This window comes from Nesoenas mayeri, assembly GCF_963082525.1.
Source record: "Nesoenas mayeri genome assembly, chromosome: 1".
NCBI classification, from domain to species: domain Eukaryota; kingdom Metazoa; phylum Chordata; class Aves; order Columbiformes; family Columbidae; genus Nesoenas; species Nesoenas mayeri.
The window spans coordinates 45,970,991-46,115,169 of record NC_137541.1 but is presented as its reverse complement, the minus strand read 5'-3'; the positions used below and the strand labels follow the sequence as shown (position 1 = coordinate 46,115,169).

The 144,179-nt window shown below is 40.7% G+C and overlaps 2 protein-coding genes across 2 annotated transcripts; one reads left to right on the top strand and one right to left on the bottom strand.

Annotated features, from left to right (window-relative positions):
• Positions 1 to 35,606: 35,606 nt before the first annotated feature.
• PLXNC1 (plexin C1) lies at positions 35,607 to 103,510 on the top strand (the record flags this gene model as incomplete). The annotated part of the gene is made up of 31 exons (XM_080349086.1): positions 35,607 to 36,557; positions 46,343 to 46,465; positions 47,863 to 47,997; positions 49,946 to 50,046; positions 55,444 to 55,558; positions 56,542 to 56,686; positions 60,598 to 60,667; positions 62,036 to 62,111; positions 62,231 to 62,284; positions 66,813 to 66,952; positions 68,057 to 68,236; positions 69,546 to 69,633; positions 70,514 to 70,720; positions 70,833 to 71,024; positions 74,697 to 74,796; positions 75,447 to 75,548; positions 75,926 to 76,029; positions 79,614 to 79,655; positions 80,144 to 80,268; positions 80,814 to 81,012; positions 82,823 to 82,969; positions 90,319 to 90,496; positions 91,690 to 91,793; positions 95,585 to 95,639; positions 96,737 to 96,768; positions 96,854 to 96,961; positions 98,893 to 99,056; positions 99,470 to 99,617; positions 101,474 to 101,614; positions 101,704 to 101,778; positions 103,406 to 103,510. 31 exons carry the CDS (start codon positions 35,607 to 35,609, stop codon positions 103,508 to 103,510), a joined length of 4,506 nt encoding a protein of 1,501 aa, XP_080205212.1.
• Positions 103,511 to 108,539: 5,029 nt separating this feature from the next.
• Positions 108,540 to 128,577, bottom strand: CEP83 (centrosomal protein 83; the record flags this gene model as incomplete). The annotated part of the gene is made up of 15 exons (XM_080363605.1): positions 108,540 to 108,725; positions 109,407 to 109,587; positions 110,309 to 110,412; positions 111,257 to 111,386; positions 114,166 to 114,323; positions 115,438 to 115,513; positions 116,179 to 116,328; positions 116,463 to 116,607; positions 117,821 to 117,931; positions 121,258 to 121,393; positions 122,677 to 122,928; positions 126,124 to 126,255; positions 126,527 to 126,619; positions 127,919 to 128,069; positions 128,429 to 128,577. The coding sequence occupies 15 exons, from the start codon at positions 128,575 to 128,577 to the stop codon at positions 108,540 to 108,542; spliced, it is 2,154 nt and encodes a 717-aa protein (XP_080219731.1).
• Positions 128,578 to 144,179: the final 15,602 nt, after the last annotated feature.

Genomic DNA, 144,179 nt, shown 5'->3' with positions numbered 1-144,179 from the left:
TCTTTGAGGACACATACACCTACAAAAAAGACTAAAATCCAAACTCAAAAAAAAAAAAAGTCTAAGAGCCTTTATGATTTAATATTGGAGTAAAGGAGCTGCCGAGAATTGAACAAACCAGGCTGACTCCAAATGAGGAAAATAGACAAGCAGGTACATTGTGATAGTTAAATGCAAATTATTTGGAGAAGCAACAAGGAAATAGCATGAAAACTTTTTAAAGCCTTTTCAAATGTATCAGAAGCAAGAAGCCCATTAGAGTTGGACAGGGAAGCAAGGTACAGAACAGATACTCAGAGGAGGAAGGTGATAGCAAAAAAGACACAAGAAAATAGAGAAGAAAGAGAAAGAAAAAGAAAAAGAAAAAGAGAAAGAAAAAGAAAAAGAAATAGAAAAAGAAAAAGAAAAGAAAGAAACCAAAAAGGATTCTTTGTGTCAGGATTCAGCACAGAGAGGCTTAAGGAAGTTTGCACAACAAAGTCTTTATTTACAGGGGTGAGGCTGAGGGGTTGTGTCAAACTGTCAGTAGAGAGGTTTTTGAGCAAATCAATAAAGTGAGTAGCAACACATTGCCAGGAGCAGGTAACAATCACTCGAGGGATCTAAGGGAATTCAAAAATAAAATTGCTGAACTTTTCACAAGAGTGTGTAACCTATCGCTTACATTGGCCCAGTTTCCAGAGTAATGGAAGGTGGCAAATGTGGCCTCAATTTTTAAAATAATCTCCGGAGGGGAGCCAGGAAACCAGAGAATTGTAAATTTGACTTCCTGCTGAGGCAGACTGATGGAAGTTATAATAATGAGCAGAATTAGTAGACGTGAATATATACAACTTACTGGAGATAGTGAACAGCATTCATAAATAAAGAAACCATGCCTCACAAATCCTGTACAGTTCTTTGAAAGGATCATTGCGCTTGTAGACAAGGGCAACTTGAGCGAAAAATTACCTTTGGATTCCTAAACCTTTCTATAATATCCCTTCCCAAACAGTCTTACAGAAACCTAATGTCAGGGGGAGATTGCTGTGCATTAATAACAGCTCAAAGGAGACGGAACGGCAGGCAGGAATAAATGGTCACTGTTCTTCCTGGAGCAGTTACTCGAGGAATCCCAGGGGGATCTGGCTGGGAATGGCCACAAATCACCTAGAAAAGCTGAAGAACAGCGAGAGGAGAAAGTTTGCTGATATTTTGGAAGCAGTCAGGACAACAGAAACCAAAGCAGGCTGGAGAATTTCAGAAGTTTGCATCATGCTGAGTAGGTGATAAAATGGAAGATAAAATTCATCCTAGATAAATATGAAGTAATACTCTGTGGGAACACAGTCCTAAGTGCACTTAGGCAATGATCAGATCCAAATTTAGCTGGTTTTGTTTTGGAGATGAGGGAGAACTTAGGACAGGCCTCCAAAGACATCTGCTTGGAAACCTTTCATTGTTGAAAAGGCGAACAATGTTAGGGATGGATTAAGAGAAAGATGGATTAAGAGAAAACAGCATAATGCTAGTAATGTTGTCGTAGCTTAGAGACAGGGGCAGCTTCTCTCTCAGCCTCTGTCTCCTAAACAATACAGAAGAATTGGTAAACTTAAGAAAATGAGGTAACAAAAATGAGCAGAGGCTTCTATGCAAAATGGAGTTTAATATATTAAGGCTGCTAACACTGGAAAAGACAGGGCACACCCAAGTTATGTAAAAATCCTGCATGATATGGAGAAGAGGAGGAAACAATTCCGTTTTTCTCAATACAAGAATTTGGATCATCCAGCAGAAAGCCTAAACAGCACATCTACAACAAACAATATTAATACTTTTCCACGTAGCACACATAAAATTATGGAAGAGTCATTGGAAGCCCTGGAGGCTTCACATCTAAACAGATTCAAAATAAAATCAGGTGGCTACAGGGAGTGAGATCTGTGGCTGTTAAACAGAGACTCTGCTCAGCAAATCACAAATCTTTGATTTCTGGAAACTGGGAAAGTACAACAACGTAAGGATTATACTCAGCCTGTTTCTCATGGAGTCTCCCTGCATCTGCTGCAGCCAGATGGGATAGATGGACCCTTGTTCTGACCCAGCATGTCATCTTTAAATTCTCTGTGTGCTTTTTTTCACTTTAGCAATTAGTTATTTGGCAGTGCTGAGGCAAGAGGGAGACAACCTCATGGTTGTTCTGGTGCTCAGGTGCACAGAAAAAATTCAGAGGAAAAGAGCAAGCCTCTCTCATATTTCCAAACAGCTCAAAATAGCTAATAATTCTCCAAGAATCATGTCTGTTGTGTTAAAAGGTTGTAATCCTTCAACCCAGAGAGATGTACAGGTAGCAGGTTTGAGTAGAAAACAAGGGTGAGCTGTAGTTGGAAGGAGGAAAATTAATAATGCAAGCCCGATTTGTTACCAATGAAACTCTAGTGGCATTAAAGGATAAGTGGTAGGGTCATTCTCTGGGCACTTTGGGATTCCCTTGCACCATATTTTATGTATGGATTAGCACTTTCAAGCATTGAAGCTTCACAGATTCAGAAATCCCTAAAAAAGGGATGGGCGAAAGGTGTGACGAGCTTGTTATAGCACACATTAAAAATTTTAGTCCGTAAAATGGTCACAGTCACTGTTAATAACACAAAATCCCACTAAAATAGCTCGTTCCGAGAATGCAAGTTGCAGCATTGTTTCCCACAACAGATGCTGACTGCTTTGCTGGCTGACAGCTCTCCAACTCCTGGGAACTGCTGCTCTCTGGTGCCCATCTTCCAAATGAAAACCGGAACGAGTTCTCTTTCATCCTCACCCCGCTTTTGATCTTGCTGCTGAACCACCTCATCAGGAGAAGAATCAAGATGCAGTAGCTCATGTTCAGATGCATATCCCTCATAATTAAGTGCTAGCAAATCATATGTACTTGAATTGTAAAATGGACCTACATAACACATAAATGAGAGTCGATTTGCAAATTGGACTTTGTACGGCACGGTGTCCTCTGCACATGTTATGTGAACGGCAAAGAAAATCCTAATTTTGTTAGAGGGAGTAGCTTAAAACATTTTCAACAGAAGACATCTGGACTCCTCATTTCAAAACTGTTTTCATTTTGAAATTGATGGAGGCATCTTGAAAACGGGGTTAAATAACCCAAAAAATGAAACAAAGCACTCCTTTTTGGAGCTGGATGGTTGAATCATTGTTTCTCAAAGAGACTGTTTGCTTTAAAAGGTGTATAAATCTTGTGGTGGGTCCCTACAGTCACAAGGGCCTTTGATGCATTTTGCAAGTGATGGCTTAATTTCTGTTTTGATTTTATACTACAGAAACTACATGGCTGAAATAATGAATGATTTGGTAATATATCTTTCACTATTTATTGCTTATTTTCATCACAGTTCTGCCATTTTTATTCCCTCTGCAAGCCAGTCCATCTTCCTTGATGTTAGAGACTAGTGAACTAAATAAATATAAAGCAGAAACTGTCTGCAGCAAAATTTCTATCAGAAGTTCTCTCTTTTCCATTTTAAATAATTATGTCCTATAAACTGCACAAAGGAAATAACAAAGTCAGCCAGTAAATCAGAGGCAGTAAGTAGAAAAAGGGACTGTTGATGGTGTCTTTAACTGATGAAAATGGATATATGCATGAAGTAGCAATACTTTACAAAGTCATAGTTCTTTCTGACTTTATTGAAATGCCTGCTGCTCATTATAGAGATTTAAGAGGTTGATGCTATGAAATATAACAGCTATATTTAATGAAAGTTGCAGCACTCCTGCTTTCTGGGCTACTGCAATTATGTTTTACACAAACTGTAGAAGCATTAGGTTGACCTTAGCTGAACGTCAAAACATCCCATGTTGTTACTCACAGTGATTTCAACATCCCTTGTTTGTAATAACTGTACAGAGTTTTTGGTAATACCTCTACTTCCTACTTGTACTGTTTATGTTATAAATGCTTGTTGTTTAAATAATATATGCACTAATTTCAGGTACAGAAAAATTAAGATTGAGGGCTTAGAGTCGAGTAAAGCACCTAACCAGGTACTTTTCCTTTTACTGTAACAACAGCTCCACTGGCCGTAAAGCACTTTGCTTACATGCTTAATATAAGCCCATGTTAAGAGCTTTGCTGGATTTGAAAGTGAAAGAGCTTAAAAGCACTATTTAGAGACCCATGCAAAATAACTGTGAAATACTGACTTTCTGTGAATAGCATTCCTCCTCTTCAACTGTATTTTAGTTTTAGAAAAAAAACTACTAATAAAAAGCTTTCCTATAGGATAGAATACCTAGGTCACTGTTGTTTATCCTACTATTGAACATGTGGTCTGGGTTATCCCGATCTACCACATCCCACTCTGAATTCGGTGGTTTTGCTGGGATAACTCATGGATATGCAAGGTAGAAGCATGCTGGTAGCTCATGTAATGAGTCCCTCAGGAATAGCTGTGCAAGGCTCCAACGGTTTTTAACCAAAGTATTCATTCCCTTGAAATTATACTCTTCCTCTTGTTATTAATTCACTTTAAAATTATTAAAATTATAGATGAAATTAAATATCCAATGAGGACTGCATAAGTTGAATGAGCAAACAAGGGGAAAGATCTGTCTTCTTTGGGATTTAAAGACTTTTTTTCAGAAAAATGTTGCCCATTTGCAGAAAGCCTCTTCTTTAGAAGAATTTTGAAACCAAGTTTTTACAAATATGACTTCCAAAGGACAATTTTGATGCCATTTCTCATCAGATTGCATTTGAGTCAAAAGCTACTATCAAACAATAAGTTTGACCATATTTTGTAAAACTGTGATCTGAAATAGTCTATTTTTCTTTTTATTGAAAAAAGTTTTTGTTTCTTAGTCACCAAAAGCTTGTTCACATGAACAGAATAGAACTGTATTTATCACGAGACAGTAAACCAGGAATCAGGACTGCACATTGAGGGCTGATGAACAGTACCTGATGTAAAAGAAATTGAGAGAAGTGTAGTCACTAATCAAGCCACTTTCTTCAAAATGATGACACCTTTTCATCCTGTGGTTATAAAATAATCAGAAATATAAGCTACTTAAGGAAAACTTCAACAGTAAAAACCATTCACTCAGAGTCTGTTCTAAACTGAATAAGCCTCGTGGCTGTGTACCACAAAAAGAATAAAAAGATATCAAACTAAAAATCCACAGGTGGAAAAGAATGATAATTGCACTCTTGAAATGTTTATGAAATACCAGAAATTATTTTTCCTGTTAAAAATCAGCAAATTAACAGTGACCAGATCAAACCTACTTACGATTCAACATGAGACGTAGGGAGTGAAGAGGAAGAGTGCAGCAAGAGGTGCCTGTGCTGGCAAAATCTATGCATACTTTTAAAAAATTAAAAAATACACTTTTCATGTGAATATTTACTGTTTCTAAAATGCTAGCCCAGAAGTATCCTGCTTTATTTTGGTTTTCTTTTGAATATACAGTCACTTTATATAAATGGTACTTCTCCATACCACCCTTACGTAGTCATTTTTATCGTCTCTTGGCATCATGTGTTCCAGGATATCTAACTCCCCAAAGGTTATTATTATCCTATAATTTGTGACTTACAAATGTGGGCTACATTTTAGCTGCCAACTGCACAGGAGTAATCTGTGGTTATAGGTTCCAGCTGAATATTTCCAAGGCATTTATGTGTTGTGGTTGCAATAGAATGATTTTTCAGATCACTCGACAAAATTGGGAAACTATGAGGTAATTTCCAATAAACGATTACCACATAATTCACTGAGTGATTTGGGGAAAAGGGGGTGGAGAAAGCTGTTTTTTCTTGCTTATTGTGTATTCCTTACATGAGCTCAAGGTAAACATTGGTGGAATAGGTAAAGGAGTAAGACCTGCAATAGCCCTGAAATACAAGGAAGAAACATGGAGAGAGTGCCAATGAAGAAGGAAAAATTAGATTTAGATTAGAAATTGAAGTTTGAAAAGATGCTGAGGGAAACAGAGATGCAATCTCATCATTAAGGTTCACTGGTGTTGTCAAGGTGTTTGTTCAGCCCTACTGATGCAGAAGCTACTGTACTAGGTATGTAACTTCCAATGGTTGTTTGGGGTTCATGGACACAAGAAAGTCCTTCTATGTGTATCTCTATGTTCAGATTTGCAGTTTGGGGGTTTAAAATGAGGAGAGGGACATTCATGCCTTAACTTGTTTTGGCTCCATATCTGGAGCCATATTTGTCTCCAAGATGTGGAGACGTGCTGTGACATGATGCGTGAGGTCGGGCTTCATTTTGCATTCCTCTTTTCCTGCTTGCAGTCTTTCTTCACACGCTGTGGGATTGGAGAAGCAATGAAAACAGCCTACGTGGAGATGAAAGAGATATCTATTCCCACGGCATCTAAGAGGAACTGACCTGAGTAGATACATGGGAAATGTAAGAAGCAGAAAGAGGAAAGAGATGAGTGGAGGTTAAGGGCTGAGATAGCCAAAGACGTGCTTTAGGAGGTGAGGAGTGTTGCCTAATGTTGCCTTCAGGTCTTTTCCTGGGCACTTGTACAAGTAACACCTTTACACATTTTTTTGTTGCAGCTGTGGACAGCTGTGTTGGTACCGTGGCAGCACAGTGGCTGCTGTCCTTGTGCTGCTGACAGAGGGGAAGCAACACCAGTGCCCATTAAGCAGATGACTGCAAGAGACAACAGGCAATAAGTTATCCAGCCATGGAGGCACCCTCAAAGGATCAGTTTTCAGGTCTTCTCCATTTGAGACTAGTGGCACAGGTACTGGAAAAAAATGGAGTTATACTAAGGCTGAATGGTCTGAAACTTGTGGCATAAAAGATTCCCACCAAACATCCCTGTCAATTGGATCGAGGTTTTTTTGACTGCTGTCTATCATTCCCTGCTACTCCAAAAACGAGACAGGCTCTGCCCAGAGAAAAACGGACTGCTATTTGCATCAAGCCAGCAGGAATGTAACCACCAACATATTGAAAAGGTTTCGTATGTAAAATGCTCGGCTTTGAGGAGCAAAGCCTAAAATCCTTATATAGTCTAAGATGGTTCTGGATTTGGCCAAAGTTCAGAAGCTTGCTTTCTGTCTGTACAAATAAGCCCCTGGAAGTCCAGTCAAGACATTCCTAAAACAGAGCTTCTTACAGTTTAAAATTAATAGTCAGTAGTAAGTCATTATGATTTTACGTAATAAACCAGCTATAAGGGTTTGCAGCCAGTTCTTAAACTTCCAGGAACTGTGCTGCGGGATATAGTGTTTCTATAGAGATCTTTTGTTGTGCCACAAAGTAGGTCTACAAATGTACAGCAGGGTGTCCCCTCTTCTACAGTCTTTATATCTCTCTGCCATGTATTACAGTGGTGCCTCACGCAAAAAGCGCACATCTTCCCATAATTTGTTTTTCTAAAGATGTCTTTGTGCCTTCCAAAAAGATGGAGAGTAGAGATAGAAAAATAAGTTGAAATTTTCCATTTTCGGAGGAGTTACAATTGCTGCTTTTGTTTCTCTATACTGACATTTACATTCTACACTTTTGCTCCTGCACATATAGCTTCACTGTATTTTATATTCATATTCTACTTTGAATTATAAAAAAATCTTAGATTTAGGAATGAGAGATTATTAGAAAATATTGATGTAATACCATTCACTCAGATTTAAAACAAATAGCAAACCACTGTAACATATTGAAATGGAAATAGGCTTTTAAATATTTTTTTACATTAAGAATCTTTTGCTGGAAGCTTAGGGAACTGGGACAGTCTCACAGGCCAAATTAATTTATTTAAAAAGCAAAGAAAATTGGAAGGAAAATCATGTATGGAGCAGGATTATTGATATACAACAAATTTATAATGAGCTGTTACTTAAAACTGCTAAAACAAATAAGAGAAGCCATGAGAATGCTCCTTCAAATGAGTAAACTTCTTTATTCAAATTATTTTAATGGATTTCTGTAGACTTTATGCGTACTCTTCTGTGTTAAATTAAAAGAAACTGTAAAAAATAATTCTGCTGGAGAGAATTGTTTAAAGAAACAGTGTAATTTCCATTGAAACTGCAAAACACTTCGAAATCAAAGTCATGCATTGGAAATCTGGCTCAAAGGGTTAAATGAATTGTGAATAAGACCACATTTTTACTCTGACTTCTTTGCCCAGACAGTGTTAACCAAAACAGTGAGGTCTTTTAATGAGTGACTTAAAACACCCTTATCACTTTCTACAGATCAAGAATTTTTCTGCAAATTATAAGAAAAAGAAAAAAAAATAGATTCCACAACTTCAGAACAATGCCAGAGCAAATTAAAGATTTAGAATCCATCCAAAGAGTATTAGCTTTTAATTTTTTTTTTCCAACAATACTGAGGAATATTGTTTCTGTAAAAAAAAAAAAAAAAAGTTTCCAAATTGCTGAATAAAAGGAGCTGATCTCGCAACATGTTTGTTGAGAAACCATTAACGTGCTTCCCTGTTTAAGAGCAGCTGGCACATCATAGAAGACTTTTATGAACATTCTCATTTTAATTAATCCCTTGGGGTTCTCCATTGACCTCAGGACAGTTACACAAGGATGAGATTTGTCTTCTTGTTAGGAACAATTCTGTTTATAAATATGTCTTTAATTTTGGTAGGAGCTGGGTGGATTCTTCACTCTTTCTCAGTAGAGCACTACAAGTACAAATCTTAGTTGTTTGTTCTTTATTTGGCTGCTGCTTAATTAAACTTCTCAGTTCTAACCAAGCTTGTTATGGAGCTCACCTGTTGATGAGCTGGTGTTGTAAATCCAGCTTTCATCACAGCCTTGCAGGCTCTTGTTTGCTTGCATCTGTAGCATGCTTTCTATGGTTTTATAGATAAAAGAGGCCAAACTTGCATCTTTCAAGACTTTGGTTAACCCAAGGGAGAAGAGCATGGTCATACGTGACTGTGTTTTTTCAGCTGTGATTTCTGAGTTCATGTGTGCAGGAGACTCCACATGAAGATAACTGGGAACAAACCAGCACAGATTAAGATCACAGTAAACCCTCCCATTAAAACCATCCATCTTTGTCTTGGCTGTAAGTCTTCCCGTGTGTCAACCTAATCTTTGATCACAATTGCAGCAAGTAGCTGTGATGCCACAAAGAGAATTCTCAGTCACTTGAGGAACGAGTAGCAAGAGCTGTTGAACTTGTATAGGTACGTAAATCCCGGTTTCTATGTCAAGAAACTTGTTAATGTATCAATAAGGAAAGGTGTGGAGAAGAAGGCATGTGGGAGAAGAGCCGCACACATGCCAGCATTACGCCTTCTCCTCCAGGGGAGAATGAGTCGGAAATTTTTGCCTTCCACACACATCCTTGCTTTGAAGTGGTTCATTTTGGCTTGATTTGACTGCGTGGGAGACTGCGAACCCACGTTTGTGCTGACACTGTCAGCCCTCCGGTGGGTAATGCATCTGCTATAGGCAGCCACCACAGCACTGCCCCAAAACGTGTTCAAAACATCAATCACGGGGATTACACAATGTATTTCATAGCTATTTACATGCAGGAATTTCACCAGCTGGGTTAATCTTGTAGAAGCAAGTACAATTAGATGATATTTTATATGTATTATAAAGGCAGAGCCACAGGGCTCTGCACCAAGCTCCGCTCTCATAAACAGCAGCGTAAATCCAGAGCAAGTCCCCCAACCTCAGTGGAGATTACATCAAAGCTGAGCAAAGATTCACATTCTAGGTTGCTCCTCACTGCCTATACACAGCCTACTGCATTGCCTAAACTGAACTCAGGCTGCCTTGTTCCTGGCAGCTTAAGGGAACAGTTACCAAATTATATACATATATATATGTGTGTTTGCATATATATATATAGTGTGAATGGTTAGCAACGCTGAAAATAGTAACCTCACACCAAGAACTTATTGGTATGGATTTTACATTTCAACAAGTGTGTATGTTCTTGTGTGTACACCTACGTGATGTTCACACAGGATTTTAGAGGTGCGTGTGTGAGCCCTGAAGAAAAAGAAGATAAGGGAACTTTAGCAAAACAACAGAGAGAGAGATGGTGAGGTGATTTCGAGGTTAGTCTTACAAACTTACAGCAGTGACAAGCAACGCTCAGGATGACTATACTGGTGAAAATAAAAATCGAGTTTTACATAGTGTGATTTGGACCTTTGACATGACTTTTAAGTCAGTGTTCCCATTTCCTAGTGCAGTCCTTTAATGAGGATATCCTGTGGCTTGAGCAGGCCGGTCACACAGCAAGAGCTTACAGAGAACCTATTTCTAGTTGAATTTCCTGCAGCTATTTGCCTGTTCACGTGACTATCGAGCCTGGAGATCTGTCTGTCTTTCACATTGTCCTCTTCACTGACATTTAGAGAGTCACAGCAATATCAAACGCAAATGTAGAATTCTTAAATATGTTAAATTCCTACAGGTTTCATGATCTTTTGTGACTAGATGGAGGAGAAAGACCTGAAATAGTGCTCTCACTGTGAGCTATGGACACTATTATGAGACATTAAAGGAAGCCACCCAGGAGAAGGGAAGTTTAAATGTTCCAGTTATAGGAAATGCTTCAGTCAGAGCTTGCACTGTATGAGGCATGGAATGCCATTAGTCACTGAGGCACAAGTAACCAGATCTCATCAGATCTTCTGCTCAGGAAACTGCTTCTTAAAACAATGAGAAATATGATGTTGCCACCACAAAACCTGATAAGGCATAGAAGGATAAAATCTGAAAGTTTTTAAGTCATTACTCTAGTTTTCTAATAGAACTCTAGTAATTTTCTAATTGGCAGTGACCCTTTAATAGCTGCTTTAAAAATCTGTTATAAAATGGTGTCGTTAATTTGTTTCTGTGTCTTGAGTTCCCTTTCCTTATGGCCTTTAAATGCAAATTTTTGGTACATTGTGGCATCTTGCACGGGAAGCTCTAGTGAGCTCAGAAAGATTTGTTACAGTTGGGTTTTAATCTGGAGCTTTCCAGGACCCTTGAAGATGAAACCTTTACTTAAATGTGACTTCTGTAGCCCACACCCACCTTAGGAAACACATCCCTGGATGGGCTGAACCCTGGGAATTTTGCCATTCCCTGTGGATGCTCCCTGTGCCTGTTGCACCCTCCACCACAGCTCAACATCCACTTAAGATGAAACAACCAGGCCAGTTCTCAAGATTTTGAAGAAACCCTTGCAAATAGATAACCCAGACTCTGAGCTTGCAGCTGTTTGTACAGTGGCCGGGAAATACGAACAAAAACTTGGTGCCTCCTTGCAGCCTCTAACTGTAAAGTTTTAAGCTAACATCTTAGGCACCGAAGACAAACAAATCATGTGCATTTAATTTAGTATTCAAATAAATAAAATTGAAGTTCCTGTAGCTCATCTTCAGATGAAAAGAACAAAAACAAAAACAAAACCAAACAACCAAAACAAAACACCAAAAACTTTAGTTTTTCAAATGCCAACAAGTCTCACAGAGAATTTGTATCCAAGTGCCACAGATGGCAAGCACCACACTCCAAAGTATACAAAAGCATGAATTCATCTGTTGGATCCTCAATGAGGGTGGACTGTGCTCATACTTGGAAAAGAAACGTTCAATTAATTTCCAGGAAGTCAAACTTTCTAAACTATAAAACTACAGATACAAGCTTAATGCTTGCAGTCAATACTGATACGCTTTCTTGGCTGCTGAAAGAGACCCTTTCACTTCACTAAGCTGCACCTCCAGAGCCCTCCCCTTTCCCACGGGACATGCCGTGCTCCCATCCCTAATCGCTGCAATTGCAGAAACGTGCATTTCTGTAAGGTCTTTCATGGCACATTGCGCTGCTCTACAGACGTGCTTTCTGCCCGTGCTGAAACCCTGTGGAGAAAGGGGGAGAGGAGGTTCCCTTTGAAAACAAAAACACTAAAAGAAAAAATAAAACAAGCAAGCAAATGAAATGTCTATTGACACCTCGTGGAGCCAGCACTGCATGTGTTTGCTCTCCTCAGCAGCCAGCTGGCAGCACTGCAGCCAAGCCAGGTAAATCAGCCATGCAGTGAGCTGAACCGATGGCTTTCCTGCCACACCACCTTTCCCAGCGATGGCAAGGAGCCAAAGCCCCTGCCTTCTCTGTTGCACCCTGCCCTTTGCACCCATGGCAGATGCTTCCCAGAAGACATCGTATAGGAGCTTCCCTGCCATCCTCAGCTGGCAATGGGCTCCGGGGCCTGCCGGGTCCCACAGAGCAGAGTAACTTTGCTTGCCCCCCACCTCTCCCCACCAACTGCTGAGCATCTGGAACCTGCCGTGGCCCCAGAATGGGCAGAGCTGGGGCTGCCCAGCCATGCTGAGTGCTGCCCTTTGCATGGGGAGCAGCAGCAGCTCTCACGCCTGAGGATGGCTTGGCCACCGACCACCGGCTGCGGTGTTGCTCATTATCCCAGCACACGCATGGCTGGAGTTACGATGATTTCTACCAGCTTGAGGATAAAACTCTAAATGTACAATTTCCTGCCCTTAAGGCCTTGGCTTTCAAGGATATTTCAAATGTGGGCCTCTCATTTAAATGAATAAGAGGAATACGTGCCTAAATCTCTCTCAGGTATGGGTTTCAGACTCTTCTCATCCCTTTCCAAACAATTCCTCTTAAGCTGGGAAATTTAACAAAAACAGGCTTGTTCAGTTGCACGTCTGTAAGCCAACTAAAACTGAAACTGAAGGACAGCAGTAAGAGAAGAATTGGGGTCTGGAAGGCAAAGGCCTAATTAGCTGTGGTGTGTTAGAAGATCTGATAACAAATACAAAGCAGAACAGTTTTTAGATTATCTGCATCCACAGGGAAGACTCCTGTTGTTTCTTAACCAAGTGGGAGGGTAATAAACCTCTTGCTGTGCTGGTTCATTAGAACTGGAATGCATCATAACTTTGGTAAAAAAAAAGCAGCTCTGACACTTTTAACTGATGAGGGTTTTTTTAATGAGACTAGCTGGCCTGACTTGCAAATGTTCGATAGTTGTGTGCAGGGTTGAGGCAAGGTTGCTTCATAATTGTAATGATATTGCAGAGTAAATGCAGGCAGAGTTATTTGAAACCAGTTGAATGTGGTTTAAGTTACTGTGGAGTCATACTTACAGACTATGTCTAATGAATATGGAAATTGGCTGATTCAGAGATAAAAAGGTGTTAAAAAATGGGTCCTTGGAGATCCTTCTCAGGCTTGTGTTTTGACACTTCTTTTTCACCTTGTGCCTGCTGCGTCAGGCTTCTCCGAATGTGGAGCTTGTTTGAATTCCGAGTTCTTAGTACTGGTTTTAATTTTAGTAATAGAGTTCATTTGGATTTTGTCTGTTTTCTGCTGTGTTAAAACACAACTATGTGAAACCAGCAGTTTTTAGTGGATTAATGTAATGAAAACTATCAACATTTACAACACCTAACGTTTACAACCAACAGACCAGAAACTTCAGTAAACATTCAGGATCCTGCTCATCATTGTCTTGACAGTGAGTCTTCTGAGGTAAAACAGGCCAAGAGAAAACCCCAAAGAAGCTGGTGTCCACAGACTGTGGGCTTTAAATGACAGTTACAAATTTACTTGTTATTTAAGGCCCCTTGGAGTTTTTCCTTGTTTTGTCCAATTCAGGAGTTCAGTTTCTCAATTTGTACAGTCAAGTCTTCCCAAATAAATAAAAAGCAGAGGGAGGAATTGTTCCATCTATACCCTGGCATCGCACTGGAGCTCAGGATCACTGGGTGCAGTAACTTGTTTTGATGAACCAGGAAGAATTTCTAGGAAGACTGACATTTCCCACCTCTGTGTTCTGCAGTGGATACCACCAGCCCTGGAGCCACCCCATCAACATTTGCACCATCTCCTGTGCTGCCAGCAGGAAAAGCTTATGATGACCTTTATTTTTGCTCAAATTCCATGGTCAGAGCTTACAGGAGATGCAATGTGAATTCTGTGTTCAGTTTTGGGCCCCTCACTACAAGAAAGATATTGAGGTGCTGGAGAATGGAAAAAATTAGGAAAAATTCATTCACAGAAAGTGTTGTCAGACATTGGAACAGGCTGTCCAGGGAAGTGGTTGAATCACCATCTCTGGAGGTGTTTAAAAGATGCATAGATGAGGTTCTTAGAGACATGGTTTAGTCACAGTGTTAGGTTAATGGTTAGAGTCGATGATCTTGAGGGTCTCTTCCAGCCACAATGATTCTATGATTCTGTGAATGCTACCCCATCTTGACTCACTTGCTCCAGGGGAAGAGGCAGGGAGCAGGAGAGGAGAGTGTCCCTATGGTGGGACAGAGGACAGGTGCCAAACAACCCATCGACACAGCATCCTGAGAGTGTGTCGCTGCCACGCTACCTGCCCTTAGGTGTCCTGAATGACTTCTAATGAAATTATCACTTGTGCAAAATTACCCTTATGCTGGAGTGTGTTCAGGCCAGGAGAGCTGAGGTGTCCTGTCTGAAAGGCAGCAAGAACGTCGTTTCAGGGGGTGGATCAGAGGAACTCACACCCGCCAGGCAGTGCCCTTGGAGCAGCCCTGTGTCCCCCTCTGTGCATCCTGCCGTTCCCGCGGGGAGAGGAGCCCTGACTCTCCAAACCTTGATGCAGCAGAAGTGCACATTTGAAGTGTTTATTTGGGGAACAAAAGCTTCCTTATACCTTGACAGCGGGGCTGTCTTCAAAGCCCCCGTTCAAACAGAGCTGTGTTTATTGAATTCCTCTGCGCTGAGTATACACATGCCTGAGATTTTAATTCTTTCGTAACTGTGAAACACTTCGTCACATTTCTATCTGAGGCGTCAGGATGGGGATTCTTAGATATTTGTGTGAAATTTTGGTCTGTTTAGATTAAGACTGGGCAAAAATCAGGTATGTGGGACTTAAGAGGTTCCTCAGGCAGAGAGGCTTGGGAGAAGGGAAATCTCTTCTCCCCAGTGGCCTGTTTTGTGACAAAGTGTGTCATGAAATCTCAGACACAGAATAAAAAGCCCACATATTGCTTTTGATAAGTACTCACCCTCAGGCTTTCCGAACAGATGGGAGCACTAAACACCAAAATTCTTCAGCTTACAAACTGGCAAAGGGCCCGGCAGTGCTGCTAACAGAAGGAGTTGTACGAGCTCTTCATTATTTACAAATTGAAATTCTTCTGGAAAGAATTACTGTAATATGTAGGACATGATCCCAGGGTTTTGGCAAAATGTATGAGTAACATGAGCTATTGATCCTACGAATTAAATTAGATCTTGGAATGTTAAAGTGTGATGTTGTCTAATTTATGGGGAACTTTACCTCTAATGGAAAGTTGTTTACACCTGTTGCGAGTGCTTTAGTTAATACATGAAAGTTGGTTTTTCCACAAGGGAGTAGGCTGGCCATTCCTCTCAAACGGTGCCTGTGGAAATCAGGTGAGCAATTCTGTGCTAGAAGTGTGCTTATAATATCACTGCCACAAGACCAAAATGCTTCATCTACTTTAGCTATTTTTTGTCAAATGTCACTTTTTGGTCTCAAATTGTGGAAACTGCTTGCAAATAATTCCAAACTTAGAAAGCTGTTTATTAAAAGAATATTTTAAGAGGTGGTTTCTTCTAGGTGCTATCAGAACAGTTTAATTTTAAGGGTTCAACTATACTATATCAAGTTAGATGTGCAAAATTATTACTGCCTTTGTAGCACATAATCAAGCAGAGGTTTGAAGCACTAGAAGTAAAGCAGTAGGAACAGAAGGCTCAGCTATGCAGAGTTGTTTCTGTAATTTCAGAAAATGAAGGAGCTCTGGGTTCCAAGGCCGGTGGGAGCTGGGAGCCGCTGGCTCAGGCAGTGGTGAGGTGGCCAGGAGATCTGCTGGGAAGGGAGCGGGAAGCGTCGTGCAGACGTTTGCTGCTTCCCAAGGAGTTTCTGCCAACACGTTTCATCTCTAATTCAGGAAGGGGGGATGCCATCTGGCGCATTGGCTTTGAAGGGAGTACGCCCGCCCTCTATATTGCAGGTGGCAGCTCCCATGGGGGAGGGCATGAATTCAGTGAGCAGTAGTTCGCTGCTTGCCAGATAATGTTCCACCCCATGGGGTACCCATCAGTCAGAGGTGGATGCATATCTCTCTGAAATACCTTCCTTATTAAACTTTCACTGGCACTCCTGTTGTTTCCTTTAAATGTTTTGGTGTTGACATGTTGTTTTGTTGAAAAATTCCTGTCCGGCTCTGCTCAGTCTCCCATCCTTCAATAAGCTGTCAGCACTCCTTGATTTGCCAGGCTTATGGCAGTCACATAACAAGGAAACTTGCAATATGAATCAGTGATATATAAGTGTCTCCCAGAGGATACAAGTGATGGAAATCCCAGTTATTGGTTATTATTGGACCGGTGGGAACTTAGGGCTGGGAAAGAGATCATCTTACCAGTCTCACTGTAGTAAACAGAGCCCCTTCTTTGTTCCCCTGAAGCCACTAATTGCAATGGCAGTTATATTCAGGCCCCAGTTTTGGGACCATCCACATGGAGTAAGGGAGACTGTTTGAAGCTTTTGGATTATCCTGCAGGCTCGAACTTTTGCTGGTTTTGAGTCGTAACAAGATCTCCAGAAGGCTGTCAGACAATGCATTTCAGGAATATCCAAACCAGCCAAGAAGCCATCGCGCTGGTTTTTTGCAAGAATTGTGCAAGCTTCAGCTGAGGGCTGCTGTTGCTGTGCCCTGCTTAGAAACCTAATAGCAGGAAGGAGGCTTGGGCACTGTATCTTTGAATCGCAGCAAAGGCAGAGTATTTGTTCAGCTGTGCACGTGAAGGTGGACAGGCTCTTCCCCTTGCTGAGAAAGAAGTTCAGTCTATCTCTCATCATTTTATTCTTCAGTCTTTGCTACAGAAGACCACATTGCACTTTCTTTTTTGTTTTTTGTTTTTTTTCAAGGAAATTTTAGATTCCTGCTCCTGCCAGCTTGCCTGTATGGGGCATCAATAAAAAGCAAATGACTGAGTCAGGCCTCCTTCCATGCATTTGCAATTTTGCTCATTCAGATCTTTAAAAACATGCATAGTCAAGTTTGACCAATGCTCTAGATAGAAAACTCTGAAGGACAAACCCAGTTGTCTTTATTTAACACAAGGTTCTATGGTCTATCTACAGCTATTTGCTGGCAGGTCCTGCAGCAGTTGGGTTGTGTAACTCCCTTCTCCCCCATTCTTCTGCCCTATTCTTCATTAGCGTAATTCTTTAAGTAAATATTGTTCTTTCCCACCATTGTGAATGCAATTGTCAGTCACCTGCCAAGTGGCTTAGCAACTTGAGCCCACATCACAAGACCTGCAAAAACTAAAGGCACTGGCCCTGCCTGCCCTCATACCTGCTGCAAGCAGGCAGGTGAGAAATGATGCAGAGACCTTCATTAAGGAAAATGGGACACGGTTGTCAGTCTGGGAAAACACGCCACCATTACATTTGGAAATAGAATCGAGTGCCTGTTCTTTTTCTCCAGCAATTGCTAGTGCCCTCCCAGCTCCTACCCTCGCTGCCAAAGAAATGGTACCTTGCGCCAGGGGCGAGACAATGTGGAGCCCTGGAGCTGTCACGACAGCTTCAAAAAGTGCTGCTTGACCCAACATCTGAGCTCTTGGGGGCCATCTGTTCTCTCAGGACACAAGTTCACAGACAGAAATAGTTACTGCACATGGTGCTAGTGAACCTGTGAGTAGCTCATACAAATAAAACCCTGTTGCAGCACCTGTCTAGGCAAAAAGAGTTTTAAGACGGTGATTAGACTTGCCAGAGCAACATGAATTTGTTTAGAAGAGGACCTGGGTGTTTTGGAAGGTGTTTTCCTCCTGGTGGGGTGTGGATACCAAACTGTTTCATGTTTTCTGAAAAGATAAAACAGCCATGGACTGCTGAGATCCAATAGCAACGAGAATCCAGCAGCTGAGTTGCCACGGAATAGGGCAGGACTATGTATATGCCCACATCCACGCGGACATTCACGCACACATCAGGCAGGAGACTGCCAGAGCTTTCTCTGAACGTTTTCGGTAGTGTGTTTTGATTTCTACAGTCTGACACATTCCAACCATTTAATGAGAATCTGGGGATTTTTATTGAGCTCACATTTAGGGAACTGAGCAGACTGTTTTCCTGTGGGAACATCAGCCCTGTACCTTGCACGAAAATGATATAAAGTTAATTTTAATTTCTTTTATTTACTTTTTTTTTTTTTTTACACCCAGGATCTTGCAGAATACAGGGAAGTGAAACAAGGTGATATATAACTAACAGAAAAACATGAGACTCTTTTCAAAGGCTTGACATTGAAACGCGTGCCTGAAACTCACTGTTCCATGAGCTAATATCAGGCAAGTGAAAGCAACTGGCTATGAATAGAGGCAAATTTCTGTTTAAAATGTGAAATCCACTCTGCAATCAACAGCAGCTCAGTGTAGCTATTTGGTAGACTCTCACCATACTGCACTATCACAAATTGATTTCATGCAGAGGATCAGTGAAATTATATCTGATTTGGCCAGATGCCACCAGCATTCAAGAAGTTATGATTTCCAGGAAAAAGTTGTGATGTCCAGGATGAGAACATGGGCTCTATCACCTGCAAAACCATGGACTGTAGGTCAGTGGCTCCTGATAGTTTTGTAAGAAAGCCTCACTAGAGAAAACTGGTAATATTATATACCTGTGCCCCTCTTCCCCCATATCCTGCCCCTTTTACTCCTGCTGCTTGTCCTCGATGCTGCTGCTACCACCACTCCCTTCTTCTTCTCTGAACACTCAACTACATCCCACTACATCCTTCTCTCCCTGCCTTTTGTCTTTGCCTCTCAGAGGAGACCCAGGTGAGTGCTCTGTCAGTGGTTTTCAGCTGGCATCTGCCCAATTGTTGTTGGAGAGATGACTTGACAGCATCACATTTTCTCCCTCTAACTGAAGATGCTGCAAAATGCTGATGGGCTTTTCAGTAAGTGGTTGCATATGCTGAGATGTATGCTTTTCCCATGTCAGAAAATATGCATTTTCCTAACCATTGAGGACTGCAAATAAGTGTTTTCAGGTCTGAATATATCATTAGACTGGTGTGATTGTATTGCATTTACATCTAGCAGTTCCCAACAGAACAGAGATTGCTAAAATAGTAAGGATAATGTGAGAAAGCAGGTTTTTAAATAACCTGCCATTGATTAAAAAATATCTGAACCAGCACTTTTGTAATGATGATGGAGGAGACATTTTAAGTTTGGAATAGGATTAATTGATCATTTTGTTTCACTAACACTTTTAATGAGTTTGTATAAGAGCAGAGATGCATAGATTATTCCAGCAGCTTCACCTCGAATCATGTAATAAGAATCAGGTTTTTGACCGTCTGTAACCATATGACATTTATGAAATACCTCTTAAATTTCTCTTTTACGTCCTTTGATTATTAATTCTGCTCACCTTTCACTTGTGCACTTTAATAAAAAGCCATTCTTTTGTGAAGGAACATCCTGACTGCAGCTGAACTGAAGCCCATTGGCAACTGCGGGAAAAGTGTTAGTGTATGAACCTTTGGACAACAGGAAGCCCCACAAAAACTGGTGTCACAGGCTGAGTTAGAACAAGGCGTGCTGTTAAAATTATAAACTCATATTTGCTGGAGAAAATGGTTTTGTCAACTGAATAGGTAGCGGCACCCAGTGGCTAAAATATAGACTGCAAATTTTACAGGCCCAAAGATTTCCCAGCTCGAATGTACTCGTGTCCACCAGGTAAAAAGCTTTTGCTAAGCTCAGGGAGATCCTAGAAGAGGGAAACTGTTTCCAGCCTCTCTCATGAGTAGTGAAAGAGTAAGGAATGAGGTATCTAATTACCCTTGAAATATGCCCTTTTTCACTGAAACAGCTAAATATACCTATTTTCCTAACATTATTTTCGTGTGCAAATGCTGCAGTTGCCATGGGAGAGTTATATAACGATTTGTGGGAAGAGAAGGGATGTGATCCACGTAATTGCAAATGGGAAGCAAAATATCTGCAGTGAGCCCCTGGATATATATAGTCTATGCTATAAAACATAATATTCCTGTCCTTTAACATTGTATATATTTCTATTTATACATGTACATACATGTTATATATAATTACGTGTGTGTGTGTGCGCTCACATGCACATGGAGCTTTTTGTGCGAAAACAAGTAGGGGGACACAGAGTATCAGCACTAATAGTCCACTATTTGCTGGTCCATGACGTTCACTATTTAAAAGCTGATATCAACCTGTGCAGTATCAACATTTATCATCAACTGCCCTATGAGGACAGGCTGAGAGAGTTGGAGTTATTCAGCCTGGAGAAGAGAAGGCTCCAGGGAGACCTTATCGCAGCCTTTCAGTGCTTAAAAGGGGCCTGTAAGAAAGATGGGGACAGACCTTTTACCAGGGCCTGTTGTGACAGGACAAGGGGTAGTGGTTTTAAATTAAAGGAGCGGAGATTCAGGCTGGACATAAGGAAGAAATTTTTTACAATGGGGGTGTAAAACACTGGCCCACGTTGCCCAGAGAGGTGGTAGATGCCCCATCCCTGGAGACATTCCAGGCCAGGTTGGACAGGGCTCTGAGCAACCTGATCTAGTTAAAGATGTTCCTGCTCATTGCAGGGGGTTTAAACTGGATGAGCTTTAAAGGTCCCTTCCAACCCAAACTACTGTATGATTCCATGATTTATAAATCAGTGTTTGTGGAGCAAACACCAGGGCTGAAACACTGGCCTCCTGCACACACCTGTCCCACATAGGCATGAGGGCAACTGATGCTTCAACTCCCCTGCAGCCTTCTTCCCCCTGGTCCAGGTAACAGGGGCAGCAGAGCTGCAATGGCACAGGTTGGGACAGGTACTAACTGGAGGTGTGCTAAGCATCCCTAAGTGTGTGCAGGAAGGCTATGCTGCCGAATTTTCCCTGCTGCTGGCAAAACTCTCAGGATTTCCAAGGGTTTTTCACTGCACAGCCTTGGGCCTTTGGACTGATTCTGGGACCTTTCCAGGACACTCAGGGCTGAGCCCTGGGGCAGACCTCAGGGTGCTTGTCTTTAGTGGGGCACCTACTCTGCACCTACAGTAGCAGCCAGAAACATCTTGCTATAATGAGAAATGTACTTCCAAATACTCAGTCAAAGCTCTTAGTGCACCACATAGAAGTAAAGCAACATTTTCAAGGCAGTGTAAGATCACTACTAGTATGAAAGCCACCAACGCTCCTTTCACATGACATAATGAACACAGGCAGTGTGAGGTGCAGGCAGTTGCAAATACATGGCCACCCATGGTAGTTAAGAGGAATAACTTGGTATCTGGAAAGGTGGGAAGGAGCAGCAAAAAAGCATCATGCACTGTTGAAAAATGGGGGAAGATGGCTGATGCAGAGAGACAGTGAGAGTGAGCACTCAGGGAGAGCTTAGTACAGCCCAGACCTTGCCTGCCAGCTTGTGGTTTAAGTGCAGATCACTGCTGCCCTTGCAAAGCCATCTGTGAAGCTTAAGGAGAAGTTGCCAAGTACACTCACCATAAAAAGCTTTAAAAACACATACCAGGAGGTGTCATGTTGCTGTATCCCTTGTGCACCAAGATAAATGCCTGGAGGGACAGCTTCCAAATTGCTTTCTGTTCTAGTTGTTCTTCCTAGTTGTAAGTCTCCCTCCTACCACACCAGACTTTAATCACAGAAGAGCAACTCACCTGAGGCTCAACTAGTTACAGATGTGATCCTCACCTTGAGAGAATATCCTGTCATACGAACACACACTGTGTGGGACGTGTTGGAGTTAGGAAGAAGCAAACAGCTGGAAACACCCCCATCTCTAACTCCCACCTCTCTTCCAGGGTTTCCTCTACCCACAACAGAAGCAAATTTATCTCAGCCACCTACCTTCCAGGCTGGACCATGAGCTTGATGTAGAGAATCACAGTATCATTTAGGTTGGAAGACACCCTCGAGATCATTGAGTCCAATCACAACCTAACTCTTGCACTAAACCAAGTCGCTAAGAGCCTCATCTATACATCTTTTAAACACCTCCTGGAATGGTGACTCAACCACTTCCCTGGGCACCCTGTTCCAATGCCTGACAAGCCTTCCTGTGAGGAATATTTTCCTTAATATTCAATCTAAACCTCCCTTGGTGCAACTTGAGGCCATTTCTTCTCATCCTATCACTTGCTACTTGGGAGAAGAGACCAACACCCTCCATGCTACAACCTCACCTTCTCCCTACTGAGGCTTTCTCCATTTTCACTCTCCAGCTGCTCAGCAGGCAACTCAGACAGCAGGATGGGACAGAAAAGCTTTAGTTAGTTTCCTAACTTCAGTTATAGTTTTCTAAATAGCCAGAGAAGACATGGTTCAGCCTAACGGTTCAGGCTCTGCCTGTATGGTTAATGAAGCACAGGAATAACTCATCTTAGGAGGCCAACGACTCTCCACCACTGATGGCTCTCACAAATAAGAGAGAAAAAACTCTATTGAGGATTATTTACTTGTACCTTTTCTTCCATTATGAAAGACGGGGTGGACTAGAGGACTTCTTATGGTACTATTCAGCCCTATTTTCTATGGTTTGTAGCTGTGGCTGAAATGTTTAGTCTTGAGATCTCTGACTGACGTGAAGGGACTTTCTACAAGGATTGCAATTTTAGCAAAAGAAAAAAAAAAAAAAAGACAAAAACCCCCTCCAGCCTCCAGTACCCCAAGAACAGTGATACTTCTTTGTAGCAAATGTGAAGTTTTATTCTGTCTTAAGTCCATTAAATGCAAAAAAATAATTTGCTGATTAGTTGCGGTCAATTTAAAAAGCACTGACTAATACATTACATAGAGTTTGTGTTGCATTTAAAATTGTACTTAAAAGAGGATCCACATCCCTTTTTTCATGCTTCAGTAATTGCTGTCTTTCACATCTGAGATAATTCTTCTATCTTTAATAAATATGTATTAGTGAGATGTTTTCTCATCAGTTTTCCCAGGCAATACTTTGAAAATGTTCTGCCTACAAAATCTTGACCTTATTTTGCCTTACTCGCGCTTAGTGGCCTCTGCAGCTGTCACACTATGAAGGACCCTCCCTTTTCTCACAGTGGTAATGGGGACATCAGCATCCCCAGGTGGACTTGTGAGAGCTTCTTCCTAATCCCTGTAAAATGCAGGATGTTCCAATAGGATGGGACAGTGAGAACCTCTTTTCCCACTCACCTCCCAACCACAAAACAGTTTGAAGGAGGAGAAGGAATGATAAACACAGGGGAATGATAGAGAACGAGAGACAGAAACAAATGCCATCCTGTCATCATACAGAATGTGACTGGCCTGAGTTTGGAATGAAGATACAAAACACGAATGTATAACACATCTTCCCCAATAAATGGTCTCATCTCTATACACACACATGCATCTCTCTCTTCCAGTTATTCATTATCCATGTCTGCCCAGGCCCAGTTATTGTCATCAAGATAGAGTCAGGAACATTAATTGCTAATTTGGTGGGACACTGTGGAACCACCCAGGCAAGACCAACTCTGCCTGTCATTCCTGACCAAGGTCTACATTCTTGACTACTGCCCAGAAATCAGCCCTTTGAGACTTCACTTTCCTGACCTTTCCTTATGTCAAATCTGAACCTTAGTCACAGTTTTTTCCTGTCATGCAATCAACCGCAGATAAGGGGAACAAACGGTTTCCTTTCCTGTTGCATAGTTGAAAATCATCATAACCCTTCTCAGCTTACCCTCTTTTCCTCTGAAGAAAAGCACATTCAGAACAATTCTAATTAATCCAGTCTTGTCTGCAAAGGTTCATTCTGGTTTTTGTTGCTTTGCACTGGTTCTCCTCCTCCTTGAAGGCTGATGCCCAAAACCTGAGACAATACATCAGCTGCAGTCTTGCCACTGCTGAGTAGAGCAGAAGGATTGCTTCATACTCTTGCAGGCGATATTTCTGCTTATACAGAAGTTTCATCTCCAAGTGATTTTGCACAAAAGCATGATGCTGCTGACTCATATTCCAGCTCGTGGTAGGACACCCCATGGATCCTTTTCTGTAAAACTGTGGGTTACCCTGTTTGTCCCAATCTTGTCCCTGCGACACAGGTTGTTTCAGTTACATGTGGAACGTTTTACTTTCAAGGAACTTGCCTCATCTTTCTAGCCGTGGGGTTTACAGCCAAACAAATTATGTGGGCTTTTCTTTTCCTTTATTGAATTTCATTCTATTTTCCCCCTAGGCTACTTCTCCAATTTGTAAAGATCATTATGAATTTTAATCCTGTCCTCCAAAATGTTTGAAGCTCCTCCCAGACTGGTGGCTGCCAACACTCATTTAAAACAATGACCCCAGGAGACTTTTGAACACAGCTGTTAAATGTTGACTTTTGCTGAGCTGCATCACCTATGGGTCAGTTTTGGAAAGTATTTTCCTTAGCCTGGATTAAGAGACTCTAAGTACCTTGAAATGGGAAAGAATTTATTTACTGCTACTCTTCTAAAGGAAGAGACATCTGGGCTGGCAAATTACATTAATCCAGACCAGTACTGCAAAGATTCTATTTCTTGCGGCTCTTCTGTGTGTAAAAAGCAAGCTTCTTGCTTTGCTCTTTGAGTCACTGTCTGGCCTCCACATATTTCTCTAATCTAATTCTTGAACTGTCTTTTTGAATCCAGGTCTAACCACATATGTGTCTATCCATTTTTATTTTTTTAAGACAATGATTCAACATGTTGAATGTTCACAGAAATACTTAACAAAGTGCACATACAGAAAACTTGTTTTCACCAGTGTAAATTTTAGATAGGATGAGCTCTTGGCTTCTAGGTCATTATCGCCCACTTCATGTTACCACAGTGTGGCATTTCTTTCAATGTGTATTTTTTTCATAGTGTCACGTTATCTGGAGTATTATGTGGATGGAAGGTCTCACAAAAGATTATTTGGTGAATTAATGAATATAGAGATGATGATCTAAAATGATAAATACATAGAGAATATAGAGATACAGAAAATACCATAATCTTTCAGGCATTGCTTTTGCAGAGAAACAAATTGTGGCTTTTTTTCCCTTTTAATTCAGACTAAATATTCTCCTCTGTTTCAGATCCTCCTTTGGGATAGACTGCTATTGCTTCATTGACCACAACAGACTTGTGACATTTTATACCAGCTGAGGATCAGCCTCTGTTATACTTCAACAAAAATATTAAAACCAATATACTGTTCACAAAAGACAGCAACTGTATCCAGTATCCTTTCATGTAGATTAAGTCATGCATGGTTTTAAAGCATGGTATGCTTCAGTAATTTAAGCTCTATTTCAGTTTCAGACTGTACGGTAAACATTCATTTTCATATAACCGGTGTCATTATAATACCTAGAGGGTTATTTGAATAGATCTTCTAATACATTATGCGGTGAGTTACTGAAGTTAGACGATATGGGGAACGTAAAGGAACCTGGATGCATTTGTGCATGATGAAAAAAGCCACAGGTATTTGTGTAACAAGATAAAAAAGATGTTTCTGCAGATAAAGGATAAGCTAAATGGCTTTGTCATGGGGAAGATGACCAATCTCATATACACCAAGCTTTCTCAATTCCACCAGCCTTCACTCAGGTATAGAATCCACCATCCCTGTTTTCCTCTGGCAATCCAGAATCCCCTGGCTTCACATTCACAATGTGGGTTTCATTCAAGAAAAAGGGTGAACAAGGCAGGCAGTACAAGTTTGTTGCCCAGATCTGGTACTGAACAAGGTCTCAACCTGAAAGGAGAGGAACAGAGGGGGAATCTGTGGGAACGTGGTCATATACTGGGGTATAAGCAACTCCCATAAGAGAGGGAATTTGTACGGAGCAGGCAACATTTTTAGAAACATGAAGGCAGATGTGTGAAGTATGGGATGATTAGAAAAGGAAAAAATAAGGGGAGAAATAGAAATAGAGAAAGAACAACCAGGAGAGTGGGAAAGAAAACAAAAAAAAGAGAGGAGAGGAGAGGAGAGGAGAGGAGAGGAGAGGAGAGGAGAGGAGAGGAGAGGAGAGGAGAGGAGAGGAGAGGAGAGGAGAGGAGAGGAGAGGAGAGGAGAGGAGAGGAGAGGAGAGGAGAGGAGAGGAGAGGAGAGGAGAGGAGAGGAGAGGAGAGGAGAGGAGAGGAGACTCTCGATTGCAAAAGTGGCAACCATGAGAAGACTGGAGACAGGCTTTCCAAACACTATTCCAGACTGATGTACTGGGGATACAACCATCAGCTATCAAGCCCTTCTGGGTAAATTTTGTTGATGAGTCATCAGAGACAATGACAATTTAATCAGCTCCTTCTCAGAATGAACAGAGTGAAGGGAAATATTAGGGGAAAAAAAAAACAAACACCACAACTATTTCAAGAAAATTAATATAAAATTAAGCAGTTTGTCCCTGTTTCCTTCAGAGACAGCACTGTTCAATAGCATTCAGAAAAAGGCAAACTTGTGCATTTAGTACATGGCACTAATTAAAAGCATGATTGTTGTAATTACAGTATTTAATTCCGCTGCTCTCTGGTGGCAAAGGTAGTGTATATCTTGGGTCTTTCTATTAGCTCAGAGTGGGAACACTGAGGAGATAATTTGGCAAAAACTATCTTTGTAGCCTCTGGACGCAAACCTGAAAGTTCTCTTGGTTAATTTCATTAGCTTAATTAATTTGGCTAACTTAATTAATCAGACTTTCATTAAAACCAATGAAAAAACAAAGTACTGCTTTTGTGTTGATAATGTGTTTTTTTCTAAAAGGTTCATTAAAAGATTGTTGATACCCAGACAACTTTGAAAAATATTCTCTAAAGAAACTGGAGTTTTTTTATGTTCCAAGCTTGTCTTTCACTCTGCTTTCTTCTTGATTACTCTTAGATAACTGTAGAAGGAAAAAAAAATACAACAGTTTGCAGATCACAGCCTGCAGGCACTGAATATCCTGCAGCACTGAGCTGGCTTGTCTGCCTCTAACGTCCTGTTTCCATACAGAAGTCTCTTCAGCACAAACAAAAAGAGGGAAGTGAGACAAAAAACAATTGCCAGAATGATGAATAAGGAGTTAAACTTGGGTCAGTTTTCACCTTTCCTTGAAGACTTATTCGTAGAAACCCGCCATGGAGTCAGGGAGGAAAGGTCAAGCATCAGCAGTGAGAGATCAAGACTGGTCTGAACACCAGAATAGTTTTCAGGTTACCTCCCAAGTGGAGTTAACATCATTCATTGCCTTCCTACATGCAGCTAATTGCAAAGTTATTTTTTCCTGATAAGCCATTCATTTTGCAGCATAATTGCATAGATCTTTAACTTTGGGAAACAAAAATTATTTTTCTTTCTCTAACCAACAGTACTTCAAAAGATGAAGGTCAGTATGCAAGGAGAAGCAGATACATACATAAATAGGTGCTTAGTTACATTATCTCTTAAACAAACATGCATTTGGAAAAATGCATTTTGTTTTCTTTTCCAAAGTCAACTTCAATTCCATGCATCTCTCTGTTTTAACCTATTAAGCGCCAGTGTGTTTTTTACATCTTTACTTACAAAACAACAATCCAAGGTGCTCTTCTGCAGACATGATCGACCTGTCTATAATATAGGTAAGTATTTTCATTTTTTGAACTGGGTATGTGGAGACATGTACTCTGGGTAATGACTGGATGCTGCAGTTGGCGTTCTGGATGGGATCTCTCCCACAGTTAGCACTGGGTTGTAGCATGGTGGGACTATAGAATGGTTGGACTGTAGGATGGTAGGACTGTAGAATGGCAGGACTGTAGGACGGTGGGACTGTAGGATGGTAGGACTGTAGGACAGTGGGACTGTAGGATGGTAGGACTTCCAGGCTGAAGGAGGAAAGGCACTTAGAGGGAACAGGAATTCCTGGAGCTTGAGAGATTGTGGAGGATCCTTTTCCCAAACTGCCCTGGCAAAGCAGTTTTGGTATGCTGTCCTCTGTTAGTCCAATGAAAAGTAAAGGACACAACACCAGAGTTACAGTGCTGAAGGGTGGACTTGCACTGTTATTTGAGTTTAGATCCAGCTGATGTGAGTGGGCAAAAGTGATACCTCATATTGTGACTGTCAGGATTAGTGGAAGAGTACTTGAATACTTTGGAAACTATATATAATTAAGGGTTATTCCTTTGTATATAATAGCCTTTGGTATCTTTCTCTTAAAGTTAAAAAATACTCCCATCTATCTGGTGCAGTGGTACATATCTGTAACCTGACTCAATTCCCGAGTGATATCTCTGGCTTTGACCAGATTAAAAACCACAACCAAAAGCCAGAGTTATAAATAAAAATGAGTGTGTCTATACACATCTGCAGTGGGATTGCACAAAATTAGTAGCATTTTGGGAAACTAGAGAAAAAGATGGTGGAAATAAATAGTACCTGATCCATTCAGAACCTACTCTAACCTCAGAGCATATCAACACATGACAATACCATGACAGCTCTTGCACCAGGTCTGTAATTAAAGTTGAGAATACTATTCTTTAAGGCAGTCATTCATTTTGCTTGTCCCTGAGGAAGATTAAAGCACCTTATTCCCCAATTTTGAGCACTTGCTTGTTGGTTTTGTTTCTTTGTTTTGGTTGGTTGGTTTTGTTTGTTTGGTAGTTGTTGTTGTTTTTTCCATTCTGTTTGAGTATTGTAAGTTTAGTTTGAAATAAATTTGATGAAGAAATTTTTGTAAGCCTTTTAAGGCATTTTTTATTACTTGAAGGTTCTTATTAATGGAACAACACAGGCTTTTCAAATTCTACTAAATGAAAATTTATTGAATTCAGGTGCAAAAAGCTCTATTTTAAAAAAGCTCTTGCTAGACTTAGCTATTAAAAATAGTTTCTAAATCCACCAAATTTGTTATGTTTGTTAGAAACAAATAGGGTGAGGACAAAACTGAATAAGGGAAGAGTGCCAGAGATGAGAAAACATTAAGGATTTAGGTAGATGGTCACTCTGCAAATGTCTGAGGTAATGGCAGATGGTACTGTGGTGTTTTTGTGCTGAGATGCTCTTAATGACAGTTGATGAGTCTTTAATAAAAAGGTGAATTAAGAAACACTCGAAGCATCTCTGAGAGGGACATATGCATCTCACTCAGCCTCAGTTCACATCAACAAGACAAGAACAGAGACATACCCAGGCTCTTGGGGGGTCAGCCACTATTTCCTTTACCACTTCTTGGCTCATAACCAGCTGTTTACCACCTCAAACCTCTGCTTGAACTTATCATTTCTCAGATCTACCAGCAGAAAAACCTGCACGAGCTCTCCTACAGCTGCCTCATTCAAATCGGATGAGCTGGTTTAAACAACTTAAATAGCAAACATGCTGACTCAACAGATTTCCTTTGAAATGGTTTAGTAAGCCCTTGGATGAGTATCTCCTCTGCAGCTGTAAAGATGTAAAAGTGAGCCCTGCCAGGGGAAAAATGAGGAGGAGTTTAGGACAGGTCCTTGATTGTTTTCCTTTTCTACTGGCACAGATAGTTGCAGCAGGTTAAATTTGTCCTTATTTTACTCAAGGCATATTTGTCTAGTACTGCAGAACAGACTTGATACAGACGTTTCTGGTTTGTATTTTGGCTTATACTGGAAGGGCCACATCACACAGCATTTGCCCTTTTCTCATTTGATCAAAATCAGTCTTACTTTGCCAGCTGAAGACACAGCCAGGTCAAAAGCCTGGGTCACTTTTAAAAGCATCGAGTAACACCAGGCATCACTCTTCCCAGCCATTTTGACATCAGAATGAAGCACTGGAAGGAGCCTTCTGGGTCATAAATATCTGCAGGTTTCTGTGTCATATACCCCCACCACCAAGTCATGAAGTTCTGCTCTAAAAGCATTGCTAGTCCCTGTACTCACTGTTCCTCATAAAAAATACTTTCTAGAACTACAGTGTGATAGTTGGGAACCATCCCTAAATTTCCAGCCCTGCTTAGTTGGAGGCTGCCTTTGGTTATAACATGCTGGTCCCATGAAGGGAAGCATTAAGCAGCACCCAGAGCACTCTGCTTGGTCAGAGATGTCCAGGCGTTGTGTATAGCTCCAGCATTTCATCAAATGGGAGCATCCTGCTGGGCAAGTGCCTCAGGCTCCAGCGGGACTCCAGCAAATCAAAGTCTTCCCAGAAGCCCATGGACGTGTCACAGGTGGCTACAGCTGATACCACCACACACAGATCCCCAGGGAGTTTTAGCAGCATAGTCCTCACTGACTGTTATCAGCCTTCTCTCTGGATTTATCTACACTCTGCTCTCTCTTATCTAAAAAGACATTGTTCCCTTCCCCTCACCTGCCTTACCTCCTTTCTCATCCTCCATGGCTCAACCTATTTCCCTCAGTAACCTTCAGCACTAGCCTCACAGTGTCTCCGCACTCCCTCTTGTCACACTCACAAAGCTTTTCTTTTGCTCAAATCCCGACACCTTTTATCCCAACAGGTGGTTTTTTTGTCTGCACAGACAGACAGCACCAGACAACTGAAACAATGTGTAGACCTGCTGAGGATGGAGGGACCTGCCATGCTTTTGAGACACCTTTGTGCCTTCCTTATTCTGCGTTGCCCTGGATGTTGGCAAGATACATTGATACACTAAACCCATTTCCAGGTGACTACAGGCAAAGCTCTCTGTCCAGAAGTCCTTGTGTGCCGGGTGCTCTTTTTGCGCATCCAAACAGGAGATGCAAATACACCAACAAATACAAGTTTTAGGTATATTATCATGCTTTGGCCAGTACCATCCAGCAGCATCATTCTGCTTCAGCATGGTACAGGCCAGACAGTGCCACCCATGAACCATATCTGCTGTGCAGGGAAAAGAAAAAAGATGACAGAGATTGTTCAGCTCTCATTCCTTGTAGTTAATTCATGGAGATATTATTTTGCTGGATGTCATGGTACAACATTTTATAATAAATAAAATAAAAAGAAAATACATCATAGGTAAAACACAGCTGTTTGTATGTATCAGCTCTGGAAGTTAAGATAAGCTGAGGATTAAAAAAAAATATTAATTTAATTTAGGATGTTACCTGTACTGCATATGAGCCTCCCTATAATTTTATCTGCCATGCATATAATGTCTTTGTTGGTGTGGATTCCCAGATCTTCCTTGAAAGGTAAGTAATTTTACCTCTCTCATAAAGAAAGGAGACAAAGATGGGGTCCAGAGAGGGATTTGTCTTTTCCAGAGTTATATAGGAAGGTTCTGGCACAGATCACCTAGAGCCCACGTTCCCTGCTTGTGTTTCCAATATAAAGTCAATCTTTTCAGTGTCACTTTAATTTAGATTATGAACATTTTTCAATGTAGAGAAAATCAAACTATATTTTTCCTATGTCTATGCTCCTTGGTTTATTTTCTGTAACATCGCTACTATATGTCAAAACTATCACATTTGAAAAAAACCAAAACATAATGTGATTGAAAAACATGTTGTTTAGACATATAACAGTGTTTTCCCAATTTCTTATCCACAATTTTATAGCATTTAAAATGGAGATGGGATTAAAACCTTCTTTTTTCTTTTGTTTCTTTCTCCCTCTCTTCTTTCCCTCTTCCTCCCACGATACAGAATTAGTATCTCAGAATATTTTAATATAGGCAAACATGTGACTAGTACATTCACTAATTCAGGTCAATGTCCTCTACCTTCAATTGTATTATTTGCAGACCTTTCACAGTTAATTACTCATTTTTCGCAATAGCGACTGGAATTTCCTCTCGAGGGTCATAAAGGCGCCTGTTCTTGAATCTGCCATTTCCTTTTTGTGAAGACCACCAAAAAAAGTGCAGAAGGGTCAGTAACTTTTAGATTAAATGATGCATAGAAACAAAACTGAAAAGCAGAACTAAACCCCAAATCTGCCCACTCAGTTTCAATATTCAAATGCACTTACTGTGCCAGGAAGGGAATCCTTCTCAGCAAAGCCTTTTGAAAATGTGCCCAGCATTTCCTTTTTATTTTGTCAACATTTAGTTACAGTGCAAAACTGACTTAACTATACAATGAGAAAAGCAGTTATTTCAAGTATTATACTGAGGATAAAATGCATGTTAACATTAATGCTACCTATTACTACTTTGTAAATGCAAAGTTATTTACTTGAGAAAAAAACATTTCAGAACCAAACTAAGGGAACCACATGCATTAAATAAAATCAAATCAAAGGAAAATACCAAAGTTAAGCTAAATAAATTCAACAGAAAAAAATAAATTTCATTTACTGAGGAATAATTTGTCAGATTCTCTGTGAAGTTATAAATTCAGGGAAATTTAGCATGCAGATGAGAAAGAAGGAGGAGGGAAGCAGGCAGATGAACTGTAGTGGTAAAGCAATCATAAGTTAATTGAGAATCTGTTCGGCCTAACATTGATGGAGGTCTAAATGAGAGCTCTTTAAATTGTACATGTAGAGCCAAGTCCTGGTGTGATTCATGTTCTAACTTCAGATCTCATACACCCTGTTGAAATATATAAAGCTTGCTCAGGATAGCGAAGGAAGCTCAGTTTGGTTCCCTGGCTTTTTTAGATATTTTGGTCAGAGTGCCAGAGTAAGGCAGCAATACTTTGTAAAGTCTAATGTTAACAGGCAGGCTCCCTTTTTTGCCCTTCCTTTAGTGACTGAGAAATAAAATATAGTGCAACAATAGGGTGAAAACACCAACTATGGAACTGACAGACAAGAAAATACAGCAAGATGATTTGCCATTGTCCGCTTGTTTTTTATAAAAGTATCATCAAATAGTTTGGGTTGGAAGGGACCTTTGAAGATCATCTAGTTCCAACATGAACTGATGTTCCTGTTGGAATCAGTTCAGTCATTAACTGATTGCACTGTTTTCTGGTCTGCTGTATTAACAACAAATATTATACTCTACAGCATTACAAAATAAACCTGTAGCTTTGCTTTCTATTTCCATAACATCAGTAGAAGATCAACTCTTCCAGTATCCTGATGGGTATCTCTGGAAGAATGGGTTGAAGATGGAAGCTCCTGTTTACTTCAGGGGCTTTGAAAGAAATCGAGAACGCTTTGCCACTTCAAGAACTGGGCCACTCATGAGCAAAACTTCATGCACTAATTCTCAGTGCAAAGCTGCTTCAGTGGCTCTTGGAAGTGTATACAAAATTAAACGGTGCAAGATGAGGCTCTGGTCCGAGCTACTGCTTCCCTGGGAAGAGGGAGGAAAGAACAGAAACAGAAAACTGATGCAGGCAGAGAAGAGTCTGCAGAATTGACCTCCAGTGTCTGTCCCTGGGTCAGGTGGCATGCAGTCTCCCATCCCATCCCATCCCATCCCAGCCCATCCCATCGTGGTAGAACCTGCTACCTCACACAACAAGACTGTTTTCTTGTGACAGCAGCTGTAGGAAGTTCAGACTTTCTAGGTCCTAGAATAAGCAAAATTTGAAACAGAACACTGCTGGTTTGGCAGTCAGAGGAGTCCGCAGCCTCAGGAGCCGTCACTGTTGTCTAAGACTAGACCTCACCTATTTAACAAAGTCAGTTGTTCGGTGAAGTACATGTGGCTTATTTTAACCATAAAGCCTGAGAAATGGACCATTTGGTCAGTCCTGAATGGCAACAAATGCAAAGCTTGGTGATTTTGCAAAGGGAGGGATGTCTGCAGGAGACCTACTGCTGGATGTGCTCTGTGGCCAGCACAAAAAATATCTTACGGACAGGAGGTTGGTGTGCTTTCCTGGATAGCCTCATAGGTTGTGAGCAAGTCACAGATCCCTGAGAGCTTTGCATTTGCACTGAAAAGCAGCTAGAAGGCAAGGTAGCGTGTAATGTACTCTAGCATGACACATTCAGCCTCATTTGCAAAGCCGTATAAATTGCATTTTTGTCCACAATCTATTTTGGTGATAATGGCATAAGGATTTACTTTGCTTACATGTTGACTAGAAGCTCAGTCCTGCATGGGGACCTTCTGGCAGTGTTTGTTAGTAGGCAGAGCACCTCTTTGCATCTGGCGAGAAGAAAAATTGCGCAATGATTCTGTCCCACATCCTCTGCTACATTTTGCAGATTTTGAAAGCATTTTGGAGTCACTGTACAAGAGATAAACAGAGGAGTTGTGGATGGCTCCAAATTTTACGGTAATTTTTGTCCTAGATGCTGATTGCTGCAAGATGGTCAAATATTTTTGCTGACCAGAGCAACATCAATTCTTGCACAATAACTGCTGCTGGGTACAGTAATGGAGAAAGATAATAAAAAATTGCTAATTACGTTTTACTTCCTACTTGAAAATGTTGTGCTTGACTCATTTATACAGAGGTTACTCTTGTTCTAGCTTTTACAGTTCCCTTATTCCTGCTGTAAAGGTACTCTAAGATAAAAGCAGTGTAGCTGGAGGTTCAGCTGGCCTCCCGGTTTTGATAATTACATCTTCTCAGTAAGACTGGCAATGGGCCCTATGCCATCCTCACCCGGAATTGCCAGAGACACCCAAGAGAGAACACCAAAATGTATCTTTGCTACCTTTCTTAAACCCGTTTTTCATCTACAGTTCAGCAAAATTATAATTTACCATTAGCTGAGCATGCAGCCTATGTTTCTTTTTGTTGAGCCTGTACCAGCCACGACCCACTGGGAAATTAAGAAAACTGATTGTGCCAATCAACACAGCCCGTGCTGCCCCCGAGAAGGTGTTGGAAGGGTGTCCATCTCGCAGCAGCACAGCTGGTGAGCTCAGGGCTTTTTGTCCACCCTGCCGAACTCGGGAGAAAGCCTGAAGCCTTTGTTCTGCCTCAGGCAAGACCGTGAAGATTTCTAACTAATCTGACACCTCAATCTTCCCGCTCAACGGTGGCAGCGACCGGACTGGGCTACCGGGATGCTGTTTAGCAGGACGGCCGTGCGGCGTGTTTCCAAGCTGGCAACGTGCAGAGCCGGTGCCCAGCCGACCCGGCCCCTGCGCCCACCGCCAGCACCCAACCTCCTGCCCCCGCTCAGCGCCTGCACCCCCAGCCGCGCTGCCTCCCTGCCCCGCCCGCTTCCCGCACGGTGCCCGCCGCGGGGCTTCGGGCGGGCAGAGAGCGAAGCGGAGCGCGGTGTGCGGGAGCCGCCCTGCCCCGGAGGGGTCCCCGTGAGGGACCGGGGTCTGGCCGCCGCCGGGGGAGGCGCGGAGGGTGCCGCTAGCCCCGGCGGGCGGCCAGGCGGGTCTCGCCCCTCTCCGCGTCCCGCCCCCAGCCCCGACCTCCCGCAGCCCAGCGGCCGAGGTGGGCTCCCGCGGCGCCGCCGCTCCCCCCGTCCGCGGCGAGGCGGGCCGGCGGGGCCGGGGGGCGGAGGGGGCGCGGCGGCGCACGGCGGCGAGGTGGCTCGGCAGCCCTCCCGGAGGAGCCCGGCCCACCTCTCCCGTACAGGCACCCCCTCCTCCCCGCCCCGAAAGAGGAACTCCCCGCCCGCGCACAGCCCGGCCGCGGCGGAGGGAGAAGCGGCGGCGGCAGCGGCAGCGCCCGGCCCCTCCGCGCAGCATGGCGCAGCAGCGCCCGCCGCCCGCCGCCGCCTGAGGCGCCCCGCGGCGCCGAGCCGAGCCCGCGCCCATGGCGGCACCGCCGCCCGCCCTCAGCTGGGCGCTGCCCCTGCTGGCGGCGCTGGCGGGCGCCGGCGGCCCCCAGAGCTTCGAGCTGCCGGGGGCCCGCATCGACAACATCGAGGTGAGCGGCGGCGGCGTGCTGGTGGCGGGCGGCAGCTGCCTCTACGAGCTGCGGCCCGAGCTGCGACCCCGCCGCCGCGTGGTGCCGGCGGCCGCGGGGCAGGGCTGCGAGGAGCCCCCCGGCATGCGGAGCAACCTGCTGCTGCCCTACGAGGAAGCCGGCGGGAAGGGCGTCCTGCTGGCTGGCTGGACCCAGAAGGACGGCACCTGCCAGGTGTGGGAGCAGCCGGCCTACCGGCAGCGCCTGAACCGCAGCGAGGTGGTCAGCTGCCTGCCCGACGGCTCCACCGCCGGTGTTGTCTTCCAGCTGGCTGGCGCCTGGTACCTGGCTGTGGCGGCCACCTACTCGGCTGGCGCCTATGGGATCCATCAGGGTTGTGAGCCCTCCCAGTCCGACGAGGCCACTGTCATCACGGTGCGCAGCATTGGCAACCTGGAGTCCAAAGAGGAGCTGGGCATCATCAAGCGCAAGGAAGAGCCTTTGCACTTTGTTGACGCGCTCCAGTGGGGAGACCACCTCTTCTTTCCCTACTACAGGTTGAAGGCCAGGTTGGGCAACGATACGGAGCCACCGAGCATGGCTGTCCTGCGCCAGCTGCACCCCTCAGAGGGTGGCCTTACTTTGCAAGGGCACGTGTATTTGGACTGCGGGTGCAGGAGCCTTATCGTTTCCTCCAGCCTTGTTCGCCAGGGTGATCAGGGCTGGTGGGTGGGTGTTTTCAACCACAGCCACAGCGCCAGGGCCTGGAATGCCACTGCTGTCTGCATCTTCGGGATGGAGGAGATGAAGGAGCAAGCCTGTGCGTCCACACACTTCATCATGAATGGGAAGAGCTGTGTAAGTCTAGGCATCATTTTGCTAAGTTTTCTTTCTGCACGCCGTTGTTGACACTGTTGGTGTGGTTGGTGTCACTGTGCATGACTCACGGGGTGTCCCTCACCTGGAGGCATGTGAAGTTCGTGGAGAATTTCAGGGACATGCCAGGCTTTGCACATCAGCCCTGGCTCCATCAGCCCTAATTATTTCCTCAGCACTTTGTTTCTGAAAATCTGATCCCTTACCAGATTCTGGAGTATCCTTCCCACCTTCATCTCAGGAAAGACATGTCTGTGGGAACACCTGAGGGCATCTTGGGTCAGACCTGAGTCTCGGGCTCCTCACTCAATGCACCCTTTTCTGTCAAGGTTTAGTTGTACTTCATTGTGTTTTCCACACAGCCTAGATAAACCATCTCCTACCATATTCTGTGCATTCACATCTCATGTCATTGCAGCTACATCAGAAATGAAAAAAGCCCATCAGATTGACTCCTATGCACTGGGCTGTGTGTGTTGTTAGCCCCTTTGCTCACTAGTTATTTATGGTTGGTTGTTCAGTGGTAGGTGTTTCCCAAACCTCCCAGGATTGGCCTTGATTAGGAGGACTCACACCCCCCCAAACCCATGTGCGCAGCAGACAGCAATAGGCAATGTGTCTTTGTTGTTGCGGTGGTTACATTTTCACAGGCAGTGGTATCCCATGGAGATCCCCTGGTCACCTACTTCTCTAACACTCTCCCTTCAGATCCTTCCTCCTTTCGTGGGTGAGCTGTGCACACGGAGGGCAGGGTGGGCAAAGCTACTGGCTTTGCTGTGGCCGTGGTAGATAGTAAAGAAAGGAACTAAATTGAAATGAAATTCAAGAAGCTAAAGATGTAATTCAGGAGAAGAAGGTGCTTCTGCAAGGCCTATCCATGCCTTTAAATCACACTTAGAAGTCTTTTCAGAGCTGTGGCAAAATTGTTCCTTTTGCCACAGCTCTGAAAAGACTTTTAAGTGACTTAAAGGCGTTGGATACTGAGAAGTATCAGGGACAACTGCTGGGGATCAAGCAAGCCATCATAAAGCAAGCCCCGGCCTCTTGCAGCTCCCTCACCATTCAGGGACTTTTCAGCTTAACCCCTCAATCCTCGCGGTGTTATGATGGGAGTTTGTTGGAAATTCCTTGAAAGAAGTGCAGTAGATTTACTGTCGCTCCTTGGCTTCTGAAATCCAGCCCATAGCAGAGTGCAGTGCTGAGATCCTTCCGAATACAACTACCAGGGGGCACATGTGATTCAGTCTACTCCTCTCCCTACTGACTATTGCCAGTGTTAGAACACAAAGTTATGAATGAGAACCCCATATGTGGGTGACAAAACTGTGCTGAAGTAAATACTGAAACTCTCGCAACAGAGCTGGAGCCAATCCTTTGATTTCCAGTGCCAGTTTATAGCTTATTGCATGATTTCTGTGCTCTCAGAAGGCAAAATTGCCGAATGAATTTGAAGTCTCATCCTCATCTCTGAATACCTATTTGTGAGTTGGATTCCTTGTTCTTAATTATTCATGGAGTTTCTTTGCAAGGTGCCTTCTGAGCCTGCAAAGCAGAAAAAACCCCACACCTCCCTGGACAGCATGTAGATTATATTTGGGTACAATGCTGAAGAATTCCAACTTTAAAAATTATTAAAAGGATTGTTTGCTTAACATTATGTCCCTAACCATGGTGATGTTATTAATCATGATATTTTGGCACAACAATATATACAGTTTTCCACTGACAGGAAAGTGGCATTTTAATATTTTGTGAGATAGCAGGACATCTGGGTGTTGTGTAATAATATGACCTGTAACATCACATGGCTGATTATGCTCAATTTTTAAGCTAATTATATGTGCTTATGATGTATAAACATAGAAATAAATACATGTAGTTCAGCTTTAATGTGTTTTTTTATACTACAGAAGGTTAGACTAGGCTATTGCAGAGTAAGTTTGGAGATGACAGGCCCATATGCTGCTGCTTCTGGGTTGTTTTAGTCCAGATCCTTCTACTGTCTCTCACCAAATCATGGGAGTCCCTGCAAACATGGAACATGCTGCTTTTGCATGCAGAATCTCACAGGCTTCAGAACTGGCAGGAAGATGATGCGCAGCACGTCCATCAAAATGCAGCTTGTAGGAGAAGTGTGTGCAGTAGCTGGCAGTGGCTCTGGCCAAAAAGTATCACCTTCTAGAACAGAGCTATCATGGGTAACTTGTAGTACAATGTGTAGGAATGGCAGCAAGCAACAGTACTTAAGGTGAGCTTTGAAGACGGATCTTCTAAAGACAGTGTTGGTACTGAGCCAATGAATGTGTCACAGTGTTATGGTTGCCTGGAGTGCAAGGCCTGTGTAGTATTTGTGGTGATTTGTGATGGGTGGACCATACAGAATGCCAGCCTGACATTTGTGTTGCAGATACCGTGTGTTGTAGCGTGCAGTGGGTCTTAAGGCTTCTTTGCTGGGTACACTTGAATTCTGGAGCTCAGGTGTGATGAGGTACATGGACATGGACTGTCAGTTTGTGTAGGAGTTGAAAATACATTTTTTTTCACTGCAGGAATACAATTTGTAGTTTGAGTGTACATTAGGGAGCAGCGGCAGTTTGTTTTCCTTCTGATCTTGTCATTCTTCAGATTTCTGTAATTATTCTGGTTGCCTTTAGGCAAGACATCCACTTACCTGTCTGCACTCACACAGCTGCTTGTATTTGTGGTACATTGGCACCGTGCTTCCCAATAGTTCACTGCGCGAGGGACCTGGCCTGAGGTATTTGTGGTCCTGAATTCCCTGCTGTGCTCCTCCTGCATGTTCTACTCTAAACTCATTCCTGTAAGGTACTGAGCTTTCTGGCCCTAACCCAGCAAAGCACTTAAGGGCATATTTAACATTAGGTATATAAGTAGTTCCATCATCTTCATGCCCATGCTTTTAAAATTAAGCATGAACTGGAGCACTTCAGTGCATTGTAACCAAATTGCTCTGCATCCTGTGGAAACTCATTGTAGGTGTGTAATCTCTTTAGCCTCGCATTGCTACTTAGGCCAAAGTTGACATTTGCATTAGGTTTTAATTTTGGATTTGAGTCTGACTTTGGAAATTAGTAATTTTTAAGATATTTGCTTACCAACTTTAAAGTATGTGACTGCTACAAATTCTGGGGAATTGCTCCTTATGAGGACTAGCTAATTCTGGGTTTATTTTGTGCAGTAGTGCGCACAAAGCATTTTATCCTAGTTGGATCTGTTTATTTTGGACATAGATGATACAGGATTCCCAGAGACATAATCCCTAGCTAGCAAGAGGCAAGTGATATCTTAGATGAAACTGCTCTGAAAACATTTTGCAGTTTTATATTCACCTTGTTTTCCTCTGATCACAGTGTTGAGGTGTATGTATTAATGGACTTTAGCATAACCTTTGTGTACATAAGTGCATCTTCTTGACAATTTCCTTAGTAAATAAATGTGACTTTGTCAATTTCCGTTTCTCTTCAGAAACCTGACTGAGCACTAGCAAACATTTTTGGTGCATCACAATTTTGAAATCGAACCTCCTTAGCCAGTGCATAGGAGGAATGCTGGAATTTGTCACAAATTTACACCCAGAGCCAGTGAACTTGAAGAAAGGCTTTTTTTCTGTTGTTCCATGGCTGAATGGGAGCTTCTATAATCTCAGATCTCTCACAGAGATCCTAGGATCTCGTGGATTACAGCCAAGCAGATGAGTAGGATAAGTGCTCAAATTAGAGAACATGAACAGGAGAGAGTTGTAGGATGTTACCAAACCACAATGACAAATCTGGAAATCAGTTTTGCCATTAAAAAAATGTGCATGGGAAGGAAAGGATTCTGCAATTTTTCAGGGAGAAAATAAATTATATATAAAAAAAAGTATATAGCTATATACCTGTAAGACAAAGAAAAGTTGCTGTAGTTTATATTGAGGTGTTTATTTTATGATGTGCAAAGGCCGAGTAGCTGTGATAGTTACTAAATTATAAACTATCTCGGTTGGATTTTCATCTGCTCTTTAATGCAAGTAAAGTAATATAACAGTCTGTTCTTTGAATTTTTGCTTTTTTCAGTGGGTGATAAATATGTAGGTTGGTATATGCCCCTTAATTTGTGAAGCATAATTTGGAATGCTAGGACAGATCTTAGCTGGTATAGCTCTACTGAAATGAGATTTTGAAGTCAACGGAGTCACATCAGTTTCATCATGGCTATTAATTTGCAGGAATGACATTTGAATTTGTGTGGTAACTCATTCCAAAATGATTCATGGTCTTTTATTTAAGGAAAGAATTACAGACTTCTAAATATCATTTGGTATCAAAATTGATCCCGTAATTAATGTTCTAGTAGTAAAGTCATCTCCGGTGTATTACCAGACTGCTAGTATTTAATCTGATGTTTGATAGATTTCTAGAGTTAATATTTCTGGAGTGAATATTTCTGTCCAGTTACACAGAGTTTTCAGTTCATCCCTGTTTGATGTGGGAGGTAAGCCATGGGAGACTTGTAAACTCTCACACTGTCTGGAAGAAGAAGAGTTGGTTTTAGTCATCTGGCTTCACTAGGTTTTCTTAGTGGAAATTTTTGAGAGCCTGGGGGCTTTTGAACAGTGGATTCCCTCTTGGGATCACAAAGTCATTCATATTGGAAGGAACCTCAGAAGAGGTCACCAGTCCAGCCCTGCTGCTCACAGCAAGGTCAGCTCTGAGATCAGACAAGGTTGCTCTGGACTTTGTCCTGTCAGATCTTGAAACTAGCAGGGATGGAGACTCCAAAACCTCTCTGGACAACTTGACCTGCTTAATTGTCCTCATAGGGATGTTCTTTAATCTCTGGTCCACTAGAAACCCACCCTGTTTCAGCTGTATCATTACCTCTTGTCCTGCATATGCCTCAGTCAGGAGCCTGGCTTCCTTTCTCTGGTCCTTCTGAAATGGTCAGGCATGATATACCCCTGGTGAATCCATGCTGGCTTTTTCCAGTCACTTGCTTCCTCTTCTTCTTCTTCTTCTTCTTCTTGTGCCCAGAAATGGTTTCCAAGAGGATTTGCTCCATGATTTTCCCAGAGAAAATGTGAGACTGATCAAAGTGTAGTTCCTCAGGTCATCTTTGTCTTTTTTTGAAGATGGGTGCAGTATTTGCCTTTATTCAGTTTGCAGACTTCACATGATCTCCAAAACTTTTGAAATATGTGAGAATGGCCTTGCAGTGTCATCAGTGTCTCAGCATCTTCCTGCAGATCCCATCTGCCCCACCCATGGACTTCTACAAGCTGAGGTTTCTTAAGAGATCTCTGGCTTACTCCTCTTCCAGTACTGATTGTTCCTCTCCTTCTTAAACTCTGTAGGTACAAAGGACTGCATGACCTTGCCAGTGAAGTCCAGAGCCTTGTCTGCATCCACTGGCAGTAAATGACCAGACCTGTTCAGCAGCTGCTGCTGCACATTTTCATTGTTTATTCCTTTATTGCTAATGTGGTGGTAGAAGCTCTTCTTGTTGCCCATAATATCCCTTGCCAGTTTCAAAACAAGGTGGGCTTGGGCTTTCCTAACACCAAACCCTACCTGTCCAGGCAGGTCTTCCTTAGTCACTTGTTCCTGCTTCCACCTCCTTTATACATTTTTTCTGCATTGTAGTTCTATCATGACTTCCCTGCTTAAATAGAGGCCATCTCCTGGTAAGTCTGCTTGTTTTCCTGAGTTTTGTGTTTGAAGGAGGTTGTCCTGAAAGACTTGGTGGCTTTCCTGAGCTCCATTTGCCTTCAAAGCTGCCTCTCAGGGGATCCCACTAACCAGTTACCTGAACAAGCTGAAGCCTGTTCTCCAGTTCAGTACACTGCTGTTTTTTCCTCATTGCCCTCAGGATTCTAAACCCAAGTTATTTCATAGTTACTACAGTGAAGACTGCCATTGATTATCACATCTCCAGTCAGTTCTTCCTTGTTTGTGAGTAGCAATTCTGGAAGAGCATCACCCTTCACTGACTTCATAGGATTGACAAAATCTGGGGTTCCATCTCCTTCACTTTGCTCCCAGTAGTCCTGATCTGCACTAGGCAGTGCCTGTGGTGTCTACAAAGATATGCAACAATGGGTAACGGTCCAATGTATGGAAAATCATTGGCAGTGTCTCTGCAATGTGGTGGATTTGAGCCCCTAAAAAAGAAAAACAAAACCAAACAAAGAACTTCTCTTGCTTTCTGCTGATCTTCTGTTCAAGCTCAGCTGGTTTAAAAACCTTCCTTAATGGAGCCTGTTCTCCCTCACTGGTTATTAGGACACTTTATCAATTCTGCAAACTCAGATCTGAAAGGCAGAGGAGAAGGAGCATTTCTGCTGCTGTACAGTCACAAATTTCTAGCCTCCCACTATCTCAGGAGTCTCCACCAACCCCTTGCTCAAGCAAAGCCTCTGACTGTGGCTCTTGCCTTGTGTCTTGAGGCTCAGGATCTTGCCTCTGCAGGGTCTCTGTGAAGACCCCTCTCATTTTCTGCTCATCCTCCCTGATTTTTTGCAGTCTGCTCACCTGGGATGGTTTGTCCATCCAGCATTACTGTGCAGTACACGAATTAAAACACCTCATGGAAATAAAATTTTGGAACAGTTCATCTCCTAATTCCTTAGCCTTAAAAAAGTTTTGCTGCATGCACCTATATTTAAGTTTGTTACCCTCTGATATAATCAGAATTGATGCAGAAGATTGAAGAGTGGTGAAGTTAAGAAACAATGAGGTCTCAGAAGTTTTTTTCTAGGAAAAACATCAATGTATTGTTCCAGTGTTGACTATTGCTATATGCTGCTTGCAAGTTTTGTATCCTTATGCATAGCTGCATCTGTTCATTCACTCTGAATGCTCAGACATTTTACTTTTTGGCCAGCTGCAATATGTTGAGTGCTGTGTGAGCTAAAAATGCTGTCCATCTCTCTGAGACATGTGATATAAAATAATCAGGAGTAAATCAAGACAGAAAGTAGAAGTGTGAATATGGTTGCTGCAGCTGGAATCATACGGAGATAAATCTGAAACTGAGATGCAACACAGAAAATGAGTATAAATACCTTTCGCACCAATAACCAAACAGCATAGGGGGGTGAACTTAAAAGCAAAATGCCAGTTAGTTCAAGAGATCTTTAGGCTTACCTGTGCAAGTGAAGATTTTGGGGGACTGTGGAATAGAACAGAGGGTGAAACTGAATAGTTAAAAAAAGTATGGTCTTCTAGAGCAATATTGTCTTTTCTTTCACTTCTCTTGTTTTTGTATGAGCCCGAAAATGTTACAGGGTAGACAGATAGATGATTGTGGAGATGGGTGACTCTTCAAGTATAAAGGAAGTTTAGACTATAAATGCATTTCAAGGGTGGATTTAGCTGTGAAAGGAAAAGCTTGGGAAGGCCCTACAGTGCTGTAACCCCATTAGTCACAGTGGAAGAGGTAAAAGGGCTTGTTAAAAAAATAAATGCACATGGAAAAGGGCTGACAGAAGGGCGAAAGCAGCAGCTGCACCCTGGAGGGAATGGGCAAGCTGGAGAAATAGGTTGCAAAAGAGAGAAGGCAATTTTTGTTGTGACTGCCCACCGTCTAAATTTCCCCTCTTCATATCTGTATTAGCTCAATGTCACATCGACCCTCCCTCTAGCAAGCAGAGGGAGGGAAGGAGGCTTATACATGTGTCAGTACTGGTTCTTCAGTCACATGAGGAGGATGCACTGATAAGACACTAGTTACTTTACTAGTATGTGAGTCAAAATAAAATCTGGCAGCAAAGCTTTGCAGAGACTGGATGAGTTCTCCCCTCTTCTGTGATCTTGTTGTACAGAGTCTGCAAGGAACCTAGGGTAGTTTGTTTTTCTTGCACTACTATAAAGTGCACTGCAGTAAAAAACAAAACAAAGGCTTAATTCTGGTGGAAATGAAAGCTTCACCTCCTTACTCCTTAACCTGAGTGAAGGCTCATTGTGTGCACCAGTGCAGGAGCTTTGTTAGCTTCTGATCAAATGAAAAAATGAGTCAACTTTTTCTACCTTGAAGTGTTTGCAATCACTTTTTCACCCTCTATATCTAAAACAGAGCTTCATGGTACTGGACTCTCATGCCTAAGTGGGTTTTACTGAAGTTCTGTGCCAGGACATGACAGTTCCTGTGTCTTCTTCCTGCTGCAAGAAAAAGTCTTCTTTTACTCCAAGTGGCTGTTGTTGCAAGCTAATTAAAATAATTTAGATGACTGAAAAATATTTTAATTGACTTAGGATTGCAGTTCTCAAAAAAAAAAATTCTATATGGAAAGACTTTTTGGGGTTAAGTCATCATCCTAGCATGCAAGAGTTGAATTCAGCTGTTACTGTGTTATGGTTTCACTTCATAACTTTGAGAAATGCCTTCACCTTTCTGCAAAATGTCAGTTTTAATGGTCCATTCTCACACTTTGACTTGTGCATTAAAGCAAAATAGTTCCTTGTACTCACAGGGTTCCAGTGGGTTTAGGAATCCATCCTTGAAGCTGAGATGCAGAGCTTCGTAAGTTGAGCTATGGGGCTTGTTCCCAAGGACGTGGTCCTACCTGAGCTCTTCCCCCACCTTCCTGTGCCTGCTGGTCCTTTGTGCCAGCACTGACATCTGTGCAGCCACATGTTCATGTGATGAGGAGAATGACTCAAATTAAAATTTAGGTAGGTAGGTGGATTTACAGACCTTCTTCTAGGCACATAATTTCCTTAACCAAGCTCACTTGAAAGCATGATACTAAGAGAAGGGAAGAGGAGGTAGAACTTGGCTGGGGTTGGACCTGTTTGGAGAGCAGGTGAGATCACACCTTTGGCAGCATCTGCCACGGAGGTTTGACTTAAAGCAATGACAGGACTGCAAAATGGAGGTGCTGCTTGCTAGGGAGAAATCTGGGCTTGTGCGGAGTGTGGGGCAGCGGCCATCTCTCACCTTGTGAATGACCTTATTCTCTCACATCAGGGCTTCCTTTCTGCACTAGATCATCTACAGTCGGAGTTATTTGGTTTTGTTTTTACTTCCACAAGATACAGGGATTTCCTGCATGATGTTTTCTTTTGTGAGCTGCTGACACGTGTTTGTCACTTAACTTCCTCCAGAATTGTAGGTGACATCTTGATTATAAAGTTCACGCAGGTACATTTATGACATGAACTTTACGCTGCTTTATCTCGTTTTTATATTTGTCTAGTATGCAAGTCTCAACTTCCTTTAGTGTAAAGCAGGAAACCAGAAAGGGGAGGATGAAGCTCCTCATTTTCTGACATATAAACACACAAAAAAAGTCCGTGTGTCTGAAGGGCCTCCTTTCTCCAGAATATTTGCATGCCTCTAAAAGGGGTGGCTGAATGTATCTGTAGCCCTTGTGGTAGGTGCAGCCAGGTGATGGCAAATCATGGCTTCGTTGGGAAGACCTGGAAATTCACAATAAGCCCAAGGTGTTATGTTCCAAAAAGGAGAGATTCTTCTGCAAAGTAACATGCTGCTGTTAGGCCAAGTCTGTGTCCTACTGAGGTCAGTGATTTAGCTGCAGTAGATGAAATCTCTATCACAGACGTGACCAGTTGCCATGTATAAAAAAGCAGTAGTCACGTTTCATATGCGATTTCCAATGATACATTGCTCTGAAATTATGTCAGAATTAAAATGTTACCTGAAGTGTTGTCTAAAGCTGAGATCTCTGTGAAAGTCCTCTCTTTCTTAACATTTTACTGTATAGGTGAATGATTTTGTAATAGCTTTCTCTTATATCTGATTTTCAGGAGGCACAATCAATCAAGAAATTACCTACCTTGATTCACTCTGGATTAGTGGCTGTTTATGGCACAGTTGTTATGAATCAGATAGTTCTCTTTTTGGGAACAGACGATGGACAATTACTGAAGGTAAGCTGAGTGCGGCAGTTCTTCCGTTCTCCATCTGCTGCTGCTACTGTGTTTAAGTGGGTAAATGTTTCCTTGTTTACACACTGTATTATAAACAGATAAAATACTCTGAATCTCTGTTTGTTTTTTGTTTGTTTGTGAAGTAACTGCCATATTGTTATTTGGAGAGCAAGATAACTTTCAAAAGCAATTATGTATCCTACTTAAAATTCATGGAAACATTTCATTAAACTGCTAATGCCCACAGTGTCAGTTTATGGACTATGTAGCTCTCAGTTGCTCTGTCTTTTGTTTCCTTCCTTGCTTTGATTTTTCCAGTAGAAATATTAAATATTGTTAGGTTTTGGGAACAAAGAAAGGGAACATATTTCCTTGTTTGTTAGCTTATCTGTGTGATGTGAATAGCTGTCCATTAGAGAGAAAAGTCAAGATTCATTTTGCCTTAGCTTCTGAATAGGTGACCTACGCTAGTTTAAATCAATCACCTAGAAGTAGAAGTCATCTTATCTCATTATCAAACTTTTCAACCGTACAGTCAAATGTCTTTTATGCTTTAATTTTTTTCTGGGCTTTGCAAGAATGTGCATTTCCTGTCTACACTGCAAAGGATTACTCTCATTTTTTGTTTTTATTAAGGAGGCAGTTGGAGAGGAATATATTAGAGAGCTTGAAGAGCATTTGCCCATTTGACCTCACCCTGCTTTTGATAATGAAATATGAAATTGAAGTCTTCCCGTGTCTGCTTAACACAGTGGAGATCATGAACATATCTCCCTTGTTTAATCATATTTATGGAAAACCTTATATCAATGTTGGCATGCTTATTAACTTGCAAAATAAAGTTTCTGTTGCTTCGGGTTCTCTTGAATTCTGTGAGAAGGGTGGTGGAAAACTGTAGAGTTGGGCAAGGTTAGAAAAAAAATACCACCTCCAATGTATACTCTCAGAAGCCACATGTCCTGAAGACATTAATCAGTAACTTGTGTAAGTTCTTTTTTACTTTATGCATGCCTGGATGTTAATTTGTTTTCTGAAGGCTAATACTTTCTTTTCATTCATAGGAGTGCTTAACACATTATGACTTTGGGATACAGGCATCTCTTCCACATTCACTTTCTGCATCAATCAGGAACATAGTTGGTGGGAGGGACATTTCATACACTAAACCAGTGCCAGATTCAGGGCAAAATGTGTCTGGCGTGGATTCTGTTGAAATTCTCTTCTGGTGGCCTTTTACTCCTTCTTCCTGAAGTTTAAGAGCCACTGCAGTAGCTGAATTGAATCAGGGCACCGTAAACCATCTCAGAAGCTCTGATGTAGCTGAAATTAGGCTTTTGTTTAAAATACGAACTGATAAATAAAAGGACTTGTGAATAATTTATTTTCATGTGTTTCAGGCTATTCTTAATGAGGATATGGAATCTAATTGCCCAGAGGTTTTATACGAAATTAAGGAAGAAACCTCCATTTTCCCCAAACTTCGACTTGATCCAGTAAATAATAACTACATCTATCTGTCCTCTGCCAATAAGGTAAGCACAATATTATATAAAATAATAAATTCAAATAAACTACTGCTTTAAGGATTTCTGGTACTTTATAAGTTATGCATCAGTTTGGGTCAGAGTTAGACCTTAAATATCCAAATTGCAGTTGCCAGCTTTACATATAATATCTGGTTACGTTATCTAAGTTTGGGCTGTACTTCTGCAGAGCTCGGAAGAGCCTCCAGTGTCATGGTTGCTGCCCATTGTTGCTACACCCTTAAACCCCTGCTTATTTGATGTCATTCTGTTGAGAGAGTCTTTGTTTCTCTTTTTCCTGGAGGCATCATGCAGAATCAAGCTTGGAGGTAGCAAACAAAGCTTGTAAACTCTTTGGATATGGAGTTTCTCTGAATTAGCAATCCAGTTATTGACTGGTCAGGGTTTGCTAGTCAATTACGAAGTTTCTCATATGGAGAAATCTCATAATTTGAGAGATGGGTTTGAAGTCTTAGTTCTGCTGAAATCAATGGTGAAATTCTCATTGTCTTCAGTTAGGCATAGACTTTGAAAGAAAAAACAAACAAACCAAAAGCATGATCAGAAGTGATTAATGTGCACACATAGTGAAGCCAAGGCACTCAGCAATCCCTGGGAGCTGCATCTCATGCAGGAGCTGGTGCAGTTGTTGGAGCACATTCTGCAGCAGGGTACTGAGCAGCAGCTCCACAAATTCAGCTCAGCAGCAGGGAAGATGGCAGGGAAAACGTAAGGACTTACTGTCCATCTTAGCTGGACAGGATTTCACCCTGCACTTTATTACCTTCACTTAGAATTAAATTGCTTTTCAAGCAGCGAACATAATGTTTTAGCCTGCTGGCTGAAGGAGTGGGTAAGTTGGTAGGAGAACTCCGGACTAATACGAACCATCTATCACAAATGCAGGAGGGTTCAATATTTCAGTCAAAAGCATATGTAGATATTCGAAGTAAAGACTTGGATTTTCTTTACCTTTGGTAAAAACCAGGTTGTATTAGAGGAAAAACAGCTTTTGGGAATAAATGCCTTTCTCTAATCATCTCTTGGAGCTTAAATAAGGCTTCTACACTGTCTTTTTTAACTTGCTAGTAGTCTAGGCTGTTGGCTGGTTTCTGAACTGAGTCTCTCACACACCTTCAGATAAATTGAATTTTACAAGATATGGCTGAAAAAAACAGCAAACAGTAAATATAGTTCTGCAAAAGCAGAACTGTTCACAAAATATAACAACTTTTAATTCTTGCAGGTTTGTAAAAAATGGTTTGAATTAGGAATATTTTTCTTACTAATATTATTAATTAACATTGTTGTTAATAACATTATTTGTATTCAGTATTTGTAATCAGCTTTCTCTTTTTCTTTTTCCTTTCCTTTTCTGAAAATGGCTGGCTAGGATATTCGAGCTGAATGTACAAGTATAGCTACATACAGTATAGCCACAATTACATTTACGTATTGAAATAGCATTTTCATGCATGCTAAGTAGTTGCATGTGTTTGTTCTAGTGTGCACATGCAGTTACCTGACATGGTGATGCAAACACAGATGCATTTTGTTTTGTGCATGCATTTTTGGATGCACCTTCATCAATCATTTAAAAATCTCAGTTGTGATGAGAGGAAAATGATGTTCTGCTAAGCAGAACATTATTTGTAAAATATACCTCCTTTCTATTGTTATCTATAATTCACTATGCTGACTAGTTTTTCCTGCATTACTCTGTCCATGCTGGCCTTGTCATTGTCAGAGGAGTTTCATCATCTGATGACAAAATACAGCGTGCGTAAAATAGGCTGCATTTTTCTATCCAAAGGTTTTCTGGCAGAGGGGAGTCTATAAGGAAACTTTCCTGACGTTATAGTGCTTGGTTGCAGTCAGGTTTTTAACGGTAACCCTCAATTTCCCTGTTTATGGAGGCTGTTTTGATTCAGTGTGTTATTGCATTCTTTCCTTTTAGGTAAGAAGAATACCAGTTGCAAATTGTGGCAGATACGTTTCTCAGCAAGAATGCTTATCTGCAAAGGATCCTTACTGTGGGTGGTGTTCTTCAAATCAAAGGTTTTTTTTTTGTATTTTAGACTTTCATATAAAAACAATGCATTATTAGTCAGTATACATTTTGTCTGTCTTGGGGCTATTCAGTATCAAGATTATATCTACTGTATTTCTATGGAATCAGATAGCCATAAATGTGAGACACTTTATTGTCATGTGAAAGGGATCTCTGCACCTTTTGAAGAATATGTTAACCCTCAAATTTTTGGTATCTACCCATAAAATCTATGTTGGGTTAAAAAGGGTAAATTAATTTGGTTTTAGAACAGATATTTTTGCTTTCCAAATTGATTGAGAGATAAAATTATGTAGTCGTATTTGAAGCATCTTGATAGCTAGGAGCATCTTGCATGTGAGAACAGGAAAGTGTGCTCAGTTGCCTTCAGTATTCCTAGCTCCTTGCTTTGGAACCACTGCCTTTGGTTTAGGTCAGAGGATAATTTATTTCTAAACACTTCATCCTCACATTTGATTCATTAGCTTTGCTGCTTTGTTTGAGGCAGGTTTGAAAGCTACTGTACGTCTTACGTCTTTGGCCTGGATGGGAGAAACGTCTGGGTCGTCAAGCCTAGTCTTGGCAATTGCGATAAACCACATCATGTAAACCTGCTCATAAACTAATCAAGGACTGTCCTAAATTTAGACAGGCTTTTTGTCCTCCCTGCCCTGGTTGTGTGACTGTCTGAAAATCTTGTTGTTCTGCTGGCTAAGATCTGTCTGCTCATTTTCTTCACATGTGTGTTCATGGACAGGTTATACTCATTTGTTCTGGTGCTCACTCCACCTTGGTTTAAATAGGTTTTCCCCCTCCCTCGCACTTATCTCTCCAATGTTTTTGTGAAAGCAGTCTCGATTTTTCACTTTCATTTTGCTGTGCTAAAACAGCCAACATCACTGAGATCCTTTCACATAAGACTCTCCTTTCTTAACTCCACTCTGATAGTGCTTTTGTGAAGTTTATGCATCCTTTTAAAATAAGAATGCCCAGGACTGTCACAGTATTCCAGAGAGATTTCAGCTGTGCCTTGCTCAGTGGTGTTTAATCAGTCTATCCAGGAAGCACCTCACTGTGTTCTGGGATCACAAACGTCTTTTTCATGACTGCATCATGTTGATGGGCCACAATCATCCATGATCAAATAATGCCCCCAGGTCCTTCTCTTCCTTTGTTTTCTTTCCAGCTGATGAGTTTCCAGTCTATAGCACATATGGGTTGTGAGATTTCTGTTGCTTTAGATACATGTTCTTGTACTTTATGCTTTGAAATGTCATCCCATTTCATGGTTATCCAAGTTTTCCTGTGTGATGTTCTCATCCTCCTGTACATGATAATGTTCCCAACTTTGTACCATCAGTAGATGTTGACTGTATAAACCTTCTTTTGTGCCAGTTCATCAGTGCTTAAAATATTACATGAAAGTGGTTATAAGATTGATTTTTTGAGGATTTCTGCTAGTAGCCTTCTTTTAGAAGGTTAATACTACCCATTTTGGTTTGTTTCAATGTTAATGTGATTTTACTGAAGACCTGCTACTTTCTGTTTGCCAAGGTAGTTGTTAGAAGAGAGCAGGTGTTTATTCTGTAATGTGTTTTCTTCAAACTCTCTTTTCCTACCTTGTTAGAAACTGTATGTGTTACAGTGCTAAGCTTTTCAGGCTTTTAGTTACCTTATAAAGAGTTTGCGAATAACAGTTATTAGTCAGTAACTCCTGTGTTTGTGAGGGGAATCACCAAAAGTTTCCATTCGACTGAAACAGAGACAATTTACACTTTTGGAGAAAAAATGAATTAGTCTAATATGAATCCTTTTCAACACCCACATCATTTTTCACTGGTAAGCACTAAGCATCATCAAATATGTGGCTTTGAGAAAAAGAGCTCTGAGTGAATCTTTAGAAAAAGAGTAAGACATGTTTTTAACCAGTATTTTAATCAAAGTACATACATGTCCACTAAAGCAATATATTCCATAATAATTTTGAGAACTTGGAAATCAATTTTATGTTAAATATGCACTCCATTTTTAAAACAAAAATTACCAGCAGTGCTTCATTTTAAAGACAGTGTGAACTCAAATCCAGTAATTTGACGAAAAAAATCTGCACATCTTATTGCAAGTGAAAACAAAGTGAAAAAAAATGTTTCTACTGTTCCTATTTCTGCTCTTTCTCCATAGTGACAAATATATACATTTTCCTTCTCACAATCATTCAAAACGAGCAGTCATAGCATTGTGTGATTTCTCTTAATGTTCATAGATTTTCTGTAGGTTAATCAGATTTACCTGAAGTACGTTGAAGTTATTCCAATACAAGGCACTGATGTTTTACATGAGTGTTCCATATAGAAATAACACACTATGTCTTACTTTTCTGACATGACCAGACTTAATTTGAACTTGGTCAGTGTTTGTGACACCTGTTGACTTCATCCAGGGGTTGGTACCTTGGAAAAGGAAGCCAAAACTTAATCTGAAACCATGTTCTCATTCCATGAAGGAATGAGTGTACTTTAGCAAGGCAGAGAAGGCAAACACAGTATGATTTGTAGTTAATACAAGATTAGTGAAGCAGAGACTTAAGTAAATATGAATGAGCCAGTATGCATAGGCATCATGTTATTATAATGAAATAAGAGGAACTTCATTCCAATTATGAAGAGGACTCTTTAGCAGTATAAAGAACTAGCTTGCTGTGAAAGATTAAAAGTATCTTGACTCTGCTTTTCTCTGTACACATATCTATGCATGTCTGAAATCTGATCCTAGGGTTTCATACCTTATACCTTCATACTTGTATAGGGTCCAGTCCAGCTTTCCAAGAAAACCAGACTCCAGAAACCTTCAACTACTTCTGCAGCGTTGATATTTTTGCTTTCTTAGTAGCTGACTGAGTCTGTATGTCAATTTTCAGAACCACGTGGTTCACAAATAATATTTATCTGTTGTATTCAGTCCAGTGTGCTTACAAACATTATAAATTTTCTGAAAATAGAGCTATAACAAAATAATCTCATCTTTATGTGAGTGGAATTCCTGTTACTCTTGGCCTGTGCAGGGCAGTTGTGAGAATTTTTGCTGATGTTCTACTCCCCCTTTGAGACTGTTTCCTAGAAAATGACCATTCTCCATGGCACATTGTTTGAGTGTTAAAGGTCAGCTTTTAGAGCAACAAAAGACACATTTTTCCCAGCACGAAGACAAGCACAACCCTGGCTTCTGGGTGACATTACTTTTTTTGCTATTAAACTCTTAGATTTTTTGGTGTAGACGAGAGAAACAAATTAATTGCTTGTGTTCCTCAGGCACCTTAAGAAGACGAATAACTCTGACCTAGCAAAGTTTTAAATATTCAGCTTTATAAGCAGTTTTCATTTTTAATATTTTTAATTTTGGTGTCACTGAAATGCATACACTCATTTAGTGCCAAGTATATGTTGCCTCATGTTTTCAGCATTATGATCAGCCTGTCAGAAACCATAGGATCTCTCTCTCCTATACGTCATTGCCAGTGAAGAGGTATCTACCTGTACATATCTGAGCATCTGGTTTATCCACATCTATTGATAGCAGATCCCATCCTCTGTGGTTCTAAAACTGTGGTGCTAATGGACCTTGATGTTCTCAGTAAGGTGAAGAGAGGTATAAATGAATCTGAAATGTGACCTAGTTAAGACAGTTTGAAATATGTGAGGCATAATCTCAATTTCTTAAAGTATGGCTATGATCTGTGTGTATTCAGATGCAAAGCCCCACCATGTTCTTGTGCAGCAGGAAATTTCCTGAGTCAGACCACAAAGGAAGTGACCTTGCGCTTAGCTGCATTCCAGTTGCCAACATCTTAGTCTACAAGGAAGAGGATTTTATGGTTTCTATAGTTTATGGGGTTATTTGGGGCATTTTGGAGAGCAGTGGATATTTTTCTTGAAAGTCATTCTTGTTTTATTCCTTCTGGAGAGAAAACAGATTGTTCGTACAGTGAGCTCCTCATAAAAAAAGGCCCATGCTTTGCAAGTATGTACTCATTTCTAGGTTTTAGCAAAAGAATAGTTAATAGAATCATAGAACAGTTGGGGTTGGAAGGGACCTGCGAAGGTCATCTAGTCCAGCCCCCTGCAATGAGCAGAGACATCTACAACTAGATCAGGTTGCTCAGAGCCCTGTCCAGACTGGCCTGGAATGTTTCCAGGGATGGGGCATCTACCACCTCTCTGGGCAACGTGGGCCAGTGTTTCACCACCCTCATTGTAAGAAATTTCTTCCTCATGTCTAGTTCGTTAATACACATGTCACTGATGACTTCATTGAAGATATACATGCTTCTACATTTGGTAAAAAAAGTAATATGTTAAAACAATATTAAATGTTACATTTGTTTATAAACATTCAATTTTAATACTAAAATATTAAGATATGTGCAGTTAGCACTTGTCTTTAATTGCTATGAGAAATTACTTGGAGTTCATCTATGGATTTTTTATTAACTGTTCACAGAAGGCAGTATTTTAAGGATTCACCTTTCAAACTCGGTGATTGTCCATCTTATATGCCTGCATTCTCTTTTTCTTATTGTGCTTTTAATACATGTAATCTTTGTAGTACTTGCATATGCCAGTGTTTCCTCATTCTTCCTTAATATTCTGTTGTGTAGTTTCTGTTTCCTACAGTTTGGCATCTATAACTTTTTTTGTTTGCTTTGTGCCATCCTACTTCTGAGGCAGATTTTGTTGGAGGGAGAGAAATTTATTTTGAACTACCTTTTCAAACCTGGTACTTTTAACCAAGTGCACTGGCATAAAACGGAAATATTACCATTCACAGCAGTTGATGACGGAGTTGATTAGGAAGGAGGATGCATCTCATCAACTAGACACATCCATAGCATAGCTCTGCATCTGAGCTTCACCCCTTTCTCCTCTTATACTCTTTGGAGAGAATGAGCAGCTTCTATAGTGTGATTCAGTTCATTTTTGTATGAATGTCTAAACCAGGTTAGGTGAATTGCACCCTGAAAGAGCATAAGTCTCCCCATTGAGTATAGAGGGAACTGGGCGGTGGGGTTGGTCAGATCTGGAGCTGTACTGTGGATCAGTCAAGTTGGGGGTTATGAATTCCTTCCCAGGGTACCAAGTCCACTGTTACTGGCCAAGCATCTAATATTTGCTTGAGTCCCATTGACTTAATCAGGACCCTAGAGCATACATCAATGTATTGTAATTTATTTTGATAAGCAGAAGAACTTGCTGATTGTTTTCGTGAAGCTTTTTGCAGTTGTAACCATATTCCTGTAAAAAATCAATAGTGTTCCTGTAAAAAATCAATAACATTAAATAAGTTGAAGTACAGTGTCTGAAGTCAAAGCCATGATAAGGAGGCTATTATAATTTTATGTGTATTTTTAGGTGCACTTTAAAAGAAAATTGTACAAGGTCGAATAGCACAAAGGTTTGGTATGACATTTCACATGCACCTGAGAAAGATCTGAAAATCTTGCTAAGTTTCCCTGCCAAAAATCAGGTATGTACACCTAGTTTTATATACATTTCTTTATTGTGACTTTAAATGTGTCATTTTGTTGCTTTCTGCAGCTCCCCTTCTTTGTCACCACATTCCATATATTAGTCCCTATTATCTCAGCAATTGGCAAATGTATGGGAAATCCCATTAAGCTGAATGTGTCAATCAGATAGACGTTCACTTCCTCTCCTATAAAATGTATCCTGAAGCTACACTTCACGATGTTGAGTCAAAAGTTCGCTATGCTGACAAAGGCAACGTTTCCATTATATCATTTGATCAACTATTTTAATATTTCCAGTGATTATGTATCAAGTGCATTTTGTAAGTTCTGAGCTTTGTGACAAGTTGCAAAAATTCACTGAGACGCAAATGCTAACACAAATGCATCTTTAAGTGTTTAATATTAGTATTTACTCAGTATCTGTTCACAGCTCACACAGCCGTACTGAGTATTTGATTATCAAGTATTGTGACTGGCCACTTAATCTGCATGCTATTGTTTCTGGTTTCCTGATTGAATGCACTAATGTAATCATATTTGTAAAGCCCTCTCAGCCAGAAACAAAGGATAATTCATTACAAGACAAATTCTGTTTCATAATTAAGTGCACTTTGGTAATGGATGCAAACATTGACTTTCTATGAGGATTTGTACATTCTTACTCAAATGTTTCTAAGAGACTATAACAGCAAAATTCTTGTTTTAAAATTCCAAATTATTCCAGATTGCTCCCCTAACATACCTTACAGATCCATGTAATTTCTGGAAGTAAGCAATGCTGTATTTTTCAGGACTCTTTCTGTATTGCCTCTTCATTTGGGAGACACCCTCTCCTTTGAGAGGCTACCTAGCTAATCATCTGTTTCCACCACAAAAATTTTCATTTCGTACATCTCATAGTTCATAGTTTTATGTAAAGACAAGGTGTCAGCAAGTGTTCTAAGAAATCTGTTGTATTCTTGTTTTTATTGTTTTATAGGTTGCCGTGGCTGCAAGCGTAAACAAAATCCTTACTTCCTGTGTGATCAAAATTGTAAAACCTGTTGAAATATTTTATGAAAATGTAGTGCTGAAAAACTCATCCTGTTTCTGCAATCTAACCACTCCAGTGATAACTGATAATGGTATGTTTTTCTATTACATGTATTTAATTCTTATGCATTGTCCTTTATTACTGAGGAGGACTGAGCATAAATACAGGCCTAATGAGTGTAAGAGTAGGCATGGACTTTTATTAGATGTCATTGAAAAAAAAGTTCATGTTTTGTCAGATGATTTGAGTATACTCACACTATTCTTGATAATTAGAGATTTGTTGAGATGGAATCCTTTCTAGAAGTAATAAAGCATGTTAACCTAAGGCTAGAAGCAGCTTCCTCAGTTCAGCCTATAGCAGTGCAGTGTTTTAGCACTAGGGCTGTGTTTACATGGTGCCACTAATCACTGTCTAAGGAAACTTCAGATAGCTGCAATGACAATCAAGTTGGCTGGAGCTGTGGAAACAATGTTGGTCCAGTGCTCTTCTTTGACAAATTAACTCATCTTAACCCTTCTCTCATCTGCAGACAGAATTTGTTTTTGCAAGAAACTGCACTAGCATAAATAAGAGGAGAATCCGACTACGAATCTCTGTGCAATAAATAATCTTAACATTCAATTAACTGTTTCAACCTAACTTAGGCACTTGTGAGAAAGTGATTGTCCCACATAGAGGGTTAGCAGAAAAATATGTGGTTCTGGGGCAATTTGACTTGATTTCATTTATTTTTCTTAATTGTTTGTTGAATCCTTTTGCAATAGTTCTTATACTGCTTTGTTCACCAGTAGTTTCTCAGAATTAGAGGCAGTAACCATTTGTATTGGACGCATGATGCACGTGATCTGTTTTGTGCATCTTATGGGCAATGACAAGTTTTAGAATGAGGTGGTAAATTACTGAATGTCTAGACTTTTGAGCTGTTCTCTAGACTTTTGTCTCAATGATCAGATGATACTCCTGCACAGTAGAGTCTTATTTGACTAATAGGAGGAAAATGTCCCCGTTGCATTGCTTCAAGGGTCTGCATAGAAGCACAAAGCTTTTTTATTTTAATACAGGTGTTGACCTTGACCCTTTTTAAAGTTGCTTATGTTAGAATACAAAAGAGAGTTTTAATCTAAACTGAGAGACAAAGATAGCAAGCTCAAGCATACTATGTGCTCTTAAGTGATTTGAAGAGGAAACAGAAAATTCAGATAAATTTCTGCCTTTATCTTTTCCTAGATAATATAGCCCAAAAGACATGTAATAGTCTGCATGAATCTGATTCTCTTATTATGACTTTGTGTAGAAAGAGGAATGAAATGTTAAGCAGAATTTACAATGACCTGTTTTTCTGAAGAGCTCAATACTGCAAAGAGCTCTCTCAGGGACCCTTGCCCCTGAAGGAGGGTCCTTGGAATATTGGGATCTCAGGAGCTCATCCTATGGCCTTTGTATGGTAAAAGGTCCTCTGGCATAACACAAGCATTGTGTCAAGTTCCTGTCCAATATTGATTTGGGAATCAGGACGAAAAGACTTTGTCACTAGCAGGTGACAGCCAGGGTGATATCCAAGAGTACACTGGTTTATTAAGTAGTCTTTAGTAAACACTATTAGTGGATTTTTAAGAGGGACAAATGCATTAGAGAAGAAAATGTCCTTTATTGACCCAGTCCTGAAAGCCATGTTTTCTTGTAAATATGGAGTACATTGTTTTGATTCTTTGTCTTCTCAGACTATGGCTTTCTCTTACTCCATTAGCAGGTTTTCAGAGTATACTGTTACAGAAGCCAGCTTGCCTTGCCTGTCCTTTGTGCCAGTGAGCCCTTTGACAGTGTTAACCAGAAGGCTGTGAGCTTAGCTACTGCTTGCCAGTGTTACTGCCACTCACATGCTCCTATGAGCTGAGATATATTAGTGGATAATGCAAGCGTGGAAGTTACATTGACTGCTCATGGTACCTTGTCTAAAGTGACCTCAGTCTTGCAAGAAGATGCACTTGCAAAAACTCCCTCAGGTCTCATTTCTAGAAAAAAAACATCCTGAAAATACCTGCTAGTTAGTACAGTCTGATGCATTTTGAAAGGTCAGCCCAAGCCAATATGAAAATAATAGGCTCCATTAATTTTACCACAGATAAAATCAGGAAACCATGTTAGACAGTGATGTTTTTTAAGTATTTATAGAAACTTCAAAGATAAGACAAGTTCTGCCAGAGTTAGATAAGTTACTTACTTTTACTTACTACTCCTAGTAAAGTACTGTTTTTCAGTAGCTCATGGCTTGAGACCCTTCTTATATAATGACTTGGGCAAGTGTTTTAGGCAATTTTGTACCCAACATGTCAGATTTCTGCAGATACATAGATTTCTGGAGATGCAAACAGGTGCTTGGTGAGGGATTTCAGAATGTCTGTGTGTGCTTATCCACAACTTCAAGCATTAAAATACCTTTAAAAATCAGACACTTTGCTAGCCATTTAGTAAGGTATTTAAGCATATGACCAGTCTCAAGGGCTGTCTCTAGCAAGCAGGGCCGGTGACCTTTGCAGTGAGCACCACACTGACATGTTGCACCAGGGGAGGCTGAGATTGGATATTAGGAAAAAATTATTCACAGAAGGGGTTGTCAGGCATTGGAACAGGCTGCCCAGGGAAGTGGTTGAGTCACCATCCCTGGAGGTGTTTAAAAGTCATTTAGACGAGGTTCTTAGGGACATGGTTTAGTGCTAGAGTTAGGTTCGGTTATGGCTGGACTCAATGATCCTGAGGGTCTCTTTCAGCTGAAATGATTCTGTGATTCTATATAGCCAAAGCTGGTTTTCATCTGAACAAAATAGCCTGTGACAAAGCTTTCTGTACCTTTGCAAGGTAGGTGTACATTTTATCTGTGTAACTTTCCTGGATTAAAAAGCCATCTAGTTCTTAGCATAGAGAAGCCAGAGAAGTCTGCATGCATGGGTTTTATTTGATCTCAGGCAGTCATTCATTTTGCAGATGTACACATCTGCAGGCACACAGATGAAAGGGACCATGGCCTAAGTGGCGTATATCTAACTTTGCTTTTCGATGTGGTATTCTGCTCATGGGAGAAGATACTCTTTCATTCCACAGCTGCCAGTGAATTGTTGGTATAGTAATTGCTAGCTGAAATAATGGCAAATTGACTCATGCAATCATAAAAGATTTAAATAGGATGAAAATTACTACTGCACAGATTACAAAAGAAGAGTCTGAAACCAAGTCTCAGACAGAAAGAGAGAAAAGTGCAGTATGTTGGGCCTCTCGTACTATAACAGTCTGTTGTGTTAGAAGCTTGAATTTGGGGCCTGACTTTGCTACCGTATACAACTGTGTGCTCTTCAGGAGATGATTTTATATCCCAGCTCCATGGTAGCATTTCCTTATCTTTATCCTGACAGTAACATCGGTTTTGTATGTCATGCAGCAGTAGCATCAGCTTAATTAATGAGTGTGTATAAAGTCTTGGAATAAATCAGCTGAATGGTGCTATGGAAGGACCAAATCTAGTTATTTTTATCAGTCAAAAGTGTGAGTGAATGTGTGTATGAGAAGTTGCATACCATGTAGAGACCAGCTAGAGAGGACCTACAAGAAAGCCGGAGAGGGATTTTTTACAAGGGCATGTAGTGATAGGACAAGGGGTAATGGCTTTAAACTGAAAGATGGTAGATTTAAATTAGATAAATGGAAGAAATTCTCCATTATGAGGGTGGTGAGACATTGGAACATGTTGCCCAGAGAAGCTGTGGATGACCCATCCCTGGAAGTGTTCAAGCCCAGGCTGGATGGGGCTTTGAGCAACCTGGTCTAATGGAAGGTGTCCCTGCCCATGGCAGGGGATTGGAACTAGATGATCTTTGGAGGTCCCTTCTAACCCAAGTGATTCTGTGACGATGACGAAGATGAAGGCGCATGAGCTTTCATCTCAGTTTTTCTTTTCAGTTATTTCTTGTAATGTCCAGCATGTGTCTAACAATCATGTTTTTACAGATTGTCTAGTACTCGAAGCATCGCTGTCCTCAAGCTCTTGGAATATGACACAAACAGTTCGGTTGAAAAAGTAAGACCCTGGTTACTACTGAAATCTAATGAGGGGTTCATGTGTGTGTGTGGGGAGGGGCACTGAAGTATCATCATTTTAAAAATGTATTTATTAAGGAAATAGATTTTACTAATGGTAGTCAAATCCCTTTCCTTGGTCCATTTCCTCTTTCCCCCCCTCCTTTTTTTTTTACTGTCCTTAGAAAGCTACTTCTTCTGATAACCCTTTTATTTAATGGGACCCTGACAGCCAGCTGTAGGAGAGTCATTACAATGACTGAATTTATGACAAGTGCCTGAAGTGATAATAGAGGATGTCACAATGGCATTAAAATCCTTTTTGTCCTTGTGGAAAAGGTAGGCCTCTGGTACTCAGGATAAGACCTAGATCAGAGGAGTCAAGGGATTCTGTAAAAGTCACTTTATGGAGCTTTTTTTTAATTGAGCTGGATGCAATTTAAATGTGGTCCATGGGTAGCGTGAATACAATGAAGCTAGAAAGTAGCATCTAATCTGCTAATAGGAATAATGAATACCTATTGTTCTGTCCACATTATTTTTCAGAGCCACGCTCTTTGTTGAGAGTTATCAGTAGAAAGCATTTGTGCCTAGTACCTGGCCTAACCCTTTATGATATGTAGTTGTTAAAACTTAGATCTGGCTAACATATGCTGTAGGTAAATACAGTATTCCTGTGTCTCCCCTATACAAAGAAGATAATTCATAGGCACCTGAGTTGAAATTGAACTCTTGGTTTTTGGGAAGTGGCACATCACCTCCCTGTCCCTGGAGCAACACAGGGGAGCAACTGTCTTTCTCTCAATCAGAGCATTTCTCAGCATGGATGGAGAGGGCCTGTGCTGCTCTTGGCTCTCCTCCATGCTGACTGATGCATTGCAAAGCAAGATAGGGACAAACTAGTCCCCAACAGGCATACTTTTTGGTAGTGGAAGGCAATGGCAAATTAGCAATACTTGCTAGCACTACACACACAGAACAGAAGTTCAGGCAAGCTGTGAAAGAATCAGTAATGGCTTTCTGCCCTTTTCTGGTTAAAAAGCACTGTCTGGCCACTTATGTGCTGGAGAAAACTCCAGCAAAATGAAACACAGAGTGTTCCATCTGCTTCATGCTTTTTGGAAATTTATGACTCTCAGCATCTCAGCACAGATTGTATTTCATACTGAATTTGTCCTCAGAATAAGCACAACACAACAATAGGCTCAGAGGGTAAATGCAGGTTATGTGTTTTACGCATTTCATTACCTGATTGCCAGGTTGTTCTCTTGGGCTTGTGCTTTTTTCTGTCACTTGAAATTTCACATTCATGTCTGAATCTAGATTGAGATCCTGTGTCTTACAAAAACTCTGTTTTCTGTGTTACCAGCTGCTCACGCTGTATACACAAGGGTGAGTGTGCCAGATGTAAATGGACGCGTGTCTCTCCTGCCACCACCTGCCAGGTGAAGTTTGTTGGGGAGGGCTGGAATCCCCTGTGATGCCTTCTCCTTGTGTTTTTAATATCTGAACTGCAGTCTCTCTCTTCTTTGTCCTGACATGGAGAAATGCTGATTTTTTTCAGGATAGTTGCAATGCAGCTGCTTCGAAGGGGATCACCACTGCGCAGAAAACAGAGGTTAGTTAGCATTTTAAGATAGGCATTATTTGGGTTCTCTGAGTTGGGGGAGGAATTTAGGTAAAATGAGAGGACTTCGCAGGAATAATAGAGATATGGATGGGGAGGCAGTCAGTTGGTTACATAGAAAGTCAGTGCAGAACTTGGATGGATACAATTTTTTCTTAGTGTTTTGTTAGTGCTTAAAGATACCAACAAAGTTTTACCTTTCAGATCCAGGCATGGAGACAGTGAACACTGTAATACTTATGTGCCTACCTCTAGATGCAGATTTTACTGATTTTTGCTCTAAGTGCCAAAGCCCCTGTATGTTGTATTTAGGCACTCTGCAGGAGCCAGCATGCTGAGGATTCGGACATATAAGCTGTCCAACAACAACAACAAAAAGAGAACATCTCAAACACAATCTCTTATCTAAACCTAAATGCGTGTTTGAATTTTGCCGTGACAAACAACTTTGTGAAACTAGGTTTCAGAGTCTCAAACCTCTTCCTCACTTTATGCAGCCAGATCACAACTTCTCCTGAAACGTGGCTGCGAGGGGAGCAGAAGCAGGGGCAGGATGTGCCACCCTGTTTCTGCATAACAGACAAGTGGCTAGAGAATGCATCCAGGAACTAAAGTACCTGAATGTTAGTAAATCCTTGATTCACACTTCCAGAAAAAATTTCCTTCCTTCCAGGCTATAGACAAAACTGGAGGTGGAGCTACTCTCCATCCATCCTGCTCCAGCTGGATCGCTGGAAAGGAAGGAGTGTCACTGGTGCCAGAGAGTCTTCTGAATCTGGCTGTTGAGTTCTCTATTGAAATCATATAGACTGTATGTGAGCATAGAGTCTATACAATTTGCCCTTTAACCACGAAGTTGTCCCTTCATTCTTTATGGTGCCAAAGTTATTTCATCTTTTCATAAAACTGAGTGATTTTGGCATCAGTGGTTGCTTATGACGTGCAGGTGTTAGGGAAGAAATGAGTAGTGGAGAGAAATTTGACTGATGAGTAAGTACTTAGAGATTTGCTGCCTACAGTTTTTGGTTTCTGCTTTTCTGTGAGTGATAGCACAGTTGGTATAAATAGTGACTGTATTCTTATCTCTAAACGTTTCGTTAGAACTACCCAAACTTTTATCTGTGAAAACAGGAGTTACCTCTTAAATTCAGCTGTTCAGCTGAGGTTTCTCAAATGTAATCACAAAATCCATTTTGTTTTTCACGGAGATGAGTGGGTTTGTAATACTTGTGCTTCTGAGCATTAATATTCTGGATTTGGTCTGCGTATAAAGCATTAACAGCTGGTGAAAGAACAGAGGAAATTCTTTGCTCTGCTTCCAAGTGCATTAATTTGACATTGGTAAATAGTTGGAATTGCCTGGGAGATGGCTTTCTTTCACACGCCTTATCGTGGAAAGACAGTGATGGACAAGGCAGTGAAAGCACTAGAGGCAGTCCAAAGGCAGATGTTTATTTAAAAGTGATTGATCCATTCAGGAGGCTTGAAATTGCATTTGAAATCCTGCTCCCCTTTGACTGTTCGTGCTTTAAGAACTTATTGGAGGGCTGAGAAGGAGGATTTGTGTTTTCCCACAACCCCAGCTGAGCATTTAGATTAATACCCTTTTTTTTTCCAGTGGCAGCCCCAGCCTTCCTCATGACTCCAGCTGCTGGTTTCCATCCATGCGCCTTCCCTCTTCCTTGAGCCAGAGCATCAGTTTTAGCAGTTGTGTCAGTGTGCTTGGCTGGGGAACTGATGGGGCTGGAAACAACCCCTGTCTTTCGGCAGGTTGTTTTTCACCTGGGCCAGCTCTCCTATCCAGTTCTTCGTGTGGCCTCAGGGCCCTGTGCTAGCTACAGGAGGGGCTGCGCTGGAGCGGGGACAAGCTCCCTGGGGGTGGCAGAGGCTGCTGAACCTGGGCCACTGCCAGATCTCCGGGTGCGATCTGCAGCCATGCTAGCCACACCTCTGAGGATGTGGCTGCCGCTGTTGACACAGCCCCAGGGAAGCCTTGGGCTGTCCAGGGGGCTGGGGGCTGCAGCTCAGAAATGTGTAGCTCTATTGAAGTTGACAGGGCTGTGCTGATTTACATTACCTGCGGACCTGGCACAAGCTCACTGTGTGTCTCTGCGTGTTTACGCTGCTTTCATCACATGCCTCACAACTAGTGATTTTTATAAATATCCTACTGCCTCTCTGCTGTTTCCCTTCCCTCTTGCTGCTGGGCATCTGTCCCCTCGCCATGCAGTGACTGGAAGGTCAGCAGCTCTCTGACACTGGGGAAATAAGCACCACAGACCCCAGCAAGGACGCTTGGTCCCTCCTGCATTCAGTGAGGAAATTCACAGGTTTTTTTGCTGCTGAGGAAGGTGTCAAGGACCGTGGTGGTCAGGCTGGGAAGCAGACTGTGGAGCTTGCCTCGGAGCTGCAAGTGACTGCGCTGGCACCATGAGTCCAAGGCAGGAAGGCATGATTTCAGGGAAGGCTGAAACTTTCAAAATAAACCATTCTTACCACCAAAAGGCTAGCTAAGCTAAGGCACAAGCCCTAAGCACCACAGCGCACTACAGTGTCCTGCGACAGCCCTGGGGCATCTCCATTTGTCTGTCTGATATTGCGTTATTCCTGTGCTTCAGGGCTCCCTGCTGGTTACCAGTGAGAGCCCCGAAGAAGCTTTTTAACTCCTTTCTGTAGTATTTGGCCACTGGATTTGTGAGAGGACATTGACTGTCCTTGGTGTACTGAAGGCTGGGCGGAAGGAAAGAGATGGGGCACAGGTGGAGAAAAGCAGTGGTGCTTCGCTGGGTTTAATCTCTCAGATTTCTGCTTCAGTTGTGTCTTGCTTGCACACTAAGGGTTAAACTAATCCCCATGTCAGGGTGGGAGTGAATTTCTCTCCTCAGGCTGTTGTCAGGGGTTTCCTTTGGCCTCCTTCATTATCCATACCAGAGGTCATCTTGGAGGCCCTTTTGCAAGCCTTCTGGCCCCAGCCTTTGCACTCCCAAGGCGCAAGTTGTGGTTTTCCATCAGTTGTGACAGGTCTCACATTTTCTCCAAAGCATTCTGGCATTCAGCGGGCTGTGGTAGCATGTGGGGACAACGTGCCAGGGACCTTTATGAAATGGGCAAATACTGTGTTTGCAGTGGATGGAAATGTGACCCCAGTGGTCCCCCTAGGCTGCCAGACCCAGTGTTTGGTGCTACTCTGGGTGCATGAGATACATGGAGAGAAAAACCCTGTGGGAAGGACTTTTGTTTTTACACTGAGGGTGGCGAAACACTGGCCCAGGTTGCCCAGAGAGGTGGTAGATGCCCCATCCCTGGAGATTTTCCAGGCCAGGCTGGATGGGGCTCTGAGCAACCTGATCTAGTTGAAGATGTCCCTGCTCATTGCAGGGGGTTGGACTAGATGGGCTTTAAAGTTCTTTTCCAACCCAAACTATTCTATGATTTTATGATTCTATAACTTTCTAAGAGATTTTGCAGCAGTGCCCTTCTCAAAGTTGGGAAGGCTGAACTTCTCAGTGGATGCGTCCACAGGTGAACAGCAGAAATCAGGATATGCACAATACTCTAAAAACACACATTAAGCTTTTTTATAGGCAGTCTAAAAGCAAGCTAGAAATTGTTTGCCTGAGAAGGTCCCAAACAGTTTGTGGTTTCACGTGAGTATTTTCCTGTTTTTTTGAATGTTTTCGGTTTGTTGTCTGAAAGATACACAGAGAGGAAACCGTCTGTGTGATTGTAAAACTGGAGAAGCAACAAAACTGGTTAAACATGAGATGCTGTCAAATGCATCGAGTAAATACACAAGGGAAAAATCTCTCTTCTTGCTTGGTAGTGTTAGTGAGTTAGAATAAGTAAATATAGAGATACACAAAGAAAAGCACAGTTTAAAAATTGGCCACATTTCTGCAGCACTCTGACAGCATTAGAACAAATTAGGATTATTCTTAAATGCTGGAAAATAGATTTATAAACTTCTTTGCATCAAAATGGGATACTAAAAAATCCCCAGAGTTGTGTTGTATCTTTAGCTCTATGTATGACTTTGAAAAGACTTTCTAGCAAAGCTAATTCTGGGACTGTTTCTCGACTTTTCATTCTAGGATTTGACCTTGCTTCCCCTTTTCAGGTCACAAGAGATGCCTTCATTTGTTTCTCTGAGCTCTTGTAGTGACAGCACCATGGGGTTTCTCTGGCATTGTTGCATAGTTCTTCAAGGGTCACACAAAATATATCATTTCAAGCTGGGTTTTTATGATACTTACCTTCCAGTGTGTCAGATTGTGATTCTTTTGGGCAACTTTGTTACGAGATAAACTGAAATATGAAACAAGTAGGTAAAATAGCTTGTAAAGAAGTTGTGATTGACAGTACTTCACAGGATCAAGCTTAAAAAGGCTTGTAATTAATAAGAAAAATGTATCCCAGTGCCCTAAAACCCGCATTCCTAAGTGGTGGTTGTTTTTGCAGCTGTTGTTTAACTGCCTAGCCTTTTTATAACCAGATTTTGTTTTGCTTTGTTTCCTAATAGCATATCAGCATTCATTCCATTGAACCTTTGTGGATTTCTACATTAGGCAAAAGTGAAATAACAGTCAAAGGAGAAAACTTCACACGTGCATCAGGCATAAAATTGATACTGACTGGAATCACTGGCTGTAAACCAGACATGTGAGTTGAGCTCTGAAAAATAATATCATTTACTTTGCATGGTGAAAATTGTGCCTATTTAGCTGTAGCTCTAGAGTTGTGTGAACAGTTGTCATGGGCCTCTCCTCAGCAGAGGGAGGATGCTCTGCACTCCTTTAGTTATACTTCTGCTTTAAATTCCCAAAGGGTGGAAATGAATTTGGTGCCTGGGTGCAATACAAGCGATAGGGGGGTGGATGGGCAGCTCTCAGCATTAGTTAGGACAGTTCTGTAGCTGTGGTCCTCTGTGCCTTGCAGCAGACAACAAGAAGTTAGGTCACAGGAAACCTCAACTTTGTTTGGCTCTCATCTGCTTCAAAATATCCCCCATATATTCTAGGATTCTGCTTGTGAAAGCACAGATACCATGCCAGCGAAGGGAATTTCTCATGCAACAGCATGTACTTTTTTCTGTTGATGACTGCACAGTGTAACCCTCTAGATAATTAGGCTATCTTATTCTGAATCAGTCATTTTCAGGTGCAGCTGCAATGGCTGTCTGTGATTACCAAGCCCGTATTACATAGCTAGCACTTGAAAAAGTAGACATATGGTACAGTTCAATTTTTAGTTCAACCATGAATTTCTTGGGGACCACAGAAAACAAAAGGAGAGAAGGATGGAGAGAAGGAAAGAAGAAAGTACATGGAGACAAAGAGGAAAGAGAGAAAGGGAGAGGGGGGCAAAGAGAGAAGGAGAGAAAAAAAAGAAGAAAAGGAAACTAAAGATTCTCATTCTTGACTGGCTAATGTGTTGGTAACACAGAAAAATACACAGCAAAGCACACAGTTTACACAGCAAAATCACACATTGCATTAGCCTCATCCCAAGGCCATAAGACCAATATCTGTACCGTCCTCTGTGATTGTTATGACACATGGCAACTTGATTCAACAGATGCCCTACTTTGTGTTTTCAACTCCCTGCTCAGTCTTTCCACTTCCAACTAGCAGCTCAAAAAGAGACTCATTCCTCTTTTCTCCTCATCCTTTGCTTTAGGTTATAGGCTTCATGTAGTAGCACCAATGAGTGGCATAGTGGCATCAGTGTGTGTTTCAGCATCTGACTGTTTTCTTTCTCCTCTAGCATTAAAGTTAGAAATGTGCTAAATGATACGCAAATGACATTTGCTCTCCCACCAACACGTAAAGAGGCCAAAAGTATATGTATACAGGCTGACGGGAAAAAGTGTTCGCCACCAATGACCCTGCATTACGTTTCACTGCCATCGTGTTTTAGAATCACACCAAATACCTCCTGGATCAGGTAAATTTGTCTTTCTGTACCTTTAAAGTATTTATTAAAATGTAGTCCCATTGAGCTGATATGAGCCTCCTTCCTTGGCCAGACTGCAGCTGCTCTAAACTTGGATGACTGCTGTAACCTGTTGTGGAGGATTAATTTATGACAGTGAAATTGATATAATATTTAATGTGCAGATAGGGTCATGATAGCTGCAAGATGGGTTCTGTGTTCTGCAGGATTCAGTAAACTCCTTCCTGCCCACCCCAGGTCTACTTGGTAGAAGTCAAAAATAGTCTCTTTATACTGAAACTAAATCAAAAATATGGGTAGCATGCATAAATTCAAACTCCATTTAACTTTGCTCTCTTGATAGTAATATATCCTTCACCTCTGAACCAGTATAAAGTATGAGTGAATTGGAAATGAAGTGAAAATAATCACCGTGGCAGTGATGTGCACTGACTTACTTTAGGACTGGGTTCCCTGAAGCCAAAAGGGCCCTTTTCCAGCCTCTGCTGTGTTCTGCAGAAGACTCAGCTCCAGCAGAAACCTACAGGGTGGTTTTAAGATATTCTCAGACACAGCTTTCCACCTGTCCCTCTGCCTGCACAGTTTTTACCCACTTTCACATTCTTAATCTGCTATCTTGGTGTCAAGCACTGACAAGCGTGGATTTGAGGTAATAAGTTGGGCTGGCAGCTGCAGCAGCTGAGCAGCCAGGACTCACACTCTCATCTCCAGGTGAGGGGCAGCTCAGGCAGCTGGAAATTAATAATACCTTAAGCCACTCCAACTGTGTGAGGCAGAGATTGCAAGGCAGAGCCCTCAGACACAAGCACCATTGTATGTGCTGAGACAGATGGTCTGAACGCTCCCAAGAATGTTTCCCGTGAGGTGCCTGGCACGACTGGTTTGTCCTGAAGAAGGCGAGAATTAAGCACAGGCAGGACTGCTCTGGGGCAGAAAAATACCATGGTGCTTTTTCTTCAAGACAGAATATTAAATCACAATCTAGTTCTTTGGCTGCATGAATAGAAAACAAGGTGGAGAGTCCCTGAAAAGGAGTATACATGTGTATGGTGACAAGTCATTTGGTTTTGTGGTAGCAAAAAGCATTTACTGTTACATTATGAGGAAAGAATGGAAGTTCGCTGTACAGCTCAAATCATCTTGTCCTGCAGTTTGACTTTATTACATTGGCTGCTACCAAAGCAAAATGCACATGAGTAGTTTATTCATGGCTGAAGCCTTAATGCAGGACTTATCTGTGGGAAAACAGATAATATTAACCTCCCTTCCTGTGCCCCTCCTCCCCGCTTTGTTTTTTCAGTGGTGGTCGCAAAATTACTACGATTGGTAGAAATTTTAATGTGGTGGACAGTGTGATTATTTCAGATGACCAGAGATCAAACCTCACCGTAAGTCTTAATCTCCTTTACAATATCAAACAGTGGTCTCTTAAGGGATTAGGTTTTATTCCTGAGGTTTCAGGAGGATCTCAATGTTTTTCAAATACTTACAGGCATGCATCAGTCACCCGACTGAAATAAATATGGCCACTTGTAGGATTACAGTCGCACACATTCTCAGTACAGGAGCGTGGATATATATAAGCTGCTCTCCCACATAATTCCATGAGCCTTTTTTCTATGCTATAGAGACTTGCTCCAAATTAATCCCTTTTGAACTTCCCTGGCCTCCATATACGGGTCTGTTGGAGGAGGGGATGGTGTATTTCTCTCTGTCTTTGTGTTAAGAACACAAATGGTGCCGCTGCCTCAGCAAAGGGCAGGAGGCTGGAGCTGATGTTGAGTCAAAACCCTTCCTCTGTGGCTGTGAGGTGGTAAACTTGCAGCACAAAGACCAGAAAAGAGCAGCACCACCCCATGGAGTAACACACAGGGTGACTGCAGCAACCTCTCTCTATCAGGAGTTAAGCTGGGGAGAGCCAATGCCATGGGGTGCGGGAGAGTTCGTCCTGCTCTTCTCTTGTCACCTGCACTGAGGGGAAGGAAGCAGAAATCACTGTCACTATTCCTATCTCGCTGCAGGAAATAGCTGCCTTAGCAGCGTGCAATCAGCCTTGAAGCAGCGTGCAGAGTGTGTGATAAATGTGCTTAGAGGTAAACGCAGGCTCGACACAGGTGCTCTGCTTGCAGCCCTGATCGCAGAGAGAGGTTTAGCAGGTATCTGTGTGAAGTCAGGAAGGCGTTAAAATGATTCTGAGTGCCTCTGTTTGTAATTGTACCCGCTGTCGATTGCTTAATGACTGTTACAGCTTTGCCGTTGCATTTCTAGGTCTCTAGGTGTCCTGGAAATGAATCTGAATATCATTACTTAACACCAAGCCTGAGCCATGCAACAGAGGGTAAAGTTGTTGATATGATGTTAAAAGTGGAAACTACCTTTATACCATGTGTCAAATTACACTATCACCCTGACCCAGTGTTCATTAACTACCAGCTGCACACAGAGCTGGATCCTGATCTGGAATTAAAAATATATGTAAGTTTGAAAGTAATACATTATCATTCCTTATTTAAAATAGTAATTGAGGATCATTTTATTTCTTACAGTATTTAGTGACTGTTTATTATCTTCAATTTTTTCCCTCTAGAAAGAGAATGACAACTTGAATATTTCTAAAACAGAGGTAGAGGTTTATCTGTCGTATATGAATGGTGCACAGACCAAAAAGATATTGTTCAGTGTCCAAAACATCACCAAAAAGACAGACCGTAGCACCATACTGTGCAAATTCAAAAGGGATGGAACAGAGAAGATTGACTTTTCCACAGTGAAAGTTTTTGTAAGTAGAGTTCCCTTTTGTTGCAATTTAACAACGCTTGAATGTTTATGCAAAAGTAATAAAATGTAGCATTAATGCTCCGGTTGTTAATACTCTTTTTAGAGAGAGGAACTGGTACTTGGTGGGCCTGTTACCTTCCTTGCACCTAAACCTGTCTGCCTAGGTTAAGCACGAGTAGAAGGATTGTGTCGTCTCAATTCACTTTGCCCCACTAAAGTAGATAAAGATCTTGAACAGTGTATGGGTATCATCACTGAGACAGAAGAGAAGGCATTTCTGGATGAAAAAGGGGGTGAAATTCAGTGTGCACCAAAACGCTATGAAGGAGGCCAGAATGCTATGAGCATGTGGCACAAAGCCAGCCCCAAATATAAGAACATTAGCATGGATATCAAAGCTAAATGGCAGCTTAAGATATTTGCTCTGTGAATAAGATGAAGATATGAATTTTTTAAAAAGCAATCATCACCATTCATGAGAAACAAAACTGATGCCAGACTCTTACTGCAGTGTATGGTGGTTTAAAACCAAAATAACTCTATTGACTTCAAGGCATATGGCTCATAGTAAAGATTAACGAAGCTATTCTCAATTTCATATCACTGTTAACTGATCCCCCATCTGTGGATCCTGCCATCTAAGCCAGTTATGGCATGGAAAAGCCTTTCTGAGATTCATATTGCATTTAAATATTAACGTTGCCTTGCAATGTCACATGCTCATCCTGCAAGCTTCATAGGAGTGACTGTCATAGAAAGGTCACCACTTTGCTAATGTAAATCAAATGCAATAGTTATAATGTAACATTTCGCTTCTGGTACCTTGAAAATTACTTTTTCCAACATGAAGACAAATGGAAAAGCAGGAAATTATCACGTGTGTTTTCAGTCTTACATAGAAATCATCATAGAAGAAGTAGGGCCACTCTGAAGAAAGGATAAGCTGGGTGTAAAAGATAGGTATGGCCCAAGAATAAACATAGCTCTTGCTTTAGTTTTCAGGAAGAAAGAATCTAGTGAGTGTGGGGTCAAAGACAGGATGGTCAGTCTGAATGGAGATGTCAAAGCAGAAAATGCCATTCTTGTGACAGAAACAAGATTTAGATATACCAAGGGGCTCAGGACAGCTGGAACAGGATCATCCCCATCACAGCACTGAGAAAAAAACTGCCACATTACATTGTAGGCTTAGTAGGAAAAAATTTAAATAAAACTGTAGAGTCAGGAGAGGTGCTGTATGACTGGAGAGTGGCAAATATAAAACTAATACTTAAAAGGAAAAGAAAAAAGAAAAAGAAAAAAGGGGCAACTAGGCAAATGGAGGCTTGCTGATTTAATCCTAGCTCTGTGTAAAGCTTTGGAATAGATTTTGAATGAGGGACTCATGAAAGACCTGGAGGTAAATGGAAAATGGGATAATTTTCAACTTCTTTTTAATAAAAGATTATGCCAGATATCTTTATTTAGGTAGATGAGTGATTGCCTCAACAAGAAAAGCAGCAGATCACGTGTACCTAGAAGTCATTCACTAAACTACTTAATGTGTTGATTATGAAAATGCTAGGGCTTAGAAGAACTCAATGCTGTGTATGGGGAGCTGACTCTGAACAATGTTGATTTTAATATAGATATTATTTAGTATCACTGGTGACTTGAGCACAAAAATAAGGGACACACTAATCATGTTTGCTGGTGACATGAAACTCAGAAGCATTACCAGTCCAGAGAAGGTTTTATAATGTCGTGCAAGAAGAATGAAATGAATTTAGGAATAGGAATTGGGTGAGTTTAGGTGTGCCTTATTTAGTCCATAATTCATAAACAAGAAAGAGATAAATAGGTAAAGGAAATAGATGGGATCACTGAATGGGAAGGTTGTGGTGAAGATTAAAGGTAATCTAAATATGAGCAGAAAATTAAATGAATGCTTTGTCTCTGTTTTCAGTAAGCAGGGATGAGTAACAGAAATTTCTGCTTTAGGAATGCTTTGGTTGGATATAACAAGTGGAGAAAGGCAGGCGTATTAGTCATGGGATGATTAATGTGTTTAGCCACCAATGCATTTCAGCCTTGGAAAAGTCAAATGGGATCCTAGGAAGGCTGATACTGAACGTACTTTGTGTAGAAACTGTGAAAACATGTAAATGACTCAGGAAAAAATTACATTTGATGGAGGATATAGGTCTGCTTTGTCTTCTGTTCTTTGCAGCCTCAGAAATAGAAAAGCTGTGTCCTTCTAGCACTGTGGGTGCTCGTGTCCATGTCACCACAACGTGACTGTCCAGTTGGCAGTCCTCAGCTGCCCTGGCCGCTCACCTCCCATGAGAAGCCATGGACTGAACTCACCACATCTCTGCCTTCCCTGCTGTAACCCAAAATCATTTCAACCCTGCTCTCCTTTTCAATTATCTCAGGCTCATTTCTATCCCTCGCACTTGGTGGTATTCTTTTTCTGTGTCAAAGTGTGTTTTTACTTATAGTCTGTTTATAGGCTTAGCTACCCTTTATTTATGTGTTTTCATAGTCCTCTTTGAGATCCTCCTTTGTGAAATTTCTTCTGCCATAATTAGCACTGGTGAATGCCTCAATTTTGCATCTGGCAGTCTTCAGCACTTTCATGTATTCCTAAGAATTAATGTCTGTCCTGCCTTTGACAAGCCCTGTGGCTGTTGGGGGATGTTGTACATAGAATCATAGAATCGTTTTGTTTGGAAACAACCCTCAGGATCATCGAGTCCAACGATAACCTAACTCTAGCACTAAACCGTGTCCTTAAGAACCTCGTCTAAACTCCTTTTAAATCCCTCCAGGGATGGTGACTCTACCACTTCCCTGGGCAGCCTGTTCCAATGCCTGACAACCCTTTCTGTGAAGAAATTTTTCCTCATATCCAATCTAACCCTCCCCTGGCACAACTCAAGACCATTTCCTCTCATCCTAACACTTGCTACTTGGGAGAAGAGACCAACCCCCTCCATGCTACAACCTCCTTTCCGGTAGTTGTAGACAGCGATCAGGTCTCCCCTCAGCCTCCTCATCTCCAGGCTGAATAGCCTCAGTTCCCTCAGCCGCACATGTACTGTGTGTTGTATTTGTTCTTACGTGGACCTTCAGGAACACCCTACATCTTGCATAGAGAGGTTGAAACTTCTGCAAAGAAATAGGGAAGAGGGCTGGGTGTCTATCAAAAATGTTACTTCCCTCATTTTCAGCTTGAGTCTTACCTTAATTTTATGCTCAGCAGAGTAACACTGTGAGTGCAAAGGAATGTTTTTAACTATCAACATGTGCCTTCCTCAGTTCAAAATGCCAGAAGGTTTAGCAACAATTCTGAAGTGCATGAGGCACCTGGCCAGCTAGAGGCCAGATCCTGCCCTTCAGTTGAAGGCTCTTGCTTCTAGTGAGAGCAATAGCAAAATTTGGTGCTTCATGAGGACCTTCAAAATTTTCTCTTGTCACTGCTTTGCTATCCTGTGTAAACATCAAATACAGTAAAAGTTGAGTTTGTGTTGGTTCATATATGTTTTCCCAAATTGCTGCCGTCTTCCCAATAATGTGGAGAACCAAAGTCCTTCATGTGCCTCAAATCCATATTTTTTTAATACATTAAATGTTATTTTAAGCACTGATATAATACCTGTCTTCTGTTAACACAGACATCATTTTTCTTCAGGTCAAATTAGGAAACTTTGAGCATGAAGTCAAGCCAACATCATCACACATATATTTATATGTTCTTATTTTGCTGCCTATCATAGCGGGTGTCATTATAGGTAAGTACAATAATGTGTTTTCGGTTTTTGGTTTGCTGAAGGGTATAATCATGACACAAAACCACATACACACATGCATACATGTTTGGCACTGTCACAAATGGTTTTCCCCTGTTCCCAGTAAGAGTGGGCAAAGTTAACTCTGGTCTCATTCTTTTATTAGTTTGGGTTTCTTTTTAAAAAATACACTACCTTTACAGGAACCATATCTCATGCATTTACTCTGTCTAAATAAGCTTTAGAGAAATTAACAATTTGGAAATGGATTTCCTGTTCAAAGGGACTGTTTTTACTGTTTAATCAGTGCTAATTTAAGTATGTTGCTTGTAGTTGAAATGAGTTTTAGATTCTGTGTCTCACTGTGCAGGCTGTACATAGCAGAGGGTGTTGTACTTTCAAATAAAGTTGGATTGACACTTCTAAGACCTTGTTACAAAGAATGTTTTTTATTAAACGTGTGTTTAGATCCAGATAAGTGGGGCTCATGGGCACTAGCACACTGACAACAGTAGAAACAGTAATCCGCCTGGAGAGTACAAGTGTATATTAATCTTTCTGTTTCTTAAAATAATTTTAAAATACGTCTTGTATAGGAGTTGTCTGTTCTGCCGTTTCTGTACTCAGAATATTTTTCTTTTTTTTCTTTTTAGTGGCATTTGTAGTTACTGGATACAAATCCAAAGAGTTAACTCGTAAACAGAGCCAGCAACTTGAACTGCTGGAATATGAGATTCGGAAAGAAATACGCGAGGGTAGGTCTAAAGAGCTTTCTAGAGCTTAAGTACAGTATAATTTCTGAACTGAAACTGTCAAGAAGCTCACATTATATAAACATTTTAATTTTATAGCTGTTAGAATATTTTTGTGTCGTGTCAGAATTCCCCTTTAATGTTTGTGTGCACTGCAGTAGCAGATAGCACTGAGCTAATAGGATTGCGTGTAATATTTCCTTCAACAGAAGTGAAAAAGAAAAAAGGATTGGTACTTTCCCACTCATAAGAATTTCAGCTAGAAAAACAACTCTCTGAAAACTGTTTTTTGAGGAACATCTACTGGGGCCAAATTATGTGAAGGTGATGTTGTGTCAACTAAACTAACTCTCTGGGTGGGGAGGGGGGTTCTTTTTCAGGATTTGCTGAACTGCAGATGGATGAGTTAGACGTGGTGGATAGTTTTGGAACCGTTCCCTTCCTTGACTACAAACACTTTGCTCTTAGAACTTTCTTTCCAGAGGTAAATATTTACAACTCCTTCAGTTGTCAGCCCTGCCTAATAAGGAAAAAGCTAGGACAATCAGGATCGAGTAACTAAAGTGAATACTACATAGTAATTGCACGTTGTTTTCACAAGAAACTTTTCTTACATCAAGATTTATGAAAGAACACTTAAGACTATACATCTCTATATTTAACCAAGCCTAACTGCTGTAGATAAAGCACCATTGTTGAATTTTCAAGGGTTGTGTGTGCATCCATTTCTTTTTTTGCCCAGCCTCACTAAGCCTTTCAGGCCATACTAACTAAGCTATAATTTATCCATTGCTTTTTTTTGTTCTCATGCCTTCACTTTCCATGCTATAGCTAATTAAAGTAACAGGCTAGCTGACATTGTGACACTTGCTAATTAGACTTGTGGGATGAGGAAATGGCTCTAAGGTCATGCAGAATTTTTTCTTCAAGCTGCTGACAGAAATAATAAGACCTTGACTGAAAGGAGTGCAGGTCAAATGCTTAAAAATTATATAAGTACTTAAGTGTTGTCCATTTTAGAGGTGGATATTTTCGTTGTTCTTTGGAGCAGTTTGTGCCACTGCATTGGAGGACCAAAGAGGCCTTCTCTGGAATGTTTTACTTCTCTTGCTATTTTTTTGCATGTGTGGCACATTATGGTGCTGATAAGTGCCTTTGCCACAGCTTTCAAAATCATATCATCGTGTTAACCAGTGCTTACTGGCATTTACTAATTGGCAGAGGCTCCGATCTCAACTGGTGATATTCTGCTGTGTAACTGATATGACCAATGAATAGAAACCCTTGGTTAGTGCTGTGCTGTTGTAGGTTATAGCTGGTATCTATGTGAATTATCTACTAGTCTTCACATGTTACTCATCAGTGCTGCGGCCCTGTCCTACAGTCTGATCTGCACGCTGCTTCATTTTATCACCCTGTGTGATCCCACCAACAGCTCGTTGCCATGAACACGTGATATTGCAGAATCAGGGCCTTTTTTTGTACAACGCCTAATACCCGATACTAAGGCAGAGTAATATTTAACAGCTACGTATAAATAATATTTGTACTCTTTGGGTCCAGTTCTCACACTGAAGGAAATGGGGGGTATCTCTTCCAGTACTGCTGTGGTGCCCCCAGTCTAACTTGTATGGGGTCACTAAGAGGTTTGAAGAAAATGGACTAAGGAAACCTGACTTGCTGCGTCTCTTTCCTTTCAGTTTGTTTTGTTGCCAGGCATATTAGCATTAAAATAATGTTTTATTTTTAGGAACATATATTTTCCTAGTGATAGTCCCTGGCCAAAACAGTAACAATCTGTAGAAGCTGTCTGGATGGAAATGCTTTGCCCTATGCAAATAAAAAGGAAAGAAAAAGAGGCACAAAGTCTACCGCTCTTGCATTATGTGAGGTCAGAAAGGGAAGGACTCCTGTTTTGCCTTGGCGAGTCTCATGCCACTGTGCGTCCTGGAAATTATTCCAATTAGATTTTGTCTCGCTTTGAAATACTGATACCACAAAGGTAAACTTGCCACTATTAGCTCTCTACAGACAATGGCATCAGGCAAGTTGTTTAACATATTGTGTACTGATTTGTCCTGCTGAATACTTACTGTTTACATTGTGGTAGTGTCCATACATGCCATGTGCTGTATGAATGTGGTAGAAGTGCAGTGCTCTAGTAAATAAATGTTACAGATTAACAGAAAAGGTGATGGGATAGTAGATTGCAACCATGTGTCAGAAGGGCTGACAGAAGGGTCGAAGTGACAAACCACCACTTCCCTCACTAACCTCCTGTGTTTGAATGATGTCCGTATTGTACCTTTTCTGTCTTCCAGTGTGTATGATGGGCTTTGTCTCATCGAAGCTGTTTAAACATGAACATCAAAGCTGTTGACTGAGCATCTTCTGTAGTCAGTGCAGAGACAGGCAGCTCAAGAAAGTGATTCCTCCTACTTGCCTGTGACATCTGTCTCAGGATGGGATGAGTTGCTTGAAGAGGGAGTCAGATACCTAAAATTAAGAGTGTTGGACCCCGTCTTCAATTTGAGCTTCCTGCTGCTTCAATTTTCTATATTTAATCTGGTTTGCTGGCTTTTGTTTTGTGCTTAATGCTTGTAGGTGTTAAATGGATATTGCATCTATTCTTAAAATATTCCTTGTTCACAAGCATTTTTAACCTTTAACGTGGTTCTTGGTGTTCCTACTTGGAGGGCAAGGGGGAGGTGGCAAGGGGGTCCCCAGCACAACAGGGACATGGATCCGTTGGAGAGGGTCCAGAGGAGGCCACAAAAATGGTCAGAGGGCTGGAATACCTCCTGTATGAAGAAAACCTGAGGAAGTTGGGGTTTTTCAGCTGGAGAAGTCTCCAGGGAGACCTTATTGTAGCTATTCAATATATTTGAAGCTTATAAGTAAGATGGAAAGATACTTTTTATCAGGACCTGTAGTGACAGGACGAGTGACAATGGTTTTAAACTGAGAGAGGATAGATTTATATTTGATATAAGGAAGAAATTCTTTACAACGAGGGTGGTGAAGCACTGGAACAGGCTGCCCAGAGAATCTGTGGATGCCCCATCCCTGGAGGTGTTCAAGGTCAGGCTGGATGGGGCTTTAATCAACACGATGTACTGAAAAATGTCCCTGCCCATGGCAGGGGGTTGCCCTAGATGATCTTTGACGGTCCCTTCGGACTCAAACCCTTCTTTGATTGTGTGATCCTATAAGGAAAGTAGGGGCTGCCAGTATCACAGATAAAGCAGATGACAGTTAATATTACTAGTGTGAATTTGTTGCTCAAGTGTGCTGCTTTGGGAACATACAGCTGTGTTGGGACCTTACAGACTGTAAGAGTCAGACAACAGGCATTGACAAAGCATTTGACAACTAGGGGCTTCCTTTTCTTGTGAGAGCTTTTGCTTGGAATGGGTGTATGGTGGCACCTGTGCCTCTCTGCAGTCTGACAGCGTGGCCCTCCTGGAGAGTTCATTAGTGAACATTCATAATGTGCCTTGAAATGAATGGAGGCAGATGAACTCAAGTGTCACTGTGTTACAGACACCACCTGTACCAAGGGCTATCATTGCTGTCCAGGAAGGATGCAGCCTGCAGCTCCCCATGCACACCAGCACATTTGCAGATGAGGGTGATAAACAGCTTTTCCTGCACAGTGGGAGTTGACTGCTATGCTGGTGCAGCTCCGCAGCACAGAGTGACACACACAGCAACACTGAAGTCAATACCAGGTTGTCTTTGAGAGCTCACTTCTCAGTGAACCTTGGCAGTACCTTTGCAGAAGTTGTTGTGCAGAGCAGGGATGTCAAACTCATTTTCACTGGGGGCCACATCAGCCTTGTGGTTGCCTTCAAAGACCCAAATGTAATTTTAGGACTGTGTAAATGTAGGAGTAGTTACTGCTATAGAAACTAGAGTTTCTATATTGCAGCCACATTAGAAGCTAGCATTTCCATTGTTTTATTTCAAGTTGTATGCCTTCAGGAATATGCTTGGCATGTTTAAGATATGTGTTACAAACTTTTGGTATACGTAAGAATAATAAATATCACCTGTCTTATATTTTAGTCAGGAGGCTTTGCATCCATCTTCAGTGAAGACATGCCACAGGTAAGTTGATATAGTGCGATATGCCTTAATTAATATTTTTTCAAGAGTGAGTGTATCCCTTGTCTCAGTGTTGTTCTAGAACTCATCAGACTGCATTTTTTATATGTTCCCTTTCTCTCATGAGGAGGGTTACATGAATTTATATGTAAATACAGTTTGATATGTAGGATGCTTTTACCTAACATATATTATGACTTATTTAAATGAAATAAACAGAATCTAGTAATGGGAAATGACAGGCAAACTTAACTATTGGCATTACTGTGCATATGACAGAAAATGTATGCTCTGCATGTGTGTATTCTGTGTTGTACACAAACACAAATGCATCTTCAGTAAAATCCTGAGACCCATGAAGTAAATGCAATATTCCCACTGATCTGAATGAGGCCAGGATCTTACTCCATGTGTCGCTTGCCATTTTTCTGACCATCAAGAATCTGTCATAGCCAGACTACAGTTTGCTTATTTTTGTTTAACTATTCCAGAGCAGAGACCAAACGAGCAAGGATGAAAGCTTCAACATGTTGCATGCTTTAATTTGTAACAAGAACTTTCTTGTTACTCTCATTCACACCCTTGAAAAGCAGAAAAATTTCTCTGTGAAAGACAGGTATAGTATGATTATGCTTTTCATCTTCAAGACAAAGAATTAGCAAGAAAAAACAACATGCATTGTTACACAAATGTAATTTCTTCTTCTTGCAAAACAAGCTTGCGTGATTCCAGAGCGTTTTCCCATCTTCTCCATCTGCACACACTGAGGAAGAAAAAACATTGCCATTAAAACAAGCCATTAAAGATAAATCAGAATGTTTGTACATGTAAACAAAGAGGCAAAGGAGCAGGAGAACTCACTTCAAAACTGTAAACACTTCCTGCAGTTAGATCAACAGCTCTGCAGTTTAGAAACGTTCTGTCACTGCAGCAGGTGTTGTTCTGCAGAATTAAATTTAGAGACACAAATTTTGTGTTTAAAAAATAATCACAAGAGCAGATGGACTTGCATTTTTTATGTTTTTGTAGACATCAGTGGACAGTTTCTGAGCTCGAGGAGGGAAAACTTAGGATATGAACTGCACTAAAGTGTGTTTCATTTATTAAAGATGACTGGGAAGAGAAATTCTAAATATTACAGCTTTTTTTTTTTTGGAACAGGTGCTTGTTTGCATCCTTCTTGACTATTGCACTACAAACTAAGCTAGTTTATCTAACCCATATTTTGGAAGTGTTGACAAAGGACCTGATGGAGCAGTCAAGCAATGTACAGCCTAAGCTCCTGCTCAGACGAACTGAATCTGTGGTGGAAAAATTGCTGACAAACTGGATGTCTGTCTGCCTTTCTGGATTTCTCCGGGTACATGTACATTTTTTACTATGTAACATAAGCAAATAATTTTTTAAACCGATTTATTCCATGAGAATTGTTAGAGGAATCAGATTAAAGCATTCAATCTAACTTCTAACATTATTCATGTGCACACTTTAGTCAAGGGGGTGTAGGGAAAGACCACATCTGTAAGCGATTATCATGTAATTTATTTGGCTGAGATTTGGTTATTGTTGCAACCCTAGCATATCCTTTTCTCATGTCAGACATAATTTCATCTCCATGGGATGAATTGTGATCATACTAGAAGACTGACGTGTGAAAATGCAATTGTACCTTTCTATGCAAGCTGTTGGAAAGCTACCACCTGATGGAGATTTAAGGAATACTGTGTTTTGGAAAAGTGACCTTTTCAAAATTTTTAACCTCCAAACAGCATTGCAAATTTCAAGAACTAAATAACCTCAAGTGGAAACAAAATAAGCGTTTTCTTTCATTTTGGTGTTTGTTTATTTTAGCCCACTTGGTAGCACCTCGTTCTTGGTTTCAGTCCTTGGTTATGCTTCCTGTCTCTCTTACAAGCGTGATGGTATCACACTGTTGGTATCGCTTATATCAGCCTTTGCACTTGCCATTAATACAACAGCAGAATTGACTTGAGGCTCAGCAGCTCTCACTGGTTTCCTGAAACCCCAGGAGAGAGCCAAGGAACTGTCAGAGATCTGTTCTCGAGACACCAGCCGTCTTTACAGAGCTGCGCTGGTGAGATGCCAAGCTGTGGGAATGGTGTCACATGCAAACAAAGATCCATCCTTCCTTGCTCAGGTGCTTGCCTGAAGCCTGGGGTTCAGGCAGGAGAGGAAAGCCCCAGTTTCACTCCCTCTTTACACTGATATACCAGTATATGTTGCACCACCTTGCTCACAGAATCACAGAATGTTAGGGATTGGAAGGGACCTCAAAAGATCATCTAGTCCAATCCCCCTGCTGGAGCAGGAACACCTAGATGAGGTTACACAGGGATGTGTTCAGGCGGGTTTTCAGTGTCTCCAGAGAAGGAGACTCCACAACCTTCCTGGGCAGCCTGTTCCAGTGCTCTGGCACCCTCACTGAGAAGAAGTTTTTTCTCAAATTTAAGTGGAACCTCTTGTGTTCCAGTTTGTACCCATTACCCCTTGTCCTACTGTTGGTTGTCACTGAGAAGAGCCTGGCTCCATCCTCGTGACACTCACCCTTTATATATTTGTAAACATTAATGAAGTCACCCCTCAGTCTCTTCTTCTCCAAGCTAAAGAGCCCCAGCTCCCTCAGCCTTTCCTCATGCAGGAGATGCTCCACTCCCTTAATCCCTTGCTCCCAGGGCTGATTTCAGGGACAAGAAAGGGAGCCGCCAATTCAAAAGAAAACTAGTTGTTAGCTTGTTTTCTCACTAGACTGAAAAGGAAGAAATAGCTGAAGTATGAGTGAGAACACATGCACGTCTCATTCCCCACCCGCTCTTTGGTGGAACTAGGAAGCGTCTGCCAGGTGGAGTCGGAGCAGCTTGTCTGTAGCGTGCTTGTGCACAGCAAGGGGCTGTGAGCCATCTCGCCACACGCTCCAGCTGTCCCTTGCTATTTGCATGAGACTTTCACACCAAAAAGCAAAGGATGGAGGTTAAACAAATAACTACATAAATCTGCTCAGAGGGATTTGCTTTTCTAATTGCAAGATAAGAAGTTAGTTAAAAGGAAACAACTCAATTTGTTACACTTGCTGCTTTTTTTTTTTCTGGTTATTAATGCCTGTTTACTGATTACCAAAATAACACGTTCCTTGTGTTTCTTTCATGTCCTAGGAGACAATTGGTGAACCTTTCTATTTGCTAGTGACAACCCTCAATCAGAGGATAAACAAAGGACCCGTTGACGCGATAACTTGCAAAGCCCTGTACACACTTAATGAAGACTGGCTGCTGTGGCAAGTGTCAGAATTCAAAACAGTGGTATGTTTGCTAGCTTGTGTTCTCTCCAAACACAGGCAGCTAAATTAAGGCTCTTAGACATTAGGGTGATAGTTAAGTACCCAGATAATAAAATTGTTATTGCTGACAAAGTTTTGAAACGCAGTAGGGTTTAACTAGCTGGTGTTTCACCAATATACATTTCACAAATAGCACTCACTCCTTGCTTCACAGCGTGCCTTAATCACCAAAGGTTAGATTTAATGAAGTCTCGGGGTATTAAAATTCCTTCTTATTTTAAAGTGTACTACAAAAATATAAACATGCTTAGAATGTAAACTAAATTACACTTTTCCAATGAATGATAGAATGGAATGCAGAGGTTTTATTTTTCTATTGTGTTTACTTGTGGCTAATCTTCAGGCAGCAATATTTTGCTGTGGGTTTCCATGTTATTAGCCCCAAATTAGATCCAAATTAGCAAGGTTACGGTGTGCATTTTAATTAGTTATTTGATTAAAAACAAGGTATCTGGGAAGGCAAGCTAAGTTTCTGAACTTTACCATATATTTCTTGCCTTTCTCAAAGGAACTACGCAGTACTTCCGATTTTGCAGTTACACTCAGAAATCTTTGAAAGCTGGAATTCCCTTACTGGTTGTCATAAGGGAATGGACAGCAAGGATTGTTGTACTTTGGAGCATATAGAAATTATGACTTTTCGAGTAGGAGGTCTGAAAAAAGACTTTTCAGGAAAAACAGAGCCCTTTTTTTTTTTTTTCTCCAGAATTTCCAAATGATTTTGAGTCTGAGAACTTAAAAATCTGCGTTTCCAGTCATTTCTGTAGCTTCCTGGCTTCTTAACTCCTGGCTTCCTATCAGAGTTACCAGACATACTTAGGAGTATGAATAGTGGACTTCAGAGCTTGGGAGCAGAAATTGCCAGGGCAGCAACCGCCATGGCAGGGACACCAAAAGTGCCAATGGCTTTGGAGGAGAATTTGGGCCTTTTCAGAGTCTGTTTCCCAAGCTTCAGGTAGCGCTGGATCTTCCAGGTCTACCTGTCTTCCATTTTTGCAGCAAGAACACGGAGGTCCTCAGATGCCACATACTGGAGACAGACTACATGACCCTGGAAATTTTGGCTGGTCAGCTGTCTGTTGAACTTAGCTCGCTGGGTCACGTAGGGAGCTCAGTGAAATGACAACCTTTCTGCGAAACATTTCTGAATCGCCATTTTCTGCTGAAAGCTCTTAGACTGATGCATTTATAGTAGAATCTTCTTATAGCTGTGTACAAAGGTGTTACTGGAAGCTTCATTTGAAGGTACTTCAAGCTAAGTTACCACAGTCTGCATTTGGAAAGAAGGTTTGTGACTAAAAATTAGACGCATAATACCATATCTTTGGTTTCCTTGTTTGTGTGCTGCTTTCTGGCATGCATTTGGGATCCATGGTAAGTTAAAATCTATTGCTATATACAGCCGTAGGATGAAAAACCCAGTAGTTAACGCAGAGCAACAATTTTCAAGCAAGCTCAATATGCCTGTTACTAGTAGACTGCACAGGAACATCTGGTCCTGTGGAACTGGTTGACTTCTCTTATTTATAGCACAAATTCAAATTGAGAGCACCTTGTGGGGGGTGGATAGCTGACTCTGAAACTGCTGAACACTATCTTAAATACTTTTCCTAGTGCTATATCTGTGCATGCAGTTGCTGATAGGATCTTGTGGGCAGCCTGCAGTGAAGAGGAGAGAGGGGAAGTGGTCTGTAGCCTCCATACCAGTGAGGAAGGCTCTCAGCCCATGGACGAGGAAGTGAGAGATCAGATAGCCTTTCTCAAATGTTGTTTGCGGCCTTTGTACTTCGTATTCCTGCTTTTAAATAGGAGATAATGGTACCGTTATAGGGTTAATAAGTCAGCTTTCCCTGCTAAGATCCAGCAGTTTATTGGACTTAGTTGAAACGAGGCTGAATGTTCCCTTTAAAACTGTCAGAAAAGGAGGGAGGATTCTGCTGTAGATTACCCAGATGGGTCCCAAAGACTCTAGCTCTGGCTAGACATGGAAAAAAACAGTTTTGTTTGGTGTTTTGTCTAAAGCTTCGGCTGGAAACTCAAACTGCGCTGTGAAAGTGACTTTGTTAGAACAGTGAGTCTTCCTGGGCTGGAGAAGCAGGCCAGCTGTGCATGTTTTTTCTTCAAGAGTAGCGTTTAACAGGATGCTAAAGTGGAAGGAGTCAGCGTTTCTTCCCTCACTAACACCACATACATTGCAGTGACATGCAGGACCTGTGACAGACCAAGAACCAAGTATTTTCTCCTTTCTTTGGAAGAAAATTTCTGCCTAAAGGATTGCAGGTTTTGTTTTCTAAATGGAATCAATTCTGAGCTGAGTTTTCAAATGCATTTACACATTTACTTACTGCAGTTAACGTTCTGAATCTTGCAGTATTTTGTTGGTATTTTATTTTGCCCCTTTCCACAGCCCCACAATAGCAGCACATTAAAGCCTACCTGTCCAGAGCAAAGTATAAAAACACAGCCAAATAAAGGGTGATGGAAAGATAATGAAGCACATCTGCAGACACTCAATGTCCAGATTTTTTTAAGGTATGCAGGCACTTGAAGACACAGGGATGTATCTGGTAGGGAGCCCGACTCTCAAATCAGGGGCACAAACAAGGGTTTAGGCACTCTGCATGCAAATGTCTTCTTTCAGGACTGGGACTTCAGCTCCAAACCAATAAAAGCAGGATGCAGACAGGCTCCTAAAAATCAGGGGGAGCTCTACAGGTCTTCTAAACACACCACTATGCATATAAACTCTTGGGGCAGGAGAAGGAAGAATCCCCAAGCACAGAGGAAGAAGGAAGAACCAGAGATATTTTCTAAAATTGAGGTCATTTGTAACAAGAAAAAAGAGAACTAAGAAACATGTTGATTTTGAAGTGTATTAGAGCTGTCCCTTGGCTGGGCTCTGTGCCTTTTTAAAAAAGGCCACCAACCTTGGGACCAGCCAGCCCCCTGCTGTTACCCCTCTCTGCTGGAAAGGGTCAGACATTGAACAGAGATGGGCTGCTGAAGGGAATGCTTAAACAGAAGAATTGAAGGAAATATGCTTCTGAAAGCACTGGTCCAGTATGAGCTGAGGAGCTGTGTAGTTTCATGCTGTGCTTATATTTGAGTATTGAGGAATAAAACTGCTTGAAAGAGACTTGGATGTATTGTGGAGCCTTCTTGCAGGCTGAGGAATGCTCCCAGACAGACAGGCAGCTGCATCTCTCGGTGAGTAATTTGCTCAATGACTGATGAAGAAGCGTGGTGCACAGCTGAGTGGTGGCATTTCGCTCAAGTGTTTCATTTTAAATAGAAGAGCTACACAAGGCGAGCCTGGTGTGGGAGAAGTTCTCAGTGGAATATCTCCTCTGGAAAACCAGGGGAGATTTCTTCATGTTGGAGAGTTGGTGCTCACGCATTTAAGAGCTACAGACTTCTTTTGAATAGTCACTGCTTATTTTTAAAAAGGGGTTTGGGGCTGTTGAATTCTTTACTGAAATGAGTTTGCATTTTTAGATGGGAAGAAATTATCTAAGTCACCTGTTCAGCCAACAGCCTTTTATTGAATGTGAAGCAAAGCCACGTGGTGGAAGGTTGTTTAGCGTTCAGCTGCTTTACCAGTTAAAAGGAGGGTGTTGTTAAAAGAAGTGGGAGGGCTGCAAGAGAGTAAAGCAGATACAGGGAACCCAGTTTCCTAATAAGACGCCATGGCTGTGGTATTATTAGGCACACTTTGTGAGAGATAAGGAAACTATTAAAAGCATGTGATATATGGGGATTTTTGTCAGCAGAAAGGGCCCCAACAGCCCTCACTGGGAAGTGAGCAGTGCAGATGTTGTCTGCAGGAGAGTCTTCTGAATCAGATGCAGATTGAGTACCGTGCTGTAGCATGGAGAGTACAACCCTTGCTTTGAGTAGTGCCCTAAAATTAACGGCTGTAACATTCTCTGTGCCAATTTGTTAGCTGCTCTATAACCTCTTCATGGGTAGCTGCTCTGCTGCTACAGAAGGATCATACAATCAATCTGATTTTTCCTGTTTATTATATTTCATAGTCTGGGAGACGGGAGTAGGTTTAAAGCAGTTTTGTTGTGCTGTATGTCATGGCACTGTCTCCTTTGCATAAATTCTCTAACTTTTACTGATCAAAATCTTTGCTTGTTTTTTCAGTCTGTCTGACAAATGGAAATATGCTTTGTTCAGATGCATAGCTGAATAGAGAACAGGGTAATGAATAAAAGTCCTTGAATATCCCAGATTTTTTTTTTTTTTACTTCTAAGAAAATACAGTATTATCACATTTCTTTATTAAACCACATCTCATTATCTGCTATGGTTACTAATAGCTTTCATTGTTTAAAATTCATTTTCAAGAAAACTACAAGTCTGAAAAACCATCTGTAAACATTGTCTTCAAATTACGTTCATTCTGTCACTGCATGAGTGAAAAGATGTTTTTAAAATGTGTTCCTTTTAGCCAGCTCCTGCGCAAGTAGTTGCAGACACTTGCCACGTTCTCCTTCAGTAACCTTTAACTATTCTTGCAACCTGTGTTAAGCCTTTGCTGAAAAGCGCTGTGCTTTGTGTTGCTAACCGCTAATTTCTAGTGCCTGAAGTCTCAACTCTAGATATTACTAGGTTGAACCGCATGTCCTGTAATTTCCTCCTGAGTCTTTCCCTAAGTTAACTTGTATTTTGGTTTCCTTTGCAAAGCGAGAGAGCTTAGAAAAGGGCCTGGTGATGTTTCCTCACGACTTCCATGTTGTCCTACTGTGATTTCTCTTAAATGTTTTCTGACCTTCAGAGCTGATCATAAAAGTACTTTCATAATTTTACAGTCATTTCTGATGCTTTTTCCAGTTCTACACTTTGTGTCTAAATGCAGTGATTGTGGCTGTCTGTTTCTGATTAATGATTTATAAAGACAGAGATTCTGCTGTCAGACAGGTTGAATCTGATTTATGAAAACTTCAGAGGGAAAACTTAATAATAATTGGGTTTCCTAGCTCCCCATCAATTGCTTCAGCACTTAATTTCTGCAGGAAATAGTATCAGCAAAACTGTCTGGCTCTCTTGGTTTAGAGACTTTTGTGTGTTTCAATATTTCTTCCCATCTGACCACTTCTTTGAGCCCTAAAGTGTTGTTATTATCCTCACATTGTGGATACTTTCGATTAAGGAGCCCCAAAATTACTTGTATTCCACCTGCATAAAGGACTACTACTCTCTTTTTACAGTCCTGTCATCTGACAATGAGTTGAGCAGGGATGGGAGGACTCTTGCACACTAATAACTGAAGAGGCCGCACATTTATGTGCCATCTGTATGAGAGCATGGGCTGGAAAAGGGAATCTTGCAGGGAAAAAGGCGATTTCTCTTGGCAGTCTGAAAGGAAGAGGAAATTAAGGAGAAGCAGGAACATGAATATTGCGGTGTAGGAATAATGTTAGGAGGAAAGGATCAACTAAAGGAAGGAATGGGTCCAAAGATGTAAAGGCCAATCAACATCAGCTAAAGTGTGAGTAGCTACTCCAGAAAGACCAGTTTGGAGACTAGAAGAAACACTTTGATTGAAATGAGTTTTCCAAAGACAAAATACAGTTAATCCCTGTCGACATTTTTATCCTACAAGACCGTGACCTCAGGGCAGTCAAAGTCAAGGACGGGACTGCTGTCTGTTCAGTTGCTCTGTGGGCCTAACCAAGCGTGACTCCCCTCATTCCTGTGCCAATATATTTTTTACTAATTTTCCACATGAAATCCCAGCCTGAGGCATGGCATCCAGTCTGCTTCTCCTTCTACAGGCACTGTTCCCTCATCTCCTCCTCTTCCATACCGTCTGTCCTTTCCATGGACTCATTTTCCTCACAATTAAACATCTCTCTGTCCTGATTTAATTACTTCAGTTACATCCTCATCTTTGTTAAATCCTGATCTTCACGGTTTTACTATCCTGTTTTTAAAACTCCTTTTGCTTCTGTAGAAACTGTAAAGTTAATCTATGTCTCATTTGACTGCTTCTTTTCATGACCCTTGTGTCATAATTTCCACTCTTGCTGGGTAATAAAGCAGAAAATAGCATTCTACAACTATTAATAACTACCCATTTTTGTAAGAAGAGAGAAAAGTTGTCCCTGCAGCAACCTGGACAGAAGTTCTTTCCTTCACATGACAGCAGGGGAGAAAAAAGAGAAATTAGTTTCTTTCTCTTTTAATGGTCAGTCCTTGACTGAGTCACACCCGCAGCCCTCGCATTTCAGTCAAAAGATAAGTATTATACTAGGTATGTCCAACAGCCAGAATGGTTCGAGTACGTAGATTTTCCTGTGCCAATTGCAGTCAACTGCCGGCACCTACACCACTTGTTTTAATTCTGTCCCAAGACATCCCCAGCAGAACATCTGTATCTGTGTAGCTGGACAGTGATGTCTCTGCATGGAGCCAGCTGTGGCACTGGAAATGATTGCTGTTACCTCCTAGCACTGGGAATTCTGTGCTCATCCCTTTTTCCCTGCCTCTTGGCAGCTGATCTGCCTGACCTGACCAGAAAAATGACCCGATCAAAGATGGAGATGGTCACCCAGTCCCATCGGACTCTCCCTGCTGCCTGTGCTCGCCTCGGGAGCAGCCTGGCACATGAGTTGTCACTGTACAGATCGTGTGGGTGTTTGACCTGCAGTGATAACTAATAGGATAAATCACACTTTTCTGGGTAGATCTGGACCGCTTTGGGTTCTGTCTGCTGCCAACATGCTTTCCCTTTCGGCTGCTTCTGCAGTAGCCCTGTCTCTGCTGCCTCTAGAGACGTGGCTGTGTGCAGACAGACACTGATGTCTCTACGGGAGGTGTATTTTTTTGTGTGGTACCAGGTACTCAGCATAATCTGCCTGTGTAAATATGCATTTTAACACTGCTTCCTATCCACTCAAAATCAATCATGCTTACCATGACGACTTACTTAGCAACCTTATCAGATCTCTTGTTGCTTACGCTTTTGCTTTTAAGGTATTCATTTTAAATAAAAGATCTGCTTTTTATAGAACATGCATTATAATTTTTGCTGGTCTCCTGTCTTTTTCTTTTCGACAATTCACTGAAATAGATTTGCACAAAAGCAGAATACAAAATACGCTTTTGGAAATTTATAGCTATACATCTTTGACTCTTTGGACATGAGGGATTCTAAATACTTCATTGTGTAATTCCTTCAAATAATCGTTATTTGAAATAGCTTTAATAATAAATATGCTGAAAAGGTTTGCTGTCAGGAGTTTGTAGGTTTCCTGTGCCAGTTGTTCCCTGTAAGTCAGAATAATGTGTTTCTTTCCCCAGACTCTGAACGTTATCTTCGAAAAAATTTCAGAAAATGAGAGTGGAGATGCCTGTCAAACTATCCCAGTTAATGTTCTGGACTGTGACACCATAGGCCAAGCCAAGGAGAAGAGTCTTCAGGCTTTCCTTAATAAGAATGGCTTTCTCTATGGTCTTCAGCTGGATGAAGTTGGTCTTGGTAAGGAAGTGTCACTGGAGTGTTATATTTTCATGGAGTTCACTGTTCTGTCTGTGGAGTTTTCTTGTTAGGAATTCCTGCCTTTGGCTTTGAATTTTTTTGCATGTAGGTAGAATGTAGCTTTTGTAAGGAATTTCCCTGGAAATATTAGGTCATTTATGCTGGCAGTTAGAACATTGAAACTACATCTGCTTCGCTTCTGTAAGGACTGCAGCATGCAGTTAACAAATGCATGTTATTTGTTGAATATGTATAATTTATATCTTCCTATTCTGGTTTAAGTAAGGTAGCCTGTCCACTGAAGTACAAACAGTTGATAAATTTGGTCAGTGGATAAGATGACATATCACGATTACTAAGTACTTTGGCACCTACCTACTATCCCTCCTACCACTCTTCCTTCCAACAGGCCTGCGTTCCCCTTGATCACAAGAACCCACAAATGCCGTTTATTTGCAGTCAGATTAGGTTTATGTGATAGCGCACATGCAACTCACAAAGATATGTACAATATCTACAGATGTAAATAAGGTGTCTGCAGCAAACGGATTGAGCCACCTTTTCTTGTTGGGTTTTCAAAAGCCCAAGGTCAGACAAAAGCCTGTAGTTGCCACCATACCGCTTCCCATGTGCTCCAATAGGAAATCTAACAAACTCTACATTGCTGGGATTTGTCACCTCCCAGACTTGCTCCCTAACGCGTTGGATCTTCTCACCCTCTCAGATGCTATGTTGGCAAGTGATGATAATTTACTTTCATATCTGATGTTTGTATCCACCACCAGTGCCTGATAACCCTTCACAAATACCGTGTCACTCTTATACAGCTCATTTTAGTGATCTCTTAGAAGTGGCTTGTGAAACCTGTCTTCTAGTCCCAACATGGCCATAACACCAGGGCACGCTTGTGTGACAGAACAGCCAGATTAGGTGAAAGCACCTTCAGAAATTCCACCTTGACCAACACCAAGTGAAGCACCGAGAGCCTGCAGTAGAGGAAGCCACCCCAAAAAAGGAATCCATTGTGTGGGATTGCAAAGCCACTCTCGTGTGGCCTAGCACAGGGATGGAGAGAAACAGCTCAGCTGGGAGCCATTGGTCCAAAATTAATTTGGCAGTGTTTTCCTTTAAAAACATCACACAGTGAGAATGCCACTGGGATGTCATTGTTTTCTGTTGCTGTCATACTGCAGAACTTGTGTCGGAGGAGCAGCAAAGAGAATTGCTGGATATTGATGGTTCCTCAGAGGTGATGGAGGATGGGATCAGGAAGCTAAATACCATCGGTCATTACGAGGTAAGCACAGAAGCCGTACCAATGAATCGAGAAGCAGCTTCGCCCCCACTCCCAAGTGCAAGAGCTGTCTGCACAGAAGTATCTTGATTGATCAAAATATTGAAGAGATAGCTGAGCACCATCAACAGAAGGAAAGAAATGTGTGACACACAACTTTCTTGCCAATGAGTCATATGTTTTCTGTTACTTTTCAAAGGTCTGCTGGTTGCAGGCTTGCTTGGTTCAAGCATATCAGGTAAACTGTCACTTCTGTTGAGCATTTCAGTTAAAACAGCATCTGATGTGAACGTTGCCCTGAGCCTTTTCTGTAATACTTTCTGCTGATTATTTTTTGTTGCACGATGAGCAATTGTTTACCCCTTCCCACCTCATATTTTGATTGTCTGAATAGGTGTTAATGATACTTGTGAAAGCCCAATGAGAGTCAGAATAAAAAGGACTGATGAGTTTGCTCACTCTTCTCTTGAGATCCCCTGTGTCAGTCTTCTTCACCTTTTTCTCTGTTTCTGTTTCCATCTACTGTTGCCACTTGTACTGTAAGTTTTCCCCTCCACTACCAATTGCGCCTGTAAAACTGTGATAATCTGTCCATCATGGCAACAACACACAAGGCTGCAGCTGGTGGTGGAGCCCTTCTGGGTGTAGCACATTGCAAAAGCACAGCAAGCAGCATTGCCTGTCTAAGGAGTTTCCAGTGACACCAGTCAAAATAGAGGCTGGGGTAAAATGTGCAACAGATGAATGGGTTCAGGTGATACAGTAGCTCATATTTTGGTGCTTACAGATAGACTTTGGAAATGAGGTTAGTAAGCTAAGTGTTTGTAGTGAGCTTTTCTTCACGCCTCATTGAATTTGAAAGTCTGGCTTTTAACACAATAATTGATTTCTATATATTTAGGAGTTTTGCTGATGAGTGTAGGTCTGTGCCATGCACCGCAGCATGGGGAGTGCTGAGAAACCTGCGCCAGCCCTGAGCATGTTGCTGTCTGCATGGGCAAGTACAGTGCCATCCACAGCGAGGAACATGCGCTCCCAGCAGGGCTCTTTGTAGCTTGGGCAGAGCACAAGGCTACTCAGATCTGGAGCAAGCTCATTTGGAGTTGCTTTACAGATTTCTGTAGGTGTTTGTCGCTCTCCTTACCTCCCGGCAAGGCAGCAGTGAACCCAGATGTCCTGAGTCACCATCCAGTGTCTTAAATACAGCTTTTCCTGCGCCTCTCTTGAATCTTGTCTATAGGTTAGCATGGGACTTCCCTCCACTTGTAAAGTTTTTGTACAAATTAGGAGATTTGTAGTGCTACAGTCAGAGTCTGTGCAGCAAATGTCAATGTAGATTTGAATCTGATTTGATATTTGAACTTCTGCCTCACGAGATCCTACCTGCCCTCTTTTCTGCAGGCAGCTATTGCAAGGGCTCCCTCATTTTCCATGACAGCTTTTTGCACTTGCTGAGAACACCGAATACCGTGGCTCATGGGTGCAAATGACTCTGCTCCAGCTGGTCACTCCTATCCCTGAGTATCTTTGTCCCAGCCATTGTTTTTGTCTGTGGTTTCTGCAGGCAGATGCAAGTTAAGTTGGAGGTTCAGTTGTTTTTGCAAAGCTGTAACTACACTAATTATAGCTTAGCAGCTGCCTTATGGAAACTGTGCTGGGTATCTCTGTTATTTAGTTCCATTTTTCTGACACTAACAAAATAATGTACATTTCAGGCAGAAAGGTAGTGGCATTTTAGGCAGTGGCTTAGTGGCAACTGTCAGCCATTAGCATATCTAGTTTCTTTTCTTGTATACATATTAACGCAAAAAGGAACATAAAGGTGTCCAGTAAGTAACGAAAAGGAAAATTGCATTCCCAGTGCGAGAGTAGTAATGTTGCCTGAGGAATTCCAACTTATATTTCAACAGTGCCTAGAGTTTCGTGGCAAGCCTGAATTTTTCTTTTTGTTCGCCAGCCTTAAATGCTAGAAAGTAACCAGTTTTGAAAGTGGGAAGTACCATCAAATCTTTTTGAGATACTGGAGCTTGAGGGTTGTGTTGTAAAGGTACCAGAATCACCAGTCGCCCTTGAAAACGTCTTCGTTTTTGCATTGATTTTTAAACTGTAGGAGGGGAGGATGTTTGCATTTTTGTGTGTTGTTTCTGAAGGGAAAATAGTCCACTGTACGCTTATTAGACTTCAATGTGTCTCTGACTTATGTGTTCCTTTTGCTCTAATATTTTGCTCCTAGTAGGGTTTTTGATGTGATTATGTATGAGGTCTGCTCTATTGTTTGTATGAGGATAACCACACCCCTGGAAAAGAAAGTTGCTGTTTATCATGATGTCCTGTTTCCCAAGCAAGAAGAGAGCTGGAGAACAGATCTCCAATTTCTCTAACCTGTAGCAGCTTTGCAGGTTCCAGGAGCAGGAACAGCCCCAGACAGTGTGATCTGGGGAGTTCACTGACAAGAACTGGGTTATAGGGAGGACAGGAGGCCTGGAGAACGAGGAAGAGGCACAGAGCCACACTGCTACATCTTCTGTTTTGCAAGGGAGGGGCACCCCACATTGTGTGGATCTGAACAGATGTCCCCTCTCCCTGTTTGTCCCCCTCAGTAATGCACCTGACAAAATAAAGATGTTTTGAGGTGCCCCTGGGAGCAGCCCACCATGAAAAGTGATTTTAGGCAGCAGGACACAAAAAGAAGGGCTTTTTTTTATTTTTATTGGCTCACGTTGAAAGAAACAGCAAGTATGGCTGCTGCAGCAGTGATAAAGAAGGAAAACACATTCCACTTAATGCTAAAAGCATCATTTGTCCCAGAAATAAAACCCAACTGCTCTGGTTCCCGGAGGGAAGCGTGGTTCTGCCTCCGAGCTCTGCCCGTTTCCCTTGGGCCAGGAGCCCACACGTTTCGGCACTGAGCTGCTCTCCTGCTTCTTGGCAAGGGAGCGGGGGCCACGCGTTGCCCCCACTGCTCTGGGAGCGCTGCTCCTGTTTACCATTGTTCAGGACCATGTAGGAGGACTCTCTAGGTGTTTGTGTCACCTCAGAAGCTGGTCTTAGAGCACATTCTCACTCGTAGCATGGGTTTTAAGTGCTCTGTGTTATCTGAAAGAGCTCTGAAACACTGTATGATAAATGGAAACCCTGCAAAAAAACATACTTATAAAATAGATTGCACCTACTTTCCAGGAGCAAGTGGAAGCGCAGATTTCTTTGGCGCAAGACACAGCTTTTGATAGAGTATCTTAGTGTTTAAACTGGTTTCTCACACCAGGCTGGCTGCCAAGGTTTAAAAAACACTTAAATTATTTTGGCAGAGTTCCCTTCCTAGAACTGGCCAGTTGTTTTTGTAATTATAGAGGGAAGTACACTAGCACTTGGCAAGACCCAACATTTGACAGCAGAGCAGTGGTGTAGTTCTCAGCAGGAGCCGTTTGTGAGTTACTCTTTGACAATAAAACCATGACTTGCCAGTTTCTTTTAAAGATAATAGTTGCCATCCTGGCAGCACCACAAATTCAGGGAAGGAAAGGGGAAGATTTTTCCTTGAAATCCCAAGGTAGCTAAATACATATCTTGACCTTACAGTCCACGGAGTGTAAATATTTTGTTGAGTTTTAAAACAGTCCTTGGGAGCACCAGGCACCCTCAACATAGCCCTTCCAGGTACACCGTGGTGGCAACGGAAGGGCTGACACCCTCTGGTGCTGCCACACACCTAAGGACCGAGGAAATGAAACTTGAGGATTTTTTGAATTCTATACACTTTTGTTTCAACATAATATGTTTGGTTTTGCTTCCAGATTTCAAATGGAGCCACCATAAAAGTCTTTAAAAAGAAGGCAAATACTCGATCAGGTAACGAACCGCAACCTGTTTAATCTTTTGTGGACAATGGGCTGGGAATGCAGAGAGCTGAGATGTGACAAGCTGCATGTCGGTCTATAGATCAGAAAAATTGGCACTTCTTTGATCCAGATGAAGAGCCATGTTACCCTGGCTCTGGGCCTCTGTCAGGCACAGTGGGCTTAGGAGAAGGGATGAAGGCTAATGAAAGAAGGACTGAAGGACTTACAGTCCTCAGCAAATGAATGCTTAAGGACACAACCTCATCAGCAGGACAGCAGGGCAGGGAAGCCTGGGTGACACCAAGCGCTTACTGGTGAGACTAACACAGGGAAGATGCTCTGCTCTGGTGCCCAGAGCATCACAGACATAGTGGGGCACTGTCCAGAGACAGGCATGACAAAACCCCACAGTTTTGGGATTTTCTTTATTCTCTTGACCATGTTTCTGAAGGCTTTGACTCAGCCGTCTCAACAGCAGGTCAGGAGTTCAAGGGTGCTTACCAGGAGACAGTTCATCTCACCTGCCTCTGTGATGCAGGTTGCTCCAGGCCAGCTGATGCTTCAGGGGACATGGACTTTCTGTAGCCCCTGGGGAGAAACAGACACTCCTTGTGTGTCATTCCCCTCTCCGTCAAAGTGGACATCTAAAGTTAGGAGAGATGTGTCCCTGAGGTTGAGGTCAGTGGGATGGCATCGCTCTCTCCCTCAGGAAAAACAGGGGTGTCCATTCTCAGCCATCGCTTTCAAGCCTGACCTCAACCCACCTGCACCAAGCACTCCTACAGACTAAAGCAATGCGATCATCTCATCTGCTGCCTGTTGTCCTCCTTTCTGAGGAGCTACGATTTGCTGCCAGCGTACCCCAGCAGCAGATGATGATGCTCTAGCGTAGTGGTCTGAGCTGCAGGTTGTCACTGGGGAGGCGAGACGGGACCTGTGTGTTTCTCAGAGGCTTCCCCTGCGCTGCAGACAGGAAAGTGTGATGCCAAGCTTGCCGATGCTTGCTCGGCATCCTGGTGTGCGCTTTCCTGAGCCCAGAGCCCAGAATCCACAAGCTTGTAGCTGTTTCATTAATGCCATGTCTGCTCTCTGCTTTCTGTTGTTTAGATGTGGACTACTCGGATGAACACTGTCATTTGGTGAGTTCAGTCATTACACTGTTCAGTAGATTTAATACTGAGCTGTATTTGTATCTGTGTAATCTCTTTAATCTCTTCACAACAGATTTTACCAGACTCCGAAGCAAACAAAGATGTGAAAGGAGCAGGTCACAAAGGGAAGCAAAAATTCAAAGTGAAAGAAATGTATCTGACAAAGCTTCTGTCAACCAAGGTAAATTGTAAAGGCCTTATTTTGTGGGAGGGCTAATGTTAGGCTTGGCTAATTTGGCACAACAGAAGTAGAAATTAAAGCAGAAATTATGCAGACTTCCTGCATGTATATCAAAGGTTAAATAAAAAGGTTGCTTATAAAAAGCACTGTGCTAACTGGTTTATCACCCTTTGCAAAGACAGACACATTTCAGGTTTTCTAATGCTAGAGTTTTAAAATTGTCTCTAACTCGCCATCTCTTTCTCCTCAGTAAGCACAACCTTTTTTTCTCAGGTTAAAGAAAAAAAGGTAGTTATTGATCTTATAGAAAGTGAGTTTTGCCACTGAATCCCACAGAAAGAGAATGATCCTTTTGGGACAGACAGCTTTCAGCCAGCAATCTCCTCACTCTCCAATAGAGTTTTCCCATCTTAGAGACAGTATCCAAAGCCCGAGTTTCACAAAATACTGCCCATGAAATAATCTTTTAGGGTCTCAAAATAAGCATCCAAAAAAACTAGATTAATTTAAAAAACAGTGTCCCTAGGATTTATAATGTGATTACCTAATTTATAAAATGCGCATTCCTTAGGAATGAGCCCCGCTAACTCCCTCTGGTAATGTCGTCTTGTTTCTGACTTACTCAAAGGGGTTATAAAAATCTTTGCAACAGCATATTACTTAAAATATCGGTGCACAACACTGAGAGCTGTGCGATACAAGAGGCCTGAAGGGATGGTGATTATGGCCCTCTTGCATTTAAAACTCTATCAATCATTATTTAATTAGATTGTTGATAGCATCTGAAGTAATGTAGGACACTGCCCAAAGTGTGAGTAAAGGCTGGTCATTTTTCATTAGCTGTGGAAACTAACATAAGCCCTTGAGGAACTGCTGGGGTAAACCAGTAATATCTTACAGTGGGAGACTGAAGTACAAAAGAAAAGATCAGGCTCTTAAGAAACAGTCATTTTAATTTAAAGGGCTTTAAATTAATCATCTCTTTCTCCAAAGTAGGACAGTGCTCTAGCAACAGCGCTGTGATACCCTTCACTGAGAAATGCCACCTGTGATAACGCCGTGCTCTAAAGGAAATTGCATTTCCCACGTGTGTCTCTTTCTCTCTCTCCCCCATGCACACACTCAGACACAACTGCAGAGTTTGCCACATGAAATGAACTGGTCAGTAGTGCATCAAGGCCCTTCAATCCTTCAATCCTCCTTGTTGAGGGAAGATTGGGCTGAACTGAACTTCAGAACAGATGTGAAGAAAAAAAACCTCTAGTGTTTTGCTTTGTTTACGTACGTGATGATGTCAGTGAGTCCATCAACCAAGCCTTGGCTTTTGTGAGCCAAATAGCTTCACTTCTGGATCAGAAATACCCAATTTTCAGTTATTTCTGTAATATTGGTGTCTTTGTCTGCCACCCAAAGCTGCTATCGTAGAATTAGACCGAGCTCCACAGTCACTTGGCTATGAAGAGTTGATGAGCACATGTGATCAACATGGGTCTCAAATGGCACCAGGAAGGCCAGTGCCCTAGAAAACTGATTAAACTCCATTTGCTCACCTCCCTCTTACTTCCAGTCCCAAGTTCCAAATGCCTTTATCAACAGTGCCAACAGTATCCAAAGAGTTGATGTTGTCTTTGTTCAGGAGACTCAACAAGTGATTCTTTCCACCTACAATTTGTCACAAAGTTCACCACAATTCTTCTGTTGATAAAGTGATAGGACATGTGACATTTGAAAGCAGCTCATTATGGTGTATTTGTAGTTTCATTTTTGTTGTTGACTGGCTTGTTTGCCGATAACCTATGGCCTAGATGTTTGCCACAAGCATATTGTAGTTTCTGTGTGTGGTTGCCCTGGGGCACGCTCGGCTCTCTGAGACAACAAATCCTATTAATTTCTTGTGTAATAGTAGCACAGTTCATGTTCTTACTTTTCAGGTTGCAATTCATTCGGTTGTTGAAAAGCTCTTCAGGAGCATTTGGAGTTTACCCAACAATAAAGCACCTGTTGCCATCAAGTACTTTTTTGACTTTCTGGATGCCCAGGCTGAGAGCAAAAAAATTACTGACCCTGATGTGGTGCATATCTGGAAAACCAACAGGTAAGCCCATGTAATGTGTGCAGGGGTGCGTGCTCTCCCTGAAAATGTAGTTGCAAAGCTGGAACACGTCACTTGTGATGAAAAGAGTAAGATTTGGGCATGTCTGGGTGAAGATGTGGTTTGGCTTTGTGTATCCCAGTAATTTAGTGTATTGATTGGATACTGATACAAACCACTGTAGCTTCCAGCTCTTCTGTGTCTGCAGGCTGCTTCACACTCAGAAAGGTTGAGACATTATTTGAAGATGTGTGATTGACTGATGTGTTTGCTCTGTAGCCTTTGTTCAATGATCTCTTTTTTAACATGAATAAGCAGCCCAGAAAAGTGCTTGCACTGCAATTACACGTCCATTTTAAAGCAGCTGTACAATCTAAGTGCTTAAGTTTAAAGATGCTTTTTTATTCTCTGTCCAGTCTTCCTCTTCGCTTTTGGGTGAACATCCTGAAGAATCCTCAATTTGTCTTTGACATTAAGAAGACTTCACATATAGATGGCTGCTTGTCTGTAATCGCACAAGCTTTCATGGATGCCTTTTCTCTAGCAGAACAGACACTGGGAAAGGTAAATGCTGCCCTTCCAGTCTTTTGCTCGATTTTTTTTCAGCTGTGTCATGATTCAGGGGATGAAATCCTGGATCTGCTCATGTCAGGGGCAAAGCTGTCAGTGGTTTCCTTAAGCTACGTTTCCATTCCTAGTTGCTCTGCCTCATGAGGCTTTGAAGAATTCATTGGAGTAGACAGATGCAGCTGTTACAACGTCATATTTATACCTTAATGCTCCTTATCTTCTCTGCAGTTGGTTTCTGCACAGTGTGGTTATAGAATATGTGGAAGAGAATGGAAATTGTACGATTTTAATGAAGTTTTTATGAATTTTTAAACAAAGGTCTTTAAAGTATTAACATTATTTGCTAAGTAGTCCAAATTTTGTTTGCCACCCGCCAATGTGCAGAAAACACACATAGTAAGCTGCTGCTGGGAGCTGTAGGAATCCTTGAAAGAGCTATTAAGTTTGAAACAGTTCCTTTCATATGCGTTGGTTCCTCCCTTTTTATATGCAGAAGTATTTGCTGGAGTAACAAGTGCAGCAATCTTATGTTCCAAAGCTCCTTAGTAGAGTGTCCAGAACTCTGGGGATCAGAAATACTTCATTTTCCCTGAGGATATTTTCCTTTTATTTGGACGAAAGCAGGAAGCATTTGTTCAGACTCATAGTACCTAGGAAAAACAGGCTAGAGATTTTTTTAGCCTAAAAAAGATTTATGCAAAAATGGACTAATTTCCTATGTGATCTGAACCAACTGCTTATCTGTTAAAGGTACATAGCAAATAATGTGCCCATTTATCTTAAGTGCGAAGTGTCATGAATTAAAACTAATCACATCAATTACTTGATGGAAAACCTGCAAATGAGCACGGTCTGTTAGGTTTCTATGCTTAACATTCATCATGAAGTACTGTTGATACAGCAGCTCCCATTAGCTGTTTGCAAAAGGGTGATGAAACCTGAAAAAGGTTTGCAACGCAGTAAGCAACCTGTGGCCTTTCAGTACAAAAATATCTTTACAGCCATGATTTTTAGCCTTCTATCTTAAAACATTCTTTAGCCGCTCAGAAAACAAACATTCAAATCATTTCATCACGCAGTGGAAATGTTGGTGACAAGATATCACATGATTGTGTCATTTGTTCCCCAGAATTTAAACTAGAGCAGTGACAGGAAACTCCCAGCCCCCACTTTTACATGCTGAAAACATGGTTTCCAGGTGGGGCTCCGGCTCCTGCCACAAACATCAGCATTTATTTCCTTGGGAGAGCCTCGAGCTGCCTGGTAGGTCAGTACTGACTTGGGTTGTTGAAGCCATGAGGGGAAAAGAACTAAATCACTTTGGCTGTGGGAGCCAGCTCCCCACATGCCTGAACCCCTGAGGGGAAGGAGTACAAACCAAAACCTTTTAGGGGAACCTCTAGGACCTAAGTGAGACTCTCTGGCAAGTTTAGCCCAGGGGAGCTTCCCACAGTGCTGCTGTGTGCTGCGTATAAATAGGGTCCCAGCCTGAAGGCCTTTGGTTCAGTTTTCACAATCTGCCAGGTTCCGGGGAGGGGCGAGGAGGAAGTAAGAAAGAAAAGTCTGTCTAAGGGACAAGTGTTCATCTAAGGGACAAATGTTCATCACTGCTGATGCCAAGAGAAATAATTATATGGCAACTGTCATGAAACACAATGCACTATTACTGAGGTCTCGCGTCTGTTCTTCATCTTTATTTCATAACCTTGGTTCCCTGCATAAAACCGCTGCGAAGAGAAATGAGTCACACAGAGAAGAGACACAATTAGATGCAATTAACTATGTGGAGGTGGAACCCTAGGAAATCTGTGCTATGGAAATTGACAAGGCTTCAAATATTTTCTTTTAAGGAAGCACCAACAAATAAACTTCTTTACGCTAAGGACATTCCACTCTACAAGAAGGAGGTGAAAGCGTACTACAAAGCCATCAGGGATCTGCCTCCACTGACCACTTCAGAGGTTGAAGAATTTCTAACTCAGGAATCTATGGTACGGTTGACAAGTGGAAACTTCCTTTGCTTTCATGGGAAGTTTTTTAAAAAGGAGAACTATCTGACCCAAACCGTTTTCTGTTTCAGAAACACGAAAATGAATTTAATGAGAAAGTGGCCTTGATTGAAATCTACAGATACATAGTGAAATATTATGATGAGGTAAGCCTGTCTGCTATTCCTGCTTAGCCCCTTAATGTTAACATCCCACCTCCACCTTGAAAGTTGGGCTTGACAAAGCAGCCGAGGGCTGGCCGGGCGTGTGTCTTATGGGTTGGCCACTCCAGAGAGAGCCTGGAGTGATGCAGCCAAGGCTGCTCTGCCCGCTGGGCTGTCACCTGTACTGTCACCACTGTATTCCACAGAGACGGTAGCAATAAAATCCTCCCTGTGCAAGTTTTGAGAAAGTTCCTGTGTAGTCTAGGTGTCTTGTTTTACCATGTTTGCAGAGTATCTGCTATTGCCTGTCACAACTCCTGTGCACACACTCCATTTCCCTGGAGATTCAGAAATCAGATTAGACTGTAGCACCAGGGATCTCAATTTAACAGTCAATACAAACACCCCAGCAGAGCACACTCAGCCTTACAGCAAGAGGTGTCTGCTCCTTTCCCGTCACAGCCCTCTTACGCTCTGCTCTAATAGTCTTTCTCTTAAAGAAAAGAAGCTATAGCTTCCAGTCCCTGCTCTTGCTAACAAAAGAAACCTTTTCTCAACTGCAGGCACTTAGTCATAGGCTACCTCTAAGCTGCTTTGTAGGAAAATCTCTGCCCTCTGCTTTGCATGATAGGATTCTCCACTCCATTTTGCTCGGCATCCTTAACAGCGGCTACGTGTGCCTGTGTGGGGAGGCAGATAAGAGCCAGCTGGGGTGTGTTGCCTGAAGGCCTCCTCACCACTTCCAGCAGGTTGTCTGGGTCTCCCAGCAACCAGACCTTTCTCTCTTTCATCCCCAGCAGCAGCACAGCAGCAGCGCTTGCTGTAATCATCTGGCTTTCAGTCACCTGTTAGCCAGCTTACCGCTTCTGAGCTCCAGCATCTCAAATTATCTGGGTTCAGCATCAAATCTTCGCCTCTTAAAAGAAGTTTGGGATGATACCGGGAATAGCACTACACTTTATTAAGCTCGTTAAAATTGTTGACAGAGGAGATTTCAGAATACTTTCTCATCTTAGTGCCCATTTTCCCTTTTTTGAGGCGAGTCCTGGCTAAACTCACCCCATCCTCAGCAGGAAACCCTCCCTCTGCTCTTCCCCTCTGGCTTTTGACTGGGAACAGCCAAACCTCATTCACTGTTTGCTGAGATCTCAGTCGCTTTGTAGAGTTGCCAGCCAAGAGTTTTCAGACAGCAGTAATGCTCCTTCCTATCACCTGGGCTGGTGCCAAGTGGACCAGTTAGAGGAAGAGAGGTAGTTTATCTCCCTTAGTTCACAGGACAGAGAAAGAGCAATAAAACAGCATTTGCAAATCTGCTGTAGGGTAAAATTGGAGTGCTGGCCTTGCCTCACACTTCAAGAGATGAGCACGTGTTGGATTTGTTTGGGGGTTTTTGCTTGGCTCTGTCATTCTTTTGTGGAAGTGCTGCAAATCCGGTAATCGTAATGACTTGAAAGCACAACTACCAAAATATAGTGTTCAAGTCAGAAAGGAATGTTTACATTTAGGCAGGCATTCAGATGGATTTCTCTGCCAGGAGTTGTTGGAATGCAGAAAAGCAGACTTTGAAAAGCAGCAAGTAAAATAAGTGCTAACAAAATTATTCTTTTTTTTTTTTGCTAATTGTTAACAGATTGTCAGCAAACTCGAGCGAGAACGGGGGTTTGAAGAAGTCCAGAAACAGCTCCAGCAAGTAAAAGCCTTATTTGATGAAAAGAAAAAATGCAAATGGCTTTGAGCAGAGCACTGACTCACAGCATCACTGTGGGGGATTTTAAGTAAGTGCTACTGCTCCCTAAACTGTTTTGACTGACTCTATGTACAGGGTTTGAAACATTTGGACACTCTTCTCCACTCTGACCATTCCAAGTAACAGCTACGTTTGGGAGTGATGTACGAGCAGGGTTACATATTCAAACATGGGCACGTGAAAGCGAAAGTGAGTCTCGTGTTGGCAGGGCCAGCATTTTTAGGTACTTGAACACACATACATACCTTTTGGTTCAAAAATACTGCCTAAGTAAGCTTTCTGCTTACTTATAAACAAGCTCGTAGGAGATGCACAAAACACACGGCAAGTTCAGAGTTGCCCACGTGAACTTGTGAGTAGCTTGGCTCTTTTTTTTTTAAGAGAGAAAGCTGATGTTTCGCCACATCCTTTAAGCAGCCCTGGCAATCTGTGAGGATGAGTTCCGGCTTCAGAATACGGGTCAGCTGCAGTTTCCTTCCTTCCAGACAGATGTACACTGGTTCCTGTTTGGGAAAAAAAGACAAAAAAAAAGCACCAAAGTGACACTTGGGACAACTGTGTTTGGCAGAAGAAGTGTGTCTGAGGTTTGAAGTCCAAATGCGTCATGGCAGGACTTCTCTTCCTTAGGTTAGAAATTCCACGTGCAAAGTGAAGCCCACACTGAGCAGGGGAGGAGGTTTTTGAAGACGGGCACCAGACCGGCATCAGTCTGTGTTTACATTTCTACCTTTCCATCCTTGAATAAGCTGTGAAACACTTGGGACCAGCTTCACAGGTGAAACCTGCACCACATCAGAACACCATTGTGATTTGATGAAGCAGCTGCTGATAGCTGCACTTTGGTGCACAAACCTGCACTCAGGTGCATGATCAGCCTGTGCACCAGTGCTGAGAGTCTTGCCCAGTCTTGCCATCCTCCTGCAAAGGCCTCACAAACCTAAAGCCAGCATTTTATTTATTTTTCTTTCCAGGTTGTCCACACAAAGGCTTCATCAAAAGCCTTGTTAGTTTAATAAAGTGTAACAACAGGAGGGCTGGTGTAATCTCTGAGTGATGCAAACACGAGAGCTGGGCTTGGGGATGGGGAGGGAGTAACTGTCCGCCTTAGTCCTGCCAGGGTGTGTTTTGAGGCTTGCCTGGTTTCAAAGCAAGGTGTCCATTACATTTGCATTGGTGGCTAACGTTAGTCCAGCTGGCAAGCAGGCTCGTGGCCACGCTGCTGAGACAGGGCTGGCGCAGCGGCTGCCGTGCAAAGCCAGGGAGGAGCAGCCGAGGCTCTGGCGCTGCTGCCGCACCAGCACAGCCCTGTCCTCCTCCACAGCACCAAAAGGTTTGTTGGAAAAAAACCAAACACACACACACACACAAAAAAATAACGTTGCCTACTGGTCTGCCCCCTCCCTACCGTGTGATTGCACAAGTTGTACCTCTTGCATATCAGAGAGGGCAGCCACCAACCCATACTGTGATGGCTTCTTTTTTTTTTTAATTCAAGTCTTATATTTGCTGTTAAGTTTACACTTTATACTTGATGGAATGTATGGCTTTGTTCAGGAAACTGCACTACAATGTTGCAGTACTTTCAGCAGTTCTCGACTCTGCCTGGCACAATGTATTTTGATAAGTTTAATTTTAATTGGAAAAAAAAATTGATAAACACCCCAACCCTAAGTTATCTTGCCCTCTGTCCTAAAGGAGTGAACTGTGGCTTGAGAAGCACTTAAGCTTAGAATACCTGTACTTAAGGGCTTAATTTTTAATCATTGTTAACCTAACATTTAAAAGCACCATCAAATAAATTTTAAAAAGCACAGTAATTAATATTAAAGGAGGAGCATAAGCAGATTCCTCTTTCCAGCTAGAAAGCTGTCTCAGCAGTTCTGTTCCACTTCAGGTGTTTGCTGGCAGTGCAGTCGAATGAACTGTGATAGTTTTGTTCAACAGTAACCTTCTGTACAGGCAGAAAGAAAACCCCCAAGATTTCTGCTTGAAAAAAAAAAAGCTGTAAAATATAATCTGTTTGCGTGTGTCTGATCCTGTGAACTTCACTATGTGTGTTTATATGATGAGGAAATGAAAAAAAAATCAGTCCTATTCTGTATTTGTACTACTGCTTGTTTGCTACAATAGCTTTAATGATTTCTAGAGATTACGTATGTGTTGAAGCAGGTCCTGTAGCTTTAGCCTACAGCCTGGAATAGGGTTATTGCCTTTTATTCAAGCCTCCTAAACAGTGTCACTCTGTTAGTAAACCATGTGAAGTCATGCTGGGACTTTGTAACCCATCAAGTGGATCTCACGAAGTGATGTGAAGTATAATTAAGTGATTGTGACTCGTTTTGGTAGGTTTGGGTCAGCACACAAAGCATCAGCACACCTTCCGTATTTGCAATTCACTGTTACTGCTACACGGACAAAAGGAACCACCTCTGACTAAAGCTGTATTACGGCAACCCAACAATTCTAACAGCATTCTCTGAAATGAAAGCAAACTTCTCTATTTTCACATGTTTACAGGCAAACTGCTATGACAAACAGCATATTTTCTAACACTAGCTTACAGAGCATTATTTTGCAGTCATCTAGTTTAAAGTCAGATCTTACTAATGTGTAAAGTAATTCCTGTTGTACAGAAGTTAACCTGTTGTTTAAAATGAATGGTTAAAAAAAAGTGCAAATGACAAATACATGTTGGTGTTTGTATGGGTTTATCTAGAATAAAATGCATTTGGAGGTTATTTTGGTTAACTTGTGTACTTTAAAATGGTTACGAGAGCGAGCACAGCTTGTAGCAGTGCCATGGTCATGCAAAGAACAGAGGGTAAGTCACTGAGAGGTGACTGGCCAAGGGGTACAGCCACGCTCCCGGCCCTTTGAGGTGCCGAGGCAGAGTCACATGGGTAAGCGCTGTGTGTCACAAACTGCCCACATCACTCTCAAGTTAGGAAGCACAAAAAGTGGAATAATAGAATCAGTTTCATTGGAAAAGACCTTTAAAGATGAAATCCAACCATTAACCTAGCATTGTTAAGTCCACCACTGAACCATGGCCCTAAGCAACACATCTATGCATCTTCTAAACCCCTCCAGGGATGGTGACTCCACCACTTCCCTGGGCAGCCTGTTCCAGTGCCTGACAACCCTTTCCATGAACAAATTTTTCCTCATATCCAATCTAAACCTCCCCTGGCACAACTTGAGGCCATTTCCTCTCATCCTATCACTTGCTACTTTAGAGAAGAGACCAACACCCTCCATGCTACAACCTCCTTTCAGGTAGTTGTAGAGAGAAGGTAGGATGCAGCCCAGGTGGTGCTGGGGCAGAGGAGACTGGCCCAAAGCCCCGCAGCTGTGGAGCAGTGGCAGGGAAGGGGTGGCTGGGGGATCCCAGCAGCCTTTCCCCCCATGAGGAGCAGCAGCAACCTGAAGATGCAGCACCTGCTCCACCTCCACACAATGCTTGGGGAGACACGCTGCAACTTCATGGCTTTAAGGCTCTGAGAATATGATGATACTTCTACAAAGTTAAAAATGTTAAAAACAAGGATAAACTGATAACTGTTCTTTCAAGAGAGGGTGGCGCAGGGAGAGGAAATTGCCTCTTTCGCAAAGAGCCCGAGACAGACCAGGAAAGGGAGCCCACAAACCAGCAGAAACCGTCATCCTTCCTCCTGCCGTTACCCTTTTCCTGCCTCCAAAGGCTTCTCCAGTTTGTATAAACCGCCCTCCCTGCCCCCACCACCACATAAGGTCCTGCTGAAGACCAGATCTCCAGCGTCAAGGACAGAAACACAAGGCTGCCAAGAGCCAGCTCTTGGCAGTCATCATGTACTGGAAAACATTTGTGACCATCACACTTGGCAAAGCTGGCTCAGGCACAGATTGTTACTTTTTCCAAATTAATCCTCCACAAGACAGTAGCAGTGGCTTCTGTTACTTCAACAGTGATGCTTTTCCCCAAAAATTCCCCAAGAAAGTGCAGTGCAATGTTCATCCTTAGGTGCTGTGTGGAAAAATCAAAAATGCAGCCTCTGGAGAGAAAAGCTCAGTAGCAATGTCACCAGATGCAATGGAGTTATTGAGTTGTCTGTTACTACAGCCTAGCAACAACACCAAATAAGCTGTTAAAAGAAATCACAATGCATACCTCACTGTTTCATACTTTCACTCTTTTGAAAACAAACAAAGAAGAAACACAGATAAAACCATTCCTGCACTTCCAGGAAAGTTTTCACTATCAAGTCAAAAAAATGAATTGATCCTTTACCAGTTTCTGTTAATAAAGTAAAAATGAAGGAAAAAAAATTAAATAAAAACATTAATCCTTGAATAAATAAATTTATTGTAGTTAAGTAAACAAATTGTAGGTAAGTAAACAAATTCCTGTAGCAACAAATTCCAACTTAAATTTTCATAATGTGAAGGCAATCTGTTATACTTCATCTCTACTACAACATAGTAAAAAACCCCTAATTATTGCTTATTCCTGTTATAAAAATACAAAAGGCACATTGTCAAGGGTAGCAAATAAAACTTTCAGCACTTTTTCTATTTTATCCTCTCTATCTGCATGGGAACTTCAAAACAACAATCCAAATGTGGATTACAGCATTGTTAAAAAAAAAACCAGTCAAAACATCAAACCAGCAAAACTCCACACCTGATCTAAAGAATTTATAAAAAATATTTGGTTTTCATTTTTATTTTAAATATCAGCACAAGCCAAATCTTCATAAATGCTTTTAAAGTTGCATGTGATGAGATTATTTCATATATTTTACATCATTTATCTAAATGTAGTTCAAAATGTAGTTCAAAATGTAGTTCATCTTGCAATGCTTCTGTGTCAAACCATTATATCTGATAATTTATGACAGCCTATCAAAAATAAATACAAAACTATGCAGAATATACTTTACACTATTCAGGCACATAAATACATGTTTTTGGCAAAATATTAAAAGCCTGTACACAGGATAAGCTGTTGAAAACAAACAGCATGTGGAGTTTGCAGATTTTATTTGGAGTTCTCGCTTTGTGCATCACCTTCTCCAACCATCTTGGTTCTACCTGAGTCCCTGTATGTGCTCAGCGTTACTCGCTCTCTAGGTAGTCCCAGATCTTCCAGCTGTTTTCTCTGTGTGTTTTCTAGTTCTTCCAAGCGCTTGCGAAGCAGGGAGAGCTCTCTTTGATGCTGTTCCTCCTTGAAATGGAAAAAAAAAAGTGGCTCTATTACATTTTGCACACCTACAAGGGACCAAAATGAGCAATAATTTCACTTTCTTTACTGATTTTAAAAATAAAAATTGTGAAGTCCCAAATATCCTTATTATATTTTACTCCTCAGTGTTTTGTGGGTATTGTTTTGACATTCATGACGAACAGCATCAGCAAGACAGATGTGTGCAGGTGCTCCTCCTCTCAGATGAAGCAGCACGTGAACCTAAGGTCTCAGTTACCAAGAATCTGTGCAGTCATCCTGGGCAACCTCAGCCTGAGAGATTTTTCACCCTCAGGTCACCAGAGCAAGTAAAACTTAACCACACATGAAATCAAGAGCAGCAATACTGCTTTTTGTTAATAAAACCATGATGTGCAACCAACACTATGGTATTTCTTGGTCAGAAGATGCCATTTAAAGCCTTTCAGGAGAAGGAAAAAGTATGGAGAACTGGGTTAAAACTGCCTGTTCATTACATTTTGTGATGTTCCATTTGCCTTTCAAGAACTCCTTCCTATTGTGAAGAAGGGAATATCACTAGAAACACTCCTCAAAGTTCCCTTGCTCTGTTCAAAGATGAAATACTTCTTCCTTAAGACTAAGGTCTGTGTTCCAGTACCATCTTTTGTTGTATTATTTTCCCAACTTGTAATACATCACCACCTGGAGATGGCCGAAGGACATTTCAGGCCCGGGAGGCAAGGCAGACAATGACATTATACTGACTGGACTGAGCGACGGCATGTTAGGATTCAGAATTAAACTCCGGAATTCATTGTGCCTGCGCTGCAAGTCCTTTAGTCTCTTCTGGAGGCGTGTGTGTTCTTCATAGGAAACATTCTGCCTAGAAAAAATAAGAGATTTCTTATTGCTAAAAACCTTTGTTATCCCAACACAGCAGCGGACCTTTCCACGAGTACTGTGCTGTTTACTGTCCCTACAAAGGAACGCTACGTACCAGAAGAACTGGAAGGTGGAAGAGCTGTGAATATTCTTTTGCTTACATGTCTATCTAAAAGTCCCTCTTCACATTAAGCTATTGGCTGTATTATACGGATAAGAGTTTACACAGAATAAATTAAGTTTTCAATAGCATTCACAGTAGCGAGCCACATTAAATGATTTGAATCAAGCCCTCCAGAGGTGCTTAATGAAGAGGAAAAAAACTAAAAGCGTGTCTTTCAACAAGGATAATAAATCTGTTTCTCCTGCAGTTTTAAAGTCTTTTTCTTTCCTGTCTTCCATTTAGTGTTACATACTGTACTTCCAACTCTAACCCTGCTTCACTGCCACCACTCCTTTTGTACACACTTCCTTCTTTTGAAAGGATTCCTGTAACTGCATCTATCAGATCTTTTTTGCTCATCTCTCCCCAAAGAGACAGCCCTGCAGTTCTCTTATAAACTCTCAGCTGCCCATCCTAACTGGACTCCATTCACAGAATTCTAGTGCTGAAAATGCCATTAGATTAAACCAAGTGTCAGGTATCTTCAAAAGCACTGTAAGCATTTGTAAGTCAGATCTTGGGCATATGTCATTTTTCAAGCTAAGAAAAAGCTTATTACCTATTTAGCACCTGATTTTCTTTTTCCAACTCTTCTAGCTTGGCTTCCAAAAGCTGTAGTTTCTCTTGCATCCTCCTGTGTTTATCATCATTGAGAGTCTTTCTCTGTCAAAGAGACATTTCAAACAGAGCTAAGTAATGGCTTCATAGATTAGGTCCTGTAAAAATTAAATGTCTACTGCAGATGGTTTCAAAGCTGTGACAGTTTTTAGGATTCTCCTTCCTTAAGAAGTGCTGTGCTAGCTGAAGTTTCTGAATCCCCGGGACAGGAAACAAAACAGGTGGAAAATGACTCAGAGTTGTGACTGAAAGATGGACAGCTGTCAGTCACTTGTTGGTCAGTGACTTACTGTACCAACAAATACTAACTGTATTTAAGAATTACAAAATTCATTTGTTAAATGACCACTTAAAAATAAGTATAAACACGACCAAAAAAAAAATGCATGCTTTTTTTTGGCTCATTTTGACCTCATTTTTTAACAATCTTAAAAGCCAGTAGTAGGTTTCATAACTTGCATATGTCCAAGGTATAAAATTCTCAATTTATCTTGAGCTTTCATAAACAATTAATCAGCTTTTCCTTTAAAGTTATTTCATAAAAAGCAAACTTAGGAGAAGACAGAAAATTGTAATATTCCATCGAAAAAAAGCAGAACATCATTTGTCTGGTGTCCAAAACATCATCCTTACTAATCAAGGAGTCCACCTCTTAAGTAACTATATAAACACACACATACAAAACCTCATAAAAACCTCTGATGGTGTTATAACAAAGTTGTTGGCTGTAATATTCTTTTGCAGATCACTAATCTTGAAGAACCTGATATAATTTGTTAATATACAGTAGACTGGAAATAAACCCTTAACATTAAAACAATTCTGGCTGGCCAAAGCAAAGCTGAACTTTTCATAAGCTGGATCATTCATAAAGGAAGAGTGAACATGCCTTTTTTTGAGCAACAGCAGCTCGACATAGCTTGTTCCTCAGCTGGCTGTATTTCTCTTCCTTCTCTGTGATGCACTGAGTAAGCACGTGCTTCTCCTCCAGCCATTCTATACGTTTGTATTCTAAAGTCCTTTGAAAAAAAACAGGTGAGAAGATCAAGAGGTTATATAGACAAAGCAGTATGTTGGATTAGTACCTTAGGGCTTTTAATACAAATGCATCTTTTCACAACTTCTACCTTTATATACTTGAAGGATCTGATTTAAACTTGATTGTGATCAAGATTCACCAAAATTGAACCTGTGCATTAATCCTAGGTTGTGTTCAACTATGAGGCAAAGCTTCAAAACTGATTCCAATAAGCTAATTCACTGTAGGCTGCTTGTTGGCTTGGCATGTTGCCAAACTGTCCACTGAAAAGTTCTCATTTCAGATCAAATAATCACACTGGAACACAACCACAGACACCCATGCCAAATGTTAGTTGCCAGAAGAACTGACAACTACCTGCTCTGTTTGGAAGATGTAAGAGAAGAGGTTGCCGCCCTGTGCAGTCTACTACACCTTTGTAACAGAGACATACACGCTTGACTCATGTGTGCTCCCGACCAGAACAAATGCCAGCACTACAGGAAACTTCACCAATATGGTTCCTAGACAACATCCCAGCTGAACGCACACCACCCACCACCACCAGATGTTATCAGTTTAGGCCCTTGCATGGTTAAAACATACTAAAATAAGGCTGTGTTCTTTAGCAGTGGATAGGAAAGGAGCTGGTTTCTCTCTGCTGCCTTTTCTGTTTAGGCTACCTGCATTGTGGGTCAAAAGAGACAAGAACTAACTGCATATTTAACTACAGTACTATTAAAAAAAAAATCAAATTAAGAGATTCTTATTAAAAAAAAAAAAAAAAAAATCAAACGGTGAGATTCTATGCAGCAATTTTTAAGAAATGTAATCCAAGGCTTGGTGTTGGTGCATCCATACTACTCCAGTCCTTGGCTGATGCAATTTCCCCACAGGGACTCTGAATGAATCGCCATAAATTTCTCACCAAAAACCTTTCCCCTTCCCCACAATGCAAGCATGAGGAGTCATCCCCTCTCGTATCAGAATCCAGACCATGGCCCATTTGGTACCCATCCCAGTTCTTTTAGTAGACCCAGTGGGGTTTGTACCTTGCTGTTGGCTGTAAATAATTACTACTACCCAGGAACCAAAGCTTTCTCAAAAAGCACTTATTAAGAGTAAAAAAAATTTCAACTGAGACAGTGGTTAAAAATGCCACGAGATTTTTTTTTTTTTTTTTTTTAAAATGCCACTATTGGTGTTCCTGAAACACTTAACAAGAGCCTGTTTGAGCTGATCTCTGACCTGTATCAGTCTCACAGTTTGCCTTCAGCCCTTTTTCTCATTTCACATTTTCATTTCCAAACCTAAGACTGACACAGCCAGGCAGGCAGCTGCTTGGCCTACTTGCGGTTCAACTGGCATTATTTTACTTATCTGAAACTTTTTATCTTTGGCTTTCTTATCTTTTGGTCCTTATTTCACTTCCTCTTTAAGCCAAGTCGCTTTGGTACAACTTAACTCTTGGGAGTTCAAACTCGTAAGAATTACTGAACTGTGGAAGGAGTCCCATCACCTCCAGAGTCAGAAAAAGAACGGAAACGTGTGACAAGTAGGACAAACCTGGAGGACTTACATGTGGGCTGCAAAGCTGCTTAATTTCTGCAGGGTTGACCTTGGTGCATCTCCCATTACTACACACTTGCACAGCACTCCCTGAGGGTTGCCAAGCTCCTTCCACTGCCTGCCCAGGAAAACCTGCTCCTGACTGGTCTATGGCCCATAAATATGTAACTGACATCTTTAACTCACACAAAACACTGACAATCTCACTCAAAATACCTTCCTAAAGTAAACATCCAAAGTATTTAACATGCTACTGGCAACTGAACATACTCTGCGGTCCTAATGCAATAATTTCTTCAAATGTTAAACTGAAAACCAACACTTTAACGACAAAATGGCAATTGCAGTATTGATTTGTAGCAAAAGAGAAAATAAAACAAAAAAATGCTACATGCTCTTGAAAGTTTTCTATTTAATCTGTGATGCTGACTTTTTTAAAAACCCACCACACAATGATCCAGTGCAAGTTAGACATGTTTTTGGTTATTAGACTAGGAAATACTAAATAGCTATCTCAGACTGACAAATTAAATTTCAGGAAAGCATGCATTACTGTATGGGGTCTGAAGAAGATTTTGTTGCCTTCAGCATTTTTTAGCATATTTTGATTGTATGTGGTCAAGGTCATGCCAAAAAGGAAAGTGGGTTTTTTTGTGGAGTTTTGGTTCATTGGTTGGTTTTGTTTTGATGGGGGCATCTAGAAGATATCCAAGCAGATTTTATTTGCCTCATATCAGCTAAAAGGATATAGTGGGGGAGAAGAAAAACAAAAAAAATACATACACAAGCTAGGTCCCTGAAACACAATGCTTAAGTGCTTCTTTCACCCATAATGCTTAAGCACTCTTGAAAGAAACTCTAGATTCACTTAAACTAATACAAGTTTGACATTCGCTTCAGTATAAGTAGGATTATATAAATATATATAAAAACATAAAAATATATTTTTATATATATATAATAAATAGTATTTCATTTTATACTAATAATTCTTGATTAGTAAAATAAACTAATTGTAACAGACATTTTAAAATACATACACACTGCATAACAGGAGGTATAGCCATATTTTACAATTGTCCAATATTTCCCATTAATATTTAATTTCTGACTTTATTGAGAATCTACAATCCATACTATGTAATCCATGTGAGAGGAACACAAGCAATATGAAGAAAAGTTAAAGCCAAAATGAAGAAAAAAAAAATTACTTCTCTGTTTCCAGCTGAGCTTTTTCTGCTTGACTCCTTGCATGTTGACATTCTTGTCTCAGTCTCTCTACTGTTTCCTTCAGCTTCTGATTAGACTCCAACAAATCATTTTCTGATTGAGAAATTGAGGCAAGCTGGACTTGCATGTCATGAATTTGCTACAAAGGAATGAAATTTTTCCATTTGAGAGGGTCTGCAAATAACTAAGTTAATTTGGAGATAGGTGAGATAGAGCAAAATGCAGACACCAACTGGCTGCATTAGCTTTTCATAGACCTTGCTTATTTATTCCTTTTCTCCTTACTCAACAGCTCCTCCAAAAGCTTTATAGTAAACCACTACTAGACAAAGAAGGTTTTCACTGTAGATTTGTCATATGCAGGGACAGGAGTTGGACTCGGTGATCCTAGTGGGTCCCTTCCAACTCAGGACGTTCTATGATTCTTTGATTCTATGACTCCAGCGTAGTTAAATGAAAAAGAAAGGGAGGCAGGAGTCTTCAGTCATTGATGTTAAGAAGTTAAGAAATCCAACATGAAGCCCCAGGCCTGAACCCAACTAGAGCACTACATGTTTGGTAGCTGAGCTGTGGCGCTACCTGGACTCTTCTCTGTCACAAGGCACAACCTGTTACAGCCGCAGTTGCTGCACCAACCACATACAGATACCCCAGTTTTTGATTTCTGGAGGAAAAAAGAAATATTGCCTTGAACATCAAGTGCCCACAGCTCACAGACTCCTTTGATGCACAGCTATGTTCTTACTTACTAAATAAAATCATGGGTGAAGAGGAGTTAAAAGAATTAGGTCTTATTTTCAACACTGCCATCAATTCTCTCTGCAATAGAAATATACCTCTCTACACTAGTTTATTCATTTATGAAACATCTGTTAAGCACTTGAAGAACCTCAGATGAGAGATGCAGTGCAAATGCAAGGCATTACCTAGAAACAATTTATAAGTCTCCATGGAAACTGAATCTCCAGTTAAATAGTGCATAACTGTATTCAATATACCAGTCTATAAACATTCAGCTTTGAAATCCTTGGTACCCACAAAACACATGACGCAAAAAGCTGTAATCCATTTATAAAGGTCCAGGAAAGCATGACTGATTTCTGAACACTTTTGCTTTTAAGTATCTGTTGTATGCACTTTGTCCCTCAGGAAACAAAAGCCTTAAAAATTCAATCTAATATTCAAACAGTGGACATGATAACTGCAGGAAAGGTTATTTCTCTATAAAACATTACAGTGCAATATGGCCTCACCTGTTTCAGATCAGCACTTTCACGTTTCTTTTCTTCCAACTCCTCCGTCTGAGTAGTTTGCTGTTGAATTTTTAATCTAAAATTGTATAAGACACCCTTATTTTTATCTAATTAAAATATATCTGTTAGAAATTAGGACAAATCAGCCTGACAGCAGAATATATTGCATAATTTGAAAGGCTGATAAATATTGAACTAAACAACGATTAAAAATATTTTTAATTGATTATAAGAATTCATACAGGAATAAGAAATACACTGATTTGTTTGCTTTTAGAGTATGACTTTTGTTCATTTTATCATATTGACATTCATACAAATACTATAGTAAAACAACTTCACTGAGAACTATAATAGCCAACTCAAAGAGAAATCATAATAGGGTTGCAGTTGGCCAGTTGCTGATATGGTGCCATTGTGGGAAGAGAACTGGTTCACTCCAATGCTGGGGCTATGCCAGCAGCCAGCATGGACACGATTTTAACACACATGAGTACTGAAAAATTATGTTTTTAAAACGTTCATTAAATTTTTTAAAGGTTGGAATGAATTTTTTTTTTTTGTTACAACTGGATGTTTTTAATTCTGCCCTCTTTTTACACAATGCAAAAGATAATTTTGTTTAATTTACCATATGAACATTTCTCTATCTATGACTAGTAAACTTTTATAGTGACTACTGTAAAGAAACTAGGCAGGGAAAATGAGAAATTTTTGTTAAGGTCAGAAAAGCCACGCTACCGCAAACGCTGAAGTTCCTTTCTGCTAGATTCTTCTGCCATCTGTACAACACGCAGTTTCTCTTCATATTGATCCTTTTCGGATTGTCTCCCAGTATCTTGTTCCTGTTTCATCTTCTCTAGATCAGCTAATCTGTTCTCGAGTTCTAACCTGAGACATTATTCAACACGTATACAAGAATCATGACAAAATTCCAGAAGCATTTAGTTGCTAAGAATAATATTTTTTAAAGTTACTCAAAACACTCTTATTTTAGAAGTTGAGCAGTAAACCAACAAACGTACTTTTCATTCTGTACGGCTGCAATTTTTTCAAGAACTTCCTCTTTGGCAGCTTGCACTTTACGAATTAGCTCCCGATCCTTTTCTGCTAAAAGCATCTTATGATGTTCAACAGCTGCCTTAAGAACTTCCTTGTCTGACAGCAATCCTGCATTATACATTAAAAAAAGTCATTATTAATATCAATGTGATGAAATCCAGTGTTAAAGTAACTTTATAAATTGATAAATGAGAGCTAAAAATCACAATTCACATGATAAAGTGAATGAATGAATGAATGGATAACAGCAACATTTCAAAAATTTTTGAAGAATAACCATTCGACTGGAATCTCTGTCTATGAGGGTTTATTATTATATTTTAACATACAAAAGTAATTAAACAGTTGATATTATTTTAAATTTTGATTGTAAAGCGATTTCTGCTAAGCAGTTGTGTCTGGATTAATTAAAAACAGTGTTGCACAACAGCTATGAAAAGGTCAAGCAAGAAAATGTCTTATTTTCTTTTTATGGAAAAGTTGATGGTAAACGGTGACTGGTTACTAGTGAAGCCATAGCAACCTGGCTACAACAATTCTTCCATTTTGATCCACTCATACTACCAACTGAGGCAATTCTAAAATGAGGACTCTATACGCAGGAACAGAAGATGCAAATGAAAAACTTTTGACGAAGACATCTATGTTCACCAGCAAATAAGCCAATACACTACAGCAATGACTCCGGTTATTTAGCTCATTCAGAGATTAAGCTGGATTCCACAGTAAGTTCAGGTTAGCTTAAATCTTGTCTGTATTAACTTCATATTTTATAGGGTCCGACATTGTTGGCCTTTTCTCTCAAGAAGCCTATTTCAGGTTGCCTCCTGGCTCAGCTATATTAGGTATCTTAGACTATCATCTATTTTCTTCAAAGAACAAGCCAGAAATGGTATTTTGTTTCACCTGGCAGCCTTACCCAACTGTTAGCAATTCTGTGGACACAGAATCAGAAAACAAAACCACCACTGAAGCTTTATGGTATGTTGAAGCTTCGAGCAGAGTGTGAGAGTCTCTAGAATTTGGAAATAACAGAAAAAAAAAATAACCCTAATAGGAGGTATATGATTTAAAACAGATTGTGCTCAAATTGTGTCACAAATTCACTAATTTACACAAATACAAGATTGTTCTGTAGTTGTTCTTCTTAACCAAGGGAAGCAAAACAGTTATTTCAGATACAAAAACAAATTTTCAGATCTATGACCTAGACTGGAAGTGGAAGGTGAAGGCTGCTGGGGAATATTGGGAGGACAAATAATTTTAATATGCTAACTAGAAGTCACAAAATAACTCATTAGAAATTAATTGCATATTTTACCATCCATTTCACTTTGAATCTTGTTTCTCTCTCTTTCTGCCTCATTCTTTGTTTTTGCTGCCTCCAGTTTGACATTTGTTACTTCCAATTTATGTGAATGCTTAACTTCTTCTACCTTTGAAACAGAAAAAAACACAAAACCAAACCCAACCAATTAACTAAAATAAATATATACATATTTTCACAGCTTTACTGTAAGATTTTCATGTGATACTTTGCTAAAAAGAAAATCTGCCAAATAATTGTGGACTGTGCTTATTTTAAGCATACCTTAAATATTTTTTTCTTCCGCTGCTTTCCTGAAAGTCAGTCCAGCATATCCACTCTTTTTAATGGTTATTTTAGAGATATTGTAACACTAAAGCTACTGACATAACCTGATTCCTCAAATCATAATCAGTGTTATTGCAGGATTTTATTAACTGCTCAAGTCACACATTGAAGATTATTGAATGAGTTGTCAGTCATCTTGAAATGCAAGTTTTATATATTCCTTGACTAAAAAAAAAATTAAGATGCTCAAATACAACTTCTATTCCAGGAACTAGGCTGTCTGCCTATTGGTATGCATTTCATCTTTAACCAGACAGTTATTACAAGTTACAGTGTAGAAAAGATATTACTCTTTTAAGAAGCCTTGGTGATAAATACACACAAGTGCAGGGTTGCCTGTGAAAACTTGGTTTCTGAGTAAATACTACACATTCTACAAGGTAATCTCTGAATATTGGTGTATTTCTGAAGAGACTATTCACTGGAAATGTCTTGCTATGATGTTGATCCAATACTGCACAAGACCCTGATGCCTGGCTAACTCACACATTAGTATGGCAGTTTACACACGCTTCACTTCTAACTAAAGATCCACCAGAGTCAAGCTAAAACAAAACAGTGATATGCAAAACCAGGTTATCAATTGCTCCCTCAAGTAATTTCAGTTTGGCAACTACTTGCACTCCCCCCGAACTCCTGGAGTGCCCTACTACTGTCTCAAAAATCCAGGTCTTCATAGTTTTAAAGTGCATTTTAAATCTAATACTTTGCCGCAACTGTGACATACACATCAAATGGTCACATAAAAGCAGGAACTTTAAGAACATCAAATCAAAGACAATTACTGCTTACATGGAAAATTTCTATAGTTTAGGCATTTGTACGCAGTAATTATACGGTCAATGAGAATTAAATATCTAGAGGAAAGCTCTTATAATGAAAATCCAGTCACAATGACAAATGTAATTACAACCTGCTAGCATACACAAGTGGCAAAAGGTTAAGAATGACATAGTAGCTTATTAAGTAACTACACGGTGGATTTGCTTGCTTAAATACTAAGTTGAGAACATTTCAGGGCAACTTGCAAAGATTTAAGGTGGCTTTTTTAAGGCACAAAATCTGGAAGGCAAGTGCATGCACCTGTGTGCAGGAATAAGTTTGAGTGGGTGCAGAAGGGGGTGGAGGTTCATATAGAAATGAGTTTCTACTTCCTCCCTTCAAGAAACACCAATGAAGATTTTAATTTTCTGCTTCAGGAGGTGAGCAGAGAATACCAGCTGATAAAAAAAAAATACAGTAGAGACTGTAACAATTTCTATATGTTCTGATAGATAATTGGTTAAAAATGTTTAACTGAAGTTTTTCCCTCCTATTTATGATTCATGTGAGACAAGTATGACACATTGTATAATATAAAGAGGTTTTAAATACTGGTATAGGTACATCCTATTCTTACAGTAAATTAGAACTTTTGTAGACTTAAAGACCAAATAAAATTTTTCGCACTCATCAATGTGCACTGTAAAGCCTGTTTTGAATGAAATCTGAGATTGTTAAAAGAGCAACTATGGTAGGAGTTGCAGGTCTCTTCTTGTTTTGTATCTTTCTTGAGGCATATCACAACAATATTAACTGCCATACCCACAAAACACAAATGTTAGTGTTATTTTGGAAAGTATATTCAGAACTGCAGGATAGCTTTAAGTCAAGAGAGAGCTTAAAATAATTCTGCATTCAACTAGATATAAAAGACCAAAGTTACTGGTTTCACAGTTAGTTCAGAACTAACTAAAGCCTCTCCAGAAAGGTGTGAAAACACAGGGGATTAAATTTGCTACCAGGAACTGACAGATGTGATAAAAATTTATTACCCAGTGTTCTCTCCACAAAGGAAGGAATAAGCAACAGCAGAAAGCTAATATTTACCCAAGTAACTGTTTCATTAGGACGAGTATCCTGACTCAAATTTACATGAAACAATGTAAGTCATGGGTGTCAAACTCATTTTCACCTGGGGCCACATCAGCCTCGCTGTTGCCTTCAAAGGGCCAAATGTAATTTTAGGACTGTAGGTGTAGTTACATTTATACAGTCCTAAAATTACATTTGGCCCTTTGAAGGCAACAGCGAGGCTGATGTGGCCCCAGGTGAAAATGAGTTTGACACCCCTGATGCAAGTATTCTCAACACTTGATGGTAAACCAGTTTACTAGTGTTTTGTTTTTTCTTGTTTATTCAGATAACTACATATGAAATTACATAAAAGATATTTTTTTGACGAGTCACTGCAACCAAATAAAATTCTGAGTCTGGCATCATAGTCATCTAATTATGCTGAAAAACTAAACACTGGTGTCACTTTTCTTAAGTACTTTTAAGTTTTCCCTAAATTAGAAGCTGCCTGATCTTTTTTTCTCTACAATCTCAAAAAAAAAAAAAAGGCATATAAACATAGAACAAAACCTCTAAGATCTGGTGCCAACCCAACACCTAAGATACTCAAACATGTTGCAAGACAATGATCTATATAAAATGATACAATGCAGTGCTGTACAGAAACATTTCTGTACAAGCCATGCTGGCATTATCCCAAGAAGAACGTTATGTTACAGCAACTATCCTGATTCTAATATAACCTAAATGTCCACAGGTGATTCCAATGCAACTTGCTTCCTGTAGATAACACAGCCCATTCAGAGGATACTTTCCAACATCTCCAGAAGCCATAGCTCCATTAAATAAATAAATTTTAAAAAAAAATAAAAAAAAAATTAAAAAAATCAATTTAAAGCTCTATTGCACTTTACACACTATGAAAGAGTAATGCTGGTTTCCATCCAATACAGATGGCTATTTTCATGAGTACTAAAAACATGAATATAAAGACACCTCTTCAAGTTTTGTTCTGTTTAGAATAAAAAGACCTAGAAAATGAAATAAAAAGAACATAACCTCAATCTTTATAAATATACTATTAGGGATGATGTTTTTCCCGTAAATTCTCTTATCCTACATCTTCAAACTGAAACTGTGAAAAAAATCCAAACCTATTTTAAGTCCTAGCAGAAGACATTGCTGCTTTATTCTTTACGCAAAATATAAACAGAAAAACTTAAAGCTAACAGAATATTAAAAATGTATTTGAAATACCATAAAAGCACTTACTTTAGCAGCTAAAGAATTGACCTCTCGTTCATATTTGTGAAGTTTACTAGTTAAAAGAGCATTTTGCTCATGACTCATCCGTAGTTCTTTCTCAAGTCGATCAATCTGTTGGTCAGCAGACTTGTTTTCTGCCTAGAACAAAGGAAGGATTTGTAAGAATTTTAGAGGAGGGCTGTCTCTTGCTATTCACTTGAAAGGTTCAATTGATCTGGGCTTTCAGATATTATTGACCCTTTATATTACATAATAATATAATATAGAAATATTTATCTTTGCTTGACAATATGTTGCAATACAACAAGGGTCTTGAATTTTATTCAAATGTCACACCTTTTTTCTAACACTGCGTGCACAGAATCACATTTTCAATCCTATTTCATGAGAGACAGAGGTAATCTGACTTAGGAGACAGCAGGTATTCCTACCAGTAAATTACTGGGCTGTAAATACAAGTATGACTATAAGTGGTGCTCAAAAAGATGTCATATGTTGGCCTATGCAGTTATACTAACTGAAGAATTAACATCATGGAGAGGAAATTAAATGCAATTACTGGGAGTATTATAGACTCAAGACCCCGAATTTATATTAAGTATCAAAAAGGTAATCTAACCTATGATTTCACCTCCCTTTTTCTGAATTGACCTATTACCAGCAGGACTTTCTTTAAGTTTTCTAAATTAAGAACATTCCATCACTTTTCTTGTGACCAGAGCATTTTGTAACAAAGCTATATAGCATTGAAAACAGCAAAAAGGAAAATGAACCATTTGTATGCTACAACTGTGTGAGAAATGTGCATGGAAAGTAAGAACTGACAGAAGGACTGAAGACCACAGATGAGGAATACACTGGAAACCTGGGAAACATAAAACAGGCCAGAAATACCAACGGTTCTTTAAGGGAGAGCAACAGCCAAGAACTACACAATTGGAGTAATGTGTTGGAGAAAGAAGAGACACAGGTAGGCAAGAAAGAAGACAACACACAAGGAAAGGATTAAAGAATAGGGGAGCATCATATAACATTTTTTAAAAGAAAAAAAAATACTGTAGGAGATTATTAACGCTGTCATCAGTTTCTAACTCCACCCAAGTGACAAGTGCTGATATGACCACCTTACTGACTGTGATTGCAAACATTGACTGCACTCGTGTGTTTCGAAAGAAGGTCATCCAACAGAATCTCTCAGTTGAGCTTTCCACCTTTCCAAAGTTGAATTGGTGGTACATGTCCCCAATTGCACTTACAATTCATTTTTAAATCTGAAATGTACAAATTCAAATGGTGGAGTCATCAGCAAGATTACCAGTAACTTCAGTGACAGTTCTATCAGGCCAAGCGTTATTCTTGCTACACTGTATAAGGAGGCAAAATTAATTTAAAAAAAAAAAAAAAAGAAAAAAGAACCTTACCTCTAGAGATCTTATCATAGCCTGCATCTCAGCTATCTGTCGTACTTGTACTCTTTGAACATTTTCTGCTTGCACAACACAATTGTCTCTTTCTGCTCTTAGCTCTGCTACTTCTGCTTCTAAGCCTTTTAATTTCTGAAACAGTTGTGCCTTTTCTCTAGAGAGTGCCTCCACGCGTTTACTGTCCCTCGTGGGATCGACACTAAGCAGCTGATTATGGAGTTCTTCTTTATCTTTATCCAGTCTTGCAATCTGATAGTTGTTAATCAGAAAAAGAAAAGCTTTTACATTGGTTAGGAGTCAGGCAGCAACAAACACAGTAATTGACAACTCAGAAGAGCAGCAGTGTGCATTAAAAATATTAAGAATATACATTCGGGTTTATTTTCTTTCTTGGAGTAGGAAAATCAGATCCATTCCTCAATGTCTTTTTTTGCTTTGTTTTCATTGATAAGGCTTGTTCTCAGGGCTCAGATGTTCCTGAGCCCTCTAACAGTCTGTGGGAGTAAAACACCACCTAGAGTAGAGGAAGAAAATATTACAGATCATTTAATCCACTGGACACACACAAGTCCTTGGAATGGATCCCAGCATTTTGAAGGAGCACACTGGTACCATCACAAGGCTAAACTTCATCATCTGTCAAAAGTCACTGCAATCAGAGAAGGACCCTGATGACTGGAAAGAGGCAAGACCGCACACCCAGAGCAAAAAGGTCAAGAAGAATCCAGATAACTACAGGACAGTCAGCTTCACATCAGTGAAGGTTATGTAGCAAATCCTCTTAAAAGCCATTTCTAAACACATGAAAGACGAGGTGATGGGAAGCAGGGTTTAACAAGGGCAAATCATGCCTGACCTGCTTCTCTGCTTTCTAGAAAGAGGTGGCCGGCACTGCAGACAAGGAGACGGCAGTGGATCTTGTATAGCTTGATTTTAACAAGGGCTTTGATACAGTCGTCCATAATCTTCTCTCTCACTTAAATTGGTGAGATATGGTCTGGAAAAGTAGATGATAAAGTGGGTGGAAAGGTGGCTGGGCTGTCAGGCTCAAAGAGTGATGATCAGAGTGCAAAGCCCAGCTGACTGCCTGTAACTACTGAGGTCTTTCTAAGATCAGTAAAGGGTCCAATGCTGTTGATGTCCTCATTAAGAGACCTGGATGATGGCACAGAGTACACTTTCAGCAAGCTTGTGGGTGACAGCAAAGAGAGGGAAAATGGTCAATGGGCTGGAAAGCAGAACTGATATTCAGAGGGATCTGGACAGGCTGAAGGAATGGGCTGACAGGAACACCTTCAGCAAGAGCAAGTACAAAGTCACGCATCTGAGATGAAGTAACCCATGCAACAGTACAGGCTGGAGGCAATGGCCTGGAAAGCAGCTCCATGGAAAAGGATCTGGGGGTCCTAGTGGACAACAAGCTGAACATTAGTCAGCAGAGTACCCTTGCAGCAAAGATCACCACCTGCATCCTGGCAGAAGGATAGCGAGCAGACCCAGGGAAGTGATCCTTTGTCACCTACTAGTGCTTGTAAAACTGCATCTGGAGTCTGTCTGGTACACAAAGAATCAAGTGGATTAAGTCCAGTGGATGGCCACCAAGATAGTCAGGGGGTTGCAGAACATGACATAGAAGGACAGCCTGAAAGAACTATACCTCTTCAGCTTGGAGAAGAGAAGACACAGGCAAGACTTTACTCATCTGTATACATGACAAAAGGATACAGAGAAGATGGATCTTTTCTTGGAGATGCATGGTGATGGGAAGCGAGACAATGGACAAGCTGGAACATATGAAATTTCAGTTAGATTTAGGAAAAAGGTTTACCATTAAGATGGTTAAATACCGGAATAGTTTGTCCAGAAAGGCTGTGGAATCCCCACCCTTCCATATGTTCAGGACTTGACTGTACAGGGCCCTGACCAACCCGATCTCATTACACTTCAATATTTTAAGCAGGATATTAGACAAGAAGGAGGTTTCTTCCAAGTTATATTATGACTCCACTATTCTATAACCACAACGGAACTCAAATCTGCTAGTAACTCCAGACAGTCAACATGATTGGGCCCTGTCAGAGAAAACATAAAGCAAAAAAACATTTAAAAAAAAAAAAATCTTTCTGTTACAAGGTAATATAATAGGTAGAAACGAATGTCAAGACTGTAACTAATATACTATAAATATATATAGATTCAAAATGAGTTACATAGACCAAATGCAATATTGAGAGCAAAAGAGTGAGAAAGTAAGGTATGTAAGAATTATCTCAATGTTTGGAGACTAGTCCAAACTCTGATCTACAGCAGTGCTTTTGGAAGTTGCATCAGTGATCTCTATGGAACAAAGCCAATGTCTGCAGTAAAAGCCCTCCAAATCCCTTTTATGAGATTCAACCACCTATTGCATGACATGCCTAAGCCATCATTTTTAGGAACTAGGATGTTTTCATAGCCTCCTTGTAATAAATGGCATGGAAGGTTAAAAAAAAGGCTCCGAGAGAGAGAAACAAGATCACATTGCGCCCTGGGCTCAAGGTAGTTTCATTCTCTGTAAGTGTGCTAATAAGCTGCAGGACTAGCACAAACCCAGTGAGCCCACAAGAAAGGCAGGCTGTAAAGCAGCATGTGTGTTTAGCTCCAGAAAGGACAACTGTTCTGGTTTTAATGCTTTGCATTTGCAAATTTGGAAAGATTTTGAAAGTGATGATTGCTTTGATTTTTGTCTCATGTTTGGACTAATACATTCAAAGCTGGCATCTTAGGATATACACTCCCAGATAAATACCTAAATGAATATGCAAATGACATATGTAACACTCACTTATACTGCTGCATATATTTAAAACATAAATAAGCTGGCAATCTATTTAGTTACACTTTTGAAAGTCAAAACCCAAAACACAAAATTCATTAATGGTTTATTAAAGAGTTCATGCAACTGAAATAGATTTACCCAAGTTTTCAGTATCCTTTTGACCATGACTGTCGTGATCCAACTTAGTTGCAAAATGTACCCCTTGACTGGTACTAACAATATCTTCTGCTGCCTTCTTCTTGTGTAAGTTACCACATAAGTAATTTAAAATCTAAGCTTACATCAGTTGCTCAGATAACTTATTGATTTCAGATTAGTGTAACGTTTCAAATTCCACTACAAATGCATTTTAAAAAGCTGACTGTCATTTATCAAAAGGCAAGCCTCTTCTTACTTATAATAGCACAAATTATATTACGACACATCACTGAACAAACCTACAGAGACAGCTTTAGGCTAAGTCATAAAAGTGTTTTGAGAATTAAGAGAACAGAAACAAACACTACATTATGAAATGGTGTCAAACTGACAACCCATCAATATCTCACAACATTACCAACATTTTCACAATGTTCAAGCAGCTTTGTTATCAGATACATTTTAAGTTACTGTAACATTCTACATACCTCAGCCTCATATTTTATTTTCTTCTCTTCTAAAATACATGCATGTTCTTCCTTTTGATGTTCAAATTCTGATTTCAGAAAAGTATGTTCATAACGAAGTTTGTTATATTCTGTTCTGTATTTTTCCACCTCCTAAGTTAAACAAAATACCCAAAAGCATAAATGAGAGAAGTTTTCAGGTTTATTTCCTTCAAATGTCCACACAATGTCCCTGTCATTTCACAAGTTATATTTGATGAACTGAATCCCTCCTACTCCCTCTTTACTGCCTGGGGCAACAGTACCAGATAAAGAATGTCACACTTTGCTCCCCTTTCAGTTTTAATTTCCTAAGGTTTTTAGGAACAACTCTGAAGTTGTGATCACTGCTCTAAATGAAAAAATTTCAATACTTATTACTTACATTTTCTAGCTTCCGATAACGTTCTGTCATAGAAGATTCCAATTCCTGTTGTATTTGTGCTTTTAACAGTTCTATTTTTGAAGAACTTATCACCTTAAGACAGAAAAGTATTATAAATAACTAGTCATAATCATTTATTTACCCTGTGATAGGACAAATAGCCAGGAACACAGTATTTCAAATATGGTTTTAGGAATCCTGCTTAATTGCCTATGTTTTTCTAAAGAATTTTCAATAGTTACTACAGAAGAGAAAAAAAATATGGTACTAGTTCACTAAAAACATCCTGGGAAGATAACAGAAGCATTTAAAATGTCAATATTTACTGGTAGAAGCAACACAAATGTCAAGCTGAATTGCCCAGAGATTTATCACCTTCCTAGGGGAGGAGGGAAGGAAAAGTGGTCTCACATAAAAGATAAAGAATTAGCATTTAGAAAAACTTAAACAGCAAGTGAACCAACACCAAACAATCAAAATGAGCAATTCCACAACAATTTTTTGTAAAACACATCAGACACATGTTCTCCAACAGATGCACAGGTACAGGTTTGAAATGAAACTAAGACCAGGAAAGATCCACTGCCTTAAGCTCCATGCTGCATGGTATTTTCTTAAGTTTTCTTGGGTATGGTTAACACTTTTTCTTGGTAGATAGTTTGCCCAAAAAAAAAAAAAATAAAATATATATATATATATATATATATAAAAATATATTTATATATATATATATATATATATATATAAAATATATATATATAAAATATATTCTACAGCCTGTGACATATCCTAATTTATTCTACCTTTCTTCCACTTATCTGTACCCTGAAGTCCCTGGTAACTAATCCCAGTTATGGTACAGAGGCACATCTCCTCCATTATGCATCTGGAATCTTTTGACAGAAGCTGTGTTTGTTTCCTAAGAACATGTCTTGCATTAGTTTAAAGAAACAAGCAGTTATAGAAAGTGTTATGCAAATTATCTTAAATGTTAGGGGGTTTTTGTTTGGTTTATTTTTTTAATATAAAGTTGTCATCACAGACAGAAACAAATATCTATTTTTGCAGTCACTTATTATAGATGCCTAAACCTGTTAGGATAAGTTATCCTCCAGGAAAGATGTTGCTCCCCGTAACAGGAGAGCACACACAGAGACTGAGGGTCTTACTATTAATGTAGCACACAACAACAGGATTTGGAAGGTGAACAAGAAAACAGTAATTTCAATCTATAGTCACTCGAGAGAAGAAACATTACTCCTGTTGGGTAAATTTGAAGATATCTGAAATATATCCAAGCTAGGTATACACACGTTACATAAACAGTAATACATGCATGGCCCTATTAAGAGATTAAAATTCACATTAAGTCCTGACAGTAAATTATCTCACCTCCATCTTCAGTTTTTCCAGCTCTTGGATTTTACCCCGCAACTCCTCTTGACATTCAGCAAGAAGATACTCATATCTGTCCTGTACAGTCTGCTTTTCAACTAACAACCGCTTCAGTTCATCTTGTGATTTCATATAGTCCTCCTGTAACCTGCAAGATAAAATACATATTTATTTTATATTTACCCTCTAAAATTAGATCTGAAAGCTCCAAACACTTACATGCAGAAGCAAACATACACATACTAAGCTAGAACTAACCTATCAATAACCTCTTCCTGTAACACGCTGAAAAGTTATCCCATTTTTACAAGCATGAAAAGTATTGCAGAAACATAATTTGCAATGTCTTAAGGTATTTTGAATAGTTCATTTTCTAATATGAACAACACTTGAATTTGTCCTTACATACATAGCTAACACCTACACACACACACAAATCCCTTCCACTGAACATCCAGCTTCACCTTTTAACAGCTCAAATGAAGAAATCTCTTTAAATTAGTGTACCTTAGATTTTCTGCACTTAAAGTTTGAAATTTTGCTTTGTAGTATTCAGATTGCATTTTTTCATTAATCAGAAGGTTTTGTAGTTCTTGTGCATTAGCCGTATCACCATTTCCAGCCATAGGAGGAAGGACACTGCCCAAAGCATCCATTTAATGGCTGTTCACGATGAGTCTGGAGAGAGTAAAAGAAAAATTAACTTATAACTAATCTGCAATGCCATCTGTTTTTTCTGCTGACATGCCAGAAGATCAAGTCACCTGAACTAATACAAGGACATGTAATTAACAATCCAGTACATTCACAATTCAAAGATTTCACATGCGTTTGCTTTTGGTACAGAAGAATCCTGCCTCTGCTGTAACTCAGGTTAGAAACCTCTACTGAAAGGGCAACTCTTCTCTGCTCATTCTGCCTGCCCTGAAAAGCAATAGGCCTTCCAGGGGCACCGAATAAGCTCAAGCATGAAGATTATTTGATTCAATAAAAATTAAGTACAAACACTTCTATCTGACAGATTACTTGAAATGTTATTTTTACTTATTTTCTGCACCGAGAATCAAACTATGATGCTAGTAATGCTCTAATTACGCTTTTTTAACCAGAGTTCAAGCAGAGGCCACAGACATCAGATACATACAGCTTTTACTACTACTTATCACAGCCACAGTCTGTCACACTATCCCAACAAACTGTAATTCTCAATACACCACCATTTCAGCTGGAAGAAGAGCAGATAATTCTTACTGGTGAATTCCTCTCTGAAGAGTTAAGGCTTCATGGACAGTGTGAAAAGCACCTGTCCAAAGTTCAGCCCTGAAATATCATTGATACATGTCACTTCCTTGTTTTCAAGGTTAATCTGGTGGTTTCTTGTGACCTTTCCAGAAAGAGTTTTGCTAAATGTGGCAGTATCAGATTGGTGTGAGAAAGCTGCAAATTGACAGATGCTGAGAAATGAGGAACTATTCTAATATGCCTCATCAGTCCTTTTCGATCTTCGAAGAAAGATGTATTCATCTGACCATGACTGACACTTTTAAGGGATCAGAGGGAGGAAGGACTGTAACTGAATTTTATAAAGCTTTGAAACCAACCACTCCGCCATTTTAGCTCTTGGCATAACTGAAGGGATGCCCAAGAGCTCTGTGTTTGCAGTATACAAAGTGTAATTCCAAGTTACGAATTATAACTTTGCACAAAGTAAAACCCAAACAGAAAAAATGTCAAATCTCCACCACTGCAAATACCTCACCTTCTTTACATATGAAATTGAACACGTTTTCTACCATTCCATTCTTTAAATTTTCCATGCACCTATCTTACACACTTACCATTTGATTTTATAAATCCCTAAACTATAAGCAAGACGAAAATCTATCTTCCATATAGGAAAATAAACATTGCATGTCAATGCCCATTCCACTAAAAGACACAATAATGTCAAGAAAGCCTTACATTTAAGTTTTCTTTCCCATTTTTCCTTCCTCCATCATTAAGACAGGGAAAAGGTCAGAGGAAAATCTATCAGTTACAACACTAGCAGAGGCAAAGCAACAACAGCAATTGTATATTCTGCTTTACCCAAATTTCCTTAGATGACAAGAGAGAAGAAATCAGAATAAAGAACGTTCTCGTCAGTGACTGTCCTGTATACACAATTAATTTCGAACATTAATAGCACAAGTTCTGAAAAATGTTCTAATCAATACAGTATCTATTTTTCATTCCTGAATTTTGTTGGCTGTTTAGAAACAAAGGACAACAGCAAATTCCAAATTCAAAATAAAGACATTTCCAGCTGTTAAACCAACAGCTGTATGAGGAAAAATGGTCAGTGATTCTAAGGATAATAAACCATGAGAGAGGACAGAAAGTTCTAGTACACAGAGAAAACACAAGGCAGCACATCCAACACCCCAACAAAACACCAAACACCAGGAAATAATATTTTTCTCTGTCTCAGGTTTTTGCTTTCATAAACATATAGAAATACTGAATTAATTATACGAATATTTTAATATTATATGTTCAGAAGCATCTATATATAAGCATTTCATAAGCATAAGTACATATACCATATAGATAGCAAATATAACTATTGAACTTCAAGCCAAAACTCAGAATTAGGAGCATGAGATTTAAAGCTGGGTCTGAATCCTGCAGCTTACTTTAGTAAGAAGTACTTCAGAAGCGGCATAACACATATAAAGTCAAAGACACCAAAAAAACCATGGTGTTTTATGAGAGTGTATCAACCAAAAGAAGAAGATAAATGGAAATGTAACCTTTTGTACTCTCAATTCCAGGATGCTGCAGGTGGGAAGTATATGCTCTCCTCACAGCTTTTGCTACTATCAAAAAGTGCACAAATCATAAAGCACGACCCACACCTGGTAATGTACTCATCTGGATGAAGATTTCATGAAAAAAGAAAAAAGAAAAAAATAAGAACAGAGGGAAAAAAAAAAATGCACCTTACAAAACAATTGTTTCAGACTTCAAAAACCTAAGCAGTACATATTTAAGGAAACAGAACTACTTTGGCTTGCACGGACATCTAGTGGCAAGTTTCATGATTTGCACTCTTGGTGACAACCGTGAAACAAACTACATTAACACAAGAGATTTCATTACTTCCCGAGACCTCCTTCCTTGAAATCGTTAATAGCAACTTGTAATATTTAACCTACTCACATTCCTACAAATAAAAAGCCTTTCTTTCCCCAAATAATAAAATAATTCCTGGAAGTGTACTGTCAATAGTCAACATCATTTAGGGCTACAAATATTTTAAGCATATTAACAACAAGAATTTATTCTGTGCTAATGGTTTACAGTAATTTTTCATAGTCAATGAACAGACCTTAAATAATCTTCAAAATTACACACGGCCACACCCATAATTTTTGAGAAATATTTTAAAGGAACATTAGCATATCTAAAATCAATTCTCCACCCATATATTTGCCAATTTTTATCATGTTGTAGAACTGCAAACTTCTACCAGTTGCCCTGAATTCATACTGCAAAATCTTAACATCGTTTTGTGAAGGTAAAGGTATTGGTACAGAGTCTTGAAACCTAGAAAAGGCATACTCTACCTAAAACAGCATTATTTATTGTAGACTATCTAGCTAAGTGACATGACTTAATTACATTTCCAAGAATCACCTTTGTTTTGCCTTTGTTCTCCAATTGTTTAGTTTCATACATAGACAAACATTGCTTAAAGACCTACTTCACATCTCTCTCTTTGCATCTACACATCATGAAAGAGCTTTTCCTCTTTTAAAAGATTTTCAGTTCTGTTATTTCAACTTTTTGTTTGCTACAAGTACTCAAAATGGTGAGAATACTTGCATTTAGAGAAAAATATAAAGATACATATAATTTTATTTATATTACAATTTTTATTTTTATTGTATGTTGTTTACAACAACAAGGCTTCCTTCTAGCTTACCTGGCATAACCAAGTTACATTATTTCAGCATGTAGTGGTAATTCACCTGGGGGACATACAGAACTCACTCATGGTTCTACTTTCCATACCATAGTCACACTTAAAACACATAAATTTATCATATTTGCACACTGTTTTAAACAGTTACATGATACAATGAATGTAATTTTGCAACTATTGATGTCAAAATTAACAGTATTTAGCCTCGGGCCGTGTTTTGTTCCAGCAGTAAAATGCTCAGCAAAATCTGTTGAAAGCCAAACAGCTGTTTCACACAATGTATGGTTTAATCCATTTGCCTGCCAGTTCTGTCAGAACTTGGCCTCTTTATATGCTCTTTATGCTCTTTCTTTTATTTTCTTTTTTTTTTTCCTAATTGAATCAGTCAAGGTCTTGTGAAACAATAAGCTATTTGCCTGAAAGAACAAGTGAGACACTCAAAGGAAGTACAGTCTCATGAAAGTGGCTCTTCAAACACTACCCTGTCTCATCCCTGCCTAAGACTCTACAGTAAGACTAGATAATCAACCAATTAAAAAGAGTAATCAATGCAAGAGCTCACTGTCACCAGGAATGGGAGGTTCCACTCCTCCTTTCTTCAACCCAATTCCTAGATTTGTCATTTGTCAGACACTTCTGTGAACTGATTTAACTCAAGAAGTCAACACACTTAAGCAGAAAACACTCAATAGTTTTTCTGTGAGGTCAGTGAGTCACAGTAGCTCATGGAAAAACCCAACAAGCTACATTATCAGTGAAAGCAGGCAGCTGGTACTGCCGAGGAGAATGGAACATAGAGCCAAGTAAACAGCCAGGAGGAGAAGCAAGGCTTTCTCCTTTCTGGAGCAGGGAGCTGTCACATCAGGAGCTCAGACGTTCATGAAATCACAGCCTCAGACTAGATACCTAGTTTTCAGACAGTCAAAGTTAAGTGAAACACATCTGACCTTAAATGACTATGCAGCACACTCACAGGAGATCAGGCTTCCCATAAATATCAAATGACTATGCGACACACTCACAGGAGATCAGGCTTCCCATAAATACCAAGTAAATAAAAAAAACAAAACAAAATTATATTAAATATGATTGCATACCTCTCATTACTTTAACAGTCTATATTCTACTAATCCACCATCAGCAACTTGCAACAGCCAAAGTAATAATTTTAAATATACACAGGAAAAAAAATCAAAGAGAAACATTAAAACCTTTATTATAGGAAGTTCCATAATCTGGATACTGCTTAGATATCACTGTAGAGAATCCAGAGAAAATAAACCTTGGCATGCCTAAGTGTATAAATTTTGGAGAATATCCATATGACTTCTACATTATAGAAGACATCAATCTCATTTAAACTACTATCACTTTCTCCACAACACTGTTCAGAGTACAAATACCAATAACAATTAAGCATCTATTATTTCAGTGTCCATCCTCACATGGCACACAGTATCACCTTTTCAATTTGTGTCTTATACTAGCGATGTGTTGTTAGATAATAGGTTGTATCTTAACTCAGGATCAAAATTTTTGCTTTAGCCACATAGGCTACTAATTTAAACTGACAGCAGGTACTGCTCAATTCAATCAGTTGGTAAACCTAGCTCTACTCAAGAACAACTAGTCTACAGTTTTCCACTGTTTTTTCATTACAAGGACCTTCAAAGACACAAGAAATTTTTCTTCACTAGAGTCTCATTGAAAATTTTACTTGGGCATACAGATAGTTGCCTATAGTCCACAAGCAAAACTCCTCTGAAAAATCACTTTCATATTGACTTAAAGATACAAATGTTCAGACAGGGCACAGGTCTTGTGTTAGCATACATGTCCTACACCTCCCATAGGCAGAAATGTGATTATATGCACCTTATATGTGAACAAAGAGCACGTGAGAGGCAAAGTGAGCCATATAAGTCACCATGACACTTTGACTGTTAATTTTCCTATTAATTATGGATGCAGGAGCTTCATCAGAGGAACAACACTAATACAGATGTCACATATCCAGAAGTGCAGAAAAATAATTACCCTCAAACTGCCCACGGCTGAAGTTCACTGGTGGAAAAGCAAGCAGGTGAACATAAACATTCAAAAGCCTGACTGCGAGTGGGTTCTTCGCAGCCCTAAATTAGGTCATTCCCAAACCCACCAGCCCACGACCAGCCAGCGGAGGCCGCAACAGGCTGTTGTCAGCAGACGGGACACGAGACAAAGGCGATCGCACCGCGGGACGAGTTGCCGACCTCTCCTTCCGGCCTTGCAGCTCTCTGTTTAGCAACTAACGGCCTACGGGAGGTTCGAGCGGGGCCGAAGGGCCTCCCAGCGAGGTGAAGCCCCAAGCAGTCCGGCTCCCGGCCTCTCCTCAGCGCTGCGTTGCGCTGCCCCTCACAACCCAGCCCCTTCAGCCGCCAACGGCCGCCACCGGTTCGAGTAATTTAAAAATGGCGCCTCACCTCCCGCCAGCGCCTCCACCCGCCGGGATCCCGCGGGGCGCGGAGCATCCTGGGAGCCCAGGCGGGGGGGCGGGGCTAGAGGAGGGCAGTGTTGCCGTGGAAACGGTTTCACGCGACCGCTGAGCCCCGCGTGCGCGGGGCGGGGCCGGGCGCCAACGGTCGCTCCGCCCGCTGTGTGAGGAGGGGGGCGGTCATTGAGGGGCTGCCGCGTGGGTATAATATCCCTCTGCTTTTTTTTTTGGTCATTACGTAGCAAATTTCAGCTTCTGTAGCAAGTTCACAAAGCATGTTGCCAGTTGTTGCAGTTTTGCTTCATGAGGAGAGAGAAAACCAACGGTTCTCGCAGCACTGGTGGGATGGAAAGCGCAGTCATGCAGGCCACGGTGATTTCTCATTATATGTATCCAAGTGTGATGCTTTCTGGCTGAAGAAAAACGTGAGCATTATGTTTTGTATTCAACAGTAGCAGGTATCGCTTGTCCTGTTGCTAACATCAGGTGGAACACTCTGGCTTGCATAGCCATGTGTGGAGTAAAATATATTCCAGGCGTTCTTGGTAAACATCACTGTTTTCTGACAGAAATTAGCTCATAAGAGGAGTTGAAAAATGCAAACGTGATCTTCTGGTAAAGTTCCTCAGTTTCTCAGTGAAATCTCTTCGAGTAAAGCAGATTGATCATCCAGACCGGTATTGACACTCCCATAATAAGATTAACAATCCTTGAATAAGGATTAAAATTGGCTTTAGTTAGTATATTTAAAGGTGGGTATTACTGATAACGCACATCCCCAATGGAAAAGGGAAAGAAAGCTAAATGTTACATTTTCCAGTAGTTTTATACGGATCTAGAGGTTACAATTACAATTACTGTTAGCTCCCCTAGAGGTGGTTGTAAGCTTAGTTAATAACAAGGTGTCTAAAACACACTACAGTCTGTTCTGTAGCATCAATACCAGGAGTCTAGTACTTCACAAAAAGACCGTGCAGCTTGATTCTGCTGTACAGTTTTACATGTATGTTGTGTGTATGGTACACGCATTTGCAATATTAGAAGTGTCAACAGTATTCAATCTATACCAATGTATATCTATACTGAAATAAATAACACTAAAAGAGCTTTAAAGTTCACCTTCCAAAATGAACTGAGATTTAGTTTTCAAGCAGATTTTTGATGCAAACAATGTTTTGATGAAGGTTGTACACAGCCTCACAGTGCAAAAATATTTTTTTAAGTATTATGAAGTTGCATACCTGTCTTGTTTCCTGTCTCAAATTTGCTAATTTTTAATTTCTTTTTCACTATGAGCTCTAAACATCTTCATACTAAGGTCAAGCAGAAATCTTCCTCCATTGTACAATTTCATTAACAGGAATAGTAGCGTAGTCCTGATTATTTATTTGGTTCTATTAGTGTCTGTTCACATCAGGATTACACAGTTATAATCTATTGGAAAATAATTAATTTAAATGGAAAAAATGAAGTCAAGAATCTAAGTCACTCAGTGTGAACTCTGCGGGGGACATAGGAAAGAACTTAGAAAATCTAAAATTATTTAGGTGACTAAAGTAGTTGGGTGTCTCTTGTTAGCTGATTTGTTGAAAAATGCTCCAATTTTTTTTGCAATAATTTATGATGTGGAATTTTGTTCTTAGAGGATGAGTTAAGATGATGTAAATCCTATTACTTTATTTTTGCCTCCAAGTTTTTCATAAAAAGGGTAGTTGTTACCCTCAGAGGCCTGCTGAGTCAGTTAATTCCAGTTAATCACCTGATAGCATTTTTGAAGTACGGGCGGTAATGATGCTCTTCTTCGCTGCAGTGCCCATCTCCACACCTCACAGCAATGCAAGGAGCAATGCTGAAAACCTGCTCCTACCTCTGTTTGCTTTAAAAATAGAGCTTCTGTAGTGACTCAGGTGGGCTTGACCTGGGAATCTTGCAGAGTACAAGGAAAGAGAGAAAAAGCAAGAGACAAGATGGAGTCCAAGGGCACGAGGAGGAGGTGGCTGAAGGAAGGAGGAATAGCAAGCAGGGGCACGGGGCTTACGGACACAGCAAAAAGAGTTGAGGATCAATCAAGATATGAGCCTAGAGACCAAGAGGGAGAAACAGCTAGAAAATGAAGACTATAAATATTACAAGACAAATGAAAAAATAAAAAGAGAGAATAAATATGAAAGGAAGCTGTACTGTTGAGGAGAGAGGTGAAACATGCATTGGGGCTTGTTTGCTTGGTTTTTGTTTGTTTATACTAGTCTTCTAATTAAGTCAGTACCGAAAGGAAGCAGGTATTATACCTTCATATATGCTGGATTATTTCAACAGTAACAAATTAATCTTTTTGAAACACGTTCTACAATGCAGGTTTTTCGTAGGTATAGAAATTTTTGCAGCTACATATCTCATCAATTTATTTTACAAAAAAAGTAAAATCTCTTTTAGGTACACTATTTAAATTCACTGTAGTGCTCCAGTAAAAGGAAAGAGATTTCATTTAGAGACCTCAAGGTTTTTGGTTGACAGTATTAGAGATTATTTATGCCTCTTTAAATGTCATATTACTCTTGGGTAGATCAGCATTTCACAGAGCAGCAAGGTTCATCCTCACACAAAGAAAGCAACACACAAAAAGGTGTAAAATATGTGGAGAAGCCCAGGAAAATATTTTTCTGTGTTTTGCAGATACACTCTTTGGAGGAAGATGCTGTGTGTATGGTCAGAAAATGTCTTGATGAGTTTGAAATCTCATTTAGATTTCCTTGCTGGCTCGGCCAAGCAAGCTGAAAACAGTTGCTACATTAGATAAATCCTCAAGCTCCTGTAGCCCAGTGGCATCGCTTTAGAGAGGGGTCTTGCTGTTATGCACATATGCTGCTGTTCATACCTGTAGTTTAATTCGTGCTTAGTTCATGTCACCTTGACCTAAATCCAACATAGCAGGATAGAGGCCAAGTGGGAATTAGCCCTGGGAGTACAAGCTCTGTTCGACCTGAGTCAGCAGAGCCTGAAAGTGTGCAAATAGTATCATCGTCACATATGATTGCAGCAGACATGTCTGTGACTGAGTAGTGTGTTATTTGCAGTGGAGGGTTAAAACTACATTGTTGTCTATAAATTGGCTGAGAAAAATGATCTTTTTGTCATTGCAAAATCAGAAGATGCTTTTAAATGCTATAGTGCTGTGATAAGTCTTTCCTGCTTAAACTCTAAGGTTTTTACTGTTGAGCTTAGCAAGGATGGAACATAATTTTTAGCACAAAGGACATGAGAGAGGCATGCGGCATAAAGCATGAGGCAGTTTATGAAGCCATAACTCAGGTGAATGTGTGGCATGAGTCTGCTGACCACACAGGCCTCTGTTTGCTACATTTCTGTTCAGCAGGTACATAGAGTGTCTTTTGTTTGTGAACACTGATATTATGCATCATTCTCCTTTAACCACGTGTCTGCAGCTATGGGGAAAAACAATGTCTCCTAGACCAGTACCAGCTTATAAAAATGTTATTGAACAGGAAAATACAGAGAGAATCTATAGGGCTACAAGGAAATTTCACATTTCGCTCATTTATTACAGGCTTCAGTCCTGACTATGCCTTCATTTCCATTAGATTGATGCCACTCTAGCTGCGATAACTAAAGAGGAGTTTTTCCAAGTTCATATGCAGGTGGGTAGAATGACACATTCATCAATTGGAGAGATCATGACTACATCAAATACAAGATCAGTTTCCTAAAGTTTCTGTCAAATGAGTATCAATGCTGCTTTCAGCAGCCTGGCTCCAGACAACTTCAAGCTTGTCCTAAGGCATGGGAGTTCAGCCTTGCTGACAGGCTTCTGGTAGGCCTGTCTAAATCTGGTAGGCTGCACATAAAAGGCAACGGCATCGATCTACTAGGTAACTTCAGAAAACTAATGAGTTGCCACCTAAATCCACAGTCCTAACATGAACTGAGGAGGATACAGTGTGGAAACTTCTCTTTTCAATTACAACAACTCTGTGCTGTTGCCATAGGAGGCAGAACCTGCCATTTGATTGCTGTACTCTTCCATGACAGCACGAGTAGAGCAATGACACGTGCACTACAGAAGCATTTATCACTAAGTTTAAACTACACTGCTAGCAGTGTCTGAACTAGCTAGTTCAAAGTAGTTTTTTATGTGCCTAAATGAGTTGCAGTGTTGTTGCAGATGAAGTCTTGGGCACCTACAGCAGATTTCTGGCACATTCATACAACTTTGGTTCTCAGAGCTATTGTGGACACCAATACAAAGTGTTTTCAGTGTACCCTGCTGGTAAGGGTTGTTCATCTCATGCAGTGATTGCTAACACTGTACAGTGACCATTACTTGGCTATGAGTGACATTTCTCTTTCTGTGCTAAGTTAAATTGTGCTGTTGTATTTTCCTCTCTGCCTTCCTATTTTTGGGTGCTGAAACAGTTACCAGGGTGTGTTATGTGCTCTCTAAAGCCAGAGTTATGAACAACTCTGAGGAACGATGATGAGTGAGAGATGGCTTTTTTTTTTGTCTGGTTTGTCTGCCAGTGTGTCAGCAGGGGTTATGCAGCCCATGCCAGAAACAGGTAAAAGTTATCAGCAATTGGAGGGGAACCTGCTGTTTGTGAATGGAGTAAGCCCAAATATAGACTGAGCTCCAGGCAGCCATGTGAAACTCTGCATGGCAAGACCTTGGAAAGTCTGTGGGTGACAGGGGAGTCGCGGTATGCCATTTCCTCAAATGGGATGAAATAGGAAGTACAGCATGATTGCAAAGCAACACGCTGTTACTGCACTGTGTCTGTTCTTGGTATAAAAATAATATAATTCCCAATGGCTGCTAGTGCCAGCTGACAAGACCTCTGCTTTGTGAAAAATAAATGCAAATGTTTTGGCTTATGTCAGCTATGTTAACTATTAGGCATGTCAGTATTACATTTTTGGAGCACGTCATCAAGATTTCTGACAATAATGTAAAAATTCAGCTCGAGTTTATAATTCTGTTTTCAAAAAAATAATCCAAAGCGAGTCCAAGTGCTTGGCACAATACCATTGTGTTTGTATAGCATGTTCACACAAGCTCTGGAGAGTAATGATGGTACCTCATTTGATGTTTGCAGTTTCGTGTCATAGCTGTAAATAAAACCCAAATTACCAGTTTTGGTTGAAACTGCAGCAGAGTAGGATGCTCAGTTTCATCAATATTTTTAAGGTGGGGCTTATGCTCAATTGAATAACTTTGTCATTGTCGACTGAATATCTTTGTAACTGACAAAGAAAAACTGATAAGGGTTTGATCAGACAGTAAGTTTAAGAAACAATGTTCATCGTCAAATAAATGTAAATATTTTTATTTTAAAAAATGTTAATGGCACCTTAGAGGCAGTCATGACTACACAACAAAATATACAAAAATTACATTTTCATAGTTGCATCTGTCCACAGTGCTGCACAAAATGAAAATGGTGTGAGAAACATTGTAGACCACACACGGAGACAACTTAGTCAAGAAAACCAGACAATTTTTGGTACACCTTGATACTACCAGACCCAGGTTCCCTGGGCAAAAAGGAAAGGTGGCTTTGTGCAAAACTCTCCAACAACAGTACAACTTAATATGCTAAGCATATAGCAAATCAACCTTACAAGATAGTTTGACTAGTCCTCATGCAGTCTTTATATACAGCATCATCTCAGTTTGCTTTTTCAGGGAAAATACACAATTCAGTGAACTAGAAATTAATTTTTTCTTCCTCTTTCACTGCTGTAATGTAAAATTGTCTGATTCTTTCTGCTGGATTCAACTCAGCATTAGAGACCATTCAAACTTTATCTGAAACAAGCCTTTTATAATCTCTTACATTTTAAAGGGGAGCAATATAATTAAAGGCCACATTCTGGCACAATGGTAAATGAAAAAAGCAGATAAATATTTGCTTGATTAAAAAAAAGAGAATACACTAGCCTGATTGTTATTCCTAGATGGAATTTCATAAGTGATTATATTCTGTAATCCAAATTAAAGTGTTTGCTTACATTAATCTGTGTTTGCCTTCTGTTGTACCATTGAATCCAGAAGTAAAATGTCTGTATCACAGTGGAAAGGGGCATGGTTTCCAAAACTGATTTTCTTACTAGCTAAATGAACCACAGGTTTCTGTGGGTTGATGTTGTTTTTTCTTCACCCCTCCCAAGTAATTTCTTGTTCATTTATTTTAACTTCAGAAAGCACTGCCTGTGATTATGCAGTTTTATTTGTATTGAACATAAGCCTGAACTGATTCCTGAACTGCAGCATTCAACTTTAACTTCAAATGTTGGAGTCCTTGTTTATATTATTCAGTAGCTAATAATTAGCTTGTAACCTTATGATTACAAAACTGAAGCTTGTGCTTACACTGGATCTGTCTAGCTTCAACTCCTAATCAGTGGATTGTGTATCTTTCCTACAGCAAATGGCTTTCACTTCCTGAATTTCTATTCCCCAGATAAGAAGCAGTCATGATTTGTTCAAAGAAAACCACTGGCTTTTAAATATTCTTCACGTAAGGCAGCTATCAGATCTATATGTGATGGTCCTGCAGCAGAGGCACTGCATAACAGAGGCATTTTGATGCTAGACGAAAAAGGAACCTGATTTGATAGCATGTCTCTAAGAATTCAGGATAAGTAGACATCACAAGAGTGCAGTGAATGGAGAAGCTGCACAAATGTATGTAATGTAAAGCAGAAAGGAGAAGGAATTTAAACTGGGTCTCATTCAGTGCTGCCAAAGACCAGTTGGATGTTCAATAATAATGGAGTTAGAGCTGAAGCTAGTGGAGGGATCCCTTATACAAGTTTTAGAGGAAACCTCATTAAGACCTGAATGCTGAAATGGGAGAGATCAGGAAAATCGTACTAACTTTAACAAGAAACTAAATCTCCAGAAACCTCAGAGCAAAAAGCTGCCATGAGCCCATGGAACAGGTATTAACAATCAACTGAAAGGCTTTTCAGTTGGAGAACTACTGTCAAAGTGATGTGAAATGACTGACTACCAGGCAGCATCAAACAGAAAAGACTGTCTGGCAACTTTTTTTGAGTGGGAGTGTTTTAGAGGCTTATGATGAGTAAGCGTAAGGAGTATACTAAGGGTGTCTACTGTATTGTGTGAGAACATAAAAGCAAACGGTATCCTCACAGAATGTCGTTAATTGGTTGAGAAGCTGAACTAAGTTTTCATCAAGAGAGCTCTTGCAACTGTTTGAGACAGCCTGGGGGTACTTCCACAGCAAGCAGAGCTCTGACTGCAGGCCAGATACACACACAACTATCCTCCCAGCCCAAGCGGTGGAACTGATGCTGATACCAAAGTTAGTGGCAGAGGCATCAGCCCTGGCTAGCCCAGCCACCAGCCTGCCCTTGCTCCTGGGTATGGGTGCAGCTGGCTACCCCATGCTACCACATCCTCTGGCTGGCTGAATCTGTTTCATGTAGGCAAAAGCTACAAAGAACCTTTCTATGTTGAAGCTGCCCCATCATTCTGCAGGGCGGCTGCCTACAGTGCAGTTTTAGAGCCAGCTAACGATTCACTGCAGTAAAAAAAGAAAAAGGCTCTTCTCCCTTTTTGTCCATGCTTTGCACTCACAAGACCTTTCCATCAGCCCTTTAGGTCTCTAGCTGTGGAGAACCATCCATCTCTTCTGCCAGGTTTTTCTTCCCGCCTGGTGAGCGAACGTGGCGTATGGCAGACTGCAACACACACAAGTGGCACCAGAAGGTGAGAAATGGGAGGGCAAAGGCAGGAAGGTGAAGGCACCCTCCCCTCTGGATGATCTTCCACTTGGCAGAGCTGCCACTGCAGCCTTATTCTGTGCAAAACTACAGCAGTTTCACCCAAAAGCAGGGTCTTGCCCTTCACATCTTCATTTCTTGATGCATGTCACATGCTCTAGTGATTTAAATCCAGCAGTGAAAATAACCTAGAGAAGTGATGTGCCCATTTACCAATTGGGGTTGTTTTACTTTGCATGAGTTACATTATGTAGTGCCTTTACAGCTTTTCTGTGTCCTCTGCCAGATATAAAGCCAATATGGAAATGCAAGACCCTTCTGTTTCCAATTTGGACCTAATCAGATTTTATTAAGACAGTGGAACAATCTTCCATAGGCCCATTGATTTTATGTTCTACCCTCATTTTGCATTGAGGTCATCCTCCAAGATTCTAATAGGATGCCCTTGAAGCAGAAGCCTTCAGGTCCCCAGGCTGTACCATACCAACTTCATTATATGAAAAATTACTAACCTTATTCCTGCCTGACCTTGAGACTACCTGACATTATATTTTTAACTATATACACTAGAACTGGGAGGATTGTCTCTTTAAACATATAAACATGCAACACGCAAAGGAGTTATTCTTATGTAAAAACTATCAACTTTTATTTCTTTCTTGCACATGTACCCTTCTGATCCTATTTAACAAAATGCTAGACAGTGTTTTTCTCAAGTGGCCAAAACAGAAGGTGGCTGTGTGAAGTGAATAAGAGAATGGAGATTATAATAGAGATGGCAAGAAAACACGATGAAGAGTCACAACTTTCTGAGGATCAGAACCAGGACTTTTTTCTTTTGTAATGGATGTATAACCTTGTGGCCTATGCAAATGAGGGGAATAGAAGAAGTCATAGGGCTGATTACTGAAAGAGGTCGTGGAATTTAGGAAAAGAGTTCAGAAAGGAAGAGACTCTGAACAGAAGGACACTCATTGGGTAAAGAAATGGAAAGTACAGGCTACAAAAAGACTATACTTTTCAAAAATAAAGACAGGAACCAATTCTATTAAAACAGTGGAAAAGAACAAGAGGGATCTCAGGACACATCAAAAGGGCATAAAAATAAACAAAGGGAAACCCCTTCTCATGATGTGAAGGCCAGGAAAGTGCTACTTCTTTTTTCCCTTTAATCTTTTTTTACATTGTGGAAGGGGCTTCCCTGAGAAGATAAGTTCATCAGCTGTGCTTGTGGAAGCAATCTCCTCAGTTTATGAGCCAGCTGTAAAAGGAGGCTGAGGGCAGGAACCTGTCAGGTGGGCGTAAAGACCTATTGCAATGTATGCATACAGTGCCAAAACGGATTAAGAGACATGAGTAGAAAGGTCTCCCTGAACTGAACAGCAGCAGGAGCACATGCAACAATTAAGACAAAGAGGTTTCACACATAACACGATACCTCTTTCCTTCTTCAGGGGATACTGGGAATACAGGGCTACAAGCAAAGAGAAAAAAACCCCAACATTAAGGAAAGGAAGAATATATCTATATAACAATTATTTGTAACACAGCCAGGGATAAAGCAGTCGGTAAGTTTGGGCTTCATAAAGGCATATCCCTCTCAGCAGGACTTTTGCTTCTCACTGCACCTTCCCCTGAACATTAGGCAGGGCCAGGTTAGGATAACATGGGTGTGCCTGATCTGATCTGTTTCCTGTGCCCGCAAGCCACCACAATCTTTCCTGATTTCTCTGTTCAAAGATACAATGCATGGAAATAATTCTTTAACGATTCTTAAAGTGTTTTAATTGAATTTTCTAAATGCTGAGTCATGTCATTACTTATGCAGTTCATTCTGTCCTTCCTTCAGTCCCTGAAGCCACAAAAAGTAACTGTATTCACTGTTAATCTAATCATGGTAAAATGTCAAAGTTCTTCCCCTGCCTCCTCTCCTCCACTCCCTTTCCTCAGAATAAGGTTTCCTCAATTTCTACACCAACTATTGCACTTGATTAAAAACAAATACACACATCAAGTAATCCCCTCCTCCCTCTGCAAAACAAGCATAACAAATA